Raw genomic sequence first — 144,179 nt, 5'->3', positions numbered from 1 at the left:
GGAACAACATTGATCACTTGTACTTTTAATGTAATCTCCACTACAATCCAGGTCATTTGGTTGTGCTATTAGATGAAGCACAGTGATAACACATTAAGTTGTTGTATAAATCCAAAATATATTACATTGTATTTCCAGTGGAATTTGGTTGTGCTTTTAAATGGTTAAAAGCCTAGTGATAACATTGGGAATTTAACAAACTTCTGGTTGTCATTTTAAGTGGGTGAATAAAGGTTGAAATCTCATTGATCAACGTCTCAACCAAAAATTACCCACATTTCCACTTTGAAATTAGGTGGTCTGCCAGTGGGAACATACTGCTAGTTCATTTACCATTCATTTACAGTTTGTATGATTAACTGTCATGATTAATTTCTGTCACTATACATGGATGTCCCCTGTGACACTTAACAAGAGAATACCACTCCAGATGATCTGGGAGCAAGTCACAAGTCACTGAGCAAGAGAAGCTCATTTCTAACCTCGTCCCCCCCAGTTCCAACATCATTCACACACACACACACACACACACACACACACACACACACACACACACCTCCATCCTCCTCTGATATCACTCAGCAACTCTGCATCGCTGACATCACCTAGAAAGTGATCACCGCTACAGCCTCACCTGTCCCCATCTGTAACTCTAATGTTCCTGTCAGGTGACGGGATGGCGGCCATTAATCAGAACCTTCTGCCAGGCCGCTAATGGGACCCATCCCATAATGTATGTTTATAATGAATGTATATCCCTCGCCGATGAATTCAGGATGGCTGGAAACATATGCTAATCATTTCCCTGTCCGTGAGTCATGAGTCTTCAAAGTCGCTACTCGCTAGTCCCCCCAAATCTAAAACTAACATGTTATTTTTCTTCCTCTTTTTTATTTGATTTTAAGAGGAGGGATTGAGGCATTGGAGCTTCTAAAGCGGCTCATGATCTTAAACCTAAACTTTCCTCTCAAGTCCTCTTAGTCGTGTGTGTGTGTGTGTGTGTGTGTGTGTGTGTGTGTGTGTGTGTGTGTGTGTGTGTGTGTGTGTGTGTGTGTGTGTGTGTGTGTGTGTGTGTGTGTGTGTGTGTGTGTGTGTGTGTGTGTGTGTGTGTATATTTATACCACCCAACCACCCCAACACTAATACACAGAAATACCACTCAACCACCCCAGCACTATTACACAGAAGTACCACCCAACCACCCCAAAACTATAACACAGAAATACCACTCAACCACCCCAACACTAATACACAGAAATACCACTCAACCACCCCAGCACTATTACACAGAAGTACCACCCAACCACCCCAAAACTATAACACAGAAATACCACTCAACCACCCCAACACTAATACACAGAAATACCACCCAACCACGCCAAAACTATAACACAGAAATACCACTCAACCACCACTAACTACACTGGTACACAGAAATACCACCCAACCACCAATAACTACACTGGTACACATAAATACCACCCAACCAACCCAACACTATTACACAGAAATACCACCCAACCATCCCAAAACTATTACACAGAAATACCACCCAACCACACCAAAACTATTACACAGAAATACTACGAAACCACCCCAAAATTATTACACAGAAATACCACCGAACCACCCCAAAACTATTACACTGAAATACCACCCAATCACTAAACACTATTACACAGAAATACCACCCAACCACCACTACACTGGTACACAGAAATACCACCCAACCAACCCAACACTGGAGCTGAGACCACTGAATGTTTCCTTTAGTGAAGTCAATGGACATCAACGGAGAACATGTCATTAGCTTCAAGCATTGTGTTATTAACCATCCAATGAGCTGCGGTTCATATGGACAGTTTGAAGCCGCTGAATGTCATGCCTAAAAGTGCAACAGACTTAGCAATTAAAGCAGTAGTTAATGTACCGTATGTGATGTCTCTGATAAGACAATAGACTATACAACAATTTCAGTTATATTTCGCTATATAATGCAAAGGCAGAAGGAAAATGTACAAAAACGACTTCTGTCTCAGGCATTATGACAAATCGCCTTGTGACACAAGAAAGCTAACGATCGCATCTATCTTTTTTTGATCTATTTCTACAGAGGTGCGTGCATACTAACAACATGACAGCGTGACAGGAAGGTAGGCGACAGTTCCTTGCTTTTTTTTCTAATTGGACTGAAATGAGGTGGAAGGGAACTGCAAGACAATTAACTGGTGTGTTTTTATCAGGCCTGGTGCAGTCTGGAATAGGTAGGGAGAATCAGTCCTGGTAGGGAGAATCAGTCCTGGTAGGGAGGCTCAGTCCTGGTCAGGCCTGGTGAAGTCTAGAAGAGGTAGGGAGGCTCAGTCCTGGTAGGGAGGCTCAGTCCTGGTAGGGAGGCTCAGTCCTGGTCAGGCTTGGTGAAGTCTAGAAGAGGTAGGGAGGCTCAGTCCTGGTAGGGAGGCTCAGTCCTGGTAGGGAGGCTCAGTCCTGGTCAGGCTTGGTGGAGTCTGGAAGAGGTAGGCAGGCTCAGTAGCAAACCAACGGGAGCTGGAACAGATGCCTGCACTACCAGGCAAATCTCTCCCTCCTCCTTCCATCCTTCCCTCCTCCCTCCATCTCTTCCTCCCTCCTCCCTCCATCTCTTCCTCCCTCCCTCCCTCCATTTCTTCCTCCCTCCCTCCCTCCATCTCTTCCTCCCTCCCTCCCTCCATCTCTTCCTCCCTCCTCCCTCCATCTCTTCCTCCCTCCCTCCCTCCATCTCTTCCTCCCTCCCTCCATCTCTTCCTCCCTCCCTCCCTCCATCTCTTCCTCCCTCCCTCCATCCTTCCCTCCTCCCTCCATCTCTTCCTCCCTCCCTCCCTCCATCTCTTCCTCCCTCCCTCCATCCTTCCCTCCCTCCCTCCATCTCTTCCTCCCTCCTCCCTCCATCCTTCCCTCCTCCCTCCATCTCTTCCTCCCTCCCTCCCTCCATCTCTTCCTCCCTCCTCCCTCCATCTCTTCCTCCCTCCCTCCCTCCATCTCTTCCTCCCTCCTCCCTCCATCCTTCCCTCCTCCCTCCATCTCTTCCTCCCTCCCTCCCTCCATCTCTTCCTCCCTCCTCCCTCCATCTCTTCCTCCCTCCCTCCCTCCATCTCTTCCTCCCTCCGCCTGCCATTCGTTCACAAGCTTTGTTTATCAAATTTTTCAATTAACCTCCAACGATTTAACTCCCTTCATAAAGCCACTGTGTGCATGTTTACTCCAAAGAACAAATGGTCTGCCTCTCTCTGTCTTCCTGTCTCTCTTTTTCTCCCCCCCGCTCTTTTTCCTATCTCTCCCTCCTCGTCCCCTCCTCGTTCCCTCCTCTCTGCCATGGTGTGCTGTCATCCCTGGAAGCTGGGCTTCACAGAGCTCGGCAGGACTTTTCCAGGCGAAAGGCTGTATGTGTCTCAGATTAAAAGAGTGGAAGTATGTGGCAAGCAGAGAGAGCTTTGTAGATATTGTAATTAGGTGATAACTTATTCTTCTCTTGCCTCCATGCCTTCCCTTCAGTAGAGCCCAGTAAAGTAGACAGGGAGAAGTAGGAAGAGAGAGGGAGAAGTAGGAAAAAAGAGGGAGAAGTAGGAAGAGAGAGGGAGAAGTAGGAAGAGAGAGGGAGAAGTAGGAAGAAAGAGGGAGAAGTAGGAAAAGAGAGGGAGAAGTAGGAAGAGAGAGGGAGAAGTAGGAAAAGAAAGGTAGAAGTAGGAAGAGAGAGGGAGTAGTAGGAAGAAAGAGGGAGAAGTAGGAAGAGAGAGGGAGAAGTAGGAAGAGAGAGGGCAGAATGTGAAGAGAGGGAGAAGTAGGAAGAGAGAGGGATAAGTAGAAAGAGAGAGGGCAGAATGTGAAGAGAGTGAGAAGTAGGAAGAGAGAGGGAGAAGTAGGAAGAGAGAGGGAGAAGTGGGAGGAGAGAGGAAGAAGTGGGAGGAGAGAGGAAGAAGTAGGAAGAGAGAGGGAGAAGTAGGAAGAGAGAGGGCAGAATGTGAAGAGAGGGAGAAGTAGGAAGAGAGAGGGAGAAGTAGGAAGAGAGAGGGCAGAATGTGAAGAGGGAGAAGTAGAAAGAGAGAGAGAGATGTAGGAAGATAGAGGGCAGAATGTGAAGAGAGGGAGAAGTAGGAAGAGAGAGGGAGAAGTAGGAAGAGACAAAGAATTAGGAAGGGGTGGAGAGGGTGAGAAGCATGGTCCTTACTAGTTAACACAGTCGTAAGTATGGCTAAACCCCTGCCTATTTCTAAAATGTATCTAACCCTAACCTTAACACTAACCTTAACAACACTGTTAACCTTATACCTAACTCTGACCTTAAATTAAGACCAACATTTTTTGTTTTCAGACATTTTTACAATATGATAGCCAATTTTGACTTTGTCTGTGTTAACTAGTGACCATCGAGAAGCATTTGCTGGAAATATGTCCATTTTAATCAACAGGAATACTGAGCATGTGTTTAAATGTCCTCCAAATTATTGACCTTAATCCTCCCTCCCAAAATAAAAAGGCCTTACCTGATAGCTCTACATGTATTCAGATTCTAAACAACAAAGACCAATACCATTTTACCATCACAGAAGCTGAAACAAGAATTGACTATCTGTTTTTTCACCTGACCAATTTGTCAATACATTGAATTCAATCAGGCTTATCGATTTTCTATATGGGCGAACTTCAAAGTGAGAAAAAGTCTGATAATCAACCCTTGCTATGACTCATGACCCCGAAACCACAGGTACATTTAAATATGTCACACCTCCCCACCTCCACATACAACAGACAACACATTAATTCTAATCAACAATATGATGACATTAGCGCTCAAAGGCCATGGTTTGAATTACAATTTTGAATGCAAGTCCCATACTATGCAGTATCTGAGTGTGTGGGTGCGCGTGTGTGCGCGCGTGCGTGCGTTAGTGTGTGTGTGCATGTGTGAATGTGGTCAGATTAATTCCAAAATGAAGCTGAACCCCCAAGACACAAAGACTCCCCTAATTAATCACTACTAACGAGGTAGGAGGCTCTGGAAATACCAAGTGAATCAAAACGGATTAATTGCGGAAAGTCATTTTGGAAGGTTTTTTAGCTCCCTTGGTCACAACCCAGGCGCCATTCCCTTCTGCAATCAAATCAAAGGCCAGTTTGGAAAATCAAACCCAACAAATATTTGGGAATTATTGTTGCTTTTGACAAGATAGTGATTCATTGAATCAATTACTAGTTGGTGAAAGAAACATACATTGTTTGCCCAAAGCGGGACCTCCTCTTTTACCCCTGCATCTGGGGAAGTGTTGCTGTTGTTTATCAGCACTGCATGCATTTATACATCACACACACAAACACACACACAGACCGTTATGGATGATCCGTGTACGATGCAGCGAAGGTGCTCCCACCCCAAGAAGCATGTACAATGCAAAATTGTACAGTACAAATTTCAGCAGAAAGCTTTGTGGGGGAAGTTTAACAGAATGAGCACAGGGCATGGTGGATAATTGTGTGTGTGTGTGTGTCTAGCAGCATAAGCACAGGGCAGCATGGTAAATGTGGTGTCAAGCCGGGGCTTCTAATAGATCAATCTGGTCATCCTAGATACATCTGGGCCTTTATAATCTCCAACAGGAGAGTAGTAGTGGTCCGGCCGGCTCACACTCAGCCAGTCTGGAGTACTATACATGGTGACTGACAGTAAACAAAGATTTACTCAATCCAGAGCCTGAAATATTAAACTGCATATATATTGTTTATAAATGAGTCACATAATAGATTTGTATAGATTTGTTCAATCATAATATTAATTCCAGTTTTTCTGTCTCAATAATTGCTATATTTAAGCAATAAGTCTTGAAGGGGGTGTGTTATATGGCCAATATGCCAAGGCTAAGGGCTGTTCTTAAGCACGACACAACGCGGAGTGCCTGGACATAGCCCTTAGCCATAGTATATTGGTCATATACCACAAACCCCTGAGCTGCCTTATTGCTATTATAAACTGTTTAGCAATGTATTTAGAAGAGTAAAAATACATGTTTTGTCATACCCGTGATATACCATGGCATTCAGCCAATCAGCATTTAGGGCTCGAACCACCCAGTTTATAATACATAACATGCAATAGAACGATTGTCTTCCTGACAACTTTATTGTCCCATTACGTTGCCCATTTGGTTGTAACATACAACAAAATCACTGGAGACAATGTTACTGCTACAACGACCCTGGAGTGGCCTGGTCAAGGTGACATCACAGGGGTTCCTGTAGTTTGTCCGGCTTATCTCCTTAGGGGTCACTTCTCTGTAGAATAAGCTATTTGAGCCCATGCAGCCCCCACAGGGAGAAGTCTTCCTTTCCACAGCATGGCACACACACACACACACACACACACACTGTGCCACACACAGCACGGTACTGACTGATTCCTTTCATGGTGGCGTGCACAACCAGGGGGAGAAATGGCAGCATGCAGAGAAGCTCTGATTCCCCAGCTTCCACTCTGCCATAATCCCTTTTCTCTGATCTCCACTGATTTTGGTTTAATATTTATTTTTTTACTTTCTAGAGGAAGGGAGGAATTATTCAAATCCAAACTGCTCAGTGACAGTCTGTTCTCCACCTGCAGGCAGGTTGGGGAGAGGGAGGAGGAAGGGAGATAAATTGAACGAAAGTGTTGAAATAGCCTCCAAGGATTCTCTCTACCTGTCCTTGTTTCTCTCCCCCTCCCCTGATATTTAGTCCGTTTTCCCTGCTTCTACTCTTCCACCAGTGGACAACTTAGCCGCTTGAGGTGACATCCTCTCTAACCCAGCTCGGTAATTTACTCTGGGGCGTACGATGTTCGCTGATCTCCTAAATCGGAGCACTAGAGCTTAGACCTGCGGCCACCCAAACCTCAAGCCCTCCTCGGTCTGGTCTGAGTAATAGCTGATATCCCCCAGATAGGCGGTGTGGTTTGCATTTCATTTCTAGCTGGATCATAACTCAACCGGTACAGAGGAGCTAGCTATGTCATCTGAGATAAGAGCTGAGCAGACGAGAAGGGCTGCTAAACATGCAGGTAATACGCCTTTCTGTGAGCCAGGAAGAGGAAGGAGGAGGAAAGAAGGAAGAGGAAGGAGGAGGAAGGAGGAGGAAGGAAGAGGAAGGAGGAGAAAGGAGGAGGAAGGAAGAGGAAGGAGGAGGAAGGAGGAGGAATATCTCTATTTTCTGTTTAGTAGAAGCATTAAAAAACATAATGAAATTCTTAAAACAAGGTATTAAGATGAAACAAATATATAATGATGGGATAATGTTAGCCTTAAGAAGCACATCCACACACACCAGCACACACACACACACACACACACACACACATACATACAAAACACACACAATACCATGTCAGTCCTTCCCTCATTTAATCTCACCAAAAGTACCTGAACCTGGTGTCAGTGATCTGGACTAGGCTGGGAGCGATGGGTGGAATGGTGGTTCTGTTTGAGTGACTGTGGTAGTCAGCAAATAGATTGGGCAGTGCTGCTGGAGATATCAGGGTGCAGCATGGCTCGCAGGGCTTTCATCCCAGGATGACTTTGTGCCCTTTGCTAACCTGAGGAATCACACACACACACCACTGCTAACCTGAGGAATCACACACACACACACCACTGCTAACCTGAGGAATCACACACACACACACACAACTGCAAGCCTGAGGAATCACACACACACACTACTGTAAGCCTGAGGAATCACACACACACACCACTGCAAGCCTGAGGAATCACACACACACACCACTGCAAGCCTGAGGAATCACACACACACACTACTGCAAGCCTGAGGAATCACACACACACACCACTGCAAGCCTGAGGAATCACACACACACACCACTGCAAGCCTGAGGAATCACACACACACACCACTGCAAGCCTGAGGAATAATGGAATCAGGGTCTGGGAACAGATCAGTCAACAGGAAAAATCACCACGTCCTTCCCCTTTGTTAGTGTGCAGCTTTTTGGACACTGCCAATGAACTGATTGCCGGGCGCGAAGCGATCTGGGGCCGGAGCTAGAGGGAACTGACCAGAACAGAGACTTTGGTCTTGTTGTTTTATGGGAGAAAATGCCTTAAACTGAAACAGGGATTGCCAATAGCCTAGATCAGGTACCCCCCAAAGGTACGCGCAACTCCATCGGGGGTACTCCAAATAACAATGTGAAAAAAAATGTCTTCACATTTTCAACCAGTCCATTTATATTTTCCAACAGGGCTATACGTTTGGGTGAGGTATTTGTCTCACCTGAGTAGCCTCGTTTCACTGCCAAAGATGAAATGAAACCATCTAGTGTTCAGCGAAATAACAACACAAATGTCAAATACAGGTAGCCTAGTCAAATAATTAACATCCAATCACATTAACTGTTACTCTCTCGTGGGTGAAACCTTCACTCTTGTGCAGACATTTAGAAACGAAACATGCCAATTTGAAAAATAAGCCACATGAGTTTTTTGAGTGAGAAGTAAGACGACTTTAGAGTAGTAAGACATGTATAAAAGCAACAGATACCATTAATAAGAAGGGTCTAGAAGCGTCTTATATGGTGAGCTACCGAGTGGCTAGGACAGGCAAGCCCCATACTATTGTTAAGGACTTAATTCTTCCTGCTTACGTGAATATGGCTGGGACAATGCTGAGGGAAAAGGCCAAGAAAAACTATAAAGACAATGCCTTCATCAAACAACACTGTTTCACGACGTGTCAGTGACATGGCAGGAGATGTTTTGAAACAATAACTGCTTTGCATGCAAGCCAGTGAATTATATGCGTACACATGGATGAGTCAACAGATGTGGCGGGCCTGGCACAGCTCCTGGTATGTTTATGGGGGGTCAATTAAGGAATACATCCTCTTCTGAAAACCACTGGAAACCAGGACAACAGGAGAGGATATTTTTAAAGTACTCAAATCAAATCAAAGTTTATTTGTCACGTGCGCAGAATACAATACCTTATAGTGAAATGCTTACTTACAGGCCCTAACCAACAGTGCAATTTGAAAGTAAAAAATAGGTATTAGGGGAGCAATAGATATGTATGGAAATAAAAAACAACAGTAAAAAGACAATGAATAATGACAGTAGCGAGGCTATATACAGTAGGGAGGTTATATACAGGCACCAGTTAGTCGGGCTAATTGAGGAAGTATGTACATGTAGGTATGGTTAAAGTGACTATGCTATATGATAAACAGAGAGTAGCAGCAGCGTAAAAGAGGGGTTGTGGGGGACACACAATGCAAATTGTCCATGTAGCCATTTGATTAGCTGTTCAGGAGTCTTATGGCTTGGGGGTAAAAACTGTTGAGAAGCCTTTTGGTCCTTGACTTGGTGCTCCGGTACCACTTGCCGTGCGGTAGTAGAGAGAACAGTCTATGATTGGGGTGGTTTGGATCTTTGAACATTTTTAGGGCCTTCCTCTGACACTGCCTGGTGTGGAGGTCCTGAATGGCAGGCAGCTTAGCCCCAGCAGTTGCCGTACCAGGCAGTGATGCAACCAGTCAGGATGCTCAGGATGTTGCAGCTGTAGAACCTTTTGAGGATCTCAGGACCCATGCCAAATCTTTTTAGTTTCCTGAGGGTGAATAGGTTTTGTCGTGCCCTCTTCACGACTGTCTTGGTGTGTTTGGACCATTCTAGTTTGTTGTTGATGTGGACACCAAGGAACTTGAAGCTCTCAACCTGCTCCACTAAGCCCCGTCGATGAGAATGGGGGCGTGCCCAGTCCTCCTTTTCCTGTAGTCCACAACCATCTCCTTAGTCTTGGTTACGTTGAGGGATAGGTTGTTATTCTGGCACCACACGTCCAGGACTCTGACCTCCTCCATATAGGCTGTCTTGTAGTTGTCTGTGATCAGACTGTTGTGTCGTCTGCAAACTTAATGATGGTGCTGGAGTCGTATCTGGCCACTCAGTCATGGTTGAACAAGAAGTACAGGAGGGGACAGGAGGGGACTGAGCACGCACCCCTGAGGGGCTCAAGTGTTGAGGATCAGTATGGCAGATGTGTTGCTACCTACCCTCACCACCTGGGGGTGGCCCGTCAGGAAGTCCAGGATCCAGTTGCAAAGGGAGGTGGTTAGTCCCAGGATCCTTAGCTTAGCGATAAGCTTTGAGGGTACTATGGTATTGAACTCTGAGCTGTAGTCAATGAATAGCATTCTCACGTAGGTGTTCCTTTTGTCCAGGTGGGAAAGGACATTGTGGAATGGAATAGAGATTACATCATCTGAGGATCTGTTTGGGTGGTATGCAAATTGGAGTGGGTCTAGGGTTTCTGGGATAAATGTGTTGATATGAGCCGTTACCAGCCTTTCAAAGCACTTAATGGCTACGGACGTGAGTGCTGTGGGTCTGTAGTCATTTAGGCAGGTTGCCTAGGTTTTTTGGGCACAGGGACTATGGTGGTCTGATAGAAACATGTTGATACTACAGACTCAATCAGGGACATGTTGAAAATGTCAGTGAAGACACCTGCCAGTTGGTCCGCACATGCCGGAGCACATGTCCTGGTAATCCGTCTGGTCCCGCGGCCTTGTGAATGTTGACCTGTTGAAAGGTCTTACTGAAGTCATCCGGAACAGCTGATGCTGTCATGCATGCCTCAGTGTTGCTTGCCTCGAAGCAAGCATAGAAGTGATTTAGCTCGTCTGGTAGGATTGTGTTGCTGGGCAGCTCGTGGCTGAGGGCATAGCAGGATTTCTTATAAGCTTCCAGGTTAGTGTCCCACACCGTGAAAGAGGCAGCTCTACCCTTTAGCTCAGTGCGAATGTTGCATGTTATCCATGGCTTCTGGTTGGGGTATGTACGTACAGTTACTGTGGGGACAACATCCACAATGCACTTATTGATAAAGCCAGTGAATGATGTGGTGTACTCCTCAATGCAATCGGAAGAATCCCAGAACATGTTCCAGTCTGTAATAGCAAAACAGTCCTGTACTTTATCATCTGCTTCATCTGACCACTGTTTTTATAGGCCGAGTCACATGTGATTCCTGCTTTAACTTTTGCACGTCAGCAGGAATCAGGAGGATAGACTTGTTGTCAGATTTACCAAATGGAGGGCGAGGGAAAGCTTTGTACGTGTTTCTGTGTGTGGAGTTTAAGTTTCCCTGCATTAAAGTCTCCGGCCACTAGGAATGCCACCTCCGGATGAACGGTTTCCTGTTTGCTTATTTCCTTATACAGCTGACTGAGTGCGGTCTTAGTGTCAGCGTCCATCTGTGGTGGTAAATAAACAGCCACAAAAAGTATAGATGAAAACTCTTTTAGCAAATAGTGTGGTTGATCATAAGATACTCTACTTCAGGCGAGCAAAATCTAGAGACTTCCTTAGATTTCGTGCACCAGCTGTTGTTTACAAATATGCACAGACCGTCCCCCCTCGCCCCTGTGCTGTTCTATCTAGCCGGTTCAGGGTATATCCTGCTAGCCTCTCCTTAATGTCAATATGTCTTGTCCATTGCTGTTCTGGTTAGTGTTTATTGGCTTATTTCACTGTAGAGCCTCTAGTCCTGCTCACTATACCTTATCCAACCTATTAGTTCCACCACCCACACATGCAATGACATCTCCTGGTTTCAATGATGTTTCTAGAGACAATATCTCTCTCTTCATCACTCAATACCTAGGTTTACCTCCACTGTATTCACATCCTACCTTACCTTTGTCTGTACATTATACCTTGATGCTATTTTATCGCCCCCAGAAACCTCCTTTTACTCTCTGTTCCAGACGTTCTAGACGACCAATTCTTATTGCTTTTAGCCGCACCCTTATTCTACTCCTCCTATGTTCCTCTGGCAATGTAGAGGTGAATCCAGGCACTGCAGTGCCTAGCTCCACTCCTATTCCCCAGGCGCTCTCTTTTGACGACTTCTGTAACCGTAATAGCCTTGGTTTCATGCATGTTAACATTAGAAGCCTCCTCCCTAAATTTGTTCTATTCACTGCTTTAGCACACTCTGACAACCCGAATGTTCTAGCTGTGTCTGAATCCTGGCTTAGGAAGACCACCAAAAATTCAGACATTTTAATTCCAAACTACAACATTTTCAGACAAGATAGAACTGCCAAAGGGGGCGGTGTTGCAATCTACTGCAAAGATAGCCTGCAGAGTTCTGTCCTACTATCCAGGTCTGTACCCAAACAATTTGAACTTCTACTTTTAAAAATCCACCTCTCTAAAAACAAGTCTCTCACCGTTGCCGCCTGCTATAGACCACCCTCTGCCCCCAGCTGTGCTCTGGACACCATATGTGAACTGATTGCCCCCCATCTATCTTCAGAGCTCGTGCTGCTAGGCGACCTAAACTGGAACATGCTTAACACCCCAGCCATCCTACAATCTAAACTTGATGCCCTCAATCTCACACAAATTATCAATGAACCTATCAGGTACCTCCCCAAAGCCTTAAACACGGGCACCCTCATAGATATCATCCTAACCAACTTCCCCTCTAAATACACCTCTGCTGTCTTCAACCAAGATCTCAGCGATCACTGCCTCATTGCCTGCATCCGTAATGGGTCAGCTGTCAAACGACCTCCTCTCATCACCTGAAACACTTCAGTGAGCAGGCCTTTCTAATCGACCTGGCCGGGGTATCCTGGAAGGATATTGACCTCATCCCGTCAGTGGAGGATGCCTGGATATTTTTTAAAAATGCCTTCCTAACCATCTTAAATAAACATGCCCCATTCAAGAAATTTAGAACCAGGAACAGATATAGCCCTTGGTTCTCCCCAGACCTGACTGCCCTTAACTTAGAGCTCTAGGGGCGCTATTTCATTTTTGGATAAAAAACGTTCCCGTTTTAAGCGCGATATTTTGTCACGAAAAGATGCTCGACTATGCATATTCTTGACAGTTTTGGAAAGAAAACACTCTGAAGTTTCAGAATCTGCAAAGATTTTGTCTGTAAGTGCCCCAGAACTCATTCTACAGGCGAAACCAAGATGATGCATCACCCAGGAATTAGCAGAATTTCTGAAGCTCTGTTTTCCATTCTCTCCTTATATGGCTGTGATTGCGCAAGGAATGAGCCTACACTTTCTGTCGTTCGCCCAAGGTCTTAGCAGCATTGTGACGTATTTGTAGGCATATCATTGGAAGATTGGCCATAAGAGACTACATTTTCCAGAGGTCCGCCCGGTGTCCTTTGTCTAAATTTGTGCGTAATCTTCAGGTGCGGTCATTTTCTCCTGGGATTCAGGAGAGAAAGCATGTGTCCAAGAACGATGTATCAATGAAGAGATATGTGAAAAACACCTTGAGGATTGATTCTAAACAACGTTTGCCATGTTTTCAGTCGATATTATGGAGTTAATTTGGAAAAAAGTTTGCGTTTTGAGGACTGAATTTATGGATTTTTTTTGGTAGCCAAATGTGATGTATAAAACGGAGCTATTTCTAATACACAAGGAATCTTTTTGGAAAAACTGAGCATCTGCTATCTAACTGAGAGTATCCTCATTGAAAACATCAGAAGTTCTTCAAAGGTAAATGATTTTATTTGAAGGCTTTTATGTTTTTGTTAATGTTGCGTGCTGGATGCTAACGCTAATGCTAACGCTAAATGCTAACGCGAAATGCTAACTCTAGCTAGCTACTTTTACACAAATGATTGTTTTCCTATGGTTGAGAAGCATATTTTGAAAATCTGAGATGACAGTGTTGTTTACAAAAGGCTAAGCTTGAGAGATGGCATATTTATTTCATTTCATTTGCGATTTTCATAAATAGTTAACGTTGTGTTATGCTAATGAGCTTGCTGATAGATTTACACAATCCTGGATACAGGGGTTTTTTCATAGCTAAACGTGACGCAGAAAACGGAGCGATTTGTTCTAAACAAATAATCTTTCAGGAAAAACTGAACATTTGCTATCTGAGAGTCTCCTCATTGAAAACATCTGAAGTTCTTCAAAGGTAAATTATTTTTTTGAATGCTTTTCTGTTTTTTTGTGTAAATGTTGCCAGCTGAATGCTAATGCTAAATGCTACGTTAGCCATCAATACTGTTACACAAATGCTTGTTTTGCAATGGTTGAGAAGCATATTTTGAAAATCTGAGATGACAGTGTTGTTAACAAAAGGCTAAGCTTGAGAGATGGCATATTTATTTCATTTCATTTGCGATTTTCATGAATAGTTAACGTTGCGTTATGGTAATGAGCTTGAGTCTGTATTCACGAACCCGGATCCGGGATGGGGAGATCAGAAAGGTTAACCAACACAAAAACATCCTATGGCGTTCTGCATTAGCATCGAACAGCCCCCGTGATACGCAGCTGTTCAGGGAAGCTAGAAACCATTATACACAGGCAGTTAGAAAAGCCAAGGCTAGCTTTTTCAAGCAGAAATTTGCTTCTTGCAACACTAACTCAAAAAAGTTCTGGGACACTGTAAAGTCCATGGAGAATAAGAACACATCCTCCCAGCTGCCCACTGCACTGAAGATAGGAAACACTGTCACCACTGATAAATCCACCATAATTTAAAATTTCAATAAGCATTTTTCTACTGCTGGCCATGCTTTCCACCTGGCTACTCCTACCCCTGTCAACAGCACTGCACCCCCAACAGCAACTCGCCCAAGCCTTCCCCATTTCTCCTTCTCCCAAATCCATTCAGTTGATGTTCTGAAAGAGCTGCAAAATCTGGACCCCTACAAATCAGCCGGGCTAGACAATCTGGACCCTTACTTTCTAAAATTATCTGCCGAAATTGTTGCCACCCCTATTACTAGCCTGGTCAACCTCTCTTTCGTGTCGTCTGAGATTCCCAAAGATTGGAAAGCAGCTGCGGTCATCCCCCTCTTCAAAGGGGGGGACACTCTTGACCCAAACTGCTACAGACCTATATCTATCCTACCATGCCTTTCTAAGGTCTTCGAAAGCCAAGTCAACAAACAGATTACCGACCATTTCGAATCTCACCATACCTTCTCTGCTATGCAATCTGGTTTCAGAGCTGGTCATGGGTGCACCTCAGCCACGCTCAAGGTCCTAAACGATATCTTAACCGCCATCGATAAGAAACATTACTGTGCAGCCGTATTCATTGATCTGGCCAAGGCTTTCGACTCTGTCAATCACCACATCCTCATCGGCAGACTCAACAGCCTTGGTTTCTCAAATGATTGCCTCGCCTGGTTCACCAACTACTTCTCTGATAGAGTTCAGTGTGTCAAATCGGAGGGTCTGTTGTCCGGACCTCTGGCAGTCTCTATGGGGGTGCCACAGGGTTCAATTCTTGGACCGACTCTCTTCTCTGTTACATCAATGAGGTCGCTCTTGCTGCTGGTGATTCTCTGATCCACCTCTACGCAGACGACACCATTCTGTATACTTCCGGCCCTTCTTTGGACACTGTGTTAACAACCCTCCAGGCAAGCTTCAATGCCATACAACTCTCCTTCCGTGGCCTCCAATTGCTCTTAAATACAAGTAAAACTAAATGCATGCTCTTCAACCGATCGCTACCTGCACCTACCCGCCTGTCCAACATCACTACTCTGGACGGCTCTGACTTAGAATACGTGGACAACTAGAAATACTTAGGTGTCTGGTTAGACTGTAAACTCTCCTTCCAGACCCATATCAAACATCTCCAATCCAAAGTTAAATCTAGAATTGGCTTCCTATTTCGCAACAAAGCATCCTTCACTCATGTTGCCAAACATACCCTTGTAAAACTGACCATCCTACCAATCCTCGACTTTGGCGATGCCATTTACAAAATAGCCTCCAATACCCTACTCAACAAATTGGATGCAGTCTATCACAGTGCAATCCGTTTTGTCACCAAAGCCCCATATACTACCCACCATTGCGACCTGTACGCTCTCGTTGGCTGGCCCTCGCTTCATACTCGTCGCCAAACCCACTGGCTCCATGTCATCTACAAGACCCTGCTAGGTAAAGTCCCCCCTTATCTCAGCTCGCTGGTCACCATAGCATCTCCCACCTGTAGCACACGCTCCAGCAGGTATATCTCTCTAGTCACCCCCAAAACCAATTCTTTATTTGGCCGCCTCTCTTTCCAGTTCTCTGCTGCCAATGACTGGAACGAACTACAAAAATCTCTGAAACTGGAAACACTTATCTCCCTCACTAGCTTTAAGCACCAACTGTCAGAGCAGCTCACAGATTACTGCACCTGTACATAGCCCACCTATAATTTAGCCCAAACAACTACCTCTTTCCCAACTGTATTTAATTTATTTATTTATTTTGCTCCTTTGCACCCCATTATTTTTATTTCTACTTTGCACATTCTTCCATTGCAAAACTACCATTCCAGTGTTTTACTTGCTATATTGTATTTACCTTGCCACCATGGCCTTTTTTGCCTTTACCTCCCTTCTCACCTCATTTGCTCACATTGTATATAGACTTGTTTATACTGTATTATTGACTGTATGTTTGTTTTACTCAATGTGTAACTCTGTGTCGTTGTATCTGTCGAACTGCTTTGCTTTATCTTGGCCAGGTCGCAATTGTAAATGAGAACTTGTTCTCAACTTGCCTACCTGGTTAAATAAAGGTAAATAAATAATAATAATAGCTGAATATCCATGTCATCATTCAGCCACGATTCCGTGAAACATAAGATGTTACAGTTTTTGATGTCCTGTTGGTGGGATATTCGTGATCGTACCTCGTCTAATTTATTGTCCAATGATTGTACGTTGGCGAGTAATATTGACGGTAACGGCAGCTTTCCCACTCGCCTTCTCCGGATCCTTATGAAGCACCCCGCTCTGTGTACTCTGTACCTGCATCTCTTTCTCTTGCCAATAATGGGGATGCCGTCCTTATTGTGCTTCCTGATTCCTGAAAGAATCTTCATCTAATTCGAGGTGAGTGATCACTGTCCTGATTTTCAGAAGCTCTTTTTTTGCCATAAGATACGGTTGCAGAAACATGTACAAAATAAGTTACAAATAACGCAAAAAAACCCAACATAATAGCACAATTGGTTAGGCGCCCGTAAAACTGCTGCCATTTCTTCTGGCGCCCTTTTACTGCTGGACAGCTTTGTGACATCAAATGGACTTTGGCGGTCCAGATGTGTTGGTATCTGTACTGATGGCGCAAAAGCCATGACAGGGAGACATAGTGGAGTGGTAACTCGCATGCAAGCAGGTGCTCCCCACACCACTTGGGTACACTGCAGCATCCACCGAGAGGCTCTTGCTGCCAAAATAATGTCTGACAGCTTGAAAGACGTTTTGGACACCACAGTGAAAATGGTTGACTTTGTTAAAGCAAGGCCCCTGAACTATTTTCGGCATTATGCAATGATATGGGCAGCGACCATGTAACGCTTTTACAACATACAGAAGTACTCTGGTTATCAAGGGGCAACATATGGACATGTTTTTTTTTTATTGAGAGACGAGCTTCAAGTTTTCTTTACTGACCATAATTTTCACTTGTCTGACCGCTTGCATGATGAGGAGTTTCTCATACGACTGGCCTATCTGGGTGATGTTTTGTACTAGCCTGAATGTTCTGAGTCTAGAATTACAGGGACTCTTCACAACTATATTCAATGTCCAGGACAAGATTGAGGCTATGATCAAAAAGTTGGAGCTCTTCTCTGTTTGCATTAACAAGGACAACACACAGGTCTTTTCATAATTGTATGATTTTTTTGTGTGCAAACAAACTCAAGCTTACGGACAATGTCAAATGTGATATAGCAAAGCACCTGAGTGAGTTGGGTGCGCAATTACGCAGGTACTTTCCCGAAATGGACGACACAAACAACTGGATTTGTTATCCCTTTCATGCCCTGCCTCCAGCCCACTTATCGATATCTGAAAAAGAGAGCCTTATCGAAATTGCAACAAGCTGTTCAGTGAAAATTTTATTCAATCAGAATCCACTGCCAGATTTGTGGATAGGGCTGCGCTCAGAGTATCCTGTCTTGATAAATCGTGCGGTTAAGACACTGATGCCCTTTGCAACCACGTACCTATGTGAGATTCTTGGCCCTCTGTGGATTCTCGGCCCTCACTAGCATGACAACTAAATACAGGCACAGACTGTGTGTGGAAAATTATTTAATGACTGAGATGTCATCCTTTCAAGCACAACTTTCTCATTAACCTGTGGTGAGTTATTCACCATTTTTGAGTAACAAATAAGGTTTTATTTGTAAGATGGCTAAATAAAGAGTAAAATTATTTATTATTTGTAAGGGATTTCCTCCTCTTCTTCCGAAGAGGAGAGGCGAAAAGGATCGGAGGACCAATATGCGGCATGGTAAGTGTCCATGGTTCTTTTAATAAGAAATAGTACACATGAACAACTGAATACAAAAAACAATAAACGTGGAATGAACGAAACCCAAAACAGTACCGTGTGGTGAAAAACACAGACACGGAAACAAACACCCACAAACACACAGTGAAACCCAGGCTACCTAAGTATGATTCTCAATCAGAGACAACTAATGACACCTGCCTCTGATTGAGAACCATACTAGGCCGACACATAGAAATCCCCAAATCATAGAAAAACAAACATAGACTGCCCACCCAAACTCACGCCCTGACCATATTAAATAACGACAAAACAAAGGAAATAAGGTCAGAACGTGACATTATTATTGTATTATTTTTTGTGCCCTGGTCCTATAAGAGCTCTTTGTCACTTCCCACGAGCCGGGCTGTGACAAAAACTCACACTCATTCTTATGTTTAATAAATGTATCGTATAGTGTGTGTGCAGCAGGCTTACAATGATGGCAAGACACAACATTTGAGAGTGCGCTGACCCGGGTGCTAGAGAGGGTATGCAGCTGGAGGTTGAATGTTTGAAGGGGTACGGGACTATACAAAGTTTGGGATCCACTGGCCTAGATAATAATTGATTTGACTATTAAAAAGTGTTTCTTGCTAATGTTGAGTTGTATTCATATAATTGCAGTCGCATTGCATTTCAAAGGTCCTTCAGAAAACTATTTGGTGAGAGATGAGTAAATACTGACATTTATTTCCCATGATATGTGCCCATAGAAACACATTAAATGCTTTGAAATGAACTGAGAGTAGTAAGTGTTCCAGTTGTGTGTTCTTGTGAGATCTGTCTGTTAGGAGTTGGTTTGCTCTGCTATTGCACACAGATGTGAGCTCCTCTGCTGTTGGTGTTGTCTCATCATTGCCCTCTGCAGGAAAGCAGGGAGTGGTGCCTTCCCCTCCATCGATCTCATGACACGCGTATGCACGCACACACAAACACACATGCACATGCATCAGGCGGAAGCACACACAAACACACATTTACCCTTCTAGCTGACAGAGTTAGATGCATGTCCTCTACAGGGTGTTTGCATTTGGATGAGTGGACAGCAGCTCATATACACTAATTAAATCACCTGCATTACTATCCTATCAGCTGACTGGCCTGGCAGAGATTAATAAACCAATCAACACACACTGAACTCAACCGACCCACCTGACTACACACACAGGGATGGATGTTCACACAGACACACACACACACGCGCGCGCACACTCCCCTCTTTGAAACTCTCCCTCCTTCGAGGCAAGGCAATTAATCAACCCAACACACCACGGTTTGCCTTCCCCTTCTCTCTAAACATGGTAAATAACCCGGTCTTCGCTCTCTCCACGATGCAGGGAGACATTTCATCAAACAAATATGATCGAAACAAAGCTAATGACGTGTAAATTGTTGATGATGTATTCTGTAGTGAGCGGCCGCAGTGTGCTGTCTGTCTGAGGGTAATCACTGACATGGGTAAGACATAATGAAGAGGAAATTCATATGAATATGAATATCAGGGACATCGAACGTTACGCAAAGCAAAGTTGATATTCAGAGAGTGATTGGTCTGGCTGCGGATGGTGTGATAAGGTAAATGTTTTCTTTTGACGGTACAGTACACTCCCTGACTGTCTGAATAGCACACCTGCAAATCAGTCTAGTTCCTTGATGTTGTGGACAAATCTAAAGTGAGGAACGTCAATGTCTTGAAATGAATAGTCTATGAATAGCAAATATATAATAAGATAATGACCCACAAAGACCAAATGCAATAGAGTCAAACAGCAGAGCTATCATAAGAAAAGTGGAGGGGGTGGTTGAGGTCATGGTAGGGTGAAGCTTGGCCAGCCTCCCCACAGTAGGCTCACCTCTTTGAGTCTTGTCTCCCTCTGCTATAGCCCCTCCACCCTGGTCCCTGGCTCTGCAGTGGGTGGTGCAGAGCACCAGACAGACACTTTGCGTAGAGCGCCAGGCTAGTCCACAGCTAAAACCCCTGACATTCTGAGTAGCGTAGAGCGCTAGCTAGGCTAGTCCATATACAGCTAGAGTCCTGCCAGAGCCCTGCCAAGCCAGCGCATTACCAGCCCTAATCCCACAAGCTGAAGCAGGGGATCTTACATCTGAGAACAATGGCTCTCCTTCCCAAATCTGACAGAGGCACAGGCACAGCAGACACAGATTTGTGGAGACAGCATTAGGGTTGGCAGGCAGGGAGGGTTCATGGGGAGGAATGGAGGGGTGATGGATGGAGGTGAGGGAGAACGAGCTAGCTACTAATAGACACAAACAGTGCTACGAGAGTTGGGATAATCCACGGTGAACAACTGACCAACTATAGTAACAGATATCTCTATGTTATTACAAAGGAAGAGGTTCTTTGTCTAGTCAATAGAAAAGGGCCAGTTGACTAATCATACAGCACTATTAGAACACCTGAATACATGAGACATACTCCAACTGAGTGCTTGAACAATCTAATGAAATGACTGGACATGTAAGCCAGACAAAGTGTGGAGTGGACTCATATTTGATCATGTTTTTATCTGTGTTGGCTTAGTCTATTGTAACATGCTTAGCAAAACCTAGTAGCTGGCCAGGAAGCATGTGAGATTTTGTTCTGGGTGCCAAGATTAGTTTTAGCAAGACGAACTAGCTACGGGTTCTTTTGCAGATTGTCGATGGATACCTGTATTTACGGAGTATAGAAATGTGATGTTCAGACTAAAGCCCAAGCATGCAGATTTTCTTCTTTCAAACGTGTGTCTCATATCATCCCTCTCTCTTATTTCACAGAACATGTGGAACAGAAATGTATGATGTGTGGCGTGCCAAGGACCTAATTTGCCGTGGTACAGACATCTGGCAGAAGTGATACCTGTTTTGATATTGCTGTAAATGGTTGGTGTTGTGTGTGTTTGAGGGGCTGGAGGAAACATGCCTTTTATGCACGCAGACCTCACACACACACACACACATTCCACACAATCTCTGCAGTGTGTGCAACAGATGGATTTTCCCCTCCAGGAGCTGACTGAACAAAAAGAACATTCAATATGTAATTACCTTCCTTCTCTCCATACACACAGCAGCCAGTCACGCTGTTGTAGAGAATTCAATATGCACCCATGACACTTCCTAGTGTAATGCCATGGAAATAAATGTTTGTTTTGCTACTGTGTGTGTGGAGGAGGGAGAAAGCCACCTGCATTGTTAATCATGAGATGTGGGTCGTCCGTCGAACGCTAGCCAAACGCAAGACTGCGCGGCTGGCTGGTTGGTGCGGGAACATGTGATGTTGGCTCTTGTAAAGAGCCACCGCCGAGAAGATGGAGTTTCTTTAATACCAAACTTTTCCCTGCAGATGTTTCCATGCAGTATTTTTTATGGTTGCATGAGCAAACTTCACTCACAATATTTTGTATTCTTATTAACTGCTTGGGTACAATTTACTGTCCTCTAAGGCGATGGAGGTGGTTGGGAGAGGGAGAGGGAGAGGGGGACTCTGGTCGGAGCTGATAAGCCGCTGCTCACAAGCAGGCCTGCTGGAGGGACCAGATTTTCCAGGAAGACAATGTCCACTAGGTCAAACACACACATACAGGCGAGTGTGAGCGCGAGCAAACACACACACACACACACACACACACACACACACACACACACACATCAAATTGTTCAGACACATACACACGTCACATAGGCCCTAGCCTGACAACTCACACTAAATTGTCCGGCTGCTCTGTTGTTCACTACATTCTTTAGTCTGAGACTGCTATCGTTGAAGTCGTTTGTGGTGACGAGGGTCTCTAACCAATCAGCATATCAAAGCCAATGACACAATTTCAAACGGCAGATTTACCCACGTGTGTTCTGGCTCTGGCCCAACCCATCGGTTTCTGTGTTTGCATTCGGTGAAGGGTCGAAGGGGTACTCAGATCCAGACTCATTGAGGAGAATAAACTAACGTCCGTGTGTGTGGCACAGCTTTTGGCTGGAGCATGGAGTCTGGGTAGCCAGGCAACATAGGAACTGCATAGCACTACACACACAAACACTCACGGCTCTACCCAACACACACACAGACTCCCGTTTCCAGCCTCACACACTACATCCACACATGATAATACAAATACCCATGTACTGTAATTACCCTCTATAACTAACTGATTAATGATGATTATAATATTGCACGTGAACGACATCAAAGCGAAAGTTGAAAACAGAAAAAAATGATGATATTCTCTCCCTTCTAGTTGCTGTGTGTTGGTGTTTATGTCTGGGAGACTGGGGAAGGAAACGGCAGGGTAGCGATAAGGGGAGAAAAACGATGGTGGCTCAGCGGTGAGCTGGGCTGGGATCCACTCCACAGTGCAGACAAGAGCACAGCAGAGACGTGCGTCTATAAAGTAAAAGAAGCACCTTTCTGTGGGGATATGACAGCCAATCCATCAGGGGAAATGGAGCCTCTGTCTCTGGCACCAAGGAGAGAGGCCCCCAAGCTTTAGAAATAGTTGCGCATTTTTAAAGGAAATTGGAAGTTGTCAGACATATGCCATCCGCTTAGATTTTTTTTTTAGGATCTCTCCTTCTAGACTTGTTGATGTGCGGCTCGGGGGAACATGATTGAAACATCTCAGAATACCAAGTAGCAGGGGTTTGAAAGGCTAACCTGCAAGGTGCTGAATCTCCTTGGAGCAGGAAGATGAGTGTATTCCTGGTCAAATGCCACCATGTCAAGGAGTGGCACTCTAGTCAGGCTGGAAAATAGAGTTTACTGCATTGTAGTGTCTCCCTTTTCAGAACTTCATCTTCGTTGCATTATGGTGGTGTGTGTGTGTGTGTGTGTGTGTGTGTGTGTGTGTGTGTGTGTGAGAGAGATCCTGCTAAGTACAGTTGAAGTTGGAGGTTTACGTACACCTTAGCCAAATACATTTAAACTCCGTTTTTCACAATTTCTGACATTTAGTCCTAGTAAAAATTCCCTGTCTTAGGTCAGTTAGGATCACCACTTAATTTTGAGAATGTGAAATGTCAGAATAATAGCAGAGAGAATGATTTATTTCAGCTTTTATTTCTTTCATCACATTCCCAGTGGGCCAGATGTTTACATACACTCAATTAGTATTTGGTAGCGTTGCCTTTAAATTGTTTAACTTGGGTCACACGTTTCGGGTAGCCTTACACAAGTTTCCCACAATAAGTTGGGTGAATTTTGGCCTATTCCTCCTGACAGAGCTGGTGTAACTGAGTCAGGTTTGTAGGCCTCCTTGCTCGCACATGCTTTTTCAGATCTGCCCAAAAATCTTCTATTGGATTGAGGTCAGGGCTTTGTGATGACCACTCCAATACCTTGACTTTGTTGTCCTTAAGCCATTGTGCCACAACTGTGGAAAAGCTTAAAAATTCCTGACTGATGTCTTGAGATGTTGCTTCAATATATCCACATAATTTTCTTACCTCATGATGCCATCTACTGTATTTTGTGAAGTGCACCAGCCCCTCCTGCAGCAAAGTTATATTTTTATTTCATCAGATCAGAGGACATTTCTTCAAAAAGTACGATCTTTGTCCCCATGTGCAGTTGAAAACCGTAGTCTGGCTTTTTTATGGAAGTTTTGGAGCAGTGGCTTCTCCAATGCTGAGCGTCCCTATAGGACTCGTTTTACTGTGGACATAGAGACTTTTGTACCTGTTTCCTCCAGCATCTTCACAAGGTCCTTTGTTGTTATTGTGGGATTGATTTGCACTTTTCGCACCAAAGTACGTTTGTCACACCCTGACAGTAGAGATCTTTTTATTCTCTATTTGGTTGGTCAGGGTGTGAATCGGGTAGGAAACTCTATGTTCTTTGTTTCTATGTTTTGGCCGGGTATGGCTCTCAATCAGGGACAGCTGTCTATCGTTGTCTCTGATTGGGAATCATACTTGGGCAGCCTGTTTTGTGGGATGTTGTTTTTTGTACAGCTCTGTGTAGCCTACCGAGCGTTTGTTTTCCTTTTGTTGTTTTTAGGTGTTCATTTTTAATAAAGATAAAATGTACGCCTACCACGCTGCACCTTGGTCCGATCATTTCGACGAGCATAACAATATTCATCTCTAGGAGACAGAACGCGTCTCCTTCCTGAGCGGTATGCCGTCTGCATGGTCCCATGGTGTTTATACTTGCATACTATTGTTTGTACAGATGAACGTGGTACCTTCAGCCATTTGGAAATTGCTCCCAAGGATGAACCAGACTTGTGGAGGTCTACAATTATTTTTCTGAGGTCTTAGCTGATTTCTTTTGATTTTCCCATGATATCAAGCAAAGGGTCACTAAGTTTGAAGGTAGGCCTTGAAATACATCCACAGGTACACCTCCAATTGACTCAAATGATGTCAATTAGCCTATCAGAAGCTTCTAAAGCCATGACATCATTTTCTGGAATTTTCCAAGCTGTTTAAAGGCTCAGTCAACATATGTATGTAAACTTCTGACCCACCGGAATTGTGATACAGTGAATTATAAGTGAAATAATCTGTCTGTAAACAATTGTTGGAAAAATGACTTGTGTCATGCACAAAGTACATGTCCTAACAGACTTGTCAAAACAATAGTTTGTTAACAAGAAATTTGTGGAGTGGTTGAAAAACGGGTTTTAATGACTCCAACCTAAGTGTGTGTAAACTTCCGACTTCAACTGTACACATGTCAATCACAATGTGCTACAACTACATGCAGTGAATAATCCGTCTAAATACTCTCACCAGAGATAGTTTCAGCATGGATTCTGAATTCCATCATGCCTTTAGGTTACTGAAAACCAATGGTCATTGTGAAGGTAAATTCGGGAAGGACTCCCAATGTTGAACTTCAAAGAGGCAGTGCACTGTGTCTAATTCAGATGATAATGTCGGTCGGCGTGGTTGATTAAAGTTTGCTTTCGCTGCACATGGAAATGGCAGGTGGTCTGTATGAGTGGCCTTCATGCTGAGAGAGATGAGAGGAGGTATAGCCAGAGGGCTCAGACAGAATGTCCTGTATGGATCTGTAGTCTTCCTCCCCTTTCATCTCTTGTGTAGTGGAACAAGCCACAGACATAGAGACAAGGAACATCCTACAGAGAGAGTCCATTACACTCAGAATCATAGTAAAACAACCTGTTGTACACTCTCTGGGTATTCAATGTCTCATTACGCCATGTGGACTGGGCATCTGACACACACAAAAAAACACAAATAAATCATTGTAAATCATACTATGAATGTAAATTGCATTGAATCATCTGTGAGAGTGACATCACCATTATCATTATACTTTCTTTTTTTTGTTGATCACATGCACAGGGTCACAGATGTAGTTGCATTGTATAGTGAAATACTTCATGTTCAAGCTCCAACACTGCAGGGGTGAATGAAACAATGATGTCCAAAGCAGCAGGAAGACAGTGGGAGCAGCAGGAAGACAGTGGGGAAGCAGCAGGAAGACATTGGGGAAGCAGCAGGAAGACAGGGGTGAAGCAGCTGGAAGACAGGGGGAGCAGCTAGAAGACAGGGGGAGCAGCTGGAAGACAGTGGGAGCTGCAGGAAGACAGTGGGAGCAGCAGGAAGACAGGTGGAGTAGCAGGAAGACAGGGAGAGCAGCAGGAAGACAGGGAGAGCAGCAGGAAGACAGGGAGAGCAGCAGGAAGACAGGGGGAGCAGCAGGGAGACAGGGGGAGCAGCAGGGAGACAGTGGGAGCAGCAGGGAGACAGTGGGAGCAGCAGGAAGACAGTGGGAGCAGCAAGAAGACAGTGGGTGAAGCAGCAGGAAGACAGGGGGTGAAGCAGCAGGAAGATGGGGTGAAGCAGCAGGAAGACAGGGGGTGAAGCAGCAGGAAGACAGGAGGGGGAGCAGCAGGAAGACAGGTGAAGCAGCAGGAAGACAGGGGGAGCAGCAGGAAGACTGGGGGAGCAGCAGGAAGACAGGGGGAGCAGCAGGGAGACAGTGGGAGCAGCAGAGAGACAGTGGGAGCAGCAGAGAGACAGTGGGAGCAGCAGAGAGACAGTGGGAGCAGCAGGAAGACGGGGTGAAGCAGCAGGAAGACAGGGGGTGAAGCAGCAGGAAGACAGGGGGTGAAGCAGCAGGAAGACAGGAGGGGGAGCAGCAGGAAGACAGGTGAAGCAGCAGGAAGACAGGGGGAGCAGCAGGAAGACAGGGGGAGCAGCAGGAAGACAGTGGGAGCAGCAGAGAGACAGTGGGAGCAGCAGAGAGACAGTGGGAGCAGCAGAGAGACAGTGGGAGCAGCAGGAAGACAGGGGGTGAAGCAGCAGGAAGACAGGGGGTGAAGCAGCAGGAAGACAGGGGGAGCAGTAGGAAGACAGGGGTGAAGCAGCAGGAAGACAGGGGAGCAGCAGGAAGACAGGGGGAGCAGCAGGAAGACAGGGGGAGCAGCAGGAAGACAGGGGGATCAGGTAGCTGACTAGTGCCTTGCGGTCAGTGGTGGTGGAGTTGCCATACCAGGCTGTGATGCAGCCCAACAGTATGCTCTCGATGGTGCTCCTGTAGAACAGGGTCTGACAGGTAGAACACTGTAAGGGGCCCTCGGGGACAGTACAGATTTCTTCAGCCTCCTGAAGTTAGAGTCGCTGTCGTGCTTTCCTCACCACGTTGTCCGTGCTGTTGAACCATTTCAGCTCCTTGGAGATGTGTACGCTGAGGAACTTTAAATTTGTTGACCATCTCCGGGGTGGACCGTTGATGAGGATGGTTGCATGCCCAGACTGTTTTTTTCTGAAGTCCACAATCAGCTCCTTTGTTTTGCTGATGTTGAGGGAGAGCGCCTCCTCCCTGTAGGCCGTCTCGTCGTTATTGATAATCAGGTCTACTACTGTCGTGTCGTCAGCGAACTTGATGATAGAATTGGAACTGTGCCACTTTTCTACTTACAAACGTACAATAATTGCAAAAAGCCAGAAAAAAAACCATATAATTGAGCCAGTGTGCATCAGTCGCATTTGTAGCTTAGATTTGCTCCTGCCCAAGGTGAAAATAACCTGTAATAATACTTGAAATGACAATTAATCTGTCCGTAGTGAGGAGAGGAACATTAAGATAACACTTGATAACATCTCCTGTCGCCTCTCACAACGAGTCACTGTGTTGGTAATCACATTTCCCCACATTTCTTTGCAGATCTAAGCTACGGAGGTGGGGAGAAAGAGAGAGAGGGAGAAGCAGAAAGGCAAAGAGAGTCTCAGGGAGGTAAAGATAAATGCTACAGACTATGTTGTCACATGATTTGCAAAGTAAGAATGGATAAATATTTCAATTTAAATGCAAAACGCTGGTGGTAGTGGGGGGTTATATCAACTGCTGCATTTCAGTTACATGCTACTGGAGGATTCATAAATAATCATTCACTGTAATTATTCCTATTCAAATGAGGTTTTAAGCCTTCTGTGGCATGCAGTGTTCTTTACAGTAATGTTTTTATTTCCTAAACCCTGTGTTGTTCTTGTTCTTAATGTAATTGATTCTGTCCTCTGGCTCATCGAGTTGACAGATATCTGCAGCGGGACAATTTCTCAAGATCCCAGCAGGAACACACTCAGACGTAAGGGGCCTGTGTGTGTGTGTGTGTGTGTGTGTGTGTGTATCTGTGTGTGTGTGTGTGTGTATCTGTGTGTGTGTTTCCTTCCAGAGGCCAGTGAACCCCTCTACCTCCTCCACTCCTAAATCACCCTCTACACTCCCCACACCTCATCTCCTAACCTGGTTTATCAACATCAACCACCTCTAGCCTCCACCATTTCTGCTTTCTGATGTTTATGCAGTTTGTCCTGTCTAAGAGAGAGAGAGGGAGATATAGCCTACAGAGTGCTGACTTGGTAAGAATCTTTGTAATGGTATAGTATTTTATTATACTTTGACTGACTTATGAGAGGGGTACTGTGGAAAGGTTTGCAGCATGGGGTCACAGTCAGGATTCAATAAGACATGCTTTACAACTCCTCTCCATAGCCGTAAATATATGTTCAAATGTGACATGACTGCCTTTGTCAGGGCCATATATCTCTATAAGGCTCAGGCCTTTTTACATTCTCTAGGCTTACCTATGGTGCCTACGATTCCAGTTACCTCTCATCATCCAGAAAGTCAAGGCTTTCATATGATTCCTTCCTAGGACTGAATACAGAGCCTACAATTCATCTTACCCAATCCGTAAAAACAAAGCTTCCAGAAAGTATAGGATTCCATATGATTCCTTCTCTAGGCCTACATATACTGAACACCTTCCTAATATTGAGTTGCCTTCAAAACAGCCTCAATTCGTCGGGGCATGGACTCTACAAGGTGTTGAAAGAGTTCCACAGGGATGTTGGCTCATGTTGACTCCAATGTTTCCCACAGTTGTGTCAAGTTGGCTGGATGTTCTTTGGGTGGTGGACCATTCTTGGTACACACGGGAAAAAGTTGAGCTTGAAAAACCCAGCAGTGTTGCAGTTCTTGACACAAAACGGTGCGCTTGGCACCTACTACCATGGCCCTTTCAAAGGTACTTAAATCTTTTGTCTTGCCCATTCACCCTACGACAGACACACATACACAATCCATGTTTCAATTGTCTCAAGGCTTAAAAATCGTTCTTTAACCTGTCTCCTCCCCTTTTATCTACACTGATTGAAGTGGATTTAACAAGTGACATCAATAAGGGATCATAGCTTTCACCTGGATTCATCTGGTCAATTCATGTCATGGAAAGATTTTGGGGGGAATTATATGACATTTAATCCATAGAAGGTCCTTTGAAGGAAGGATTGCTCACATATATTTGACGTTTGTATATTAAAGCATAATTGAGAAATAATTTGTATGTAGTTGGAGCATTTGGGAAATATTGGCCTTCCTCAGGCCTCCTTTAAGACTCCCTGCATAATGTTTCATCTGTCATACCGATTGCTCCGTAATAGGAAAAGTATTTTGATTTTTTATTTCTTACAATAATTGTTCAATATTGACAAATATAAGCATGAATATTGAAAATAAAAAATGTTTATGGAATAATACAAAGTAAACTTACACAATAACTACAGAATCAGGCCAAAATGGCTCCCTTGTTGTTTTACCAACTATAGCAATGAGGTCAGAATAAAGGACTGTTCTGGGCATATTCGTATTATCATACTGTATTGACCTTGACTAGTTTAGTGTGAATTCTTTTCACTTCTTCCTCAGTCAACAAATGCACATAGGATGTATGAGTGAAACAAAACAGTGTGGAAATAGGGAGAAAGGTGACAATGTTGATGTCATTGATGATGACGCTGGTGGTTATGATGATATCCCAGAAGTGTTTTGATGCCAGGCAATAGATACAAATCTAGGGCTTTAGAGACACGATACAGTACCCTTTGTCATCGGCGGGCAAGGACAGTCATAATCATCCTTTCCGCTCACCTCCCCCATCAGTCTTCCCCTCGCCGTATATCAGGATCAATCTAGGCTCATTTATTTTAATCATCTCCTGTTTGCTAAACTGCCAAAGTCAAAGGAGGACAATAGAAACAAACCTGTCTGCAAACAAGCCAAAACAGGGTTTTATTAGCCTGTGTTTGCTATTTTTACATTTTAATTGTAACCTTTATTTAACTAGGCAACTTAGTTAAAATCAAATTCTTACTTACAATGACGGCCTACACCGGCCAAACCTGGACAACGCTGGGCCAATTGTGCACCGCCCTATGGGACTCCCAATCACGGCCGGTTGCGATACAGCCTGGAATTGAGCATGGGTGTCGGTAGTGACGCCTCTAGCACTGAGATGCAGTGCTTTGGACCGCTGTGCCACTCGGGAGCCCGCTATTCAGACGACAACTTTTTCGAGAATATGGCTTAGGTTGAACTAAGACATGAAATAATCTAATGTTGTTGCTATTGGCATTTCTGACATAGAGTTAAATGATATTTTAAATTAATGTAGCTATTACAGTGTCTGTGGTTGTGATAACTTGTCAAAAATGTCATGTTTAAATAGAAATGATATAACCAATGTTGGTTTTTTAAATTAAACAGCTCGCCACCCGCAGGCAGGAAAAACCTTTTAAATGTAATGCATATTTGATATTAATCACTCAACACACAACATGCTTTCCCCAAATGGCACCCTATTCCCTATGTACCGCATTACCTTTGACCAGGGCCCACAGTGTTTTGGTCAAAAATAGTGCAGTATATAGGAAATAGGGTGTCATTTTGGAAAGCAGACCTAGCCTACTGGAAGTCTGTGAAATTATGTGACAGGCCTAAATCTCAAGTCATTTATCCTTCAATATCCCTCATCAGTTGACAGTAAGAGAGACACTCATGTGGAGAGAATGAGAGAGTGAGAGATAAGGCAATCACCAGCGAACCCTATTGACTCCCACATCTTATTGTGGTGGCGACAGGTTGTGCAAACATGGGAGGCCAGTAATCATGATACGTCAGAACTCTCAGGACCTGCTCTTTAAGTTGATTGCCAAAAGCAATTAAAGTGAAGATCAAATCCAAAGTACACTCAACAAAAATATAAAGGCAACATGTAAAGTGTTGGTCCCATGTTTCATGAGCTGAAATAAAAGATCCCAGAAATCGTAAAAAAGCTTATTTCTCTCAAATCTTGTGCACAAATTTGTTTACATCCCTGTTAGTGAGCATTTCTCCTTTGTCAAGATAATCCATCCACCTGACAGGTGTGGCATATCAAGAAGCTGATTAAACAGCATGATCATGGGCCTCCCGAGTGGTACAGTGGTCTAAGGCACTGCATCACAGTGCTAGCTGTGCCACTACAGATTCTGGGTTCGAGTCCAGGCTCCGGGAGACCCATGGGGCGGCGCACAATTGGCCCAGCATTGTTCGGGTTAGGGGAGGACTTGGCCGGCAGGGATGTCCTTGTCCCATTGCGCACTAGTGACTCCTGTAGCGGTCCGTGCATACTGACACAGTCGTCAGGTGCATGGTGTTTCCTCTGACACATTGGTGCTGCTGGCTTCTGGGTTAAGTGGGCATTGTGTCTGTCTGTTTATATTACTGTGCTGTTACTAAGCAGTAATGCATTACGGCAGTGTTACACCTAATAGGAAATGCACATGCGCACTGGGGTGCCGGGAACTGTAGAGCACGAGGGGAATTGACTAAACAAAAACGAACTGTACTCCCCGTCTCCTGCCTGGTAATTTCTCCACAACACAAATATTACAGTGCAGTGCGGCTTGGTTGGGTTGTGTTTCGGAGGACGCACGGCTCTCGACCTTCGCCTCTCCCTAGTCCGTATGCAGCGATGAGACAAGACTGTAACTACCAATTGGATACCATGAAAATGGGGTAAAAATAAATAAAATAAAATAAATATAAATAAATAACAGTGCTGTGTTGGGGGGGACAATAAAATGCCACTGTTCCATTTTGGCACATTTACCTGGAAGTAACTCTGCAAATAGTGGTGATTTAAAAAGTCATAGTCAATCGATTAATAATATCATAAGCAAAAAATACATGGTTCTACATTTTTTAAATGGGGCATGCTTATTTAAGACGGTGAGGAAAGCACTTTTAAAGAACAACCAGGCGTCCTCAACTGAAGGAATGAGGTCCATTTCCTTCCAGGAAATCCGGGCCAGGTCGATTAGAAAGGCCTGCTCGCTGAAGTGTTTTAGGGAGTGTTTGACAGTGATAAGAGGTGGTCGCTTGACCACAGACGGATGCAGGCAATGAGGCAGTGATCGTTGAGATCCTGGTTGAAGACAGCAGAGGTGTATTTGGAGGGCAGGTTGGTTAGGATGATATCTATGACGGTGCCCGTGTTTACGGATTTGGGGTTGTACCTGGTGGGTTCATTGATAATTTGCGTGAGATTGAAATCATCAAGCTTAAATTGTAGGATGGCCGGGGTGTTAAGCATGCCCCAGTTTAGGTCACCTAGCAGCACAAGCTCTGAAGATGGATGGGGAGCAATCAATTCGCATATGGTGTCCAGGGCACAGCTGGGGGCAGAAGGTGGTCTATAGCAAGCGACAACGGTAAGAGACTTGTTTCTGGAGAGGGGGACTTTTAAAAGGAGAAGGTCAAATTGTTTGGGCACAGACCTGGATAGTAAGATAGAACTCTGCAGGCTATCCCTACAGTAGATTGCAACTCCGCCCTCTTTGGCAGTTCTATCTTGTCGTAAAATGTTATAGTTAGGGATGGAAATTTCAGTGTTTTTGGTGGTATTCCTAAGCCAGGATTCAGACACGGCTAGGACATCCGGGTTGGCAGAGTGTAAGAGTTGGCAGTGAATAAAACAAATTTAGGGAGGAGGCTTCTAATGTTAACATGCATGAAACCAAGGTTTTTACGGTTACAGAAGTCAACGAATGAGAGCGCCTGGGGATGGGAGTGGAGCTAGGCACTGCAGGGCCTGGATTAACTTCCACATCACCAGAGGAACATAGGAGTAGGATAAGGGTACGGCTAAAGGCTAAAATAACTGGTCGTCTAGTACGTTCAGAACAGAGATTAAAATGAGTAGATATATGGGTACGGTAGAATAGATTCAAGGCATAATATACAGATAAGGGTATGGTAGGATGTGAATACAGTGGAGGTAAAGCTGTGCATAGAGTGACGATGAAAGAGATATTGTCTCTAGAAATGTCATTTAAACCAGGTGATGTCACCACATGTGTGGGAGGTGGAACTAAAGTGTTTACTAAGGCTTATTGAGCAGGGCTAGAGGCTCTACAGTGAAATAAGGCAATAATTACTAACCAATACAGCAATGGACCAGGCATATTGACGTTAGGGAAAGGCATGCGTAGCCGAGAGATCACAGGAGTCCAGTGAGTGGCTTCAGGCAGCTAGCGGGCCGGGGCTAGCAAGCTAGCAGAAGGGCCTTTGAGGGACGTTGCAACGGAAGAAAGTCTGTTGTGGCACCCTCGTGCTGTTACGTCGGCAGACAGATCAGCAGGGCTCCGTGTGGTAAACCACACGGGTTGAGTGAAGGATGGGACTAAAAACAAACAAAAGATAATTATTGTAAACTATATTGTGTCTGTAACATGTATATAGTGTGTACAAACTGGAAGTAGAACCATAAGAGTTGTTGTGCATTAGTTTACTCCATTTAGGGGAGGGATATTAGGGTTAGGGGAAAATAATAAAGGAAATCTAAAATAAGTATATATTTGCATGAATATAGTGTATAGATTTACAAAAAAATGTATGGTGGATTAGAAATGATGCAGACAATTACATTGATGGAAGTCACAATATATCTGCAATATTAAAGCTGTTCTACCACGCAAAAAAAATGAAAAATACATGAAAAATACATTTGAGGGAGCGTGCAATTGGCATGCTGACTGCAGGAATGTCAGAGAATTGAATGCTATTTTCTCTACCGTATGCTGCCTTTAACGTTGTTTTAGAGAATTTGGCAGTACGTCCAACCGGCATCATAACCGTAGACCACGTGTATGTCGTTGTGTGAGGCCAGGCAGGTTTGCTGATGTCAACGTTGTGAACAGAGTGTCCCATGGTGGCGGTGGGGTCATGGTATAGGCAGGCATAAGCTACGGACAATGAACACAATTGTACTTTATCAATGGCCATTTGAATGCACAGAGATACCATGACGAGATCCTGAGGCACATTGTCGTTCCATTCATCCGTCGCCATCACCTCATTTTTCAGCATGATATGATAATGCACGGCCGCATGTGTCACACCCTGATCTTTTTAACCTGTCTTTGTGATTGTCTCCACCCATCTCCAGGTGTCACCTGTTTTCCCCATTAGTCCCTGGGTATTTATTCCTGTGTTCTCTGTTTGTCTGTTGCCAGTTGGTCTTGTCTTGTCAAGTCAACAAGTGTGGTTTTCTGTGCTATTGCTTTTTCCTTATCGCCATTTTTCTAGTCCTCCCGGTTTTGACCCTTGCCTGCCCTGACTCTGAGCCCGCCTGCCTGACCATTCTGCCGGCCCTGACCTCGAGCCTGCCTGCCATTCTGTATCTCCTGGACTCCTGTTTAAGATATTTTGCCTGTCCATGACCCGTCTCTAGCCTGCTCTTTGGATTATAATAAACATCAGAGACTCAAACCATCTGCCTCCCGTGTCTGCATCTGGGTCTGTATCGTTATACCATGTCGCAAGGTTCTGTACACAATTCCTGCAAGCTGAAAATATACCAGTTGATCCATGGCCTGTGTACTCACCAGACATGTCACCCATTGAGCATATTTGGGATGCTCTGGATCGACGTGTCGACAGCGTGTTTCAGTTACTGACATTATCCAGCAACTTCTCACAGCCATTGAAGAGGAGTGGGACAACATTCCACAGGCCACAATCAACAGCCTGATCAACTCTATGCGAAGGAGGTGTGTCGTGCTGCATGTGGAAAATGGTGGTCACACCAGATACTGACTGGTTTTCTGATCCACGCCCCTACTTTTTTTAAAGGTATCTTTGACCAGCAGATGCATATCTGTATTCTCAGTTATGTGAAATCCATAGATTAGGGCCTCATTTATTTATTTTAATTTCCTTATATGAACTGTAACTCAGTAAAATCTTTGAAATCGTTCCATGTTGTGTTTATATTTTTGTTCAGTATAATATGCATCTAACTAACCAGCACCAACACAGTCATGTATGGTCCATCAACATAAAAATAAAAGCATCTGGTACCTTCAGGAAGACTTGCTCAGAGAGTAGTTTCTCTACCTACTCACCATCAACTCAGAAATAATCATTCAGAAGTTAATATGAATGTCAGAGAATAAGGTTAACGAAGAAGAGGGTACATGAGAGTTGTAGTATTTGTTTCCCCACAACATTCTGCTTAACCCAGATAAAGATATGTTGGTTTTGTTCTATCAGATCTGGTTTTGACAGACACAATTTTGGTGCCAATGTGACATATTGGCAGGACTTTGGCTTACAGTAACATCACTGAGGTGTATTTGATCCTATCAAAGAAAATACTGCCTACAATGTTGAACATATTTTTTCATGACTATTGAGGGTTATGGGCTTATGTCATCTGTGTCAAATGTCATTTAAAAAAAAAAACGTATTTGTGTTATCTCATCATACTCTCATCATACTCGATAATTTACACCAGTTTTCTTCATCATCTGAAACACCGTTCGACGGCTACCATGGTTACAACATCACTTTGTGCTGAACGTCACCACTTCTTGTGGCTAACGTTGTGCACATAACATTTTGAGGAGGCGTTCTTTGTGACATTGTTCAATCAAGTAAAAACGAGAAAACGGATAAAGTGAGTGATATTTTCAATATAAGGAATAATTGACAAAAAAGTAGTATGCTTTTATGCAGAGAAGCCCACAATTTGTTTTATTTTCTGAAGATAATAAATACTACTAGCGGGTCGAGTCATTGCTAGCTAGCTGTCTAGCCGTTTAGTTAGTCTGACAGTTGAATGCTGTTTAGCTATCTAGCCAATTTATAAACAATATGGTTATCTACTGAGCTAGCTAATGTTAGCTACATTTTTACTGGACGAGCAATTCCGCTAATGTTACAGTTGTAACTAATAGCTATGCATTTCCATTATCTGTCAAAACGTGTTCCCGAAAGCAGCTAGCGTTAGCATTGTTCCCGTAACAATTGAATGGATAATGCTAGCTAGCTAGTTTAGCTAGCCATATCCCTGCAGGTCAAGCTGTGATGCCTGCATAGCAACATGTACTTTACTCTTGTCTCAACCACCACAGCCACTAGCATTGTGACTAGTTAGTTATGTGCATTGCTATGATTATCAACACCACGACACCTGCTTGCATAGGCTAGCCTATATTCATATTATATGTCTGATACCGAGATCATGGCAATTACTGCAATATGGCTTTTGATGAGTATAAAATAGCAAAGGAAGGCAATGGCAGCTGAAAATTTGCACCAAAATCCAATTCATTGTTGATTTGGTTTGTTGAGCGTAGGGGAAGGTGGTGGTACTTCTCTACCATGGCACTGAATCTCCTTTGTTCTCCTCCTCTTCCCAGTGGACCGTGGGTCGAAGCACAGGCAGGTGAAGCCTCTGGCTGCCTCTCTGCTGGACGCCTTAGATTATGACAGCTCAGACGACAGTGATTTCGAAGTGGGAGACGCAGATGCCTCAGGTAACCAACCGCAGTGGGGGTCCTCTTCCATCCACTCCCCCTGTAAATGACACCTTTTCTTCCCCCACACACTCAGTTCATTCCTGTTATGTTCTTCTGTCAGTTCAGATAGAACTGGAGAGGAGAAAGATGGAGCTCAGAATTAATTATTCAAATCAACTTGAAATATACCCAAAAGCAAGGCATGGATTTCATATTGTTGTTTGTTGCTATTTGGTTGTGTATCCCTTTTAGAAGTTGGCCATCATGGACTACTCATAGTCATGAAGGCTCTATTTAGCTGTGGCTTGAATAGCTTTAAATGACACTTCAATGTCCATCTTTGAGATTTTCCTAGCTGTGATATTCTCCATGTCAACACAGCTTTCAGAAGACTATCTCCACCATTACTTTCTGCCCGGTCCGTCTGTCAGTGCCGCCCCACTCTCAGATGCAGGCATTCCAAGGTTTAGATGAAATCCTCATCACCCTGCTTGTCTGTGTCTTGTAGTGACCTTGTAGAGCGGTGTTTCTCACTGACTCGGCATGATCTAGAGAGGCTGTGGCCGCTGAGGCGATCTCGGGCCTGCCACTCTGCCTGGGCTGGATTTATCACTCTGTTGGCCCTGAGGTCTTCATCCAGCCTATCTGAAACACACACACTGAAGCCAGAAGCTGATAATGAGATTCTACAGTACCGTGAACCTCCTGGGCTCTGTGGTGTTGGAGTGTTGGACTCTGGACCTGTCACCTGACACCTTGAAATCCAACAGCTCATGTTAATCTGCATGGCAGATTAGACTACATGATATAATGTTAGAGAGCTGAATTCAACTTTGTTTTTATCACTTAGCAACATGATTTGATCATGTTCATCTTTATTTAAAGTGTCAATACAAACGAGATTAAGACAGCAGACATGCCCTCATTCATACTCCATGTTGAACATGCCCTCATTCATACTCCATGTTGAACATGCCCTCATTCATACTCCATGTTGAACATGCCCTCATTCATACTTCATGTTGAACATGCCCTCATTCATACTCCATGTTGAACATGCCCTCATTCATACTCCATGTTGAACAAGCCCTCATTCATACTCCATGTTGAACATGCCCTCATTCATACTCCATGTTGAACATGCCCTCATTCATACTCCATGTTGAACATGCCCTCATTCATACTCCATGTTGAACATGCCCTCATTCATACTCCATGTTGAACATTCCCTCTGTCCTTCTCTCCTCTGTTCTAGGGTCAGAGGGTAGTGCCATTGGGAGTGATGAGGAGGGGTCCAAGGAGGAGAGCGCTGCTGAGGACTCTGAAAACGACAGCGACTCTGACAACATCGGCTCTGCAATGGACGGTGAGGAACAGACCAAGGAGCTGACAGGTGACGACACCCCCACAGAGGAAGAGGAGAGGACCAAGGAAGAGCAGCCGTCCTCTGACACTAGCACCACCACCACTAAAGACCCTGCTCAATCAGGGGTGCCCAAGGGCCGACGGAGGAGAGAGGAGAAGGCCTCGGACACAGAGGCTGGGAGTGGAGGAAGCGAGAGTGGCACAGGTAGGCTATGTTTTAAAATGTTTTTGTTACATTCATGTTTTGAAATAATAATATTTTTATAAACGTGAAAAATAAAAACACTTGAACCTTGATCCAGGTCGTGGTAATGTGGGTAGTGGTAATGTGGTAGTGGTAATGCGGAGGACGGCCGCGACACAGGAGCCCAAGAAGTGGAACCTGCGTTGTAAACGCCCTATGCTGGACTTCACCACCATGGAAGAGCTCAACGAGATGGACGACTACGACAGCGAAGACGACAATGACTGGAGGCCCACCTCCGGCAAGAAGAAAGCCAAGACGGCGGCCACTCAGAGAGGAGGAAGCGAGGGAGAGGAGGAGGCGGAGGAGGAAGATGACGACGGAGGGAGCGGTAGTGAGGATGATGACAACGATGGTGGTGATGATGAAGATGAGAACGAAGAAGGGAGCAGTAGCGACAGTGATAAAGAGGTGAAGAAACCCAATAAGAAAGTGATAAGCAGCAGTGTGTTTGACAAGGAGCTGACCAATGACAGCATGTCACAGGGAAAGAGCAACAAGGTAAACACAACTTTATGTCCTCTGTATCACACTTTATTGTTCGCAAACTGCCTCTCACCCTCACCATTTAGCATGTAGTCGTGAAAGTTGCTAGAGAAGTTTATATAACTCTCTGATCCCTTCATTGGATCCAGTGTGTTAGCCAGCCCAGCACTGTGTTGCTATGTGCCACAGAGTTATCATATAATCCAATGAGGAGATTGCATGGTATCAGAGTGAGAGAACCACAGAGACTGCTAGAGAGATACAGCTTTGTGTTAGGCTAATCGACTTAGCTTAAGAGTCCATCCGTGTGAATGAGATTTAGCCTACTGCTGTCTATCAATAACGATCTGTGGTCAGATGAGAGGGGAGATTGTGAGAGGCTTTAGATTTAGGACTTGGAGGAACTTTGTTTGCAGAGTCTGGAAACTTTATTTTTTGCGGTCTGTTGTATACAAGCATATTAGAATCACATGTAATAGTGTATTACATTCAGACACGGAGATGAAGACATTCGAGACCTATACATTCCACCTAGTTAAAAACAGAACATGTGTACAACAGCCGCAATATAGTGTATAAGGGTGCATTGATAATGGTTTTACTGAAACTTTACTGTGTCTCCCACTTCCTGTCTACCCAGGATGCCCTGCTGGAGCGTGCCCAGGTGTGGAGCGCGGTGGCCCAGAGGATGGAACACATCCTGATCTGCTGCGTGTGTCTGGGAGACAACAGCGAGGACGCTGACGAGATCATCCAGTGTGACAACTGTGGTGTGACTGTACACGAAGGTAAGAGATATGTAGCTTTTTCCTATTTTACTTCTACGGTAAGCACAGGTCAGAAACACAGCTGTTCAGAAGGGCTATAGGAGTACCTTGGTAGCTGTTCAGGTTTGTGTCAGAAGGTTTATGTTTTTTCTGTAAGGCAGAGATTTAAAGATGAGCTGGTGTTTTGGGTGCCAGGTTGGGTTTTGGTAGCATGTTCCATATACCCACAACCAGAAACAAACACTAAATTATCACCACTTCACTGTCCACCCCACACCTAAACATAGCAGGGAAACCAGCAAACCAGAAGTGCATTCTCCCCATACAGCTCTGGCTGGGGAACTAACAGACTAACCCTATTCCTCTTCATCTAGCATTATTAGCTCATTGTGTCTCCCTCTGACTGGTTGGAAACAAAATCAATGGCTTCTTAAATCGTTCTCAGATGTGGCCTTCTCCTCTGGACAGGCGTGGTAACGCTGCCCATGCACACCCCTGAATCAATGTGACAGCGCTAATTTTCAATTACAATCACTTTATTTATTTATTTAGATGTTTTACTGATTTTAAAGCACCTATAAATGGAATGCATGCAGGCACACATGCTGGCACACACATGCCATGGCCATTGGCAGCACTAAATCAGAGGGTCTTTCAAGTGCACCCCCACTCTCTCTCTCCGCCTCAGTTCTCATTCTCACCCCAACACAACACACACCTCACACATACACACACACTTATCTCTCCCTCCCTGTGTTAATAAGTGCCTGGTCAAACACTGCATATTCTTGTTCTACTATTCTACAGTGCCACAGAACAAGTTGTGCTCCATAAGAAAATGCAAGACTACAAATGTTTTTGCTTTTACTAACATGCAGCATCTAATTATTTGGGTCCATTTATTCCTAATGTCTTGCTCAATTACAGTTGATGCCAACCACCAAGCAGACTTTCTCCAGGTATTATGACATGTATTTCATCAGAATTGCACGCATCAGGCAAACGGCTTGTATTACAAGCTTTCCTTTTCTTTCTGTTACAATGAGAGATGGAGAGGATGCAAGTTTTGAGAGAGAGAGAGATAAAGGGAGTGGGAGGACTGTAGAAAAGGCACAGTAAGACATGCATAGAGGTTGGAGGACTGTAGAAAAGGCACAGTAAGACATGCATAGAGGTGGGAGGACTGTAGAAAAGGCACAGTAAGACACGCATAGAGGTTGGAGGACTGTAGAAAAGGCACATTAAGACATGCATAGAGGTGGGAGGACTGTAGAAAAGGCACAGTAAGACATGCATAGAAGTGGGAGGACTGTAGAAAAGGCACAGTAAGACATGCATAGAGGTGGGAGGACTGTAGAAAAGGCACAGTAAGACACGCATAGAGGTTGGAGGACTGTAGAAAAGGCACAGTAAGACACGCATAGAGGTTGGAGGACTGTAGAAAAGGCACAGTAAGACACGCATAGAGGTTGGAGGACTGTAGAAAAGGCACAGTAAGACATGCATAGAGGTTGGAGGACTGTAGAAAAGGCACAGTAAGACATGCATAGAAGTGGGAGGACTGTAGAAAAGGCACACTAAGACACGCATAGAGGTGGGAGGACTGTAGAAAAGGCACAGTAAGACATGCATAGAGGTGGGAGGACTGTAGAAAAGGCACAGTAAGACACGCATAGAGGTTGGAGGACTGTAGAAAAGGCACAGTAAGACACGCATAGAGGTTGGAGGACTGTAGAAAAGGCACAGTAAGACATGCATAGAGGTTGGAGGACTGTAGAAAAGGCACAGTAAGACACGCATAGAGGTGGGAGGACTGTAGAAAAGGCACACTAAGACACGCATAGAGGTGGGAGGACTGTAGAAAAGGCACAGTAAGACATGCATAGAGGTGGGAGGACTGTAGAAAAGGCACAGTAAGACACGCATAGAGGTTGGAGGACTGAAGAAAAGGCACAGTAAGACGCGCATAGAGGTTGGAGGACTGTAGAAAAGGCACAGTAAGACATGCATAGAGGTTGGAGGACTGTAGAAAAGGCACAGTAAGACATGCATAGAGGTGGGAAGACTGTAGAAGAGCAAGAAAGTGACAAGTAGGAACTCTTTCTCCTTCATTAGCCTCACAGGCATTTTCTCCTCCCGTGGTGGAGAGAGGCTGGCAGGTAGGAGTGTTGTGTCCGCCCCCTGACTGAACAGACAGCTGTTCCATACTGAGCACTGCCCCTCCCTCGCAAGCCATTTCTTAGACACACACGGGCCCCCCCCCCCCCTCTTGAGCCAGCAGCACCACAGTGCCAGGCGCCCTGAGGGAGAGGGAGGTTGGTTGATTCAGGAGAGGGTTGGCCCACACGGTTGCCTCCATGTCTCACCTGCAGCTCTGCGCAGCAGCTCAGAAAGTTGACACACACACACACACACACACACACACACACACACACACACACACACACACGTCAAGGCAGAACCTGTCATATGCATGGGATGATGCTGGCATGAAATGGGAAACAGAGGAATAGCCAGGGCCTTTCTACAGATTCTGTGCCCAGTGCCCTACCCACCCTGATGAGAGGAGGAGGGTGAGCTGGTGTTTTGCCAACTCAGGAGTTTCAACTGTAGTGGGAGGAAGAGAGGATGCTGGATGCTAAAGCTATGCATGGATTGTTCTGTTAGCCTTTTTGGCTCCAACTAGCTCATGTTTAGCTCATCGTTTTGTGGTCAAAAGGTGCTGGGTTATCCTCCATCCTCCTCTGGGCTTTAGAGGCACAGTGCTCTTTGTGATGTTCCTGACTCACTATTCTGAGAAAATAAGAGAGTGAGGGTGGAGGGAGAACAATGGATTGTAACAGGAAAGAGAGAGAGAACTAGGGAGTGACTGTGAGGAAGAGATGAGAGATGAGCTGTCATTATCTGCAGTTTGGTTGAGTCGTCCGACCACCTCGTCTCTGCTTGACTCCAGAACTCTTTGTTCTCCTTTCAGGAGCACTACACATTCCCTCGTTCAGACACTCTCCTCCTCGGACCAGAGGGAAGGAACGATGGATGAAAGGAGAAGATGCAGGAAGTCCAGTGCAGGGAGGGAGGGGGGGAGGAAGGGAGGGGTAGAGGGGGAGAGAGAGATCAAAAGCCTTGGTGAGCACAGCAGAGGCTCAGATAGCCAGTTGTCTCTCTCTCTCTCTATCTCTGTGTTTCTCTCTCAAGCCTAAATGCTCCTTCTAGCTTTTCAGTAGAGAAGACACTCACTTCTTGATTGTTTTTATGTCCCTTTACAATTTCTAGTCTCTCTTGTTTTGCAGTTTTCCTGTTTCAGCAGTGTGCTGGTATCCAGTGTAATTTTAAAGCAGCGTGGCTGTTAAAATGCTCTCCCCTAATATAAGAACATGACATTGTCATTAATAGGCCTTGCTTGCATCCCAAATGGCACCATATTCCCTACATAGGGCTCTGGTCAAAAGTAGTGCACTAATAAGGAATAGGGTGCCATTTGGGACATACAATTCTACCACCAATTAAATCCCTGTGCTATTGATTTCACTCGGCTACCTAACGAGTTCTGGACCGTAAAGTTAATTATTTTCTCAAATGTGCTTAATTCATTTAGGCGCTACTGTTTGGGCTCATTTGTTTAAATGCATATTATCTATCTTTAAGAGCGCTGTTTTTTGTTGTCGCTGCGATGGACAGCGCCAATGTGTGACTAACTGGTCTGGCGTGTGTCATACTGTAGTACCAGCAGATGACACAGGTCCTCTCTCTCTGACACTCTGACAGTGTCCTTGGGGCCTACTACTGTAAAACAGATCCAATTCAAGGCACAAATCATACACTGTTTCCTTCTATCCCCCTTCACTGTAAGGGTGCTAGTGTATGGCTGCGTGTGAAATGGCACCTAATTTCCTATGTATTGCATTACATTCAACCCGTGGTCCATTTCATATGACATCGTTTAGTCTGTTACAGAACTGTAAAGAGCCTACCCTTCGTACTGTTTGAAGTATAGGCCTGGTAGCGTTAGCATCGTCAATACCCGCTCTTGTTGTTCCTCCGTCACGCAGTCCTCTTAGTAGTGCCATTTGAAGACAGCCTTGCCTTAGTTCATGAAGTTCTTAGTGCTTAGCAGACATATGGCGTTATCCATGGCAGTGAGATGCCTTCTGTACATCCTCCGTATCTCCTGTTATACACCAGGGTAATTATCACATTCATGTGGGTTAAGAGCTCAGCTCAAGGTTAAAAACCATGTTTTCCCTCATGCTGTTTCAACTAACTGCAGAGACCTTAGTGCCTCAAGGGCAGCTCCCGAAGCCCCTGAAATGCATTTAAAGGCCCACACCTTAATAAAATAATGACAAGATGCCAGCCCTGCTACTTGATTTTCTATAATGAGGCTGGAGAAATGTGGCCTAACCACTCTGAAATTCAAAGTAAATATCACAGTGAGCCTTTAAGTGATCCACAACATATTAAGCTGGTTTTGTGTTTATATCCAGTGTTTTCAGATGAATTCCATCCTAGAGGAGAAGTGCAGATGATGAATGAATGAATGGGACCCATAGAAGAAAACAATGCATTGTGAAGCTGCTTATTGACAGTTCATTTTCATTTTAGAAAAAGCGTTGTAATCCATTATCAGGCCTTTGTCAGACGAGAACATTGAATTATACTTATTATTGAATTACTCCACTCTTTCTCTCTCCCTCTCTGTCTTTCTCTCTCCCTCTCTGTCTTTCTCTCTCCCTCTCTGTCTTTCTCTCTCCCTCTCTGTCTTTCGCTCTCCCTCTCTCTGTCTTCCTTTCAAAACAGGTTTAGAAAGTCGAATTGAAATGAAAACGATATCAAGCCGTAGCAGCCTTTTGGTTTTTCTCCCCCTTACAACGAGGAAATGATTTATTCTATGGTTTACTGGCCATGAGAATGATTGCATTGTTTTTTTAAAAGGAGCAGAATAAAGTCATGTTTTGAGAGATCGGTCTCCATCTTATTATGGAGTTTTAATTCAGTGCCGGTGATTTAGAGGAAGACAGCTGGCAGTTGTTTTCTGCTCATTCCATCTGAAAACACACACACACACATCTGTCATGAAAACCGTCAATTACATCATATGTAATTGGTGTTATTTAGTGAGATCTGGGCTCTGTGTGTGTGGGTGTTGTCACTGTGATGCTTCATTTTGCACATAGGCTCTGCTTATATGAGTGCTTTCGAATAGGTCCACTTAATCTTGGAATCGAAAGTGTAACCATTGAGGGAGAAATTGAATTGAACTAATCTAAGAGCATCCACCTTGAAAACGCTGGATGCTGGAGTTTTTATTTCTGGGGGGGAGAAAAGGAAATATTTTGACAGGTAGCCACAGAGTGAATAGATGAGATGGAGATTAGAATAGAGGACATTTGACTTAAACCTCATGAGTTAAATGCCAAAAAGATTCTCTTTACAGACCTGGTTTTACATAGGATATTAGTTTATTGAGTTGTTTTTACCTAGGATATTAGTTTATTAAGTTGTTTTTACATAGGATATTAGTTTATTAAGTTGTTTTTACATAGGATATTAGTTTATTGAGTTGTTTTTAAATGGGATATTAGTTTATTGAGTTGTTTTTACATAGGGTATTAGTTTATTGAGTTGTTTTTAAATGGGATATTAGTTTATTGAGTTGTTTTTAAATGGGATATTAGTTTATTAAGTTGTTTTTCATAGGATATTCGTTTATTGAGTTGTTTTTAAATATGATATTAGTTTATTGAGTTGTTTTTAAATAGGATATTAGTTTATTGAATTGATTAAACAATTATTTAACTGCATATGTATGAAGAGACAGCTGTTATGTACATTTCTCACAATATTCAAACAATATTGATTTGTTTGACTTCCATCTGAAATAATTTGTCTGAAATCTAAATGAGATGTACTGATGGAACAGGTAACACTGAAGCAGCATCGATAACACTGAACTGAATTCCCCTTTAATGGCGCTGCTCTGACAGGTGTGTAGGTGTTTTCTCTCCACCTCACTCTCAGGAGGAGGCAGAGATGGACATTATGTTGGGTGTGTTGAGAACCGTACAGAGATGATTAGTGTGACATCGCTGCCAACATGAAAATAGGAACCCATCTCTGCACTGTCAAAGTAACTGATTGCTCTCTCACCAAAATGATGTGTGCCTATTAGTTTGATCCTGGGGAAAAAGAAAAACACTCATCTTCATATTTGAACAGATGGAGATTCAGAACCACACACACAGTCATATTCACACTTATATGTTAACACCTAATGTCTTGTAAGCACTACTGCATCCTTCCTTCCTCAGCAGCACCATATACCCAGTGAGACCTTTCATTCACTTTAAAATCGTAATACAGTTCAAATGACTTCTTCTTCTCTTGATTTAGTCAACACTATACCCTACCCCCTATAACCTCTTTAACTGCCAAGCTCGTCATTTGTGACAAGGATAATCTTCACTTGGAGGATTATGAAGCTACCCTGTAGTCATCACTTTTGGTCAGCTTAGCTCACATTAGCCAGCACCCCATGGCTTAGTGCTTCCAGCTTTGTATCTTGGTTCAAAAGGAACATCGGAGATTTACGGCGACGGTTCAGCCGTAAGTCGGTAAAACCAGCGTGGTTATCGTTCACAGCTCCCGGTTCCCTTGGTTCAAAGCACCAATCACTATTAAGCACCCAACTGTTGCCAGCAGTATTTTCAGTAATATCTTTTTTTTTTGTTGAAAATAAACCTTGAGCTATATTGGAGCACCTGGGGACTTAGCCTCTTGCCCTTGCCTACATACTGTGGGGGGAATCATTGAGAAAGGACATTTATTGTAGTTTGTTGTAGTTAAATGTGAGGCAGAGATCGTGGTTTGGAGGTCAGGATGAAGCTCCAACTGTGTACTCATTGCCCTATTGAAATAATCAGTGCTTGATTGATGTCATCCTGACTTGATTGATGTAATTCTGACTTGGACTTCCTGACCTGGTCATAAATAAACCTGCTGTAAATTTAACCTTTATTTGACTAGGCAAGTCAGTTAATTAAGAACAAATTCTTATTTACAATGACGACCTGGATACAGCAGTACCCTATATAACCCGCCTATTTTCCACACAGACAAACATTGTTTTCAAGCCACTCTAATCTGTTCACTGTGATACAAAGCAAATGGTCAAAATCAGAGAGCACATATAGAGGACATGTATGCACTGAGAGAAAAAACAACATACAACTGAATAAACATTGCCGTCTAGTGTGGCTTCTCAATGTTTGCAGTCGGTTGGTCGTCAGACTCGACTGATTCCCGAGTGTGGTCCAGAGTGACAAGCATGCAGAGCATGTACAACATTGACGTTTGATTTGTGAGTCTCCCATCGCTCAGAGAGCCTGGAGGCTGGTTGACTGAATTAGGAGCCAGTGTGTTATCTCTCCAATGGAAGGCAGAGAGGCTGATTGCTGCCCTCATTTGTAGCGCGGACCACGTTTGGCCAGTGTAATAGCAGCCATAGAAACCGCATCAACGAAAGTAATTGTTTTGGGAACCCTGGAAAAAATATTAGCGTGCTTTGCGTGTGGCTTCTCTCTCTCTCTTAGTCTGAGGCCTCGACAATATGATAAAATATTCCCTCTTAGAACGCTGGAGTAAAAAGTTTTAGAGTAGACTGAAAAATCTCTGGAGGTTTTAGGGGAAACAAGTAAACACGTTGTGTGCTTGTTCTCGGTCCTAGGTGTGACTCACACCTTTTAAGAAGATCCACCACCTTGTTGTTAGTCAATGTTATGGATTCTGCAACCCTTACTCTGATAGAGCTATTGCATGATAGATGCATGATAGTTAGTCATTGAATGTTCGCAGCAAACGTAAAAGCTAATGGAATATGTTAACTGTTCTCAGCTACCGATCAGCATTATTGAAAGCACCTCTGACGATGTGACTGACAGACGTTCTACATGTGTTCCAGGTTGCTATGGAGTGGACGGTGAGAGCGATTCCATCATGAGTTCTGCCTCGGAGAACTCTACGGAACCGTGGTTCTGTGATGCCTGCAAGAACGGAGTCACGCCCAGCTGTGAGCTCTGCCCCAATCAGGACGGGATCTTCAAAGAGACTGACGCTGGGAGGTGGGCCATGATTCTACACACTGATTTTATGATTTTTCACATGATTTAATTTGCTCATTTGGGTGAATTACATTGGACCAATCACGCACACTCTTGAAATTGCAATCAACACACTAGGAATTGCCTACACTATAGGAATTGCCTACACTATAGGAATTGCCTACACTATAGGAATTGCCTACACTATAGGAATTGCCTTCAACCACATCAACAAAAGTAGTTGGCCATTAATGGTAATTCATTGTAGGCGACCTAAAGCCTCTCTCCATTTAAATTGTGCATGCATTCAGCTTTGGAGAAAGTATAGCAGGTGGAGAGAGGGAAAGAGAAGAGAGGGAAGACCGGGAGAGAGAGAATGAGAGGGAGGGGTAGGGGAAGAAAAAGAGAGAAGGGTAGGGAATGGAGAGAGGGAAAGAAGGCAAGTGAGGGAAGGAGAGAAAGATAGGAGGGGGAGAAAAAGAGAGGAGAGACAGTGAGGGATAGAGAGAGAGAAAGTGTGTTATGTGAAGCGTGGAGACTCCAGCCATGCTGTCGCTGATAAGGCTCCTCAGCCAGCCTGCACCCGAATTTACTACTTCACTAGAGCATGAAAAACACAGCAAATTAAACTGTGGAGCGCTCGCTTGCTTGCTGGAGATGGATATCTTTATATTGGACTTCGGATTCTCGTCCCCAAAGTCCGCATGTGAAAATGTGTCACACCAAACTGATCCTCAGTCAGAGAGTGTGGCTTGGGCTGCTGAAATCAACTACTGAAGTTTTAAAAGCTTTTTAAGTGTTTAAGTGATTCATTTCTGTTCATTATCTGAGTGAAGTTTTCATATTTTGCTATGTTTACATTTTCAAATTTTGCAGTACCTAATTTAATAGAGCTTTGTCAGCACACATTTACTTGTATAACTTAAAGATGCTTTAAAGGTTTTGCATAATTTCAGCCAGTAGTGTACAACGTCATACATTTCATATTATATGTTACGTCCTGCAAAAAAAAAAAAATATATATATAGTACCAGTCAAAAGTTTGGACACACTTACTCATTCAAGGGTTTTTCTTTATTTTAACTATTTTCTACATTGGAGAATAATAGTGAAGACATCAAAACTATGAAATAACACATAACACAAAATAGATTTTAGATTTTATGTTCTTCAAAGAAGCCACCCTTTGTCTTGATGACAGCTTTGCACACCCTTGACATTCTCTCAACCAGCTCCACGAGGAATGCTTTTCCAACAGTCTTGAAGGAGTTCCCACAAATGCTGAACTCTTGTTGGCTGCTTTTCCTTCACTCTGTGGTCCAACTCATCCCAAACCATCTCAGTTGAGTTGAGGTCGGGTAATTGTCAAATTCATGGTCAAATAGCCCTTACACAGCCTGGAGGTGTGTTTTGGGTCATTGTCCTGTTGAAAAACAAATTATAGTCTCACTAGGCACAAACCAGATGGGATGGCTTATCACTGCAGAATGCTGTGGTTGCCATGATGGTTAATTGTTCCTTGAATTTTAACTAAATCACAGACAGTATCACCAGCATCACACCACCACCTTCATGCTTCACGGGGGGAACCACACATGCAGAGATCATCTGTTCTCCAACTCAACACCTCACAAAGACATGGCAAAGCAGACCAAAGGACAGATTTCCACCAGTCTAATGTCCATTGCTCATGTTTCTTGGCGCAAGCAAGTCTCTTATTAGTGTCCTTTAGTAGTGGTTTCTTTGCAGCAATTTGACCATGAAGGCCTGATTCTCCTCTGAACAGTTGATGTTGAGATGTGTCTGTTACTTGAACTCTGTGAAGCATTTATTTGGGCTGCAATATGAGGTGCAGTTAACTCTAATGAACTTATCCTCTGCAGCAGAGGTAACTCTGGGTCTTTCTTTCCTGTGGCGGTCCTCATGAGAGCCAGTTTCATCATAGTTCTTGATTGTTTTTGCGACGGCACTTGAAGAAACTTTCAAAGTTCTTGAAATGTTCCATATTGACTGACCTTCATGTCTTAAAGTAATGATGGACTGTTGTTTCTCTTTTGTATATTCGAACTGTTCTTGCTATAATATGGACTTGGTCTTTTACCAAATAGGGCTATCTTCTGTTTACCACCCCGCCCTTGTCACAACACAACTGATTGGCTCAAATGCATTGGCTCAAATGCAAGAAGGAAAGAAATTCCACAAATTAACTGTTAACAAGGCACACCTGTTAATTGAAATGCATTCCAGGTGATTACCTCATGAAGCTGGTTGAGAGAATACCAAGAGTATGCAAAGCTGTCGTCAATGCAAGGGGTGGCTACTTTTGAAGAATTTTGGTTACTACATGATTCCATATGTGTTATTTCATAGTTTTGATGTCTGCACTATTATTCTACAATGTAGAAGATAGTAAAAACAAAGAAAAACCCTTGAATGAGTAGGTGTAGTAGGCACATGCTTCAAATAGCGCCTTTGCCAATGTATCCTTGTTTCTTTTCATGTGTATTTTCTAGATGGGTCCATGTGGTTTGTGCGCTCTACGTCCCTGGAGTAGCGTTTGGGGACATTGATAAACTACGACCAGTGACTCTCACAGAGATGAACTACTCCAAGTATGGGGCCAAGGCAAGTACAAATGACATGTTTTATATGTTTCAAAGAATAAAGATGATGTAAATTGTGTGGAACAAAATCAATCCATATTACTTCCAACATGCTTTTTCACAGTGGAAGACTGAGGAATGGGTTTTAGATTTTTGGACTCCCTGTTTTTGACAACACCGACAATAGACTTCCGTTGTCTGTGATGAATTAGTCTGGTTTATGAGGAGCAGCACAGTTAAGACAGTAATAAAATGACTCTTGTGTGGTTGGTTACTGTCAAACTTTACATCCAACTATACAATCAGTGGAGTGATCAATCAGTGGAGTCACTCTGACATTCATTCTAGATGGATCCCTTTTGAGGGTCACTAAGCCAATAGAAGACTTTTGTGGAGGAGAATGATTTTTAGAAGCACTTGAAAAGGCTTCCTGCTGTGGTTCAGGGCCTTTTCAAACGGAAAATGAATTGCTGCTAGAAGACTGGTATTACTATATTTGAGAGGAGAATAATTAAAGCATTTGCAAGTTTCTCCATGTGGTCACTTTGTTTGTTTGATTGAACTGAGGGAAGTCATTGTCGAAGGTTTCTGAACCTTTTATGGTCTCCTTTGTCCCTGAGTGCAGTTTCTGAGCTCTCTATTGCATAAGTGGGGTTTCTGACCAGTGTTTTTGCTTCCTCTGTGTCCAGGAGTGCAGTTTCTGCGAGGACACCCGGTTCGCCCGCACAGGCGTGTGTATCAGTTGTGATGCTGGCATGTGCCGATCCTACTTCCATGTGACCTGTGCTCAGAGGGAGGGGCTTCTCTCCGAGGCAGCTGCGGAGGAGGTAAGAGAAGAAAACAGGACATGAATCATGTGACCCTGTGTTTTTTTTTTTTTTTTTTTTGTCAAATTCCTCACATATGGTGTCAGAAGTGGGATTTTATTAAATCTCAGTCTGTTTTTAAAGACCCTGTTATGCGTTTCAACAACATAGCGGGGGTGAGGATGTTCTTAGAGCAGGATATCCATCAGATCCCAGTTTCCAGACCTCCCATCAGTAGCCTTAATTCATCTGATCAATTGATTGACTTCCTTACTTGGAATCAGTTTGTCAATGAGACAGTAAGGTATTCATTTACTGTATGTTCCTCTGGTCCCAAACGAGTAGTTCTTTAAAACAGTCTCTAAAACCGGCCCTGGCTCCTACACCAACCTCCTGCTTACATGGAAATTGTAATAACAAATCTAAGTCTGTACACTATAACGGTCTGGTTATAGTTAGTATTCAGGATCCTTCTGCAGTGCAGCTCATATGCGAATCGCCTCACTTATTTTGGCGGCATAAAGGTGGCCGGCGCACCGATAAACCCAGCCGGCGCACCGATAAACCCAGCCCAGAAAGTGCCTACTCACCGTTATCCACTTAATCCAGTGAGCTGTGGCAAAGGGCCCCTATCAACAGGTGAAGCCTCTGATAAAATCCACCGAAACACCTTAAGCCTAAACGGTTCTAGGGGAGCCAGGGGCCTGCCTGGGAAATGGCCGGCAGGTTTTGTAGTGTGTTTTATCCCTATGACGGAGGATGAAGAGGAAAGAGCGAGATGAATGTTTTAGGACCTTGAAGGTGAGCTGTATGGTTGTTGTGGATATGGAATATAATTAAGAAATACAGGCTTTTATTGTAATTCACTGTTTTCTTACCTGGAATTTGGAAGACCATTACTGAGAAAAAAATCCCCATCGCCATACTCCGTTGTAGGAATAAGATGCACTCTTCTTCACCAGTGAGCACAGTTCATCACTCTATGGGAGCACTACATTGATGTTATTCTGATCTCAGATAACAATGAAACCATTAGTATTTGTTAGTTTCTAATTCTCAGAGTAAAAACTCTACAGACACTATGAAAGCTTAACCAAGTTTATTCTTCCCAGAGGGTCCATACAACTGCATTAGACAAAACATGTTTCCACCAACACAAGTATATATATATATATATATACAGTGCCTTGCGAAAGTATTCGGCCCCCTTGAACTTTGCGACCTTTTGCCACATTTCAGGCTTCAAACATAAAGATATAAAACTGTATTTTTTTGTGAAGAATCAACAACAAGTGGGACACAATCATGAAGTGGAACGACATTTATTGGATATTTCAAACTTTTTTAACAAATCAAAAACTTACAAATTGGGCGTGCAAAATTATTCAGCCCCCTTAAGTTAATACTTTGTAGCGCCACCTTTTGCTGCGATTACAGCTGTAAGTCGCTTGGGGTATGTCTCTATCAGTTTTGCACATCGAGAGACTGACATTTTTTCACATTCCTCCTTGCAAATCAGCTCGAGCTCAGTGAGGTTGGATGGAGAGCATTTGTGAACAGCAGTTTTCAGTTCTTTCCACATATTCTCAATTGGATTCAGGTCTGGACTTTGACTTGGCCATTCTAACACCTGGATATGTTTATTTTTGAACCATTCCATTGTAGATTTTGCTTTATGTTTTGGATCATTGTCTTGTTGGAAGACAAATCTCCGTCCCAGTCTCAGGTCTTTTGCAGACTCCATCAGGTTTTCTTCCAGAATGGTCCTGTATTTGGCTCCATCCATCTTCCCATCAATTTTAACCATCTTCCCTGTCCCTGCTGAAGAAAAGCAGGCCCAAACCATGATGCTGCCACCAACATGTTTGACAGTGGGAATGGTGTGTTCAGGGTGATGAGCTGTGTTGCTTTTACGCCAAACATAACGTTTTGCATTGTTGCCAAAAAGTTCAATTTTGGTTTCATCTGACCAGAGCACCTTCTTCCACATGTTTGGTGTGTCTCCCAGGTGGCTTGTGGCAAACTTTAAAGGACACTTTTTATGAATATCTTTAAGAAATGTCTTTCTTCTTGCCACTCTTCCATAAAGGCCAGATTTGTGCAATATACGACTGATTGTTGTCCTATGGACAGAGTCTCCCACCTCAGCTGTAGATCTCTGCAATTCATCCAGAGTGATCATGGGCCTCTTGGCTGCATCTCTGATCGGTCTTCTCCTTGTATGAGCTGAAAGTTTAGAGGGACGGCCAGGTCTTGGTAGATTTGCAGTGGTCTGATACTCCTTCCATTTCAATATTATCGCTTGCACAGTGCTCCTTGGGATGTTTAAAGCTTGGGAAATCTTTTTGTATCCAAATCCGGCTTTAAACTTCTTCACAACAGTATCTCGGACCTGCCTGGTGTGTTCCTTGTTCTTCATGATGCTCTCTACGCTTTTAACGGACCTCTGAGACTATCACAGTGCAGGTGCATTTATACGGAGACTTGATTACACACAGGTGGATTGTATTTATCATCATTAGTCATTTAGGTCAACATTGGATCATTCAGAGATCCTCACTGAACTTCTGGAGAGAGTTTGCTGCACTGAAAGTAAAGGGGCTGAATAATTTTGCACGCCCAATTTTTCAGTTTTTGATTTGTTAAAAAAGTTTGAAATATCCAATAAATGTCGTTCCACTTCATGATTGTGTCCCACTTGTTGTTGATTCGTCACAAAAAAATACAGTTTTATATCTTTATGTTTGAAGCCTGAAATGTGGCAAAAGGTCGCAAAGTTCAAGGGGGCCGAATACTTTCGCAAGGCACTGTATATATATATATACTCCAATTTAGATGCACTCCTCCTCTCCAACCCTTACATCTGTTACGGTTTGACAGGAAGACAAAGTGATTGGGTAATAAACCATTCCTTCTCCCTGAAGGTGACCTGACCCCCTTTGATGTCTAATCCAAAGCTCTCTACCTGTTTCACCTATAGCACTCCCTTAACAACTTTAGGATAGGGGATGGTTGCGTCCCACTTGGGCAAAAAAACAGGGAAAATGCAGCGCGGCAAATTCCAAAAAATTATAGAAAAATCTAACTTTCATTAAATCACACATGTAAGATACTCAATTAGAGCTACACTCGTTGTGACAGATTTTAAAAAGGCTTTTCGGCCAAAGCATAAGAAGCTGATGATAGCACAATAGTAAACAAAGAGAGTAGGATATTTCAACCCTGCAGGCGCTGCAGAAATAAAATATAAACCACCTTACCTTTGACGAGCTTCTTTTGATGGCACTCCAATATGTCCCATAAACATCACAAATGGTCCTTTTGTTCGATTAATTCCGTCCATATATATCCAAATGTCCATTTATTTGACGCGTTTGATCCAGAAAAAAACAGCTTCCAAAAAACGCAACGTCACTACAAAATATTTCAAAAGTTTCCTATAAACTTTGCCAAAATATTTCAAACTACTTTTGTAATACAACTTTAGGTATTTTTAAACGTTAATAGTCGATCAAATTGTAGACGGGTCTATCTGTGTTCAATACAGGAAGATAACAAACCATGCTACTTTTCACGTCTTGCGCACTCTCAACAGTGTTACCCAGTTCCTAGATGGCCTACTTCTTCATTGCACAAATGAATAACCACAACCAAATTCCAAACACTGGTGACATCCAGTGGAAGCGGTAGGAACTGAAAACAGGTTCCTAAGAAATATCATTTGCCAATGAGAAGTCAGTGAACAGACAGAGACCAAAAAATACAAATTCTGAACGGTTAGTCTTCTGGGTTTTGCCTGCTACATAATTCTGTTATACTCACAGACATGATTCAAACAGTTTTAGAAACTTAGTATAACTAGTATAACAATGTTCCATGTTTAACCCAGAATCTAACATGTTATTTTGAATGTAATTGACTGTATTTTACACAGGGAAATTGATCTCTTGACTTAAGAGTGCTGAAAGGCATGGCATACACGGTACACAAGGAACAATGTTGACCTGTGGTCGATCGTGTTTTGAACACGTGTGTGTTTCCCCAGGACATAGCTGATCCCTTCTTTGCGTACTGTAAGCAGCATGCGGACCGCTATGACAGGAAGTGGAAGAGGAAGAACTACCTGGCTCTCCAGTCCTACTGCAAGGTGTCTCTACAGGACAAAGAGAAGCAGTTGGCCCCCGAGGCACAGGTGAGAGGTCAAGACTGGCTCAGACTCACACTGTAAATAAATAGAAATGCTTGTCAGTGTTTGCGTCATTGATTCTTGTACATAGAACAATGACCTGTCTTCGACAGTAAGTTACCCATGTATCACTTATTTACTTTTATTTTACATTTACATTTGACATTTTAATCATTTATCAGACGCTCTTATGCAGAGCGACTTACAGTAGTGAGTGCATACATTTTGGTACTTTTTCATACTGGTCCCTCATGGGAATTGAACTCATAACCCTGGCGTTGCAAGCTCCATGCTCTACCAACTGAGCCAGGCAGGAGTGAATTGAAGGAGAACCCAGCAGCAACAACCTGGGGAGGTTTTAAGTTGTAATTTCTGCGTCCAAGATGGCATCCTATTCCCTATATAGTGCACTCCTTTTGACCAGGACCTATAGGGAATAGAGTACCATTTGGGACGCAGTCAAACTGTCATTAGATAATGAAGTGTGTGTTTCTTTGTGTTGTGTTGAACCCCTGGCAGGCCCGTATTACCACCCGGCTGCAGCAGTACCGGTCCAGGGCAGAGCTGTCCCGTAACACCCGGCCCCAGGCCTGGGTCCCCCGGGAAAAGCTGCCGCGACCCCTGACCTCCAGCGCCTCCGCCATCAGGAAACTCATGAGGAAGGCTGAGCTCATGGGCATCAGGTAGGAGTTAAAACCTCTTAATTGATCCAACTCTTTTATTTTAATTTTCGCCTAAAATGTCATACCCAAATCTAACTGCCTGTAGCTCAGGACCTGAAGCAAGGATATGCATATTATTGATACCATTTGTAAGGAAACACTTTGAAGTTTGTGGAAATGTGAAATTAATGTAGGAGACTATAACACATTAGATCTGGTAGAAGATAATAACATCATCTTTGAAATGCAAGAGAAAGGCCATAATGTATTATTCCAGCCCAGGCGCAATTTAGATTTTGACCAATAGATGGCAGCAGTGTATGTGCAAAGTGTTAGACTGATCCAATGAACCATTGCATATCTGTTCAAAATGTTGTGTCAAGACTGCCCAAATGTGCCTAATTGGTTTATTTATACATTTTTAAGTTCAAAACTGTGCACTCTCCTCAAACAATAGCGTGGTATTATTTCACTGTAATAGCTACTGTAAATTGGACAGTGCAGTTAGATTAACAAGAATGTAAGCTTTCTGCCCATATCAGATATGTCCTGGGTAATTCTAATGTTACTTACAACCTCATGCTTATCACATTAGCCTACGTTAGCTTAACCGTCCCGTGGGGGGGACATCGTTCCTGTAGAGGATTTATGTCTGCGGGAAAAGACAGTGTTCAAATCGACCAATAGCTGAGGTGTAGCCCAAATGTAGAATTTACTAGGGTTGTGCCAACATGGCAGTACTCATATTCGTAATCGTATCCTTAAATTGACAGTTGATATTCGGATCGGATGATACTCGTGATAGGAAAAAACTTGTTTTATTATGCCTAAATAGGTATTGGCAAAATACCTCCCTGCATGTTCTCACTGAAAAAAAGCTGCAAATTAGGAGCAGTGCCCGGAGGGGTGTGTGTGTCCTCAACGTGCAGTGGACCGTCAAGTTTGCTGTCACTCAGTCAGAATGTGCATCAGTTTATTGCATCAGTTTATCAGCATATTTTTTCTCTACCCTTGCCCCAATTTTGAGATATTATGCACATTGATAGCAAATGTTCTCACCATGTGATTTATCATAGTAGCAGGCAGCAGCAATCTAAATCATCAGACTGAAAACATGTGAGGTAAAGTTCAAATAAAGGTTCAATTAAAAAATAAAGTAATCCGGTGAAATTATCCAATCAGAGCAGCAGGATCAACGTACAGCAACCCCTTCTCTTTACAGACAGATGAACTAGCCAGTTGAGTTATTTAGACTACACACATGACTGAATCAAAGATAGTATCTGAATGACATGAGAAAGATGCTTGCTGGCACCCGAAAATAACTGTTTTTCCAATCACGGGTAATACTCAGATCATAATCCTATCCATAACTTGGCCAAATCAGTTACAATACTAGTTTTGTCCGACTATTCGGCACACCCCTAGAATTCACAAAGATTAGTTTTAACTGGAAGTGCGAGAGCTGCACCTTTTTCCCCTCATCAGGGAGGGGCTTAGAGGTTAGAGAAGTGGACCGGCAACCAGAGGGTTGTCGGTTCAAATCCCGGGTCTGCCCTGTTTTTTTCTTCTTCAGCACGGACATCTTCCCCGTAGACACGTCAGACATCAGCGCCAGTGTGGACGGACGCAGGAAACACAAGCATCCCGCCCTCACTGCAGACTTCGTCAACTATTACCTGGGTGAGCAGGGAAACAATCTGACGGATGGCTACATAGACTTACATTACCAACCTAATACACGATTATACTTCATGTTGTTACTAAATGTGAACTGTCTTTGAGAGTCTGTGCCAGAGTTCTATAGGCTCTCAGCATGCAGGCCTGGAAAAAAATACATTTTCTTCCCCAAAATGAATGATGATGATGCCATTGCCAGATGTGTGTTTGCGGGTGTGCGTGAATGTGTGCGCTTGCACGTGTTTGTGTGACGACACAGCGTGCCAGTAACCTTGAACAACATCCCCCAGCTATCTCCCATCAGATCAGTACACCCTGTTTCTCATGTGCCTTTTCCTGTATATAGATGGAGATAGATTGGGATCGGTCCTATTGATGTGTGTGTATAGATTGGGATGGTGGTTTATTGATTGGTGTCCTTATTGCTATGCAGAGAGGAACATGAAGATGGTGCAGATCCAGGACAATATCTCTGAGCAGAAGAGCCTCAAAGACAAGCTGGAGAGTGAGCAGGAGAAGCTGCACGTCGACTACAACAAGGTTAGTAGGGGTACAAGCCGTAAAAACTACCGTGAAAAAATGCTTGCTTGACTGCTCTGTGGTAGTAGACACGGCCAGGGAGATGGTGGACAAAAGGTTAATCCACACTGTTATCAACCAGTCACTAGGGGTTTACCAGTGATTCTCCAGCAGCGTTGCTCTGAGTCCTCACACTGAAGCTGTGCTGTGTCTTTGTACGACATGGCCTCTGGTCTTCAGAAACACAGACAGTGCGTCAATCATAAACCGACAATGACACATTAACCACTGTTTTACGACATACCGTGAAAAAATGGCATTTTAAGAGCGTTCTTGTTCCTCCTCCGTCTAGCTCTCGCCATCTCTCATCTGTCTCTCGCTCTATCCATCTCGTTCTCCCTCAATCTCTTGTGTCCCTTGCCTTTTCTCTCTCTCTCTCTCTCTCCATCTACCTCCTTTCATCTGTCCTCCCCATGTGACCTGGGTACAGTGGCGCAGGGCAGCTTCGCTCCATCAGGCCCGATAAAGAAGGGAATAAAATAGCGGAGTAAAAGTCAGAGGAGTTAATGTTGCGTTCAGTCTTTCTGCCACACGTATTAGGCGTTATTAATGGAGTGTGTGTTGCTAATTGCACCGCTCGACTTGCTTTTACATGGAGATGGAAAGAGAAAAACAGAGAAGGAGCGAGAAGCGGCCCTGGGAGAGATGGAGAAACACAGAGAGGGAAAGAGGGAGAAGTGGCCCTGAGAGAGATGGAGAAACACAGAGAGGGAAAGAGGGAGAAGTGGCCCTGGGAGAGATGGAGAAACACAGAGAGGGAGAAGTGGCCCTGAGAGAGATGGAGAAACACAGAGAGGGAAAGAGGGAGAAGTGGCCCTGGGAGAGATGGAGAAACACAGAGAGGGAGAAGTGGCCCTGGGAGAGATGGAGAAACACAGAGAGGGAAAGAGGGAGAAGCGGCCCTGGGAGAGATGGAGAAACACAGAGAGGGAGAAGCGGCCCTGGGAGAGATGGAGAAACACAGAGAGGGAGAAGTGGCCCTGGGAGAGATGGAGAAACACAGAGAGGGAAAGAGGGAGAAGCGGCCCTGAGAGAGATGGAGAAACACAGAGAGGGAAAGAGGGAGTAGGATAATTAAGATTAGAAGTCTAGCTACTGATACAGCTATAAAGTCCCTGACAAGGGGGGGTGTTTGGAGGAGGATGTAGACTCAGTCATCTCTGGGAGATAATGTGAGGTGTTAGTGAATGTTTTCCTTTCACCTCCTCTGGCAGAGCTGATTAAGTAAAGTCCAGAGAGAGGTGGAGAAAGAGGGGGAAGAGGGAAGGAGCCAGACAGAGTAATAGAGAAAGAGAGAGGGAGGAAGAGAGAGAAGGAGACAGAGTTACAGAAGTTGGTGAAAGCGAGGAGGAGGAAGAGAAAGGAGTTAGACAGAATTACAGAAAGATGGAGAGGAAGAGACAGAAGGAGACAGACAGACAGAGAATTACAGAGAGATGGAGGGAGAAGGAGACAGACAGACAATTACAGAGAGATGGAGAGGAAGAGACAGGAGGAGACAGACAGAGAATTACAGAGAGATGGGGGGGAGGAAGAGAGAGAAGGAGACAGACAGAATTACAGAGAGATGGAGAGGTAGAGACAGACAATTACAGAGAAATAGAGGGGGGGGGGGGGGGGGAGAAGGAGACAGAGAATTACAGAGAGATGGAGAGGAAGAGACAGAAGGAGACAGACAGACAGAGAATTACAGAGAGATGGAGGGGGAGGAAGGGAAAGGAGACAGACAGAATTACTAAGAGATGGAGAGGAAGAGAGAAGGAGACAGACAGAGAATTACAGAGAGATAGAGGGGGAGGAAGAGACAGAAGGAGACAGACAGACAGAGAGATGGAGAGGAAGAGACAGAAGGATACGGACAGACAGAGAGATGGAGAGGAAGAGACAGAAGGAGACAGACAGACATAGAGAGATGGAGAGGAAGAGACAGAAGGATACGGACAGAGAGATGGAGAGGAAGAGACAGAAGGAGACAGACAGACAGATAGAGAGATGGAGAGGAAGAGACAGAAGGAGACAGACAGACAGAGAGATGGAGAGGAAGAGACAGAAGGAGACAGACAGACAGAGAATTACAGTACTTGAGATTCACACCCAGTTAATAATACTCTTCTCCTCTCATCTCTCTGAGGAGCTTCACGTCTTATCTATTGTCTGTCTTCAAATATAGACATGACAGGTGTTTTTACGTGTGTGTGTGTGTCCTTTGATGTTTCTCTTTGTATGAGTATGTAAGGGGGAGTACAAGGGTATGTGTGTGCATCTCTCTCTCACACTCACACATACACACAACATAACCTGTCTATCTCTCCCTTTCTGTAGCTGTGTGAGTCTCTGGAGGACCTGCAGAATGTCAACGGTGTTCTGAGGAGTGAGGGCCAGGTCATATGGATCATGCTGGGAGGAATCCTAGGACAGGTCTGTTAATATCACACCACTTTCTCCTCCCCTCCTTCCCTCTTGCTCCTCTGTCCACTTTCTCATCCTCCTTTCCTCCTCATCCATTCTCCTCCTCCTATCTTTCTTTTTGAATGTTTATTCGTGAGTTGGCAACCCTCCCACTAAACCAAGCTCCAGCACCGGTCCTTCCTTGGTTGTTTCATCATGCCTACGCAGAACAGAAACGTTGGTTAGAAAGTCAGAGGACTAAACTGCAACCGGACAGGTCTCCCTGCTACATGCCCAGGAGCTGGTGATGATGAGGGATTGAGAGGAATCTAGATTGGCCATAGCAACCCGCCGTAGCAACCCACAAAGTTACCGTGGGGTAATTCTGCAGCCCGTAATGGGCTCCTGTAAAAAACAACATCTTTCATTTACACTAAGTGATTGACCTGTCATTTGCCATAAAGGCAGACCAGACCTGGCTCTGCTTCACTCTAAATGAAGTTAGACACGGTCCGCTTGCTTTCTATCACGTTCCCACTTGCCATGGCAACCAAATCGCCAAGGTGCGTCGCCACGGGTGATGGGTCGTTTAATGAGTGCGAAATGCGGCTCTACAGAAATTGCTCTGTGAGACCTTTTTACTTTTTTAAGTAACAGAGCCTGTTTGGAAGTGCCATTAAACAATATTTTATTCAGACATTCTGTCCAAAGCAACAGCCAGTGAAACATTATTCACACTCAGGTAGTGTGTGGAATGACTGAATCCAAGATGATCTAAATTCAAACGGTGCCCAAGTCAACAATGTTATGTGATAACTGGAACTTAAACAAACAGATATAAACAGGGACAGAAGAGATGAATAACCAGACAGGCTCTGTGCTGTGAGAGGGGAGACAGCAGGGTAATGTACTGACACTGAAGAGATGAATAACCAGACAGGCTCTGTACTGTGAGAGAGCAGACAGCAGGGTAATGTACTGACACTGAAGAGATTAATAACCAGACAGGCTCTGTACTGTGAGAGGGGAGACAGCAGGGTAATGTACTGACACTGAAGAGATGAATAACCAGACAGGCTCTGTACTGTGAGAGGGGAGACAGCAGGGTAATGTACTGACACTGAAGAGATGAATAACCAGACAGGCTCTGTACTGTGAGAGGGGAGACAGCAGGGTAATGTACTGACACTGAAGAGATGAATAACCATACAGGCTCTGTGCTGTGAGAGGGGAGACAGCAGGGTAATGTACTGACACTGAAGAGATGAATAACCAGACAGGCTCTGTACTGTGAGAGAGCAGACAGCAGGGTAATGTACTGACACTGAAGAGATGAATAACCAGACAGGCTCTGTACTGTGAGAGGGGAGACAGCAGGGTAATGTACTGACACTGAAGAGATGAATAACCAGACAGGCTCTGTACTGTGAGAGAGCAGACAGCAGGGTAATGTACTGACACTGAAGAGATGAATAACCAGACAGGCTCTGTGCTGTGAGAGGGGAGACAGCATGGTAATGTACTGACACTGAAGAGATGAATAACCAGACAGGCTCTGTACTGTGAGAGGGGAGACAGCAGGGTAATGTACTGACACTGAAGAGATGAATAACCAGACAGGCTCTGTGCTGTGAGAGGGGAGACAGCATGGTAATGTACTGACACTGAAGAGATGAATAACCATACAGGCTCTGTGCTGTGAGAGGGGAGACAGCATGGTAATGTACTGACACTGAAGAGATTAATAACCAGACAGGCTCTGTACTGTGAGAGGGGAGACAGCAGGGTAATGTACTGACACTGAAGAGATGAATAACCAGACAGGCTCTGTACTGTGAGAGGGGAGACAGCATGGTAATGTACTGACGCTGAAGAGATGAATAACCAGACAGGCTCTGTACTGTGAGAGGGGAGACAGCATGGTAATGTACTGACACTGAAGAGATGAATAACCAGACAGGCTCTGTACTGTGAGAGGGGAGACAGCATGGTAATGTACTGACGCAGTCTCAGACAGCCTCTTTCACATGACACTATGGAAACGACAAGGTTTGTGTGAGGTGTGTGTGTGTGTGTGTAAGGTGTCTGTGCGAGGTGTGTGTGTATCTGTGCGAAGTTTGCGTGTGTGTGAGGTGTGTGTTGTGCTGTGTTTAGGTGAGAATGAGAACTGAGGCGGAGAGGCCTGCAGAGAGCTGGTGTTCTGACAGGATGCTATAGATGTACACAGACACCCCTCTGGTTACACCCAGTCTCTCTAAGGTTAGGGGGTAGTCCTAGATAAGACAATCATACAGTTGCCCGTAGACTGCATATGTAATCAGCCCTTTAGAAATCTACGTAAGCGGCTAACTGAATGCATGATGCTTGATTAAAAGTGTGGCTTGCGATAGGGGTGCGATGGGGGCTGTCTTCAGATAAATGGATGGGGCGATATAGCTAGGATGTGAAGAAAGAAAGACTGGAATGAAAGAACGACTGAACGAACGACGTGAATCTGCAACGACCTCCATACATCCCATAATTAGAAACGTAGAAAGGTTTAAGTGGCTACATCAGTCACGTCCCCGAGTTGCTTTGTCATCTATCTGATCCCTTTTCATTTCCTATTTCCCCTGCTTCCGCCCGTCCCATCCCTTACATTACCAGCCCCAGCCCTCATCCCAGACACTGACTCAGTGTTGTCGTTGTGGGGCACGCCTCAGGGAGAGGGAGGTACTCTCTAAAAGTGAAGACATTGTGCAACTTAAAACACCTCGGTCACAGCTTTTTTTAACCATTGAGATACTTCATTAACATTGCCAGGCAGTGTTCCGTTTGGCACGGAGGGAAAGCATCCCATTTGAAATGCTGTGCACGTGTGTGTCGCACACCGAGACTCTTCCTTGAAGCGTGCCAATCAGCTGACCCTTCCCAGGGTGCCGTTTGTGTGTGTGCTGTGTGTGTTTAGGCTGTGTTAGTGTGTGTGTGTGCTCGCCGCTCAGTCCCCCACTGCCTCAGAGCCTGTCTGACTCCCAGTATGAACCAGACAGATGGCCTGAGGCTGTGCTGGTTCTCACTCCCTGTCTCCAATTCTTATTTTAGCAGATACCTTCACACACATACACACACATCTCTTTGATATTAACTCTAACTGACAGGGGACTTCCCTCTATCAGTAGTGGAGGGATTTTTTACTCACTGAGCTATTGCACCAGGAGACTGTGGTCCACAATTAGTAGATAACACACTCCAGACAAACACACACACACCCTGGGGTCCTGTGGTCCTGGCCCCTCTCTCTTAGGTCCCCCTATAGGACCGGTCCCTGGGAGCCGTGGGCGGCGGCGTACTGAGCGTGCTCAGATTAGAACTGCCCAAGTGAGAAGCCTGTCTGTTTAGTGGCCCACCAGTTCCCCAGTAGCTCCCTAGCAGATCCGTTTTCTAATTAACCTGCGACAGACAGTAGCCACCATGCAGCCAACGAGATGCTGGGGAGAAATAGACCCACATCCGACATATGTCGTGCTGTCTGTCTGTCTACTGACCAACAATAGGTTCCCTCTCTCTCTCTCTCTCTCTCTCTCTCTCTCTCTCTCTCTCTCTCTCGCTCTCTCCCCCATCCCTCCGTCCCACTCCCTCCTCTCTGTGGACACCATTGACCTCTCTGTCCTTCACTGCTTCTCTCTGATGTCTCCACTACTCCTATGAGTTGATTGTGTGACGTGTCTCTCTCCGTGACAGAAACTGAACTCCCCGTCGGTCCTGAAAGCCCCTAAAGAGAGGAAGCCCAGCAAGAAGGAGGGAGGAGCTCCTGGGAAGTCCTCCAACCTACCAGCTGTCCTCTACAGGTAAACAAACAAACACACAAACATTCAAACAACAGGCATTACAAACAAGTAAAAGTCTCATATTGAGTGGCTGGGCAATCAGAGGTCCCAGTATTCAACCCTGGGGCACTCCAACACTCTACAACCATCACTATGAGCCATGTTTCCGTGAAGCAAAGAACGTACACTCGCATTAACATCTGCTAACCATGTATATGTGACAAATAAAATTTGATTTGATTTGACTATTCCTAAGGAGTATGTATTATCATTCCTGTTTTCTTTATATGCTCTTTATATCTAGCTTCTCATCTGAGAACTATCCACTTAGTTGATTTTGATGTATTTCCTGTATGTACTGTACTAGACAGTTTGGACACAGATACTCACTCAAGGGTTTTATTTATTTTTACTATTTTCTACATTGTAGAATAATAGTGAAGACATAAACACATTTGGAGTCATGTAGTAACCAAAAAAGTGTTAAACAAATCAAATTGAGATTTTACATTCTTCAAAGTAGCCACCCTTGATGACAGCTTTGCACACTCTTGGCATTCTCTCAAACAGCTTCATGAGGAATGCTTTTCCAACAGTCTTGAAGGAGTTCCCACATATGCTGAGCACTTGTTGGCTGCTTTTCCTTCACTCTGTGGCCCAACTTATCCCAAACCATCTCAATTGGGTTGAGGTCGGATGATTGTGGAGGCCTTCTTGGTCAAATAGCCCTTACACAGCCTGGAGGTGTGTTGGGTCATTGTCCTGTTGAAAAACAAATGATAGTCCCACTAAGCGAAAACCAGATGGGATGGCGTATCGCTGCAGAATGCTGTGGTAGCCATGCTGGTTAAGTGTGCCTTGAATTCTAAATAAATCTCAGGCAATGTCACCAAAAAAGCACCATCACACCTCGTCCTCCATACTGTACTTCACGATGGGAACCACACATGCGGAGATCATCCGTTCACCTACTCTACGTCTCAAAAAGACACGGCGGTTGGAACCAAAAATCTCACATTTCGACTCATCAGACCAAAGGACAGATTTCCACTGGTCTACTGTCCATTCCTGCCCCAAGAAAGTATCTTCTTCTTATTGGTGTCCTTTAGTAGTGATTTCTTTGCAGCAATTCGACCATGAAGGCCTTATTCATGCAGACTCTGAACAGTTGATGTTGAGATGTGTCTGTTACTTGAACTCTGTGAAGCATTTATTTGGGCTGCAATCTGAGGTGAAGTTAACTCTAATGAACTTATCCTCTGCAGCAGAGGTAACTCTGGGTCTTCCTTTCCTGTGGCGGTCCTCATGAGAGCCAGTTTCATCATAGAGCTTGATGGTTTTTGCGACTGCACTTTCCAGATTGGCTTACATTCATGTCTTAAGTTAATGAAGGACTGTCGTTTCTCTTTGCTTATTTGAGCTGTTCATGCCATAATATGGTCTTGGTATTTTACCAAATAGGGCTATCTTCTGTATACCACCCCTACCTTGTCACAACACAACTGATTGACTCAAACACATTAAGAAGGAAAGAAATTCCACAAATTAACTTTTAACAAGGCACACCTGTTAATTGAAATGCATTCCAGGTGATTACCTCATGAAGCTGGTTGAGGGAATGCCAAGAGTGTGCAAAACTGTCATCAAGGCAAAGGATGGTTACTTTGAAGAATCTAAAATATAAAAAATCTAAAAAAAAATTAAACACTTTTGACTGGTACTGTATGTGTGTGTGTTCCTATTTAGCTGTGGGATCTGTAAGAAAAACCAGGACCAGCATCTCCTGCTCCTGTGTGACACCTGCAAGCTCTACTACCATCTGGGCTGTCTGGAGCCTCCGCTGACACGCATGCCCAAGAAGACCAAGAACAGCTACTGGTGAGGGAGGGAGAGAGAGAGAGACTGAGGGAGGTAGATGGGGAAGAAAGAGAGGGACTGGGGGAAGTGGATGGGGAAGAAAGAGAGGGGGAGGTAGATGGGGAAGAAGAAGACTGGGGGGGAGATGGGGAAGAGAGAGAGAGAACATGTGAATGGGTGCTAGAGGACTCGGTGGTACAAGAGTTGCCAAAGTTGGATCAAGTGCTGTCCATAGCACAACCACACAACCCATCGCAATGACATTCTGCACTGTAAATCTGGTATGACATTGTTTTACCATTGTTGTATAAAAACATGTCATTTAAGCAATAAGGCATGAGAATCCGGGGATTATTGTGTGATAATTCCCGATTTAGGGCAGTTCTTAGGACCGAGGTGAAGCCAAGAGCTGTGAACAGCCCTTAGGAGGGAGTTATCACACACTAATCTCCCGGTTAGAATCTCCCGGGCCTTATTGCTTTTATAAAACACTTGTCAACATATTTATACAGATATTAATGAAATGTTTTCATTAAAAACATTATTTTAACGAATACATTTGTTTTTGCATTCTGAAGTTTCTACCGAAGCGGGCTGGTCGTTAGAGCTTCTCTCATGTTTGACCCAGTCATTAGTTCTAATCATTCTATTCATTTGACGTGGCTACGCTAAACAAATCATTGGCTTGTAGCTAGCTAGCAGAGATTCAATGATGATGACACAAGAACTTCAATAAATAATGATTTAAAAAATATCCAATAGTCCTACGTAGGCAACAACTATCATGGTTGGCGAGTCCCAACTAACCAAGCTAGTTGGTGATGTTAATAGTGACTTCGATGGAAGGACTGTCCGTGGATCTGGCGCTGGTTGGTGACAGCCAGTGCTTGCCTCTTCTTTGGTGGGGAATGGGACGCCCCACTCACGTCTTTGCCAGCTAAAATGGCACTCCAGCACTTTCTGTTTTCCATGTTAGAGGCTGCCAATAACTCTTGAGTGAGCTCTCACATCGATGGCCACTCACAGCCATTATTTCCCATGCCTCCAGGCCCGCATTGGATAACTTTTGCATTCTGTTCATCCGATGATGCTACACTAAACAAATCATTGACATGTAATTGACATGTAGCTAGCTAGCAGAGATTCAATGATGATGAGAGACAAGAACTTCAATATGTCAAATAGGCCGACACGGGCCGTTCTGCGTTGGTTAATGAATTAATGGAATTCTGTGTGTTTACGGTTTCCATGGTGAATTATTAGTTTTCCCAACTGTTGCAAACCAATTAGTAGCATGGGAAAATAATGTGTAGATGCTTTCTTCCCCGAGGGAGATGAAGTTGATGAATTTCAACCAATCAGGATCCAAACAACCCGTTTTATAATAACTTGTAGTAGGAGATGCATTAATGTCCACCATTTATTTATTTATATTTAGTGTGACATTTCAGCTTACTCAGTGGCAGTAGATTTATCAGATAGAGAATGCAGAGATGGTGGAAATGTCCCACTTCACACAGAGCTAGATGTCCTTATCTGGATAGATAGATAGAGGAGCTCTTTTGTGTATCTGTCTCAATAGTTTCAATAGTATTCCATCTCTGTCGCTTAGTGAGATACTTCCACAGTGAGTTATCTCCATAGAGCAGCTAGTCTAATCTTTTTACTTCCGAAGTGAAGGAGGATGGGGGATTGTAGTGTGTGTACATGCGTTTGCATATACGTGTGTGTGTGTGTGTGTGTGTGCGCGCGCGTGCACGTCTTAGACGTGTGTGTATTGTTTGTTTCTGTGGCACCTCAACCTGCACGTTCCTCGTGTCTGTGATTGGGAGTAATTCATTTAACCATGAAAAAGAGAGGGTGGTGGCGTTCTGCTCCAGCGGGCGGAAATTAGAAAGCATTTGGATGGATGAAATTGTGTGGAGCTGAGGCCAAGTCATAGCCTACCTTATTATCAGGATCTGCACGGCAGGAATCTCACAGAGGCAGAAAGGAAGGTGCAGACAGGGTTTCTCAGTCAGAATCAGAAACACATACAGGATCCACAAGTTCACTTTGTCTTCACTTATAATACTGATATGAACCTTTTAAGACTGGTATTAACTTTGTCTAACTTATAATACTGATAGAAACCCATGTCACAGTCTTACGCTTTGCCTGGGTCAGCAGAAACCCCTTTCCTCAAATCCAGTGTCGGACCTCGAGGCTCAGATTTCAGTGCTTTGGGAAACCTGTATTTTTCGAACAAATCATATTATTTTCATAAATTTCAACACAGACATTACAGAACAAAGTCTTAGTGTCAGTGTTTTGTTTTTCTCCCCAAAATAATTAGCAGCATATAGGTCCTGTTGTTCAGACATGGATAGTAATCAGAGAGAAAGGCTTCCCAAACCTATTTTCCATGCATAAGATGTTCACAGATAGTAAAATCAATACACCTGCATAGGAGAGAACAGTTTCTGGGCCCTGAAACATCTATTTCTTACTCTCTCTCTCCCTTTCTTTTTATCTCTCCCTCCCTCCTATCTCTCTACCTCCCTCCATCTCCTCAGGCAATGTTCAGAGTGTGACCAGGCCAGTAGCGATGATGCCGACATTGCCATGGAGACCCTGCCCGACGGCACCAAAAGGTCTCGGAGACAGATTAAAGGACCAATCAAATTCATCCCTCAGGAGATGTCCCCAGAGCCCAAGAAACGAGATGTGAGGGGCACGGTGTGTAATAACACACACTTTAAAAATATATATATTATTATTTACAGTGCCTTCAGGAAGTATTCACAGGAAGTATTCACACCCCTTCACTTTTTACACATTTTGTTGTTACAAAGTGTAATTAAAATAGATTTAATTGTCATTTTTTGGTCAACGATCGAGAGAAAATACTCTGTCAAATACTGTTTTATTTTTTATTAATGGAAAATAAAACACTAATATAGTTTGATTAGATTTGTATTCAACCCCCTGAGTCAATACGTGTTAGAATCATCTTTGGCAGCGATTACAGCTGTGAGTCTTTCTGGGTGTGTCTCTAACAGCTGTGCAAACCTAGATGGTAGAATATCTTTTTAATTCTTCAAGCTCTGTCAAGTTGGTTGTTGATCATTGCTAGACATTTTCTAGTCTTGCCATAGATTTTCAAGCCAATTTAAGTCAAAACTGTAACTAAGCCACTAGGAAACATTCAATGTCGTCTTGGTAAGTAACTCCAGTGTATATTTGGCCTTGCGTTTTAGGTTATTGTCCTGCTGAATGGTGGATTTGTCTCCCAGTGTCTATTGGAAAGCAGACTGAACCAGGTATTCAATGTCTGCTTTTTTATTAGAGTTTATTTTTTACCCATGTTCCTTGTGAGGCATGTAAAACCTCCCTGGTCTTTGTCATTGAATCTGTGCTTGAAATTCCCTGCTCGACAGAAGGACCTTACATTTGTATTTGCGCGGTACAGAGATGGGTTAGTCATTAAGTAATCATGTTAAACACTGTTATTGCCCACAAATACCCCATGCAACTTATTATGTGACTTGTTAAGCACATTTTTACTCCTGAAGTTCATTAGGCTTACCATAACAAAGGGTTTGAATATTTATTTACTTAAGACATTTCAGCTTTACTTTTTTTAATGAATTTGTAAAAATTTATAAAAACATAATTCCACTTTGACATTATGGGGTGTCGTGTGTAGATTAGTGACACAAAATCTAAATGTAATCCATTTTAAATTTGGGCTGTAACACAACAAAATGTGGACAACGTCAAGGGGTGTGAATACTTTCTGAAGGCACTGTATTATTATAAAAAAATATTATTTTGTTTACACAAGCCCGTATAATTGCTAAAAGCATGCTAGTAGATACCCATAGACTTTCAGTCATTGTGTTAATGCTAGTTAGCATTTGTTTGTGAAATGACCTCTAACTTCCTTCATACTGGACACAGAGACTTCATGTATCCAGAAGGTCATCTGACTCGGGAAGTAGATAAAAGGCATTAATCCTGGGTTTTAAATGCCTCCACTTTGCTAGTTTAGGGGTTGATTGGGTTGATATTTCTGAGGTAGCCATCTACTATATAATCCTGATTTGGAGAAACAGACAGTAATCTCTTAACCTATACCTGGGGTTAAATGTACTCCATCATAGGATGTGTATATCAGGCCAGATTAACAGAGCCCAACAGATATACCAGGCCTGACTAACTGAACCCAACAGATTTGTCAGACTAATAGAGCCCAACAGATAGCCCAGGCCAGACTAACAGAGCCAAACAGATAGATAGCCCAGGCCAGACTAACAGAGCCAAACAGATAGATAGCCCAGGCCAGACTAACCGAACAAAACCGATAGATACCCTAGGCCAGACTAACAGAGCCAAACAGATAGATAGCCCAGGCCAGACTAACAGAGCCAAACAGATAGCCCAGGCCAGACTAACCGAACCAAACCGATAGATAGCCTAGGCCAGACTAACAGAGCCCAACAGATAGATAGCCCAGGCCAGACTAACAGAGCCAAACCGATAGATAGCCCAGGTCAGACTAACAGAGCCCAACAGATAGATAGGCCAGGCCAGACTAACAGATAGATATACCAGTTCAGACCAACAGAGCCCAACAGATAGCTCAGGCCAGACTAATAGAGCCCAACAGATAGCCCAGGCCAGACTAATAGAGCTCAACAGATATAGATCATAACAGGCCAGACTCACGGGCTACTGGCTGGCCATTCAGCACACATAGGTAACGCTGCTGTACTAAACAGGATTGCTAGTGGACATGCCAGTAAACTAGAGCTGGTGGATCCAAACACACACTTCCTCTGGTGTTCATCCCCAAACACCCCGCTGGCTCATTGTTTCAGGTCCGCCATCAGATTCAAACTGATCCAAATGGACGGAACTATTTCCAATCTACAATCATGTAAGAGGAATTTGGAATATTAACAAAGGGGGGAATCAAACATCTCCTTGTTGTTCCTGATACGAGCGAACGAATGATGGAGCCGGGTTGTATGTTTTTTTTTTAAAGGAGGAAGAAAAATCAACAACATATTTAAACAGATTGTGAAAACAATTCCATCTGTTGCCTTTGGCTCCTCTGCCACCACTTGGCAGATGGAGCGCGTATCATTAGAAATGCTAACTGCTAAATGCTAGAACCACAGCTACTTGGCTCCTTCACTTCAGCCCTCCCTCCTTCCACTAGCTCCCTCCCTCTCTTCCTTCCTCGCTCCCTTCTAAGCCACTTCTGCCTGCTTGCGACGGGTGAGCGGGTGGCACCACCTTACAAAGGGCCCAGAGTATGAGTTTATTTAACTGTTTGGTTTCTATAGTGGTTGACTCCATTAAGGTAATCTATGATTGGCCAGGGAAAGATCAACACATCCAATGCGGAGTTCAGTGCAATGCAGACTAAGGTTAAAAATAAATAAGATATAAGGTAAAGTGTGCAAACACACACACACACACACACACACACAGCATACCTAATCAAGGTCTCTGTTCAGGTGAGGAAATTAAAACTGGGGGCAGTTTGTACGACTGAGCTAAATCAATCTTTTAATTAAGTACATCATTGCATCTTTAACAGCCATGAATCATGTCACAGCACCATGCAGGATTAGAGAAGTTAACGGAGCAGAGGACCCAGCAGTAACTAGATGTAGTAACTTCATTCTCATCATCATTTTCACTAGACTAATGGCATATGTTCATACAGGATGTTCCTGTGTAATCATAGAGGGGTGTTGCAGCAGGGCCATGTTTAATCACCACCCCATTACACACACTGTCACACAGAAGATTCTAGAAGAAGAAGCAATGACAACCAAGCCTCCTTGAAAATGCAGGATGGTTTTGGTCTGCAATTATTCTTTTTTGAGATAATAATTAGACATCTTGGCAGTAGATTCTACTAGAAGAAGCAAATACCAAGCTTCCTTGAAAATTAGTTACAGTTTGGGTCCGGGAACTGATGGTTCTGAGATGTAATCATTCAATGAGTGTTGAAAGTAGTGATGCGTTATGAAGTATAGCTGTCAGGCGGTGTGTAGGATGTCTAACAGATATCCTCCACACTCTGTGACCTTGAGGGCACATGTTGAGTTAGAAGAGGGCACTACCTTGCAGTAGGCAGTGTACTCAGTCAGCAGGTCCTGAACATGGGCCAGAGGAGGCTGAGCTGCACCACAGAGTGGCAGTGGGCCATCTTACCCCTGTGGCACCGCACACACATACACACACTCCAACACTCGTCCCCATGCAGGGGCCAGCGGGAGGTCGATTAGCCAGCCCTGATAAATTGAAACAGGGCTTTAGAGCAGTGCCAGCGCTAGGGTGCCCTGGTAAAAGCATTAAAAATGCAAAGCAGGGCCCTTTCAGCAGCTGCCCTCGCATTTGAAGATAAATGCAGCATTGAAGCTCCTCGACTGGAGCGGACGCGGCGAGAGGAAATCAGAAAAAGCTGGCTTAATCCCTGAGTACTTCCAGCAGCAGGGTCCTCAGGCCAGCGTACTTCTGGGCACTCTGCTTTAGACGCGCTAACAGAAAAACTCATTAACCCAGACTCACCGCCACAGCACTCTACACCACCACCCTCTACACCACCTTCCTCTCTCCATCCTCCCTTCACCACCTCCTCCCACTCCCCTCTATCCCTCCTGCCTTTCTCCATCCCTCTCTGACAGAACATACAGAGAGCGAAAACCTCCAGAAAGAGTAGAAGACGTCTGTGGTTGTTTGTTATTTATTTTTTATATACTTTTTTTTGTATTAAGGAATAGCAGGGTGTTTTGGGGTGTTATCTAAGATGGCGACAGCCAGCCAGCCAACCAGACAGACGCTGGGCTATTCTCTGACTCTTGCCAGGCAGTGAGTGGCCACAGAGAATGAGTGTTCCTCAGGCTTTCTCCTTCCAGGTGTGGAGGGGGTTGGTTATTGACAGTCTAAAAACAAAAGACTGGGGGGAAATAAAATGGAAGAGGACTGGAGAGTGTTTTTCTCACCTCTTCTCTGATGAATATCTGTTGTGTTTTTTCGGGGAGCTGAGACTGGGAGGGAGAATAGGGAAGCGGGGGGGAAGCAGGGATGGGGGGGTATATCGGAGGAGGATCAGGGTATGGTGGCTGTAGATAAGTGGGTTCTATGAAGAGGTGGAGGGAGAAAGGGAGTGAGGGAGGGAGCAGCCATATCGCCACAGCTCTTTCTCTCCCTTCTATCGCTCTGTCTATCCCACCCCTCTCTTTCTCACTCTCTCTGGTGCAGTTGAATAGAACCTAGTCCACAGACAGCACTGTGTGGCTCTCTTGTCTTGTATGTCCAGAGGTAAAACAAAACACCAGCCTCACTGGGCAGTAGAGGATTAAATACAGGACAAACAAAACATGTATTTGGAAACAGTTTTATGCTTTCTGTTGTATTGTAGCAAAAGGCAGAGACCACAGTGGGTTTTCTTTGTTTGACAATCTGATTAATCAGCTGAGGGAGCAGACGGCGTCATAAACTAACTTCCACTGGCTCCAGAATCTTTTCGAGAACAGGAGAGCTACAAATAAAGTTAGATTTTTCTGATGCTGCTAATAGCTTGTGGAGCATATCTCTAATTAAGTCAAATTATTATTTTGACAGATTCTCACAGACAAAATACCAAAAACTAAAGATTTGCCTGACCACTCAACAACTCAAAGTAGAGAAATATTGTGACCTTGTTGTGACCTTGTGCCTTGCATGGCTAACTGATAACCTTTCACAAGGATCATGAGACTGACCAGAGCTCAGGTCAATTATCTCTCATCAATTCACACAGATCAATCAATTAGCACAAAAATCTAGCTTTGTTAAAAGGGTCCGAAATGAAACTAACATGCTGTTCTGTATTCCACAGAGAACCAGAGGGCAGAAGAGGAAGAGGGTGTCCGTCTGTGAAGAAGAAAAGTTTGAGGTGCAGGTATGTAATTGGTCTAAATGTGTTACTAAACATTCCTACATCTCCTAACCTCCCTAACACACTCAGAACTAATACATACACATCCCCTGTGTTACTTACGGGACTACTCTATTCACTCTATTAGCCTGCATAGTACTCTTTCTTCCCAGCCATTACCACACACACACACACACACGACAGTGTCGGGTCTAATCAGCCTGTGTGTTTCCATAGGAACCGGCTCTACGGGAGCGGCATCAGCGCCAGTCTGCGATGCAGAAGAAGACACCTAAAGCAGACGACACCAGGACCGACTGTACATCCTGCAAAGGACCTGGGGACAACGAGAACCTCGTCAGGTGGGCCACTGCGTGTGTTTGTGTGTACCAGTCAAACTTTTGGACACACCTACTCATTCAAGGTTTTTTCTTTATTTTTACTATTTTCTACATTGTGTAATAGTGCAGTAATAGTGTAATAGTGCAGACATAATAGTGCAGAAAACTATGAAATAACACATATGGAATCATGCCTTGTTAAAAGTTCACTTGTGGAATGTCTTTCCTTCTTAATGCGTTTGAGTCAATCAGTTGTGTTGTGACAAGGTAGGTGTGGTATACAGAAGATAGCCCTATTTGGTAAAAGACCAAGTCCATATTATGGGAAGAACAGCTCAAATAAGCAAAGAGAAACGACAGTCCATCATCATGAAGGTCAGTCAATACGTAACATTTCAAGAAAGTTTCTTCAAGTGCAGTCGCAAAAACCATCTCAAGTACTATGATGAAACTGGCTCTCATGAGGACCGGCACAGGAAAGGAAGACCCAGAGTTACCTCTGCTGCAGAAGATAAGTTCATTAGAGTTAACTGCACCTCAGATTGCAGCCCAAATAAATGCTTCACAGAGTTCAAGTAACAGACACATCTCAACATCAACTGCTCAGAGGAGACTGTATGAATCAGGCCTTCATGGTTGAATTGCTACAAAGAAACCACTACTGAAGGACACCAATAAGAAGAGGAGACTTATTTGGGACAAGAAACATGAGCAAAGGACAGTAGACCAGTGGAAATCTGTCCTTTGGTCTGATGAGGCTGTGTCTTTGTGAGATGTAGAGTAGGTGAATGTGTGGTTGTGGGGTTCCCACTGTGTGGTTCCCACTGTGAAGCATGGAGGATGAGGTGTGACTGTGTGGGGGTGCTTTGCTGGTGACACTGTCTAGGATTTATTTAGAATCCAAGGCACACTTAACCATCATGGCTACCACAGCATTCTTCAGCGATAAGCCATCCCATCTGGTTTGTGGGACTATAATTTGTTTTTCATCAGGACAGTGACCCAAAACACACCTCCAGGCTCTGTAAGGGCTATTTGACCATGAAGGAGAGTAATGGAGTCATGCATCAGATGACCTGGCTTCCACAATCACCCGATCTCAACCCAAATGAGATGGTTTGGGATGAATTGGACCGCAGAGTGAAAAAGCAGCCAACAAGTGCTCAGCATATGTGGGAACTCCTTCAAGACTGTTGGAAAATATTCCTCATGAAGCTGGTTGAGAGAATGCCAAGAGTGTGGAAAGCTGTCATCAAGGCAACGGGTGGCTACTTTGAAGAATCTAAAATATATTTGGATTTGTTTAACACTTTTTTTTGTTTCTACATGATTCCCTAGTGTTGATGTCTGGACTTTTATTCTACAATGTAGAAAATAGTAAAAATAAAGAAAAACTCTTGAATGAGTAGGTGTGTCAACTTTTGACTGGTACTGTATGTGAAAAGGGTGGTGTGTGGGATAATGTGGGTGTCGCCATGGAATGGGAGGTTGGAAGGGGGTGTGTGTGTGTGTGTGGAACCATATCCTCCTGATGATTTAATGTTCAGTCTTCATTAGTAGGCCTTGGTTGCCTTGTGTAGGCAGAAGGCCACGATGAGGGGGGCTGGTGAGGGGGGCTGAGGCCAGCAGCTCTGTAGAACACCTGTATTGAACAACCACCTACATTTACACACTTCATCAAGATGTAGTGAACAGTCTGATCTGCCCTGATCTCCTATCAGAGATTCAGCGATCTCCTGCTGCTTCAACAGGACCATAACTCTACTAGATCCCTCAGTAGTGTGTGAATTACAGCAGTCAGCATTTACACACTGTAGACTGACTGATTCATCAGTGTATTTATTTATGAGGTAGACCACCCTTAATTGCGTTATATTTGGCTTACAAACTGGCACTGTCATTAGCTCATTTCAACAGAAACTGTATGCTTTATTCACTTAATAATTTGTTAGAATTTACTTAATTTATCCACTTAACGTAGGGTTCTTTATGTGAGCTGTATTTGGTATTATTAGTGTATGTAAGGTTGAGCTAATAATGTGTGGTTCTGTCAGTGTTTTATAGGTTAAGGAGGTCGGGGGCTGTGAGGTGTGCTGCCTGCCCTGACTCTTTCTATCTTTGCATTGCACAGGTTGTGAGAGCCGGGGCAGACACCTCTCCTCACCTCCCCACACCTTGACACAGCTGGACAGATGAGAGAGAGAAGCAGACCTTTGGCTTAGAGGCAGAGAGGGACTTAATTACGTGGAAGAATGACAGCGGCGGTGTGGGATCAGATGGCCATCTTTGACCTTCCAACCACGGTCTTCTTCGTGACCCAAATTGGGCCTTCTACTGGCCGTCCAATTAAAATTGAGGGAGAGAGGCAGAAATGGAAATTAACTTTGATGAATTCTAAAATACTTGTTGAAATTAGCAAATTAAGTTTTGGAAGGTTCAGTATTACTGAACTGGTCATTCTTGGAAGAAACAACAGGCCCTTTATGATCATCACTGCCAACTCTAAGAGTCCATCTCTAAGGACTAAGGTCTATCTAGAGTAAGGAGTGATTCTGAAACTGAACAATATTACTAGAAGCATCTCATTGGTTACCTGTCTGTCTGCTCCTCTCTATTCCTCTAACAATGGTGCTTCTTCTCTTCCCCTTTTTTGTCTCCCTTGTTCCCTTTTCTGTTTCTCTACCCCTGTCTCTTCACTCTCTCCTCAGCCCCCTTCCCTCTCTCATCCATTCTATGTTGGCACTTCACTCCTTTGACCTCCCTAAGCATCTTATCACCACATCCAATCAGTTGTATTGACTCGAGTCATTTGTGGTCCAATCACATAGTGTTTTCCTCAGTAAAGGCCTTTAATTGGAGATGCACTTGAACTTAAGCTCTCATCATCTTCTTCTAGTGTTGTCGTCAAGTAGAACTTTCTAGAGTAGAGGAAAAGTAGTGATTTTTAGTAGAATGATTTTCCTTTCTGGTGTTTGAGAATTACTGTAAGTAGCTGCTTAGATAAGGTTTAACATATTGAAAAATAGCAACATTCGTAGTAATGGTTATTGTAACTTCTAATGTGAATGTGTGTGTACAGTAGGTTTTTAGTATCCCTTCCTTCCTCTCTTTAATATTTTTAAAGTGACAGTTTAACTCTGAGTTCTATTGGAAGTGTGTGTGTGCACGCGCCTCCCCAGTGCCCCATAGTGAGTGCTGTCAACTGAGCAGCTGCCATGTGGTCTGTCTGTCAGGGTCCTTGACAGAAGTGTCACAGTTTGCCCTCACATGTCACTCCTCCGCTCATCTCCCCCATCCCAGGACCCTCTATGTCACTACTCCTCTCTTCTGCCCATCTGTCTGGGGACCCTATATCCATGGCTCTGGGAGCTGCCAAACCTCACATAATGCTTAGGTCCACTGGAAAATCTGCTGAGGAAATAAATATGGTGGTTTGGTAGTTTTCCTGTGAAGATTAGAGATGCCTGTACAGTTTGACCTGGTCACTCACCACGTCATGTCACCCCCACGAGCCCTCATCCTTCTCATCCTCTTCCGTCTCCTCAACAAAAATTAGAGGATAGCCTCTAGCTAACCTTACTACATCTAACCAGCTAACCCTACTACAGCTAACCAGCTACCCTACTACAGATAACCCTACTCCAGCTAACCCTAATGCAACTAACCCTACTGCAGTTAACCCTACTTTCAGCTAATTCTATTCCAATTAACCCTACTAAAGCCAACCCTACTACAGCCAACCCTACTCCAACTAACCCTACCCTACTACAGCTAACCTTACTCCAGCTAAACCTACTCCAGCTAACCCTATCCCAGTTAACCCTACTAAAGCCAACCCTACTACAGCCAACCCTACTCCAACTAACCATACCCTACTACAGCTAACCAGCTAACCTTACTCCAGCTAAACCTACTCCAGCTAACCCTATTCCAGTTAACCCTACTAAAGCCAACCCTACTACAGCTAACCCTACTCCAACTAACTAACCCTACCCTACTACAGCTAACCCTACTAAAGCAAACCCTACTACAGCTAACCCTACTCCAACTAACCCTACCCTACTACAGCTAACCAGCTACCCCTACTCCAGCTAACTAGATACTCCAGCTAATCCTACCCTACTACAGCTAACCCTACCTTACTCCAGCTAACCAGCTACCCCTACTCCAGCTAACCCTACCCTACTCCAGCTAACCCTACCCTACACCAGCTAACCCTACCCTACTACAGCTAACCCTACCCTACACCAGCTAACCCTACCCTACTCCAGCTAACACTACCCTACTCCAGCTAACCTTACCCTACTACAGCTAACCTTACCCTACTACAGCTAACCTTACCCTACTACAGCTAACCTTACCCTACTACAGCTAACCCTACCCTACTACAGCTAACCTTACCCTACTACAGCTAACCTTACCCTACTACAGCTAACCTTACCCTACTACAGCTAACCCTACCCTACTCCAGCTAACCCTACCCTACTCCAGCTAACCTTACCCTACTACAGCTAACCTTACCCTACTACAGCTAACCCTACCCTACTCCAGCTAACCTTACCCTACTCCAGCTAACCTTACCCTACTACAGCTAACCTTACCCTACTACAGCTAACCTTACCCTACTACAGCTAACCCTACCCTACTACAGCTAACCCTACCCTACTACAGCTAACCCTACCCTACTCCAGCTAACCCTACCCTACTCCAGCTAACCTTACCCTACTCCAGCTAACACTACCCTACTCCAGCTAACCCTACCCTACTACAGCTAACCCTACCCTACTACAGCTAACCCTACCCTACTACAGCTAACCTTACCCTACTACAGCTAACCCTACCCTACTCCAGCTAACCCTACCCTACTCCAGCTAACCTTACCCTACTACAGCTAACCTTACCCTACTACAGCTAACCCTACCCTACTCCAGCTAACCCTACCCTACTCCAGCTAACCTTACCCTACTACAGCTAACCTTACCCTACTACAGCTAACCTTACCCTACTACAGCTAACCTTACCCTACTACAGCTAACCCTACCCTACTACAGCTAACCCTACCCTACTACAGCTAACCCTACCCTACTACAGCTAACCCTACCCTACTCCAGCTAACCCTACCCTACTCCAGCTAACCCTACCCTACTCCAGCTAACCCTACCCTACTACAGCTAACCCTACCCTACTACAGCTAACCCTACCCTACTCCAGCTAACCCTACCCTACTCCAGCTAACCTTACCCTACTACAGCTAACCCTACCCTACTACAGCTAACCAGCTAACCCTACTCCAGCTAACTCTACCCTACTACAGCTAACCAGCTAACCCTACCCTACTACAGCTAACCAGCTAACCCTACCTCTACTAACCTTAGCTCTGGCTCTGTATATATATATATCAGACCAAGGGTTAGGCTATGGCCAACTGTGTATCTGACTGGAGCATACAGTAAATGTACTTTTAACATGGCAATAGGTGGTGTGTTCCATCCGTTTAGAGTGTGTGAATAAACACCTGGTAGCTAGCTGTGTTGTGTGATCGGTGTGTACAGTATTTATTGATTGATTGAAGTCCATGCTTTTTTGTGTCTTTTATTTGTGCATTCATTCTTGATTTTATATCGCAATACGCCTTTTGTTATTACTGTATTGTGAAGAAATTGAGTTAAGCTCACTTTTGTGTAGGAACCTTAAAGGACTCCTTGCTAGACACATTAATTGTTTACATATTTGTTTACAATACATGCCTTTATGCTACTATTTGTTTACACACATGCCTATATGTGATTAGTATTATATGTTTACTTCTATATGTAATTATTTCTAACATGTTGTGGTATTACCACATTTGGTAGAAGTTCATTCAGTAACTGTGATATACTGTATGGAGTAAGAATGTTGCTGCTCTCATGATATGTGTGAATGTGAAGTATCCCGAACTCCCAGCCCCTGTGGCCCTCAGCATTACAGCGGAGCTTTAATAAACTCTTGACTTTTTCACCTTATTGCCATAGTGATAAATGAGAGTTAGACAGCTAATTAATTGTTGTAAAGGTGTGTCGGCGGCCATGTCGATGGCGGGCAGCGGTCCGTTTGTGCGTCTAACGCCCTCTGCCATCTCTGATTTATCACGGGGGAAGTGCCCCCTCGTCGGCTGCTGACCGTTAACAGGCCAGTAGAGCTGGTGAGAAGAGGAGAGTGGGCGGTGGTCTTTCTCTCCCTCTTTCTCTCCTTCTCTTCGAGACAAAGTTGATCTGTTTATTTCAGCTAAGCCCCGATTCTGTGGCCTCTCCTGTTCCTGCACCAATTCACTGCTCTCTCTTCTCTCTTTCTCCCTCACACACAGTGCCAGATAGAGAGGGAGAATAGAGGCTTTTGTGTACAATCTGGTTAACAAAAGCCTCCAATGTGTCTGGCACTAGATGGATAGGCAGCAGCAACAGAAAATAGTCAGAGAGACACTCTCCATGCTGGGCCCAGACCTGGATTCAATAGAGATGGGTTTAATTGAGCTTGCCTGGCTTATTGGACCAATAGAATAGTTCCAAAAGTGCAAACCCTGCCCATCTGGCACTCTAGGAAGGCTACAGCAAACGCTGAAGTATTTCAAACATTTCCAATGGTATTTGAATCCAGGACTGGAGGGGAAGTACCCTGTGTTGGGCCCAGTAGAAAGACAGACAGACAGGCAGCTGTCTCACATCGAGGTTGAGACTCAGAGAGATGGAATCAGCACAGCGTGGAGAACTGTAAGTGCCCCAATCCCTCATTGCTGCAGCCTTCTCTCAGCCCAGGGTCCACAGAGACACAAGGGGAGCAGGCCTTGGCAGAGGGATTGAGTGAGGAAGGGTTGCTACAGCTGTGTTCCGACCATGGGGATGAGTGAATTTGAGACGGGCACTGGGTGATGGAGGGAGAGAGGGGAAGGATGGAAAGAAAGGAGGGAGGTTCTGGAAGAGCAGTAACCTTTGGGATGATGAGTGTGTTTCCCATTACCGTCCTGACACAGGATCCACTGAGATGATTTAATGGTGGCATTTTGTTTTTGCTGACTTCACTTTTTCTCTCTACTACCATTAAAAGGGAAGAGAAAAGGCATAGGGCTGAGCTGTGCTGCTGTGTGGGTAGAGAAGCCATGCAGCTCCAGTCTATTACTCCCCTGCTAGCCAGCCAGCCAGCTAGCTTCTTCCTTCCCTTCTCTTATCCCACTGATTCCGCCGCAGTGTGTGTGTCCGCTCCGCTCACTTCCTGATTGCACTTTCTTCCTCTTATCCTCTCCTTTTTTATTCCCTTTTTCCTCTGCAGTGCAGTTGTGGCCCCTCCCACCTCCCCACCTATGGCTCAGTGACTACACACTAAGATGAATCACCCAACCCCCAGAGGTGCCTTATATCCTAATTAGTGTGGGGTTTGCCCCAGCACACAGACAGATGTACACTGTTAAGGGGTGTGTGTATCATAGACAATATCTTTCCTTCCTGTAACATAACATAAGGCCAAGGGGAGACAGCACATGGAGAGGCCCTCAGTGAGCAGGCTGGGGCGTTAGTTAGGTCAGTCAGGGGCTAGAGGGGTCAGGCTCTACCTGGTGCTACTGCTCAAATCCACACACACACACACACTCACTCTCTGCCTGGCTCTGTATCTGTATGTCTGAGCTCAGCCCACTGAGGCCCCCTACTGGTGAACTAGGGGAACAGCTCCAGACCTGTCTCACAGTTACATTCAGCATTTGGTTGTCTGCCTAGAGTGACAACTGGGTGGGGGTTACACTGTTCTATTGGTTGCGTTGCTCCAGGCAAAGTATGTGAACTAGGGCTGACCCCATTTAGTTGACAGTTTTTTGTTTCTTTTTTTTTTTGGGGGGGGGGGGGTTGATAGCCTGTTGGTCAACCAAGATTTATTTAGTTCGCTTAAACAATAAATAGGCCTACACCCTTCCATTTCGGAAAGTGCATTCACGAATGAATGTGACTATTTTTAGTGTTGTTTGTGGTGTTTACGTTGTTCCAAACGGTCAGAAAAATTATATTGTAATCTAACAGCACCTGTTTGGGATGCATAGCCCTAATATTCACGCAGCGCTTGTCCGTTCCTTCTTTTAAATGTTCTTTGTCATCCATCTTTGGCATCCATTTTGTTACGGTGTTTGTCACATGTTACGGTGTTCAGAGTTTGTTCTAACCAATTTATTGATGTGATTAGGATATGCTATAGGTCAGGCCCTAATGGTCACGTGCATTCGAAGCATACATGTATCACATAAAGAGAGCAAGGGTTGAGGGAATGTTTTTCCTAAACTAATTAGGGATTTCAGTAACATAACTTTTCAGTCAAAAATGGCTGTATTCATGTTGCAGCTGCAGCAGAGAGGACAGGGCTATACACACTGTTATGTGGTGGTCACTACAGCAGAGAGGACAGGGTTATACACTGTTATGTGGTGGTCACTACAGCAGAGAGGACAGGGCTACACACTGTTATGTGGTGGTCACTACAGCAGAGAGGACAGGGTTATACACTGTTATGTGGTGGTCACTACAGCAGAGAGGACAGGGTTATACACTGTTATGTGGTGGTCACTACAGCAGAGAGGACAGGGCTATACACTGTTATGTGGTGGTCACTACAGCAGAGAGGACAGGGCTCTACACTTATGTGGTGGTCACTACAGCAGAGAGGACAGGGCTATACACTGTTATGTGGTGGTCACTACAGCAGAGAGGACAGGGCTATACACTGTTATGTGGTGGTCACTACAGCAGAGAGGACAGGGCTATACACACTGTTATGTGGTGGTCACTACAGCAGAGAGGACAGGGCTATACACTGTTATGTGGTGGTCACTACAGCAGAGAGGACAGGGCTATACACTGTTATGTGGTGGTCACTACAGCAGAGAGGACAGGGTTATACACTGTTATGTGGTGGTCACTGCAGCAGAGAGGACAGGGCTATACACTGTTATGTGGTGGTCACTACAGCAGAGAGGACAGGGTTATACACTGTTATGTGGTGGTCACTACAGCAGAGAGGACAGGGTTATACACTGTTATGTGGTGGTCACTACAGCAGAGAGGACAGGGATATACACTGTTATGTGGTGGTCACTACAGCAGAGAGGACAGGGTTATACACTGTTATGTGGTGGTCACTACAGCAGAGAGGACAGGGTTATACACACTGTTATGTGGTGGTCACTACAGCAGAGAGGACAGGGCTCTACACTTATGTGGTGGTCACTACAGCAGAGAGGACAGGGTTATACACTGTTATGTGGTGGTCACTACAGCAGAGAGGACAGGGTTATACACTGTTATGTGGTGGTCACTACAGCAGAGAGGACAGGGCTATACACTGTTATGTGGTGGTCACCACAGCAGAGAGGACAGGGTTATACACTGTTATGTGGTGGTCACTACAGCAGAGAGGACAGGGTTATACACTTATGTGGTGGTCACTACAGCAGAGAGGACAGGGTTATACACACTGTTATGTGGTGGTCACTACAGCAGAGAGGACAGGGCTCTACACTTATGTGGTGGTCACTACAGCAGAGAGGACAGGGCTATACACACTGTTATGTGGTGGTCACTACAGCAGAGAGGACAGGGCTCTACACTTATGTGGTGGTCACTACAGCAGAGAGGACAGGGTTACACACTGTTATGTGGTGGTCACTACAGCAGAGAGGACAGGGCTATACACTGTTATGTGGTGGTCACTACAGCAGAGAGGAGAGGGCTATACACTGTTATGTGGTGGTCACTACAGCAGAGAGGACAGGGCTATACACTGTTATGTGGTGGTCACTACAGCAGAGAGGAGAGGGCTATACACTGTTATGTGGTGGTCACTGCAGCAGAGAGGACAGGGCTATACACTGTTATGTGGTGGTCACTACAGCAGAGAGGAGAGGGCTATACACTTATGTGGTGGTCACTACAGCAGAGAGGACAGGGCTATACACTGTTATGTGGTGGTCACTACAGCAGAGAGGAGAGGGCTATACACTTATGTGGTGGTCACTGCAGCAGAGAGGACAGGGCTATACACTGTTATGTGGTGGTCACTGCAGCAGAGAGGACAGGGTTATACACTGTTATGTGGTGGTCACTACAGCAGAGAGGAGAGGGCTATACACTGTTATGTGGTGGTCACTGCAGCAGAGAGGACAGGGCTATACACTGTTATGTGGTGGTCACTACAGCAGAGAGGAGAGGGCTATACACTTATGTGGTGGTCACTACAGCAGAGAGGACAGGGCTATACACTGTTGTGTGGTGGTCACTACAGCAGAGAGGACAGGGCTATACACTGTTATGTGGTGGTCACTACAGCAGAGAGGAGAGGGCTATACACTGTTATGTGGTGGTCACTGCAGCAGAGAGGACAGGGCTATACACTGTTATGTGGTGGTCACTGCAGCAGAGAGGACAGGGTTATACACTGTTATGTGGTGGTCACTGCAGCAGAGAGGACAGGGCTATACACTGTTATGTGGTGGTCACTACAGCAGAGAGGACAGGGTTATACACTGTTATGTGGTGGTCACTACAGCAGAGAGGACAGGGTTATACACTGTTATGTGGTGGTCACTACAGCAGAGAGGACAGGGTTATACACTGTTATGTGGTGGTCACTACAGCAGAGAGGACAGGGTTATACACTGTTATGTGGTGGTCACTACAGCAGAGAGGACAGGGCTATACACTGTTATGTGGTGGTCACTGCAGCAGAGAGGACAGGGCTATACACTGTTATGTGGTGGTCACTACAGCAGAGAGGAGAGGGCTATACACTTATGTGGTGGTCACTGCAGCAGAGAGGACAGGGCTATACACTGTTATGTGGTGGTCACTACAGCAGAGAGGACAGGGCTATACACTGTTATGTGGTGGTCACTACAGCAGAGAGGACAGGGTTATACACTGTTATGTGGTGGTCACTACAGCAGAGAGGACAGGGCTATACACTGTTATGTGGTGGTCACTACAGCAGAGAGGACAGGGTTACACACTGTTATGTGGTGGTCACTACAGCAGAGAGGAGAGGGCTATACACTGTTATGTGGTGGTCACTACAGCAGAGAGGACAGGGTTATACACTGTTATGTGGTGGTCACTACAGCAGAGAGGACAGGGCTATACACTGTTATGTGGTGGTCACTACAGCAGGGAGGAGAGCGAGACAATGGGTGCTAGTAACACAAGTCTGAGCTAGGCGGCACAATCAAATCAATTGCGGTCGGACCCCCGCTAGTGATTTGTCTGTCTTAATTTTTTTATCAAACGGTTTGCTTAAAGCATCAGACAAGCTCAGTGCATATAGTGGATATGATTAAAACACATAGGATGTGTCTATATGTGGAAAAATACACCGTATAATATTTTGGTTAAACATCCATTGGTTGAAAGAACTGACGACTCTTAGTCGATGACTATTTTATTTTGTCAGGGACAGCCCTAATTTGAACAAGGTTGTAGGCAGCTATGCTACGGTGTCCTATGTTCTAGTACTATGCTGCGGTATCCTATGTTCTAGTACTATGCTACAGTGTCCTATGTTCTAGTACTATGCTACGGTGTCCTATGTTCTAGTACTATGCTACAGTGTCCTATGTTCTTGTACTATGCTACAGTGTCCTATGCTACGGTGTCCTGTGTTCTAGTACTATGCTACAGTGTCCTATGTTCTAGTACTATGCTACAGTGTCCTATGTTCTAGCACTATGCTAGTGTCCTATGTTCTAGTACTATGCTGCGGTATCCTATGTTCTAGTACTATGCTACAGTGTCCTATGTTCTAGTACTATGCTACAGTGTCCTATGTTCTAGTACTATGCTGCGGTATCCTATGTTCTAGTACTATGCTACAGTGTCCTATGTTCTAGTACTATGCTGCGGTATCCTATGTTCTAGTACTATGCTACAGTGTCCTATGTTCTTGTACTATGCTGCGGTATCCTATGTTCTAGTACTATGCTACAGGGTCCTATGTTCTTGTACTATGCTGCGGTATCCTATGTTCTAGTACTATGCTACAGTGTCCTATGTTCTTGTACTATGCTGCGGTATCCTATGTTCTAGTACTATGCTACAGGGTCCTATGTTCTTGTACTATGCTGCGGTATCCTATGTTCTAGTACTATGCTACAGTGTCCTATGTTCTAGTACTATGCTGCGGTATCCTATGTTCTAGTACTATGCTACAGTGTCCTATGTTCTTGTACTATGCTGCGGTATCCTATGTTCTAGTACTATGCTACAGTGTCCTATGCTACGGTGTCCTGTGTTCTAGTACTATGCTACAGTGTCCTATGTTTTACTACTATGCTACAGTGTCCTATGTTCTAGTACTATGCTACAGTGTCCTATGTTCTAGTACTATGCTACAGTGTCCTATCCTACGGTGTCCTGTGTTCTAGTACTATGCTACAGTGTCCTATGTTCTAGTACTATGCTACAGTGTCCTGTGTTCTAGTACTATGCTACAGTGTCCTATGTTCTAGTACTATGCTACAGTGTCCTATGTTCTAGTACTATGCTACAGTGTCCTATGTCTAGTACTATGCTACAGTGTCCTATGTTCTAGTACTATGCTACAGTGTCCTATGTTCTAGTACTATGCTACAGTGTCCTATGTTCTAGTACTATGCTACGGTTATCCTGTCTCCTTGTAGTGAGTGAGTTGTTCTAATGAGCTTGTAAATGCCTTGCAATGGTCTCTCTTTCTCTCTTTCTTTCTCTGTCTCTCCCCATTCATTACCTCCTCTTGACCACCTTGTAAAACAATGCCTCTTTAATAATATCTCAGTACCGTTCTACCGCCCGACACTAAATCAAAAAGTGGGAGGCTATAGGAGAATTCCCATAATCCGCTCCCACCATTTCTATAGAGAAAATTCACAGAACTACTTTGTCACGGGACGGGATGCGGGAGTCAATGGCTGAGTGCTTTGTGGCGTATTGATCTCCCGTCACGTGAACACCCTCCATGTAATTGCACTGCCCTCTTGTGATAAATTCAATGCCGTTGTTTCGGACACTCCCAAGGCACCACACCGCAAGGCCTGTGCTGGCCCGGGAAGAAGAGAGAGCTGCGACTGTTCCATAAATGGACGACTCTTTCTCTTTGCATGTGGTGCAACAACGACGTTGTAAAGAAATCCCATATCAAAGGATCCCCGGCCCGGATTTGATGTGTTCATGGGGTTATTTGTTGCTTGTTTGACATTATTTTAACCAAAGGATGACTTTGTCAATGTGTTTGACAATAGTGATGGTTGTGATGATGACAATGTTGTTGTTGATGATGATCATCTTGGAGTGTGTTATTCAAGGCCAACCGACGCCGCGTTGTTTTCCATGTAGTTCATCTACAAAGAGGCTAATCAAAGTACTGCATGAGGATTAATCCCCAAACAAGTAAACAACATTTATTCACCACTAACAAACATGTAGAAAATGTCTATTTTCTTGACTTGACTCATTGAAGTGTTTTTCATCTATCTGATTTACGCTACAGCACGTTATGTTGCACTTTGGTTGTCCAGCAGCTGTACCACAACCACTAGTATCACTCTCCCCAGAGCAGAACCCTGCATGTGTGTACTGTAAGTGGATTCTTTTTTTCTCAAATCTTCTTATGACCATGTATGTGTGTACATTTACGTATACTGTAGATTAAATACTTACATTTTGGATCCCAGCTCCAACCTTGTTGTCTAATCCAATGGGTTTGCCTCAATTGAGTTAGGGTTTGCAGATGCTTAAAGTATGGATGCTTTAAAGGATGAAAAGTTGCCTTCAGTTTCATGCTGATCTCATTTTAAATTAAACAACTCTAATTGCTCTGATTCCTTTTAATATCCAATTATAACTCACTTGGCTTAAGTACCTCGGATCTGACTCCCACCCAATGTATCTATGGTAAAAAAGTGATGATTAAATGAAATGAACATTGATCTAGGTTACATCTTTACGCTAGCCCATGTACTGCCTTCTGGCTTAAACGCATCCTTTTAACTTTAAACCCTGTGAATCCTTTTTCTTACTTTGTTTCATATCTGTCTAATCTCTAAAATGCCCTTTGATTTCATTGAGTCGTGTGTGTTTGTGTGTGAGGCATCGGCTGTGATTGCCTGTGGGGGAGGAGGAACAAGGGAACAAGTCTATGAGGACCCCTATAGAGGCCACACACTCCAGACCCTTTGAAGAGGGGAAATGTAATGTGAAGTTGTGAGACCTGTGATGAGAGCAGATCAAACCACGGCTAAGCCACCTGCTTGTCATCCTACTGAGAGGGAGACGGAGAGAGGGAGACGGAGAGAGGGGAATGGCGAAAGGAAAAGAGAGAGAGAGAGGGTACAGGGGAGGATGTGGCAGAGAGGAGGGCCACTAAGAACTCCTGTCAGAGATTAAACAGCAGATGAAAGGGGATATTAGTCGCCCGCCGAAAGCAACATGTGTAGCAGACAAAACCAATCAATCGCCTACCTCATGCCCAATAAGATTACATCAATCAATAACTGCACTTTTGAGTGATTGGATTCTGTCTCCTTCCAGAGGAGAGTTGAGGAGGGAGAGATGGAGAAGGGGGGGACGAGCGAGCGTCTACATTTTCCCAATGATTAAAGCGGAGACAAATTGGTTTGATAACATCAAGGACCTTGCTGTGGGGAGGTCTATAAGGGCAGTGTTCAGTGCTGATAGAGGTTGAGTGACCACGTACGATGGACACAGTATGTGAAGAGGATGGTGGGGCTACTGCATCACCTAACTCTCAGACCAGGTAGCCAAGGACTGGCCTGCACCACTGATAATGTATATAAGCTCTGTGAGGAAGAACTGGAAAACAAGTGGTAGCATATACAATGAAGGAGTAGTGGGCCTAAAACTGATCCTTGAGGGACACCATAGATAACTATTGTCATACAGCACCTGTTGTCATTGTCTTCAGAAAGTATTCACACCCCTTGACCTTTTCCACATTTTGTTGTGTTAGTCTGAATTTAAAATGGATGACATTTAGATTTTGTGCCACTGATCTACACACAATAATAAAAAATGTAAAGCTAAAATGTATTGTCAATAAGTATTCAACCCTTTTGTTATGGCAAGCCTAAATAAGTTACAAAAGTGCAAGAAAAGTGTTAACATTATTTTTAAATGACTACCCCATCTTTGTACCCCATACATATACATAATTATCTGTAAGGTCCTTCAGTCAAGCAGTGAATTTCAAGCACAGATTCAACCACAAAGACCAGGGAGATTGTCCAATGACTTGCAAAGAAGGGCACCAATTGGTAGATGGGTAAAAATAACACTTTGGATGTTATATCAATACACCCAGTCACCACAAAGATACAGGCGTCCTTCCTAACTCAGTTACCGGAGAGCAAGGAAAATGCTCAGGGATTTCCATAAGGCCAATGGTGACTAAATTGAGTTACAGAGTTGGCTCCCAAGTAGCGTAGCGGTCACTACAGCCTGGGGTTCGATCTCAGGATGTGTCACAGATGGCAGTGACCGGGAGTCCCATAGGGCGGCACACAATTGGCCCAGAGTCGTCCGGGTTAGGGGAGGGTTTGGCCAGGGAGGCTTTCCTAGTCACATCGTGCTCTAGCAACTCCTTGTGGAGGGCCGGGTGCCTGCAAGCTGACTTCAGTAGTCAGTTGGATAGTGTTTCCTCCGACACATTAGTGTGGGTGACTTCCGGGTTAAGTGAGCAGGTGTTAAGCAGCAGCACGTCTTGGTGGGTCATGTTTGGGAGGACGCATTACTTGACCTTCACCTCTCCCGAGCCCGCTGGAGAATTTCAGAGATGAGACAGGATCATAACTACCAATTAGATATCACGAAATTGGGGAGAAGGTGAGAAGAGTGGAGTAAAATAACCTGTTAGAGTTTAACTATTGTCATAGGAGAAAACTGAGGATGGATCACCAACATTGTAGTTACTCCACAATACTAACCTAAATGACAGAGTGAAAAGAAGGAAACCTGTACAGAATACAAATATTCCAAATCATGCATCCTGTTTGCAATAAGGCACTAAAGAAATGCTGCAAGTACGGCAAATCCAACATATCACTGAATACTACTCCTCATATTCTCAAGCATATTGGTGGCTGCATCATGTTATGGGTATGAGTTTCTTTTAGGATAAAAAGGAATAGAGCTAAGCAGAGTGAACCAAGTTTCCTCTAGGATTTTGACTCTGCTTTTCAGAAATACAGTTACTTAAAACACAGCCAAATATACATTGGAGTTGCTTATCAGACAAAATTGAATGTTCCTGTGTGGCCTAGTTCGTTTTGGCAAAATCTATGGCAAGACTTGAAAATGTCTGTCTAGCAATGATCAAAAATCACCTTGTCAGAGCTTGAAGAATTTTTAAAAGAATAATGGGCAAATATTGTGCAATCTAGGTGTGCAAAGCTCTTAGGGTGTTTACCCAAAAAGACTGTAATTGCTACCAAAGGTGATTCTAACATGTATTGACTCAGGGGGTTGAATACTTATCTAATCAAGATATATTACCGTTTTATTTCCCATTAATAAAAAATTCAAATAAACAATTTTCTTCCACTTTGATGTTAGAGTATTTTGCATTGACAAAAAAAAAGACAAATCCACTTTAATCCCACTAACACAATAAAATGTGGAAAAAGTCAAGGGGTGTGAATACTTTCTGAAGGCACTTTGTAATGTACAAATTGTGAAAATAACATAGAATGTTTGTGTGTTGTACAATGTTAAAGAAATACTCCTAAATATAAATGCATTTGATAAAAGATTCTGACTGAAATTGAAAGAAGTGGAAAACAGAAGGCGATCCAGTAGAACCGAAAGGAAATGTTTCTTCCTCTTGAACTTATTGCAAAATGCAGGACTCGTCATTTTGAATTTTAATGAACTAATAATCATCTACTCATTAACCAGCAGCCAGGCGGCTGGGTCAGCATCATGAGCAGTGTCACCGAGATACACAACACAATAGGTTCATTAAAACAGATGTAATGGCAAAATGTAGATTTCCGCCTAAATATACATACCCAAAAGTAACTGCTGTTCATGTCAAAACTTGGTATATTTGGAAAGAAGACATCTGGGAGATTATGAGGAAATGATCAGAAGATAGATAGTTCAGAATACACAAGATCAAGCACACACAAAATAACCCGTTTTTAAATGTATTTTTTTAAATAGTATTTCATTGACAAGCTAGAAGTGAATTATTGATGCCTAGAGTTGGAAACACATCATTTGGCTTCCACAATATTGAACAATATCAGGAAAAAAATTTGATTGATGTATATATGTGAACCCCTCCAAAGTGGCATATGACTGTAAATTAGATCATTACAGTTCTATTACATATTTGCAATCCCTAAATGCTATTTGTTCAGTATAAAAACACAATTTCTACCATATCAACCTCACTCAAACATTGTGGTGGTGTTATGGGGTATCCAGGGTACATTCAAGTGTCCTTTCAACCTCTCCAAAGTGTCCAAATGTAGTAATTGCACTGTTTTTGCACACTTGATGTGCCTAAAAGTTATTGTTCACTAGAAAAGTTACATTTCTACAACACCAACCTCTCAAACATTGTGGTGTCGGGGGACAAGTGTGCAAAGATATAGTGACTTGGTGTCCATTCGATGTTGCCATTAAGTCATACATCATCAGATAACATTGACAATAGGCTAGATTTGTTCTTACCAACCTAAGGATGAATTTAATATTATCCATGTAGCTACAGCTCAAACACAGACCAAATTGAAGCTTACCTTGTAAGATGTTTGCTGTTTGGTGATAACGTTGTGTAAAATAAAAATGTTGACTCTCGGGGCTGGTGGTCAATAACGGTAGGTCACAGGCAGACAAATAAGACATCCTCATGATCTGTGGAGTCCCAGCTTTTGGTGTGTCTAGACGTACTTCGTGTTTATTTTGTTTCTGCTTCACAACGCTAATCAGAATGTAGGTAGCAGCCATCTTGAAATGAGGTCATCGGCTCGGCCTGACCGTATACATTTGTATGCCCGTATATGGTAGTATGTCACACCAAAGAAGGCACAGATCAGATACTCAGCTTTCCGTCCACACCCTGCTTCTGTAGATGGGGGCTACCGTTCTCATACCAGACTGAATTGAAATGTAAAAATTCAAATAAGGTCCCCAAATATGGGGATGTTACCTTTAAGAGGTTTTAAGGTCAAGTAATTAAAATAAGTAAGCAGGGCTAAGTGTCGTGCGCACACACACACACACAAATAAACACACACGCACTCGCCTAATAAAAGTTTTGGGAGGTGTTTCAAGTGTGTTTTTGTGTGTGTGTGCGCGTGCGTGTGTGTGCATGTCTCCGGCAGAGGAGTCTACCTCCTCCTCTCTTGGCCCTGTAGAGGAGATTCATGGTTAATCAATTGGTGATTGTGTGCCACAATAGGAGGGTAACTTATTAGCGCCGCAGACACACTTGTGGTCATTTGTCTTCTTTTCACTGATGAGGCCAGAGGGTGCTTTAAATTCCCCCTTGTTTCCTAGACAGATATGCCTGCTCAGCCCATCTAGTGTGGGTGTGGTGTGAATCTCTGCGTCCGTGTGTGCGTGGACCACCTGCCTCTGCAGGTTCCCTGCTGATCTGCACCAGCTGTTCGTCTCTGCTTCTACAACTTAGTACGGCGTTTCCCAACCGTGATCCTCAAGTACCCTCAACAGTACACCGTTTGTATTGTAGCTCTGGACACGCTCACCTGATTCATCTTGTCAACTAATCATCAAGCCCTCAACGTAGGTGTTTTTGTCCTGGGCTACAACAAAAATGTGTAATGTTGGGGGTACTGGAGGACCAGGGTTGGGAAACACTGACTTAGTAAGATACCAATTATCTATGAATTGAATTGTTACTCTGGTTTTAGCCAATCTAACAGGTTTAGGGGCTGACACATAATATGCTTGGTCCTGGACTAAAAACATGGAATAAGTCCAGGAAACCAGGTCTTGATGTGCAAATAGAAGACATGTCATCCACACCCCATTCTCAACCCCAAAACCTCCCCTACTGCATATTCCCTATTCCCAATCACCAGTCACACTCTCTCATATGATGTTAATGTACTTAATTCCAGACCCTAAACTAAATGATTTACACGTCGTTAGTTAAAGAGGATGATGAACTGGGCGGACTTTAACACCCATTAGCTATTCCACTACCGATTTGAATAGGTTGAATAGGATGTGAACAAAGCAGTGGTTACCGGTTTCCTCTGATGGCACCTCCTTTAACTGCAGATCATGTAAGAGAAGCTGTTCTGAGCTGACAGTCTGCTGTCGACGGCAACACGTTTCTACATTGCCCTGTCACAGTGAATATATGGAGGAGATAGGGACAGAGGAGAGGCAATAGACGAATACAGACAACTACTGTAGTATGTAAAATATTGCCTGCCGTGGAATAAATTCACATTGATATATGTACACGGTTGTTTTAATGTTTAATATCTCAGGGTTATGAAAGATAACCTATTTTACTTGAGGTGAACACCATGGTAGCAAAAAGACGTCCTCTGGCCACGCTTTCCGGGAAGCGGTGTTGGATGTTTTACATTTTATCTTCTAGTCGTAATGTGTTTGTTGTTTACTGTCTGTATCAGTGAAAGCACAGGGATTGTAGATGTCTTACCTTTTAGTTATCAGCGTTCATGGTATGGCTGCTGCACTAGTATCTTATTGGTTGTACTATGACTTCCCACACAGGACAGTTGGTAGACTTTATTAATCAGTACTTGCTTTTTGCACACTACAGCATGCAGTCTTTCAACAGATGCTGCTTCTTTGCGTTATTGGCAGTAGCCTTTTTGGTCATACTGTGTACATTCATATTCAGATATTCACATCAACGTAGGAAGGTTGCCTTCTCTATTTCCTTCTGGTTCGACTACATGAAGCAGAATTAATTTGTAGGAGCGTTGACTGAACACCCATAGATTTCACAATAAACCCCTGCTCAGTATATTGACAGAGAATTGGAACAGATAGATTATGTTGGGGGGCTTAGCTTAGAATGATCCCCAGTGGTGGTTGATCCTGTGGGAATAGTGGGATTGGAAATAGCCTTGCCTGTCTGGAAGAGATAGGCCACTGTATGTGTTCAAGAAACACAGTGACTCTGCTGTGGCGATATGTGTTGTGACAACAACACTTACAACAGTCACCTACAGTCCTGTATGACGGGGTCACGGGGAGATGTCCATATGGTTGGGTTACTTCCTCATTAGTCTGTGAAGTAGACTAAGGCCTTTATTCATAATAGGTTCTTTAATTAGAATAGCGGTTCCTGGTAGTTGTTGTGGTGAAAAGGGCTCCTCTGACAGGAGGTGCTGGGTTCAACCCTCCGGAACTTCACCAGTTGTCATCACAACTTCACTGGGACTTAAATACACGTCTGGCTCTGTTTCGATATGCTGTTGTGTTACAGTCTCTCTATCCTAGACAAGTACAGCCATGTCTATTGGACTTTCAGGTAGCCTAAATCATGCATAGATATCCATGAGACATTTGCACAGAAATCGATCTTCATCCTATGTGGTTCACCTTCCCCAAGTCCCTCTCCCCCTCCTCTCCTCTCCCCCTCCTCCCCTCCTCTCCTCCCCTCTCCTCTCCTTTTCCCCACCTCTCCTTTTCCCCTCCACCCCCCCTCTCCTCCTCTTCCCCTCCCCCCTCTCCTCTTCCCTGTCTCCCCCCTCCCCTCATCCTCTCCTGTCCCCCTCTTCCCCCCTCCTCTCCTCTCCCCCTTCTCCCCTCTCCCGCTCCTCCCCCATCCTCTCCTCTCCCCCTCCCATAATAGAGAAGAGAAGAGCGAATTAACACTCACTGGGCTGGTATCTGGTTGATCAGATTTTCATTGAAAAATCTGAATCTCCCACATTGATTAGGACATAATTAGTTGATCATGGACTGGAAGGAGAGGAGGGAGAGAAGGATGGATGGACTGAAGGGCATTCAGGCTCAACCACTGGAATCTCATGAATGCTAAATTGAGTTTTAGTTGTCTCATTCTGTTTCCAACACAGAAAAACTCACTCAGGTAAACACCACACACACACAAAACCATATTGATGTGTGTGATAGTCGATATTCATATTTTGTTTTTTACTGCCTGTACTGTAAGGTTGCAAAACCCCGTTGCCTGACCCGGGGGACACCATGGTAGGACGGTTAACTGGCTTGTGTAATGATAAAGCTGTCTGGCTAGCCAAACTATACAAAAAGCTATGCTCATAGTATGACACGTGTGTAAGGTCAAGGGAAGGAGTAGTAACAGTGTGGTTTGATTTCATAATCATCTAATCCCTGACAACTACCTGCCCTGTCATGATCTGTCATTCTTAGTGTGTGTGTTTGTTTAGTTGATTAGGATCCCCATTAGATACTGCACATGCAGCAGCTACTCTTCCTGGGCTCCACACAAAACGTACAAATACATGACAAAGTACAGAACAGGTGTAGACAAGAACAACATAAGATATTATATCCAATTCAAATAAGAGTTATATATTGGAAACAAAGAGAAAAAGAAAAATACTATACACACTTCATATCTACATTAAAGTAGATCTAGAGGACCTTGAAGACCTTGTTTTTGCCTGTGTAACCTCTGGTGACAGATCATTCCATGATGACATGGCTCTATACAGAACTGAGCGACACATTACATCTGTTTTTGGTTTGGGTGCACTGAAGAAACCCGTAGTGGCCTGTCTGGTGGGGTGTGTTTGTCTGTTTGAAGTGTATGCAAATAGATTATACAAGTGGTTAGGTATTTTCAACACACAAATGTTTCTTTAGAAGAGAAGTAGACAATTTGTCCTCAACCATGAAAGACTATGATGCATGTTGTTAATGTTAGTAGTGTCTGTGCGGTTAAAGACGTGCTGCTTTGTTTTGAGTCAGCTGCAGCTTTGCTAGGTCTTTCTTTACTGCACCTGACTATATTACCAGACAGGAATCAAGATGGGAAACGATCAGAGCCTGAATATCTTAGTACAGTTTATTCTTGTGTCAAAAACAAAGCAGACATGCCCTTCCCCATCTTCACAACAACTTTGTCAATATGGCTTGACCATGATAACTGACCATCCAATGTTACTCCTAGGAGTTCAGCTGCTTCCCCTTGTTCAATGGTCACACCCTTTACACATATCTCCAGTAGAGGTTTAGGTCTACGAGAATACTTTGAACCAAATGCAATGCTTTTGGTTTTAGAGGTATTTAAGACCAGTTTATTGATAATTACCAGTTCTGACACTGACCTTAACTCATTGCATATTTCTTTATTTCACCTTTATTTAACCAGGTAGGCCAGTTGAGAACAAGTTCTCATTTACAACTGAGACCTGGCCAAGATAAAGCAAAGTACTGCGACACAAACAACAACAGAGTTACACATGGAATAAACAAGCGTACAGTCAATAACACAATAGAGACAAAATAAAGGCCATAGCAGCAAAGTAATTGCAATTTAGCAAATCAACACTGGAGTGATAGATGTGCAGATGATGATGTGCAAATAGAAATACTGGTGAGCAGAATAGTAAATAAAAACAATATGGGGATGAGGTAGGTAGATTGGATGCACTATTTACAGATGGGCTGTGTACAGCTGCAGCGATCGGTTAGCTGCTCAGATAGCCGATGTTTAAAGTTAGTGAGGGAAATATAATACTCCAGCTTCAGAGATTTATGCAATTCGTTCCAGTCAGAGGCAGCAGAGAGCTGGAAGGAAAGGCAGCCAAAGGAGGTTATGACTTTGGGGATGACCAGTGAGATATACCTGCTGTTGTTATCATGACCAGTGAGCTGAGATAAGGCGGAGCTTTACCTAACATAGACTTATAGATGACCTGGAGCTAGTGGGTCTGACGACGAATATGTAGCAAGGGACAGCCGACTAGAGCATACAGGTTGCAGTGGTGGGTGGTATATGGGGCTTTGGTGACAAAATGGATGGCTCTGTGATAGACTGCATCCAGTTTGCTGAGTAGAGTATTGGAGGCTATCTTGTAAATGACATCGCCAAAGTCGAGGATCGGTAGGATAGTCAGTTTTACGAGGGTATGTTTGGTGGCATGAGTGAAGGAAGCTTTGTTGCGAAATAGGAAGATGATTCTCGATTTCATTTTGGATTGGAGATGTTTAATATGAGTCTGGAAGGAGAGTTTACAGTCTAGCCAGACACCTAGGTATTTGTATTTGTCCACATATTCTAAGTCAGAACCGTCCAGAGTAGTGATGTTAGTCGGGCGGGCAGGTGCAGGCAGCGATCTGTTGAAGAGCATGCATTTGGTTTTACTAGCATTTAAGAGCAGTTGAAGGCCATGGAAGGAGTGTTGTATGGCATTGAAGCTCATTTGGAGGTTTAGTTAACAGAGTGTCCAAAGAAGGGCCAGATGTATACAGAATGGTGTCGTCTGCATAGAGGTGGATCAGGGAATCACCCGCAGCATTGATATATACAGAGAAAAGAGTCGGGCCGAGAATTGAACCGTGTGGCTCCCCCATAGAGACTGCCAGCGGTCCGGACAACAGGCCCTCTGATTTGACACACTGAACTCTACCTGAGAAGTAGTTGGTGAACCAGGCGAGGCAGTCATTTGAGAAACCAAGGCTGTTGAGTCTGCCGATAAGAATACAGTGATTGACAGAGTCGAAAGCCTTGGCCAGGTCGATGAAGACGGCTGCACAGTACTGTATTTTATCAATGGCGGTTATGATATCGTTTAGTACCTTGATCGTGGCTGAGGTGCACCCGTGACCAGCTCGGAAACTGGATTGCACAGCGGAGAAGGTACGTGGGATTCAAAATGGTCGGTGAGCTTTCGAAGACTTTAGAAAGGCAGGGCAGGATGGATATAGGTCTATAAGAGTTTGGGTCTAGAGTGTCACCCCTTTGAAGAGCGGGATGACCGCGGCAGCTTTCCAGTCTTTAGGGATCTTGGATGATATGAAAGAGAGGTTGAACAGACTGGTAATAGGGGTAGCAAAAATTGCAGTGGATAATTTTAGAAGGAGAGGGTCCAGATTGTCAAGCCCAGCTGATTTGTACGGGTCCAGGTTTTGCAGCTCTTTCAGAACATCTGCTATCTGGATTTTGGTGAAGGAGAAGGTGGGAGGCTTGGGAAAGTAGCTGGGGGGTGCAGAGCTGTTGGCCGGGGTTGAGATAGCCAGGAGGAAAGCATGGCCAGCCGTAAAGAAATGCTTATTGAAATTCTTGATTATCTTAGATTTATCGGCGGTGACCTAGCCTTAGTGCAGTGGGCAGCTGGGAGGAGGTGCTCTTATTCTCCATGGACTTTACAGTGTCCCAAAACCTTTTGGAGTTAGAGCTACAGGATGCAACTTTCTGTTTGAAAAAGCTAGCCTTTGCTTTCCTGACTGACTGCATGTATTGTTTCCTGACTTCCCTGAAAAGTTGCATATCGGGGGGACTATTCAATGCTAGTGCAGTCCGCCACAGGATGTTTTTGTGCTGGTCAAGGGCAGTCAGGTCTGGAGTGAATCAAGGGCTATATCTGTTCTTAGTTCTACATTTTTTGAAAGGGGCATGCTTATTTAAGATGGTGAGGAAATTACTTTTAAAGAACAACCAGGCATCCTCGACTGACGGGATGAGGTCAATATCCTTCCAGGATACCCCAGCCAGGTCGATTAGAATGGCCTGCTCGCAAAAGTGTTTTAGGGAGCGTTAGACAGTGATGAGACTCTCAGTGAACTTACTGTCTGTAGGTGCTGATGTGTGGAGTGTGCAATCATCAGCCTACATAGTCATTTTAGCTTCTTGTAAGACAAGTGGCAAATCATTTGTAAAAATAGAAAAGAGCAGCGGCCCAAGGCAACTGCCCTGACGGACACCACACTGCACATATCTGATGTTAAACAAGCTTCCATTGAAGAATACTCTGAGTTCTATTGGAACTGTGTGTGTGTGTGTGGTGTGTGGTGTGTGTGTGTGTGTGTGTGTGTGTTCCACTGTATGTGACACCTGCCCCACCTCTCTCTCCTGTAGGTGTGATGAGTGTTGTCTGTGCTACCACTTTGGCTGTCTGGACCCTCCCCTGAAGAAGTCTCCCAAGCAGACAGGATATGGCTGGATCTGCCAGGAGTGTGACACTTCCTCCTCCAAGGTGTGTGTGTGGGCACACAGGGTGGTGGTGGTGACATCTTCTTTTGGCTTATTCTGACGCCATCACATTATTGAAGCAGCAGTTAAACAGCTGAATTTGAACCTACAACACATCTTACAAGGACATCTATAGTTCTATGAGTATTAAGGATCGATGGGAGAGAAGCACGTGTTTGAAGTGGTAAGAAACTAGTGTTGACAACAGCCATGACTTCACTTAAATTCCCCGATCTGCTTCCCGGGCTGTGGTATCTCTGTGAGCGACAGGGTGAAGTTCGTATGACATGACAGCAGAAGCACGCGTCTGTCTTTTTTACCTTGAAACCGAACCTGACAGCCGGCCAAAATGGCCGCTACCATCACCAGTGTCCTCATAGTTGCTCCATTGTCATATATTTTCATTTGAAATGTCCCTAACTGAAAATGGCAAGTCCCACCAGAAGGGCTTTTTTTTATTATTTTCCTCTATCTGCATTTGAAATAATGTTTTTCTTATTGAATTACAGTGTAATCAAGGGTAGCGTGCGGCAGCTTGTGAACCTAATTAAGTTGATAAATGTAAAGCACATTTCAATTTCTCCGGGAAAGGTCAGCCTGTCCTATTGGCTCTATGTGCGTGGAAAATGGGGGTTAATTGATGTTGCAGAAGGAGGAAGAGAAACATAAAAGCCTGAGGCATACTGAAAACGCTGCATGCTGGGAATGATACGTTAAATTACAGGCAAAATGTAAAGGTTAAAGCTCAGTTAAAATGTTAGATAGCAGCGTTAGTGGAGGGTTACAATGTTAGATAGCAGAGTTAGTGGAGGGTTAAAATGTTAGATAGCAGAGTTAGTGGAGGATTAAAATGGTAGATAGCAGAGTTAGTGGAGGGTTAAAATGTTAGATAGCAGAGTTACTGGAGGGTTAAAATGTTAGATAGCAGAGTTACTGGAGGGTTAAAATGTTAGATAGCAGCGTTAGTGGAGGGTTACAATGTTAGATATCAGAGTTAGTGGAGGGTTAAAATGGTAGATAGCAGAGTTAGTGGAGGATTAAAATGTTAGCTAGCAGAGTTAGTGGAGGATTAAAATGTTAGCTAGCAGAGTTAGTGGAGGGTTAAAATGTTAGATAGCAGAGTTACTGGAGGGTTAAAATGTTAGATAGCAGAGTTAGTGGAGGGTTAAAATGTTATATAGCAGAGTTACTGGAGGGTTAAAATGTTAGATAGCAGCGTTAGTGGAGGGTTACAATGTTAGCTAGCAGAGTTAGTGGAGGGTTACAATGTTAGCTAGCAGAGTTACTGGAGGGTTAAAATGTTAGCTAGCAGAGTTACTGGAGGGTTAAAATGTTAGATAGCAGAGTTAGTGGAGGGTTACAATGTTAGCTAGCAGAGTTAGTGGAGGGTTAAAATGTTAGATAGCAGAGTTAGTGGAGGGTTAAAATGTTAGATAGCAGCGTTAGTGGAGGGTTACAATGTTAGATATCAGAGTTAGTGGAGGGTTAAAATGTTAGATAGCAGAGTTAGTGGAGGATTAAAATGTTAGCTAGCAGAGTTAGTGGAGGGTTAAAATGTTAGATAGCAGAGTTACTGGAGGGTTAAAATGTTAGATAGCAGAGTTACTGGAGGGTTAAAATGTTAGATATCAGAGTTAGTGGAGGGTTAAAATGTTAGATAGCAGAGTTACTGGAGGGTTAAAATGTTAGATAGCAGAGTTACTGGAGGGTTAAAATGTTAGATAGCAGAGTTAGTGGAGGGTTAATGTTAGATATCAGAGTTAGTGGAGGGTTAAAATGTTAGATAGCAGAGTTAGTGGAGGGTTAAAATGTTAGATAGCAGAGTTAGTGGAGGGTTAAAATGTTAGATAGCAGTTAGTGGAGGATTAAAATGTTAGAGAGCAGAGTTAGTGGAGGGTTAAAATGTTAGATAGCAGAGTTAGTGGAGGGTTAAAATGTTAGATAGCAGAGTTAGTGGAGGGTTAAAATGTTATAGAGCAGAGTTAGTGGAGGGTTAAAATGTTAGATAGCAGAGTTAGTGGAGGGTTAAAATGTTAGATAGCAGTTAGTGGAGGATTAAAATGTTAGATAGCAGAGTTACTGGAGGGTTAATGTTAGATAGCAGAGTTAGTGGAGGGTTAATGTTAGATAGCAGAGTTAGTGGAGGGTTAAAATGTTAGATAGCAGAGTTAGTGGAGGGTTAAAATGGTAGATAGCAGCGTTAGTGGAGGGTTAAAATGGTAGATAGCAGCATTAGTGGAGGGTTACAATGTTAGATAGCAGCATTAGTGGAGGGTTACAATGTTAGATAGCAGAGTTAGTGGAGGGTTAAAATGTTAGATAGCAGAGTTAGTGGAGGGTTAAAATTGTAGATAGCAGAGTTAGTGGAGGGTTACAATGGTAGATAGCAGAGTTAGTGGAGGGTTAATGTTAGATAGCAGAGTTAGTGGAGGGTTAAAATGTTAGATAGCAGAGTTAGTGGAGGGTTAAAATGTTAGCAGCGTTAGTGGAGGGTTACAATGGTAGATAGCAGCATTAGTGGAGGGTTAAAATGGTAGATAGCAGCGTTAGTGGAGGGTTACAATGTTAGATAGCAGAGTTAGTGGAGGGTTACAATGTTAGATAGCAGAGTTAGTGGAGGGTTACAATGTTAGATAGCAGAGTTAGTGGAGGGTTAAAATGTTAGATAGCAGAGTAAGTGGAGGGTTAAAATGGTAGATTGCAGCGTTAGTGGAGGGTTAAAATGTTAGATAGCAGAGTTAGTGGAGGGTTAAAATGTTAGATAGCAGAGTTAGTGGAGGGTTAAAATGTTAGATAGCAGAGTTAGTGGAGGGTTAAAATGTTAGATAGCAGAGTTAGTGGAGGGTTACAATGGTAGATAGCAGAGTTAGTGGAGGGTTACAATGGTAGATAGCAGAGTTAGTGGAGGGTTAAAATGGTAGATAGCAGAGTTAGTTGAGGGTTAAAATGGTAGATAGCAGAGTTAGTGGAGGGTTACAATGTTAGATAGCAGAGTTACTGGAGGGTTAAAATGTTAGATAGCAGAGTTAGTGGAGGGTTACAATGTTAGATAGCAGAGTTAGTGGAGGGTTACAATGTTAGATAGCAGAGTTAGTGGAGGGTTACAATGTTAGATAGCAGAGTTAGTGGAGGGTTACAATGTTAGATAGCAGAGTTAGTGGAGGGTTAAAATGTTAGATAGCAGAGTAAGTGGAGGGTTAAAATGGTAGATTGCAGCGTTAGTGGAGGGTTAAAATGTTAGATAGCAGAGTTAGTGGAGGGTTAAAATGTTAGATAGCAGAGTTAGTGGAGGGTTAAAATGTTAGATAGCAGAGTTAGTGGAGGGTTAAAATGTTAGATAGCAGAGTTAGTGGAGGGTTACAATGGTAGATAGCAGAGTTAGTGGAGGGTTACAATGGTAGATAGCAGAGTTAGTGGAGGGTTAAAATGGTAGATAGCAGAGTTAGTTGAGGGTTAAAATGGTAGATAGCAGAGTTAGTGGAGGGTTACAATGTTAGATAGCAGAGTTAGTGGAGGGTTAAAATGTTAGATAGTAGAGTTAGTGGAGGGTTAAAATGTTAGATAGCAGAGTTAGTGGAGGGTTACAATGGTAGATAGCAGAGTTAGTGGAGGGTTAAAATGGTAGATAGCAGAGTTAGTTGAGGGTTAAAATGTTAGATAGCAGAGTTAGTGGAGGGTTAAAATGTTAGATAGCAGAGTTAGTGGAGGGTTACAATGGTAGATAGCAGAGTTAGTGGAGGGTTAAAATGTTAGATAGCAGAGTTAGTGGAGGGTTAAAATGTTATAGAGCAGAGTTAGTGGAGGGTTAAGATGGTAGATAGCAGAGTTAGTGGAGGGTTAAAATGTTAGATAGCAGAGTTAGTGGAGGGTTAAAATGTTATAGAGCAGAGTTAGTGGAGGGTTAAGATGGTAGATAGCAGAGTTAGTGGAGGGTTAAAATGTTATAGAGCAGAGTTAGTGGAGGGTTAAAATGGTAGATAGCAGCGTTAGTGGAGGGTTAAAATGGTAGATAGCAGAGTTCAAATGTTTGCGGACTGTGAATGTAAAATGTTAGGTAGCTGACTGGAGACTTGTCGTTGTTGTAAAGCGTGTTGCTATAGCGCTGTTGGGAAGGGTTCATGAAGATGCATCGGTGTACATGATCAACAACTATCCTGTTTCTGCCCAACATTAAAGTCCTGTATGTTTGCATATTTATATTGTTCTCATAGCTGTCTTGTTCAAGCAGTGCCATGCTGGTTCAGAAAGAGATAATACACATTAATGTAACCCAAATAGTTTCTACAAAGCATAAATGGAGAGGAAGCTTATTTCCATACATAGAGCTGAACTCTGATAATAAAGAGCCCTATGGAGAACATTAGTCGCTATAATATTCTGCCTGTGTCTACTGCTCTGCCTGTGTCTACTGCCTGTGTCTACTGCTCTGCCGGTGTCTACTGCCTGTTCCTACTGCTCTGCCTCTGTCTACTGCTCTGCCTCTGTCTACTGCTCTGTCTGTGTCTACTGTCTGTGTCTACTGCTCTGTCTGTGTCTACTGCTCTGTCTGTGTCTACTGCTCTGCCTGTGTCTACTGCCTGTGTCTACTGCTCTGCCTGTGTCTACTGCCTGTGTCTGCTGCTCTGCCTGTGTCTACTGCCTGTGTCTGCTGCTCTGCCTGTGTCTACTGCTCTGCCTGTGTCTACTGCTCTGCCGGTGTCTACTGCCTGTTCCTACTGCTCTGCCTCTGTCTACTGCTCTGTCTGTGTCTACTGTCTGTGTCTACTGCTCTGTCTGTGTCTACTGCTCTGCCTGTGTCTACTGCCTGTGTCTACTGCTCTGCCTGTGTCTACTGCTCTGTCTGTCTACTGCTCTGCCTGTGTCTACTGCCTGTGTTTGCTGCTCTGCCTGTCTACTGCTCTGCCTGTGTCTACTGCTCTGCCTGTGTCTACTGCCTGTGTCTACTGCCTGTGTCTACTGCTCTGCCTGTGTGTACTGCCTGTGTCTACTGCTCTGCCTGTGTCTACTGCTCTGCCTGTGTCTACTGCTCTGCCTGTGTCTACTGCTCTGTCTGTGTCTACTGCTCTGCCTGTGTCTACTGCACTGCCTGTGTCTACTGCTCTGTCTGTGTCTACTGCTCTGTCTGTGTCTACTGCTCTGTCTGTCTACTGCTCTGCCTGTGTCTACTGCTCTGCCTGTGTCTACTGCTCTGCCTACTGCTCTGCCTGTGTCTACTGCTCTGCCTGTGTCCACTGCTCTGCCTGTGTCCACTGCTCTGCCTACTGCTCTGCCTGTGTCTACTGCTCTGCCTGTGTCTACTGCTCTGCCTGTGTCTACTGCTCTGCCTACTGCTCTGCCTGTGTCTACTGCTCTGCCTGTGTCTACTGCTCTGCCTGTGTCCACTGCTCTGCCTACTGCTCTGCCTGTGTCTACTGCTCTGCCTGTGTCTACTGCTCTGTAAGTAGTTAGTTAATGTAACCCAAATAGTTTCTACAAAGCATAAATGGAGAGGAAGCTTATTTCCATACATAGAGCTGAACTCTGATAATAAAGAGCCCTATGGAGAACATTAGTCGCTATAATATACTGTCTGTGTCTACTGCTCTGCCTGTGTCTACTGCTCTGCCTGTGTCTACTGCTCTGCCTGTGTCTACTGCCTGTGTCTACTGCCTGTTCCTACTGCTCTGCCTCTGTCTACTGCTCTGCCTGTGTCTACTGCCTGTGTCTACTGCTCTGCCTGTGTCTACTGCTCTGCCTGTGTCTACTGCCTGTGTCTACTGCTCTGCCGGTGTCTACTACCTGTTCCTACTGCTCTGCCTCTGTCTACTGCTCTGTCTGTGTCTACTGTCTGTGTCTACTGCTCTGTCTGTGTCTACTGCTCTGTCTGTGTCTACTGCTCTGCCTGTGTCTACTGCTCTGCCGGTGTCTACTACCTGTTCCTACTGCTCTGCCTCTGTCTACTGCTCTGCCTCTGTCTACTGCTCTGTCTGTGTCTACTGTCTGTGTCTACTGCTCTGTCTGTGTCTACTGCTCTGTCTGTGTCTACTGCTCTGCCTGTGTCTACTGCCTGTGTCTACTGCTCTGCCTGTGTCTACTGCCTGTGTCTACTGCTCTGTCTGTGTCTACTGCTCTGTCTGTGTCTACTGCTCTGCCTGTGTCTACTGCCTGTGTCTACTGCTCTGCCTGTGTCTACTGCTCTGCCTGTGTCTACTGCTCTGCCTGTGTCTACTGCTCTGCCTGTGTCTACTGCCTGTGTCTACTGCTCTGCCTATGTCTACTGCCTGTGTCTGCTGCTCTGCCTGTGTCTACTGCCTGTGTCTGCTGCTCTGCCTGTGTCTACTGCTCTGCCTGTGTCTACTGCCTGTGTCTACTGCTCTGCCGGTGTCTACTGCCTGTTCCTACTGCTCTGCCTCTGTCTTCTGCTCTGCCTCTGTCTACTGCTCTGTCTGTGTCTACTGTCTGTGTCTACTGCTCTGTCTGTGTCTACTGCTCTGTCTGTGTCTACTGCTCTGCCTGTGTCTACTGCCTGTGTCTACTGCTCTGCCTGTGTCTACTGCTCTGTCTGTCTACTGCTCTGCCTGTGTCTACTGCTCTGCCTGTGTCTACTGCCTGTGTCTACTGCTCTGCCTGTGTCTACTGCCTGTGTCTGCTGCTCTGCCTGTGTCTACTGCCTGTGTCTGCTGCTCTGCCTGTGTCTACTGCTCTGCCTGTCTACTGCTCTGCCTGTGTCTACTGCTCTGCCTGTGTCTACTGCTCTGCCTGTGTCTACTGCCTGTGTCTACTGCTCTGCCTGTGTCTACTGCCTGTGTCTACTGCCTGTGTCTACTGCTCTGCCTGTGTGTACTGCCTGTGTCTACTGCTCTGCCGGTGTCTACTGCCTGTTCCTACTGCTCTGCCTCTGTCTACTGCTCTGCCTCTGTCTACTGCTCTGTCTGTGTCTACTGCTCTGTCTGTGTCTACTGCTCTGCCTGTGTCTACTGCCTGTGTCTACTGCTCTGCCTGTGTCTACTGCCTGTGTCTACTGCTCTGCCTGTGTCTACTGCCTGTGTCTACTGCCTGTGTCTACTGCTCTGCCTGTGTGTACTGCCTGTGTCTACTGCTCTGCCGGTGTCTACTGCCTGTTCCTACTGCTCTGCCTCTGTCTACTGCTCTGTCTGTGTCTACTGCTCTGTCTGTGTCTACTGCTCTGCCTGTGTCTACTGCCTGTGTCTACTGCTCTGCCTGTGTCTACTGCCTGTGTCTGCTGCTCTGCCTGTGTCTACTGCCTGTGTCTGCTGCTCTGCCTGTGTCTACTGCTCTGCCTGTGTCTACTGCCTGTGTCTACTGCGCTGCCGGTGTCTACTGCCTGTTCCTACTGCTCTGCCTCTGTCTACTGCTCTGCCTCTGTCTACTGCTCTGTCTGTGTCTACTGTCTGTGTCTACTGCTCTGTCTGTGTCTACTGCTCTGTCTGTGTCTACTGCTCTGCCTGTGTCTACTGCCTGTGTCTACTGCTCTGCCTGTGTCTACTGCTCTGTCTGTCTACTGCTCTGCCTGTGTCTACTGCCTGTGTTTGCTGCTCTGCCTGTCTACTGCTCTGCCTGTGTCTACTGCTCTGCCTGTGTCTACTGCCTGTGTCTACTGCTCTGCCTGTGTCTACTGCCTGTGTCTACTGCCTGTGTCTACTGCCTGTGTCTACTGCTCTGCCTGTGTGTACTGCCTGTGTCTACTGCTCTGCCTGTGTCTACTGCTCTGCCTGTGTCTACTGCTCTGCCTGTGTCTACTGCTCTGTCTGTGTCTACTGCTCTGCCTGTGTCTACTGCACTGCCTGTGTCTACTGCTCTGTCTGTGTCTACTGCTCTGTCTGTGTCTACTGCTCTGTCTGTCTACTGCTCTGCCTGTGTCTACTGCTCTGCCTGTGTCTACTGCTCTGCCTACTGCTCTGCCTGTGTCCACTGCTCTGCCTGTGTCCACTGCTCTGCCTACTGCTCTGCCTGTGTCTACTGCTCTGCCTGTGTCTACTGCTCTGCCTGTGTCTACTGCTCTGCCTACTGCTCTGCCTGTGTCTACTGCTCTGCCTGTGTCTACTGCTCTGCCTGTGTCCACTGCTCTGCCTACTGCTCTGCCTGTGTCTACTGCTCTGCCTGTGTCTACTGCTCTGCCTGTGTCTACTGCTCTGCCTGTGTCCACTGCTCTGCCTACTGCTCTGCCTGTGTCTACTGCTCTGCCTGTGTCCACTGCTCTGCCTACTGCTCTGCCTGTGTCTACTGCTCTGCCTGTGTCTACTGCTCTGCCTGTGTCTACTGCTCTGCCTGTTTCCACTGCTCTGCCTACTGCTCTGCCTGTGTCTACTGCTCTGCCTGTGTCTACTGCTCTAGTGTAAATAGTATTAGTCAAAGGGGAGAAGACCGACTCCTGCTGTTAGTGTGTGTGGAGTGTGTTGATCTGAACAGAGGCTGTGGGAGGACACACACTCACTGGAAGAAGCACACAAACACACACAAACAATGGAAAGGAGATTTTCAAGGTTGGTAGGTGGGAAAGAAGGGAATGGAAAGGGAAGGGGGGCACACAGGGATTAAACAAGTCTCTTATTAAAAGTGCTGCTGGAGAGAGAGAGAGAGAGAGAGAGAGAGAGAGAGAGAGAGAGAGAGAGAGAGAGAGAGAGAGAGAGAGAGAGAGAGAGAGAGAGAGAGAGAGAGAGAGAGAGAGAGAGAGAGAGAGAGAGAGAGAGAGAGAGAGAGAGAGAGAGAGAGAGAGAGAGAGAGAGAGAGAGAGAGAGAGAGAGAGAGAGAGAGAGAGAGAGAGAGAGAGAGAGAGAGAGAGACCCCCAGGACCAGACCCAATCCTCTTTAATCACCCCCGTGCAACACACACTGGAACAAGCAAAACACATACACAACCAGGCAAACACACACTAAAATACTTGGCCTGCACACACTCAGCATCTCTTACATGAACATACTGTCACACACAGACACATCCATCTGATATAGACACACACACCCATCTGGTATAGACACATCCATCTGATATAGCACACACACACACTTGCCCTCTCTCTCGTTACACACACTTCTGAAATCGTTTCATCCCCCCGGAGTATCTTGTCCTCATCCTCCCCTTCCCTCCCTCCCAACTCTCTCTATATCACTGTGTAAACCTTGGCAGTGGCGGCTCCCTCTCTGTGCCCCAAGGCAGATAACAGCAGGGTTGAGGAGTAGGGGGTTAGTAGAGGGGACTTTTACTCTGCTCCTCTTCAGCAGACAATAGTGGAGTTAGTAGAGGGGACTTTTACTCCTCTTCAGCAGACAATAGTGGAGTTAGTAGAGGGGACTTTTACTCCTCTTCAGCAGACAATAGTGGAGTTAGTGTTTGTCAAAACATCTCACAATCATTACGTACATTCAGCTTGTTTGTACAAATACCACAATGTCCTATTTTTGATAAATGGTACACAAACGGTTCAAAAACCTTCCAATGTGTTTTAAGGTTTTACGGCAGTAATAGACGGAAGTGGAAGTGCGTGTTGGAGATAATTTCCTCGACTTTGCACTCTGGGAGATGAGAGTAGTATTTAAGGAAAGTTATTCTATAATATGGAGCTTGTAAATGCCAAGCCGTTGCGGCCTGCTGCGAAATCGCTTGTGCCTGTGGGATAGCAATGTTGCTTTAAATGCCAACTTTAAGTGCAACTGAATCGTACCTGACCAAACATCTCAACGGTGATTTACCTGTGAGAGGAGAGGAGCTAGTGGGTGTGGGTGGGTGGGTCACACAGAGCTGTGTCAGCCTGTTGGTCTGACAGTGGGGGAGGATGAACAGAACGTGCTGCAACGTGGATGATGATTTGTGTCCGTCCCCACCCTGGCTGAGTGGAAGGAACATAGTTAAGGAAGGAAGAGAAGGAAAGACAGTTGGGAGGTAGGTTGTCAGCGAGGACACTGGTGCCAGCGAGTGAGTCAAAGTAAATTGGATGTAAGTTGAGGTAACACAATATGAAGCTTGATTAAGCTTGAAATAGTCAATGAACTTTTAAACTTATTTTGTTTTTGTGTGACCAACAAATATTTGTGTTACAGTGCAGTGTGCCCTGTTCATGCCTTCACCGTCCTTTTGCCTGTGAACCGTTTGTCTGGTCCAAACATTGGGTTGAAGTAGTACAGCAGCAAGATTTCACTTGATGATGAGTCTGGTCCATGATATTGTGGAGCCCACATGTAGTCACTCTGTCTACCTTCCATCCATCAATCCTCTCTCTTTGTTTCAGAGTGTTTCTCTCTCTCTCTCTAAAGGTCACAGTAAATAAGGTTCTGCCTCGGAGCTCTTGATTAATTCTGAAATCTCCGAGGATGATTTGTCTGTTTCGATTATAACATGGAATGCGTTATGAGTGGTCTTTTCCTGCGTCGCCATCGTTCTACGGTTGCATGTAGGAATGCGCTCGTTGGTGTCGGCAGTCGCACACATTTCTGTTTGTGTGTGTGTGAGCGCGGCTAGGACAGGGTAATAAAAGTCTTTATTAGACAGCCAGGAGTTCATTACAGAGGCTCTGTTTCTCCCTGCCTGCCTGGCTTAGATAAACCTGTGGCCTGACCAAGGCCAGATCCCTCCTGACATCCCTGCCTCCCCCATCACTCCAGGTCCTGGCCCAATAGATCCCAGTATTAAACTGACAGTCTTACCGTAACATACAGATGGCCTTTAATTCCAGAGCCCGTTACTTGGCAGCCACGGTGCCGGGAGGGGCTTGTTTACAGCTTTATTTCTACCCCGCATCGTGGCCGTGTCTCTACCGGCCGGCCTGCTCTCTATCTAGACGCCTCTGTAATGTATTGGGCCTGGAGATGAGGAGAGGCGGTGGAGGGCTTTGAAATGCCAGCAGCTTCAAGTTGCCCAGGCAGCAGTTAAAGCAGTTGGAACGCTCTACAGCGGATGGACGGAGGGTTAGTGTGTGGGCAGAGCTTCTTTAGATACACTTGGGACTTTTCTTGTCATCAAAAGACTTCTAACTGTCCATGAAAGAGTGATGATTTTGTCCTTTTTTTTTTTTTTACCAAGAAATGACCAAGTTCAAAATGGCGTAATTTGTTTGTAGCGTGACCTTGAAGTTCAACACCACTTGTGTGTTTAAAGTCGCCAACGTTGGTGGTTTCGTGCGCGTGCGTTACTGTGTTTCATTTGATGGTATGAGCCGTTAATGAGTCAGACCTGCTCTAGTGTTTTGTCCTTGTTTACTGGGGTTTACAATTAATGTGCTTTTTGATGCAGTTTCTCAGGAATTCTAAATGGCGGCCTATTCTCTATGTGGGCCCTGGTCGAACAGATTCATCTGTAGGGAATAGGGTACCATTTGGGATGCACACTAAGTGTTTTGTAATTGTTTACAGGGTTGCAGTTAATGTGCGTTTGGATGTTGTTTTGATGTTCTACCCGATTCGGAGGACGATTACCTTCTACACGCGGCGCCATCAATCAGGAGGCTTTGCGCTTGACCTGTGAAGGTAGCTAATTAAGTTAGCCTAATTAACTTAATGACTTGTCACACACCGCTGGCTTTACTAGAGGAGAGGGAATTGAAAGAAAAATAGGAATCATTACTCATCAGATGGAATGACATTTATAACGCTCACGTCTGATATGAGAGATGGGGGAGACAATGTTTCACCAACTAACATCAGATCAGGTTTTATCTCAGAAAAATAAAAACATTTCAGTTAGTATTGTACTGATTTTTCTATTGACAATCCTTTCCCACTCAGTTTGAATTTCAACCTATTTGTTTTTTGAGGCCAGGAAGGAGCTGGTACGATGTACATTACTGTCGGTTTTACAGTTTAGTGATGTTATATATATGCAGGCCTCAGCCACTACTCTGAGAGCACTTGATTCAGTGTATCATGCAGCCCTCAGGTTCATTACAAATCAGAAACGTCTAACACATCATTGTGATCTCTACAGCGCTGTTGGCTGGTCGTCATTGACCTTGTGTAGGCTTAAACACTGGTATACACTGATTTATAAGGCCGTATTGTAGACTTAAACACTGGTATACACTGATTTCTAAGGCCATGTTGGGTAAAATGCCATTTTATCTCTGTTCTTTTTTAGTCAGGTCAGTAAATATATATAAATTACGGTCCCATTCTGATTTGCTTCTAACATACCAAAAATTAGAACAGGACATGGTAGAAATAGTTTTAGTTACTTAGCAACGTGGTCCTGGAATTCTCTCCTGAACTTTTCAAAATGTGGTGATCTAGTTTTGTTGGTGGAGTTTAAACACTTGATCGATGTATATATCATAGAAGAGTGTAATTGTTTTTAGGCCAGCTGTTTTTAGTCAGGATGTTTGTGTTTTTAATATACAATGTTTTTTGTTGTACTGTTTGTGTGTTTATAGTTTTGTTTATTGTTGTGTTAGTGTATTGTTGTTTTGTCTGAAACGTTGTTCCCCCTGCTGCTATTGGACCAGGTCTCTCTTGGAAAAGAGATGTTATCTCAATGAGGAAAACCTGTCAAATAAAATAGTTTGTTCCAGCATAGTTGAAGACAAGAATCCCTGTACTAGTGTGTGATCCCTACACTATTCAATATTCCCTCCGTAAGGACACCTGCATGCCTGAAAGACTTACCAGATCAATAACAAGCCACTCCTTCTCAATCCAACCAAAGCATGATGAACTCATAAACGGAGGTTGTGTTTCACATACGGCCCAAGTTTAACCACAGTTTAGTGTGATTTAAAGGCTAGAGGGGATGGCTAAACTCGACCGTGGGGACTGCCGTATCAGCGGTCCGCGGCCCAGGGTGGCCGAGTAGGCTGGGAGAGAGGCTGAACTGAAGACGGAGGGAAAATCAATGACCAGACGTCACCTCCATCACTTTAACTAAGCCACCACGGGCCTCCGGCCGCCCCTCTCAGGGGCCAATTTGCAGAAAGTAAACAGCATTGTGTGATCTGTGATTGCTGTTCTGCTGGGGTCCCATGTGACCACCGCCATAGGAGCATTACTCAGGAGCCAAGTAATAACCCTGTTACATGGTGGCCACTTCACTACTGGGACCCCTACAGTACAATACCTGCTGTATGGCCATGAATTAATAGACTCTCAGACTGGAGCAGACCATGAAGATATGATGAAAATGGGACTACGCCACCACTCCCTGAAATGTGCTGAGGCGGCATAATGACCCTGTTACATGGTGGCAACTCAGAACCAGCTCCACTACATACTGGATGTGTACTCAGCTCCCAGGACCAGCTCCACTACATACTGGATGTGTACTCAGCTCCCAGGACCACCTCCACTGCATACTGGATGTGTACTCAGCTCCCAGGACCACCTCCACTGCATACTGGATGTGTACTCAGCTCCCAGGACCACCTCCACTACATACTGGATGTGTACTCAGCTCCCAGGACCACATCCACTACATACTGGATGTGTACTCAGCTCCCAGGACCAGCTACACTACATACTGGATGTGTACTCAGCTCCCAGGACCAGCTCCACTACATACTGGATGTGTACTCAGCTCCCAGGACCAGCTACACTACATCCTGGATGTGTACTCAGCTCCCAGGACCAGCTCCACTACATCCTGGATGTGTACTCAGCTCCCAGGACCAGCTCCACTACATACTGGATGTGTACTCAGCTCCCAGGACCACCTCCACTGCATACTGGATGTGTACTCAGCTCCCAGGACCACCTCCACTGCATACTGGATGTGTACTCAGCTCCCAGGACCACCTCCACTACATACTGGATGTGTACTCAGCTCCCAGGACCCGCTCCACTACATACTGGATGTGTACTCAGCTCCCAGGACCAGCTACACTACATCCTGGATGTGTACTCAGCTCCCAGGACCAGCTCCACTACATACTGGATGTGTACTCAGCTCCCAGGACCCGCTCCACTGCATACTGGATGTGTACTCAGCTCCCAGGACCAGCTCCACTACATCCTGGATGTGTACTCAGCTCCCAGGACCAGCTCCACTACATACTGGATGTGTACTCAGCTCCCAGGACCAGCTCCACTACATACTGGATGTGTACTCAGCTCCCAGGACCAGCTCCACTACATACTGGATGTGTACTCAGCTCCCAGGACCACCTCCACTACATACTGGATGTGTACTCAGCTCCCAGGACCCGCTCCACTGCATACTGGATGTGTACTCAGCTCCCAGGACCAGCTCCACTACATCCTGGATGTGTACTCAGCTCCCAGGACCACCTCCACTACATACTGGATGTGTACTCAGCTCCCAGGACCAGCTCCACTACATCCTGGATGTGTACTCAGCTCCCAGGACCAGCTCCACTACATACTGGATGTGTACTCAGCTCCCAGGACCAGCTCCACTACATACTGGATGTGTACTCAGCTCCCAGGACCAGCTCCACTACATCCTGGATGTGTACTCAGCTCCCAGGACCACCTCCACTACATACTGGATGTGTACTCAGCTCCCAGGACCACCTCCACTACATACTGGATGTGTACTCAGTCCCCAGGACCATCTCCACTACATACTGGATGTGTACTCAGCTCCCAGGACCAGCTGCACTACATACTGGATGTGTACTCAGCTCCCAGGACCCGCTCCACTGCATACTGGATGTGTACTCAGCTCCCAGGACCAGCTCCACTACATCCTGGATGTGTACTCAGCTCCCAGGACCAGCTCCACTACATCCTGGATGTGTACTCAGCTCCCAGGACCAGCTCCACTACATACTGGATGTGTACTCAGCTCCCAGGACCACCTCCACTACATACTGGATGTGTACTCAGCTCCCAGGACCACCTACACTACATCCTGGATGTGTACTCTATGAAGACTGTGGGAGCAGCAGACACAAAGACAGAAAAGATTGCACATGCCACCACTCTCTGAGACCTGCTGATGCAGCTTATAACCTCTTTGCGATGCCGTTTTGTTGTTGGTGGAAGTAAAGCAATGGTCTTAGGGCATTAGGTGAGTTCAGCTCATCTTTTGATAATGGCCTTTTTCAAACGTGGCCAGATTTAATTGCAAGTGAAAATCAAAAACAAACATTTTGTGGCTACAACATTTATGACCAGGACACGTAAAGGTCAAGTAGGAACAATCACCAGTGTTTGGGCTCAGCATCTTGCATGTGGCTGAGCAAATACAGTCTTGCGACTGTGGCGGGCCGGGCGCAGTGCACGCTGACGCGGTCGCCAGGTGTACAGTGTTTCCTCTGACACATTGGTGCGGCTGACTTCCAAGTTAAGCAAGCAGTGTGTCAAGAAGCAGTGTGGCGGGGTCATGTTTCGGAGGACGCACGGCTCTCGACCTTCGCCTCTCCCGAGTCCGTACGGCAGTTGCAGCTACCAATTGGATATCACGAAATTGGGGAGAAAAATGGGTTAAAAACTCAAATAAAAGACAAAGTGTGGAGGAATTGGTTTGGAGAAAAAGTTATGTCAACCCTCCAGATGACAAGAAGACTGCAGGAGAATAGCTAGAGTCTCTCCCTACTTCTCTCCCTCCCTTCCTCCCAGCATCTCTCTCTCTCCCTCTTTCCCAAGCATCTCTCTCTATCTCTCTGTCCCCTCTTCTCTCTCGCGCTCTCCTTCTCTCCCTCCCTTCCTCCCAGCACCTCTCCCAAGTATCTCTCTCTGTCTCTCTCTCTCTCCCCCCTTCTCTCTCCTTCTTTCCCTCCCTTCCTCCCAGCATCTCACCCTCTCTCTCCCAAGTATCTCTCTCTCTCTGTCTCTCTCTCTCCCCCTTCTCTCTCCCCCTTCTCTCTCCTTCTCTCTCCCCCCTTCTCTCTCCTTCTCTCTCCCCCTTCTCTCTCCTTCTCTCCCTCGCTCCCTCTCCAGCATCTGTAGCTTCCCAGACAGACAATGCATTATTAATAGAGCTAACTTATCAGCAACACAAAGGTGACATTGAGTATCCCTATGTACACACACCTGATGTTGATGCAACTAAGGTCCATTGGCTAGATCTAACTGGGCCTCTTGTGTATTTCATTACATTTCTTCAAATTACTTTGAGTTTGATGGCTGTTTGTCCAACGTAGTTTAAATGGAATTGTTTTAAATGGGGAGGGGGTCTACCTTGGGTGGAGGAGTGTGTCCCATCAATGCCATAAATCACACTAATGGGGATCAGGGGAGAGAGAGAGAGGGCCTCCTGTATACTGTATCTTCCCCTTTATAAAATTCTGTATTGTACTCTCATGTTATAATATAATAGTCTAGAGAGAGAGAGACTGTACTCTCATGTCCATAATATAATAGTCTAGAGAGAGAGACTGTACTCTCATGTCCATAATATAATAGTCTAGAGAGAGAGAGAGACTGTACTCTCATGTCCATAATATAATAGTCTAGAGAGAGAGAGACTGTACTCTCCTGTCCATAATATAATAGTCTAGAGAGAGAGACTGTACTCTCATGTCCATAATATAATAGTCTAGAGAGAGAGACTGTACTCTCCTGTCCATAATATAATAGTCTAGAGAGAGAGAGACTGTACTCTCATGTCCATAATATAATAGTCTAGAGAGAGAGAGTGAGACTGTACTCTCATGTCCATAATATAATAGTCTAGAGAGAGAGAGTGAGACTGTACTCTCCTGTCCATAATATAATAGTCTAGAGAGAGAGACTGTACTCTCCTGTCCATAATATAATAGTTTAGAGAGAGAGAGAGAGAGACTGTACTCTCATGTCCATAATATAATAGTCTAGAGAGAGAGAGAGACTGTACTCTCCTGTCCATAATATAATAGTCTAGAGAGAGAGACTGTACTCTCATGTCCATAATATAATAGTCTAGAGAGAGAGACTGTACTCTCCTGTCCATAATATAATAGTCTAGAGAGAGAGAGACTGTACTCTCATGTCCATAATATAATAGTCTAGAGAGAGAGAGAGACTGTACTCTCATGTCCATAATATAATAGTTTAGAGAGAGAGAGAGAGAGACTGTACTCTCATGTCCATAATATAATAGTCTAGAGAGAGAGACTGTACTCTCATGTCCATAATATAATAGTCTAGAGAGAGAGAGAGACTGTACTCTCATGTCCATAATATAATAGTCTAGAGAGAGAGAGAGACTGTACTCTCATGTCCATAATATAATAGTCTAGAGAGAGAGACTGTACTCTCATGTCCATAATATAATAGTCTAGAGAGAGAGACTGTACTCTCATGTCCATAATATAATAGTCTAGAGAGAGAGAGAGACTGTACTCTCATGTCCATAATATAATAGTCTAGAGAGAGAGAGAGAGAGACTGTACTCTCATGTCCATAATATAATAGTCTAGAGAGAGAGACTGTACTCTCATGTCCATAATATAATAGTCTAGAGAGAGAGACTGTACTCTCATGTCCATAATATAATAGTCTAGAGAGAGAGACTGTACTCTCATGTCCATAATATAATAGTCTAGAGAGAGAGACTGTACTCTCATGTCCATAATATAATAGTCTAGAGAGAGAGAGACTGTACTCTCATGTCCATAATATAATAGTCTAGAGAGAGAGAGAGACTGTACTCTCATGTCCATAATATAATAGTCTAGAGAGAGAGAGAGACTGTACTCTCATGTCCATAATATAATAGTCTAGAGAGAGAGACTGTACTCTCATGTCCATAATATAATAGTCTAGAGAGAGAGACTGTACTCTCATGTCCATAATATAATAGTCTAGAGAGAGAGAGAGACTGTACTCTCATGTCCATAATATAATAGTCTAGAGAGAGAGAGACTGTACTCTCCTGTCCATAATATAATAGTCTAGAGAGAGAGACTGTACTCTCATGTCCATAATATAATAGTCAAGAGAGAGAGAGACTGTACTCTCATGTCCATAATATAATAGTCTAGAGAGAGAGAGAGACTGTACTCTCCTGTCCATAATATAATAGTCTAGAGAGAGAGACTGTACTCTCATGTCCATAATATAATAGTCTAGAGAGAGAGAGACTGTACTCTCATGTCCATAATATAATAGTCTAGAGAGAGAGAGTGAGACTGTACTCTCCTGTCCATAATATAATAGTCTAGAGAGAGAGAGACTGTACTCTCATGTCCATAATATAATAGTCAAGAGAGAGAGAGACTGTACTCTCATGTCCATAATATAATAGTCTAGAGAGAGAGAGAGACTGTACTCTCATGTCCATAATATAATAGTCTAGAGAGAGAGAGAGAGAGACTGTACTCTCATGTCCATAATATAATAGTCTAGAGAGAGAGACTGTACTCTCATGTCCATAATATAATAGTCTAGAGAGAGAGAGAGAGACTGTACTCTCATGTCCATAATATAATAGTCTAGAGAGAGAGAGAGACTGTACTCTCATGTCCATAATATAATAGTCTAGAGAGAGAGAGACTGTACTCTCATGTCCATAATATAATAGTCTAGAGAGAGAGAGACTGTACTCTCATGTCCATAATATAATAGTCTAGAGAGAGAGAGAGACTGTACTCTCATGTCCATAATATAATAGTCTAGAGAGAGAGACTGTACTCTCATGTCCATAATATAATAGTCTAGAGAGAGAGACTGTACTCTCATGTCCATAATATAATAGTCTAGAGAGAGAGACTGTACTCTCATGTCCATAATATAATAGTCAAGAGAGAGAGAGACTGTACTCTCATGTCCATAATATAATAGTCTAGAGAGAGAGAGACTGTACTCTCATGTCCATAATATAATAGTCAAGAGAGAGAGAGACTGTACTCTCATGTCCATAATATAATAGTCTAGAGAGAGAGAGACTGTACTCTCATGTCCATAATATAATAGTCTAGAGAGAGAGACTGTACTCTCATGTCTATAATATAATAGTCTAGAGAGAGAGAGAGAGAGAGAGAGAGACTGTACTCTCATGCCTATAATATAATAGTCTAGAGAGAGAGAGAGAGACTGTACTCTCATGTCCATAATATAATAGTCTAGAGAGAGAGACTGTACTCTTATGTCCATAATATAATAGTCTAGAGGGAGAGAGAGACTGTACTCTCATGTCCATAATATAATAGTCTAGAGAGAGAGACTGTACTCTCATGTCCATAATATAATAGTCTAGAGAGAGAGAGAGACTGTACTCTCATGTCCATAATATAATAGTCTAGAGAGAGAGAGAGACTGTACTCTCATGTCCATAATATAATAGTCTAGAGAGAGAGAGAGACTATACGCTCATGTCCATAATATAATAGTCTAGAGAGAGAGACTGTACTCTCATGTCCATAATATAATAGTCTAGAGAGAGAGACTGTACTCTCCTGTCCATAATATAATAGTCTAGAGAGAGAGACTGTACTCTCATGTCCATAATATAAGTCTAGAGAGAGAGACTGTACTCTCATGTCCATAATATAATAGTCTAGAGAGAGAGAGAGACTGTACTCTCCTGTCCATAATATAATAGTCTAGAGAGAGAGAGAGACTGTACTCTCATGTCTATAATATAATAGTCTAGAGAGAGAGAGAGAGAGACTGTACTCTCATGTCCATAATATAATAGTCTAGAGAGAGAGAGACTGTACTCTCATGTTATAATATAATAGTCTAGAGAGAGAGAGACTGTACTCTCATGTCCATAATATAATAGTCTAGAGAGAGAGAGAGACTGTACTCTCCTGTCCATAATATAATAGTCTAGAGAGAGAGAGACTGTACTCTCATGTCCATAATATAATAGTCTAGAGAGAGAGAGAGACTGTACTCTCATGTCCATAATATAATAGTCTAGAGAGAGAGAGAGACTGTACTCTCATGTCCATAATATAATAGTCAAGAGAGAGAGAGACTGTACTCTCATGTCCATAATATAATAGTCTAGAGAGAGAGAGAGACTGTACTCTCATGTCCATAATATAATAGTCTAGAGAGAGAGAGAGAGAGACTGTACTCTCATGTCCATAATATAATAGTCTAGAGAGAGAGACTGTACTCTCATGTCCATAATATAATAGTCTAGAGAGAGAGAGAGACTGTACTCTCATGTCCATAATATAATAGTCTAGAGAGAGAGAGAGACTGTACTCTCATGTCCATAATATAATAGTCAAGAGAGAGAGAGACTGTACTCTCATGTCCATAATATAATAGTCTAGAGAGAGAGAGACTGTACTCTCATGTCCATAATATAATAGTCTAGAGAGAGAGAGACTGTACTCTCATGTCCATAATATAATAGTCTAGAGAGAGAGACTGTACTCTCATGTCCATAATATAATAGTCTAGAGAGAGAGACTGTACTCTCATGTCCATAATATAATAGTCTAGAGAGAGAGACTGTACTCTCATGTCCATAATATAATAGTCAAGAGAGAGAGAGACTGTACTCTCATGTCCATAATATAATAGTCTAGAGAGAGAGAGACTGTACTCTCATGTCCATAATATAATAGTCAAGAGAGAGAGAGACTGTACTCTCATGTCCATAATATAATAGTCTAGAGAGAGAGAGACTGTACTCTCATGTCCATAATATAATAGTCAAGAGAGAGAGAGACTGTACTCTCATGTCCATAATATAATAGTCTAGAGAGAGAGAGACTGTACTCTCATGCCTATAATATAATAGTCTAGAGAGAGAGAGAGAGAGAGAGAGAGAGACTGTACTCTCATGTCCATAATATAATAGTCTAGAGAGAGAGACTGTACTCTTATGTCCATAATATAATAGTCTAGAGGGAGAGAGAGACTGTACTCTCATGTCCATAATATAATAGTCTAGAGAGAGAGACTGTACTCTTATGTCCATAATATAATAGTCTAGAGGGAGAGAGAGACTGTACTCTCATGTCCATAATATAATAGTCTAGAGAGAGAGACTGTACTCTCATGTCCATAATATAATAGTCTAGAGAGAGAGAGAGACTGTACTCTCATGTCCATAATATAATAGTCTATAGAGAGAGAGAGACTGTACTCTCCTGTCCATAATATAATAGTCTAGAGAGAGACTGTACTCTCATGTCCATAATATAATAGTCTAGAGAGAGACTGTACTCTCATGTCCATAATATAATAGTCTAGAGAGAGACTGTACTCTCATGTCCATAATATAATAGTCTAGAGAGAGAGACTGTACTCTCATGTCCATAATATAATAGTCTAGAGAGAGAGACTGTACTCTCATGTCCATAATATAATAGTCTAGAGAGAGAGACTGTACTCTCATGTCCATAATATAATAGTCTAGAGAGAGAGAGAGACTGTACTCTCATGTCCATAATATAATAGTCTAGAGAGAGAGAGAGAGACTATACGCTCATGTCCATAATATAATAGTCTAGAGAGAGAGACTGTACTCTCATGTCCATAATATAATAGTCTAGAGAGAGAGACTGTACTCTCCTGTCCATAATATAATAGTCTAGAGAGAGAGAGAGACTGTACTCTCATGTCCATAATATAATAGTCTAGAGAGAGAGAGACTGTACTCTCATGTCCATAATATAATAGTCTAGAGAGAGAGAGACTGTACTCTCATGTCCATAATATAATAGTCTAGAGAGAGAGAGACTGTACTCTCATGTCCATAATATAATAGTCTAGAGAGAGAGAGAGACTGTACTCTCATGTCCATAATATAATAGTCTAGAGAGAGAGACTGTACTCTCATGTCCATAATATAATAGTCTAGAGAGAGAGACTGTACTCTCATGTCCATAATATAATAGTCTAGAGAGAGAGACTGTACTCTCATGTCCATAATATAATAGTCAAGAGAGAGAGAGACTGTACTCTCATGTCCATAATATAATAGTCTAGAGAGAGAGAGACTGTACTCTCATGTCCATAATATAATAGTCAAGAGAGAGAGAGACTGTACTCTCATGTCCATAATATAATAGTCTAGAGAGAGAGAGACTGTACTCTCATGTCCATAATATAATAGTCTAGAGAGAGAGACTGTACTCTCATGTCTATAATATAATAGTCTAGAGAGAGAGAGAGAGAGAGAGAGAGACTGTACTCTCATGCCTATAATATAATAGTCTAGAGAGAGAGAGAGAGACTGTACTCTCATGTCCATAATATAATAGTCTAGAGAGAGAGACTGTACTCTTATGTCCATAATATAATAGTCTAGAGGGAGAGAGAGACTGTACTCTCATGTCCATAATATAATAGTCTAGAGAGAGAGACTGTACTCTCATGTCCATAATATAATAGTCTAGAGAGAGAGAGAGACTGTACTCTCATGTCCATAATATAATAGTCTAGAGAGAGAGAGAGACTGTACTCTCATGTCCATAATATAATAGTCTAGAGAGAGAGAGAGACTATACGCTCATGTCCATAATATAATAGTCTAGAGAGAGAGACTGTACTCTCATGTCCATAATATAATAGTCTAGAGAGAGAGACTGTACTCTCCTGTCCATAATATAATAGTCTAGAGAGAGAGACTGTACTCTCATGTCCATAATATAAGTCTAGAGAGAGAGACTGTACTCTCATGTCCATAATATAATAGTCTAGAGAGAGAGAGAGACTGTACTCTCCTGTCCATAATATAATAGTCTAGAGAGAGAGAGAGACTGTACTCTCATGTCTATAATATAATAGTCTAGAGAGAGAGAGAGAGAGACTGTACTCTCATGTCCATAATATAATAGTCTAGAGAGAGAGAGACTGTACTCTCATGTTATAATATAATAGTCTAGAGAGAGAGAGACTGTACTCTCATGTCCATAATATAATAGTCTAGAGAGAGAGAGAGACTGTACTCTCCTGTCCATAATATAATAGTCTAGAGAGAGAGAGACTGTACTCTCATGTCCATAATATAATAGTTTAGAGAGAGAGAGAGACTGTACTCTCATGTCCATAATATAATAGTCTAGAGAGAGAGAGAGACTGTACTCTCATGTCCATAATATAATAGTCAAGAGAGAGAGAGACTGTACTCTCATGTCCATAATATAATAGTCTAGAGAGAGAGAGAGACTGTACTCTCATGTCCATAATATAATAGTCTAGAGAGAGAGAGAGAGAGACTGTACTCTCATGTCCATAATATAATAGTCTAGAGAGAGAGACTGTACTCTCATGTCCATAATATAATAGTCTAGAGAGAGAGAGAGACTGTACTCTCATGTCCATAATATAATAGTCTAGAGAGAGAGAGAGACTGTACTCTCATGTCCATAATATAATAGTCAAGAGAGAGAGAGACTGTACTCTCATGTCCATAATATAATAGTCTAGAGAGAGAGAGACTGTACTCTCATGTCCATAATATAATAGTCTAGAGAGAGAGAGACTGTACTCTCATGTCCATAATATAATAGTCTAGAGAGAGAGACTGTACTCTCATGTCCATAATATAATAGTCTAGAGAGAGAGACTGTACTCTCATGTCCATAATATAATAGTCTAGAGAGAGAGACTGTACTCTCATGTCCATAATATAATAGTCAAGAGAGAGAGAGACTGTACTCTCATGTCCATAATATAATAGTCTAGAGAGAGAGAGACTGTACTCTCATGTCCATAATATAATAGTCAAGAGAGAGAGAGACTGTACTCTCATGTCCATAATATAATAGTCTAGAGAGAGAGAGACTGTACTCTCATGTCCATAATATAATAGTCAAGAGAGAGAGAGACTGTACTCTCATGTCCATAATATAATAGTCTAGAGAGAGAGAGACTGTACTCTCATGCCTATAATATAATAGTCTAGAGAGAGAGAGAGAGAGAGAGAGAGAGACTGTACTCTCATGTCCATAATATAATAGTCTAGAGAGAGAGACTGTACTCTTATGTCCATAATATAATAGTCTAGAGGGAGAGAGAGACTGTACTCTCATGTCCATAATATAATAGTCTAGAGAGAGAGACTGTACTCTTATGTCCATAATATAATAGTCTAGAGGGAGAGAGAGACTGTACTCTCATGTCCATAATATAATAGTCTAGAGAGAGAGACTGTACTCTCATGTCCATAATATAATAGTCTAGAGAGAGAGAGAGACTGTACTCTCATGTCCATAATATAATAGTCTATAGAGAGAGAGAGACTGTACTCTCCTGTCCATAATATAATAGTCTAGAGAGAGACTGTACTCTCATGTCCATAATATAATAGTCTAGAGAGAGACTGTACTCTCATGTCCATAATATAATAGTCTAGAGAGAGACTGTACTCTCATGTCCATAATATAATAGTCTAGAGAGAGAGACTGTACTCTCATGTCCATAATATAATAGTCTAGAGAGAGAGACTGTACTCTCATGTCCATAATATAATAGTCTAGAGAGAGAGACTGTACTCTCATGTCCATAATATAATAGTCTAGAGAGAGAGAGAGACTGTACTCTCATGTCCATAATATAATAGTCTAGAGAGAGAGAGAGAGACTATACGCTCATGTCCATAATATAATAGTCTAGAGAGAGAGACTGTACTCTCATGTCCATAATATAATAGTCTAGAGAGAGAGACTGTACTCTCCTGTCCATAATATAATAGTCTAGAGAGAGAGAGAGACTGTACTCTCATGTCCATAATATAATAGTCTAGAGAGAGAGAGACTGTACTCTCATGTCCATAATATAATAGTCTAGAGAGAGAGAGACTGTACTCTCATGTCCATAATATAATAGTCTATATAGAGAGACTGTACTCTCCTGTCCATAATATAATAGTCTAGAGAGAGAGACTGTACTCTCCTGTCCATAATATAATAGTCTAGAGAGAGAGACTGTACTCTCATGTCCATAATATAATAGTCTAGAGAGAGAGACTGTACTCTCCTGTCCATAATATAATAGTCTAGAGAGAGAGACTGTACTCTCATGTCCATAATATAATAGTCTAGAGAGAGAGACTGTACTCTCATGTCCATAATATAATAGTCTAGAGAGAGAGACTGTACTCTCATGTCCATAATATAAGTCTAGAGAGAGAGACTGTACTCTCATGTCCATAATATAATAGTCTAGAGAGAGAGAGAGAGACTGTACTCTCCTGTCCATAATATAATAGTCTTGAGAGAGAGACTGTACTCTCATGTCCATAATATAATAGTCTAGAGAGAGAGAGACTGTACTCTCATGTCCATAATATAATAGTCTAGAGAGAGAGACTGTACTCTCATGTCCATAATATAATAGTCTATATAGAGAGAGAGAGAGAGACTGTACTCTCATGTCCATAATATAATAGTCTAGAGAGAGAGACTGTACTCTCATGTCCATAATATAATAGTCTATATAGAGAGAGAGAGAGAGACTGTACTCTCCTGTCCATAATATAATAGTCTTGAGAGAGAGACTGTACTCTCCTGTCCATAATATAATAGTCTAGAGAGAGAGAGAGACTGTACTCTCATGTCCATAATATAATAGTCTAGAGAGAGAGAGACTGTACTCTCATGTCCATAATATAATAGTCTAGAGAGAGAGAGACTGTACTCTCATGTCCATAATATAATAGTCTAGAGAGAGAGAGACTGTACTCTCATGTCCATAATATAATAGTCTAGAGAGAGAGAGAGACTGTACTCTCATGTCCATAATATAATAGTCTAGAGAGAGAGACTGTACTCTCATGTCCATAATATAATAGTCTAGAGAGAGAGACTGTACTCTCATGTCCATAATATAATAGTCTAGAGAGAGAGACTGTACTCTCATGTCCATAATATAATAGTCAAGAGAGAGAGAGACTGTACTCTCATGTCCATAATATAATAGTCTAGAGAGAGAGAGACTGTACTCTCATGTCCATAATATAATAGTCAAGAGAGAGAGAGACTGTACTCTCATGTCCATAATATAATAGTCTAGAGAGAGAGAGACTGTACTCTCATGTCCATAATATAATAGTCTAGAGAGAGAGACTGTACTCTCATGTCTATAATATAATAGTCTAGAGAGAGAGAGAGAGAGAGAGAGAGACTGTACTCTCATGCCTATAATATAATAGTCTAGAGAGAGAGAGAGAGACTGTACTCTCATGTCCATAATATAATAGTCTAGAGAGAGAGACTGTACTCTTATGTCCATAATATAATAGTCTAGAGGGAGAGAGAGACTGTACTCTCATGTCCATAATATAATAGTCTAGAGAGAGAGACTGTACTCTCATGTCCATAATATAATAGTCTAGAGAGAGAGAGAGACTGTACTCTCATGTCCATAATATAATAGTCTAGAGAGAGAGAGAGACTGTACTCTCATGTCCATAATATAATAGTCTAGAGAGAGAGAGAGACTATACGCTCATGTCCATAATATAATAGTCTAGAGAGAGAGACTGTACTCTCATGTCCATAATATAATAGTCTAGAGAGAGAGACTGTACTCTCCTGTCCATAATATAATAGTCTAGAGAGAGAGACTGTACTCTCATGTCCATAATATAAGTCTAGAGAGAGAGACTGTACTCTCATGTCCATAATATAATAGTCTAGAGAGAGAGAGAGACTGTACTCTCCTGTCCATAATATAATAGTCTAGAGAGAGAGAGAGACTGTACTCTCATGTCTATAATATAATAGTCTAGAGAGAGAGAGAGAGAGACTGTACTCTCATGTCCATAATATAATAGTCTAGAGAGAGAGAGACTGTACTCTCATGTTATAATATAATAGTCTAGAGAGAGAGAGACTGTACTCTCATGTCCATAATATAATAGTCTAGAGAGAGAGAGAGACTGTACTCTCCTGTCCATAATATAATAGTCTAGAGAGAGAGAGACTGTACTCTCATGTCCATAATATAATAGTTTAGAGAGAGAGAGAGACTGTACTCTCATGTCCATAATATAATAGTCTAGAGAGAGAGAGAGACTGTACTCTCATGTCCATAATATAATAGTCAAGAGAGAGAGAGACTGTACTCTCATGTCCATAATATAATAGTCTAGAGAGAGAGAGAGACTGTACTCTCATGTCCATAATATAATAGTCTAGAGAGAGAGAGAGAGAGACTGTACTCTCATGTCCATAATATAATAGTCTAGAGAGAGAGACTGTACTCTCATGTCCATAATATAATAGTCTAGAGAGAGAGAGAGACTGTACTCTCATGTCCATAATATAATAGTCTAGAGAGAGAGAGAGACTGTACTCTCATGTCCATAATATAATAGTCAAGAGAGAGAGAGACTGTACTCTCATGTCCATAATATAATAGTCTAGAGAGAGAGAGACTGTACTCTCATGTCCATAATATAATAGTCTAGAGAGAGAGAGACTGTACTCTCATGTCCATAATATAATAGTCTAGAGAGAGAGACTGTACTCTCATGTCCATAATATAATAGTCTAGAGAGAGAGACTGTACTCTCATGTCCATAATATAATAGTCTAGAGAGAGAGACTGTACTCTCATGTCCATAATATAATAGTCAAGAGAGAGAGAGACTGTACTCTCATGTCCATAATATAATAGTCTAGAGAGAGAGAGACTGTACTCTCATGTCCATAATATAATAGTCAAGAGAGAGAGAGACTGTACTCTCATGTCCATAATATAATAGTCTAGAGAGAGAGAGACTGTACTCTCATGTCCATAATATAATAGTCAAGAGAGAGAGAGACTGTACTCTCATGTCCATAATATAATAGTCTAGAGAGAGAGAGACTGTACTCTCATGCCTATAATATAATAGTCTAGAGAGAGAGAGAGAGAGAGAGAGAGAGACTGTACTCTCATGTCCATAATATAATAGTCTAGAGAGAGAGACTGTACTCTTATGTCCATAATATAATAGTCTAGAGGGAGAGAGAGACTGTACTCTCATGTCCATAATATAATAGTCTAGAGAGAGAGACTGTACTCTTATGTCCATAATATAATAGTCTAGAGGGAGAGAGAGACTGTACTCTCATGTCCATAATATAATAGTCTAGAGAGAGAGACTGTACTCTCATGTCCATAATATAATAGTCTAGAGAGAGAGAGAGACTGTACTCTCATGTCCATAATATAATAGTCTATAGAGAGAGAGAGACTGTACTCTCCTGTCCATAATATAATAGTCTAGAGAGAGACTGTACTCTCATGTCCATAATATAATAGTCTAGAGAGAGACTGTACTCTCATGTCCATAATATAATAGTCTAGAGAGAGACTGTACTCTCATGTCCATAATATAATAGTCTAGAGAGAGAGACTGTACTCTCATGTCCATAATATAATAGTCTAGAGAGAGAGACTGTACTCTCATGTCCATAATATAATAGTCTAGAGAGAGAGACTGTACTCTCATGTCCATAATATAATAGTCTAGAGAGAGAGAGAGACTGTACTCTCATGTCCATAATATAATAGTCTAGAGAGAGAGAGAGAGACTATACGCTCATGTCCATAATATAATAGTCTAGAGAGAGAGACTGTACTCTCATGTCCATAATATAATAGTCTAGAGAGAGAGACTGTACTCTCCTGTCCATAATATAATAGTCTAGAGAGAGAGAGAGACTGTACTCTCATGTCCATAATATAATAGTCTAGAGAGAGAGAGACTGTACTCTCATGTCCATAATATAATAGTCTAGAGAGAGAGAGACTGTACTCTCATGTCCATAATATAATAGTCTATATAGAGAGACTGTACTCTCCTGTCCATAATATAATAGTCTAGAGAGAGAGACTGTACTCTCCTGTCCATAATATAATAGTCTAGAGAGAGAGACTGTACTCTCATGTCCATAATATAATAGTCTAGAGAGAGAGACTGTACTCTCCTGTCCATAATATAATAGTCTAGAGAGAGAGACTGTACTCTCATGTCCATAATATAATAGTCTAGAGAGAGAGACTGTACTCTCATGTCCATAATATAATAGTCTAGAGAGAGAGACTGTACTCTCATGTCCATAATATAAGTCTAGAGAGAGAGACTGTACTCTCATGTCCATAATATAATAGTCTAGAGAGAGAGAGAGAGACTGTACTCTCCTGTCCATAATATAATAGTCTTGAGAGAGAGACTGTACTCTCATGTCCATAATATAATAGTCTAGAGAGAGAGAGACTGTACTCTCATGTCCATAATATAATAGTCTAGAGAGAGAGACTGTACTCTCATGTCCATAATATAATAGTCTATATAGAGAGAGAGAGAGAGACTGTACTCTCATGTCCATAATATAATAGTCTAGAGAGAGAGACTGTACTCTCATGTCCATAATATAATAGTCTAGAGAGAGAGACTGTACTCTCATGTCCATAATATAAGTCTAGAGAGAGAGACTGTACTCTCATGTCCATAATATAATAGTCTAGAGAGAGAGAGACTGTACTCTCATGTCCATAATATAATAGTAATAGTAGACTAATACCTTCCTGGAACCTTAGGTGTCCAGTCAACAGTACAGTACCTCTCTAGTTTAGTGTCATGTAGTTTGATGACCAGTCAACAGTACAGTACCTCTCTACTGTCCTGTAGTTAGATGACCAGTCAACATTACAGTACCTCTCATGTGTCTTGTAGTTAGATGACGAGTCAACAGTACAGTACCTCTCTAGTGTAGTGTCCTGTAGTTGGATGACCAGTCAACAGTACAGTACCTCTCTAGTGTCCTGTAGTTAGATGACCAGTAGTGTCCTATAGTTAGACGATCACTCAAAAGTACAGTACCTATCTAGTGTAGTGTAGTTAGATCACCAGTCAACAGAACAGTACCTCTCTAGTGTAGTGTCCTGTAGTTAGGTGTCCAGTCAACAGTACAGTACCTCTCTAGTTTGTGTCATGTAGTTTGCTGACCAGTCAACAGTACAGTACCTCTCTAGTGTCCTGTAGTTAGATGACCAGTCAACAGTACAGTACCTCTCTAGTGTCCTGTAGTTAGATGACCAGTCAACAGTACAGTACCTCTCTAGTGTCCTGTAGTTAGATGACCAGTCAACAGTACAGTACCTCTCTCTAGTGTAGTGTCCTGTAGTTACATGACCGGTCAACAGTACAGTACCTCTCTAGTGTCCTGTAGTTAGATGACCAGTAGTGTCCTATAGTTAGACGATCACTCAAAAGTACAGTACCTATCTAGTGTAGTGTAGTTAGATCACCAGTCAACAGAACAGTACCTCTCTATTGTAGTGTCCTGTTGTTAGGTGTCCAGTCAACAGTACAGTACCTCTCTAGTTTAGTGTCATGTAGTTTGCTGACCAGTCAACAGTACAGTACCTCTCTAGTGTCCTGTAGTTAGATGACCAGTCAACAGTACAGTACCTCTCTAGTGTCCTGTAGTTAGATGACCAGTCTACAGTACAGTACCTCTCTCTAGTGTAGTGTCGTGTAGTTACATGACCAGTCAACAGTACAGTACCTCTAGTGTCCTGTAGTTAGTTGACCAGTCAACAGTACAGTACCTCTCTAGTGTCCTGTAGTTAGATGACCAGTCAACAGTACAGTACCTCTTTAGTGTAGTGTCCTGTAGTTAGATGACCAGTCAACAGTACAGTACCTCTCTAGTGTCCTGTAGTTAGATGACCAGTCAACAGTACAGTACCTCTCTCTACTGTCGTGTAGTTAGATGACCAGTCATCAGTACAGTACCTCTCATGTGTCCTGTAGTTAGATGACCAGTCAACAGTACCTTACCTCTCTCTAGTGTCGTGTAGTTAGATGATCAGTCAACAATACAGTACCTATTTCTAGTGTCGTGTAGTTAGATGACCAGTCATCAGTACAGTACCTCTCTAGTGTCCTGTAGTTAGATGACCAGTCAACAGTACAGTACCTCTTTAGTGTAGTGTCCTGTAGTTTGATGACCAGTCAACAGTACAGTACCTCTTTAGTGTAGTGTCCTGTAGTTTGATGACCAGTCAACAGTACAGTACCTCTCTAGTGTCCTGTAGTTAGATGACCAGTCAACAGTACAGTACCTCTTTAGTGTAGTGTCCTGTAGTTTGATGACCAGTCAACAGTACAGTACCTCTTTAGTGTAGTGTCCTGTAGTTTGATGACCAGTCAACAGTACAGTACCTCTCTAGTGTCCTGTAGTTAGATGACCAGTCAACAGTACAGTACCTCTCTAGTGTCCTGTAGTTAGATGACCAGTCAACAGTACAGTACCTCTCTAGTGTAGTGTCCTGTAGTTAGATGACCAGTCAACAGTACAGTACCTCTCTAGTGTCCTGTAGTTAGATGACCAGTCAACAGTACAGTACCTCTCTCTACTGTCGTGTAGTTAGATGACCAGTCATCAGTACAGTACCTCTCATGTGTCCTGTAGTTAGATGACCAGTCAACAGTACCTTACCTCTCTCTAGTGTCGTGTAGTTAGATGATCAGTCAACAATACAGTACCTCTTTCTAGTGTCGTGTAGTTAGATGACCAGTCATCAGTACAGTACCTCTCATGTGTCCTGTAGTTAGATGACCAGTCAACAGTACAGTACCTCTCTAGTGTCCTGTAGTTAGATGACCAGTCAACAGTACAGTACCTCTCTCTACTGTCGTGTAGTTAGATGACCAGTCATCAGTACAGTACCTCTCATGTGTCCTGTAGTTAGATACCAGTCAACAGTACGTTACCTCTCTCTATTGTCGTGTAGTTAGATGATCAGTCAACAATACAGTACCTCTTTCTAGTGTCGTGTAGTTAGATGACCAGTCAACAGTACAGTACCTCTCTCTAGTGTTGTGTAGTTAGATGACCAGTCAACAGTACAGTACCTCTCTCTAGTGTCGTGTAGTTAGATGACCAGTCAACAGTACAGTACCTCTCTAGTGTCGTGTAGTTAGATGACCAGTCAACAGTACAGTACCTCTCTAGTGTAGTGTCCTGTGGTTAGATAATCAGTCAACAGACCAGTCAACCTCTTTAGTGTAGAGTCCTGTAGTTTAATCACCATATATTACTTCTCTAGGGGTATTTCCCAATAATGAATTATTCCTCCTGACGTGTTCACTACTTGCGACAGTCATTTCCTGTCAAATACGTGGAGGGAAGTGAACAAGAGAAAGAAGAGATTATTGTAATGCATCTTAGTGCTCTTTCCAGTCCTTCATAGCCACATTCAGCAGTCAACAATCTCTCAAGCAGCCAGGCTTCTCATTGGCGTGTCCTCTGGTCCCTCATGTTCCGCTTCTTTGATGTTTCTGTTGTTTTTATTTGTTCCTGATTTGTTTCTCCTCTCCAGCACTCAGAGATAATGGAGGAGGCACTTGGGCCAATTTGGCCTGCAGATTCCTACCAAGCACTTTAGCCGCTATTTATGATTCCGTGCCACTTTTTAAATGGTTGAAATTGGAAACAGAGAGAAATGACTTCTCTTCCCACCACCACCATATACTTTCCCTGTGAGCATCAGCGCTTATCAAACAGAGGATAAAAAACCTCCCGCTTGTGCATTTTACCTCTGATTAAATTAGACCTGGCCTGGTAGGCTCACCTCAGTATCTGTCACGGCTCACTAAAATGAAATTCCACTTCTCGGAAAAGAAGGGAGATTAATGAATGCCCTTTGTAATAAATGAAATGGGAATCACAAATATGCCCAGTCATGAAATGTAATTGTGCTGCTTTCTGGTAACTGGTTTGGCTGGGCGGTGGTGTGTAGGGAGCAATGGAGAGGAAGACATTAGGAGAGGGAGAAGAGTAGGGAAGAGAGGAAGGAGAAGAGGACCAGAGAAGAGCGAGGTAGAGGAGAAGAGGCGAGAGAGGAGAAGAGGTGGAGTGTGTGAGTGAGAGGGGGTTAAATGTAGCGCGTAACGCACAGTCTGAGCAAGCTAATGAAGCGACTGTTTATGACCCAACCAATGCTATTGTGTCCTCACCTGAATGGCAAAAGAGGCTTTAAAACACACCAGTGCACACACACACACACATTCACGCTCATAACCTCCCACTCTCATACACACACACACACACACACTTATACACATATTAACACACATTCATGCTCAAACACTGACACACATGCACACACGACTCATCAGACACACAGCTCTTCACACACAGCTCTTCACACACAGCTCTTCACACACAGGCACACAGCTCTTCACACACAGACACACAGCTCTTCACACACAGGCACACAGCTCTTCACACACAGGCACACAACTTCACACACACACAACTTTTCACACACAGACACACAGCTCTTCACACACAGGCACACAGCTCTTCACACAGACACACGCCTCTTCATACACAGACACACAACTTCACACACAGACACACAACTTCACACACAGAGACACAACTCTTCACACACAGACACACAGCTCTTCACACACAGGCACACAGCTCTTCAGACACACAGCTCTTCGCACACAGGCACACAGCTCTTCACACAGACACACGCCTCTTCACACACAGACACACAACTTCACACACAGACACACAGCTCTTCACACACAGACACACAGCTCTTCACACAGACACACGCCTCTTCACACACAGACACACGCCTCTTCAGACACACAGCTCTTCACACACAGACACACAGCTCTTCACACACAGACACACAGCTCTTCACACACAGACACACAGCTCTTCACACACAGGCACTCAGCTCTTCACACACAGACACACAGCTCTTCACACACAGACACACAGCTCTTCACACACAGGCACACAGCTCTTCACACACAGGCACACAGCTCTTCACACAGCCCTTCACACAGACACACGACTCTTCATTGGCTCAATCAATTTGTTTTGTGCCATTGGAATTGAATCTGTCCCTTTCAAAATGACTAAACATCTTTATGAAAAAATAGTGTTTGACTATGAATACACACAGGGCTTCACACCAGTGTCTGTCTGTGTGTGCTCTTTTTTGGTCTTTAGTTTGGGTCACATGAGGTGTTTTGATCGGTAGTTATTTGTGTGCTTTAATGTTGTTCACACTGTGGGTGTTTTCATGTGGCTCTAGGAGCATCAATACCTTGCTGGGATGCTGTGAAACCCCCAGAACCACCCAGCAGCACCTATCAAAGAAACCCAGTACCATAGCACTGCTTCCTCCACCACACACACACAGTGCACCGCAGACAACCACACTACTAAATACAATAAAAGCAGAAAACACGATAAGGAAAATAAGTCATACTAATTAGCTGCTAATTCTTTTGAGGACTGCGCCGGCTTGATAAAGGACCAGTGCTAAAGCTCATTAAAGAATGAGACATGCAGCGCTGGACGTTTCCATTTTCTTTTACAGCATTATTTTTAATCCCGCTTTATGAAGTTGCCTGCATGGCGTGTGTGGGAGGGAGGGAGGGAGGGAGGGAGGGAGGGAGGAGGGGGGGTGCTTCACTCGTCTTTTAGAGCAATGTCGTTCTTCCTACCAGGCAGCGGGGGTCTCTGCCTCACACACATTAGCAGCTCCATGAGCCTTTGTTGCCACCTAGGGTTCACTTCTGTCCTCTCTTCGCTCTCCTCCTCCTCCCCCTCTCTTCCTTGCTCTCCTTGTGGGGGGAGTAGTCTCCCTGTTTCTCTCTCTTCCCCTCCTCTCTACCCTCCTTCTTTCCTCTCCTCCTCCTCTCCTTCTCCTGTGTGGGGGGAGTAGTCTCCCTGTTTCTCTCTCTCCCCCTCCTCTCTACCCACCTTCTTTCCTCTCCTCCTCCTCTCCTTCCAGACTCACATGTTGAGAGCAGCAGTAGCAGTGTGTGAGAAAGCAGGAGCGCGGTGGACGACAGGCTCTGCATGCCCTTTAAGAACACCAAACTCAATTAGAATAAAAAGTATGGCATTTCATTATCATCTGTATATGCTGCTGGTGCCAGAGGGCTGGGGACCCATGGAGAGCTCTCCCTTCCTGTCTCTCTCTTTCCCCCATCCCCTCCATCCCCCTCTCCCCCTACCTCTCTTCCAGAGGGGAGGGATGGAGATATGCCAGAGCCTGTCAGTTTCTTCCCTCTTATTCCCTCTTCCTCCACTGCTCTCTCCCTTTCGCCAGGCCCTCTGAGACATCTTTCTGGTGGCTCTCTGCCTCTCCATTCTGCTCCTCACAGAGCAAAATATCACTCTGTCTGTCAGGGACCCTGACACAAGGCTGGACCCACTATCTCACTCTCCTGTTTCTGTTACGGAACAGGCCCAGGGTTTCTCCTAGCCTGGTGCCAGATCTAATGGCCGTGGTCATAATGGAAAGGGTACACCACAGCATATAGTTGTGGTTAGTTACTTGTCATTGTTCATGTCCTCCATTTCCAATGGCGTCTCTAATGAATCCCACAGCAGTGATAGTAATGATCATATCAGCACGTTTCTATGTTTCTATTGGCCATCTCTCTCCTTAGCTCCTTCAGTGTATATTGTGTAGTGCCGTCATACTCCTGGGAGGGAGGTGGATGGAGGGGAGAGGAGGAGATTAGCAGCAGGCCCTGCAAATCAGTCCCCAAGAGGCCAGGAACAGGGGTGTCTCCCCTCCCCCTTCTCTCCAGGGACAGACACTACATCAAGGAAGGAGAAAGAGGGAGAGCGAGAGGGAGGGAGAGAGAGATCTGCCTGGGGATGTGATAGTGAATGGTACCACAGGTAATTGGAAAATTGGCAGGCTTGTCAGAGAGATTTGGTGGATGGCACAGGCCGATATGTACGGCGGCCGGGGTTCACAACATGTCATCCCCGGCAATGATAGATTTATATCGGCCCACAAGGACCGGGCGGAGGAGGGAAGTAGAGAAGTATCCTGAGTTCAGGAAAAAGTAAGGCATTTTTCACCAGGGGCAGGCTGCATATCAAAAGTGTGTCCAGAGAGGTGCAGACACAGACAAGGTTTGTGTGAGTTACAGGGTGATATATGAACCAGAACTAAACTCTGGCCCCTGGTTGATTTATGACTCCACAGTTACTGTCTTATAGTTAACAAGCCTGGGGGATCCTGCTACGTAGTTAGGCTGCGTCCCAATTGGCACCCTAGTCCCAGTTCACTCTATTCACCGGGCCAATAGGGAGGGCCCATAGGGCTCTGGTCAAAAGTAGTGTACTAGATAGGTGAAAAGGTGCCATTTGGGACGCATCCTTAGATACTGTATGTGGCGAGAGATACTCTGAATACCTGGGAGGGGGCTTGATGTTTAGATACTCAATTCGCCCAATTAGCTGCTGTTGAAGTGCACTTGGGAGGTTTGGGAGATTTGCTCTTGTGTTATAATAAATACCATAGGAAATAGGGTTATGGATGAAGACTCATAAAAACAAAATAACCGTCATAACAATGTTTTTTTTTTGTGGAACAAACAGATGACTGAACGGCCGGGCATTCGTGAGGTTGAGTCCAAACTTTGTTGCTCCTTGCTGAAACAAGCAAGGTGTTGTAGCAAACCAGTCTTCAGTTGCCTAGACAATGCCCCCCTCCCTACAGCAGCAGCACATGAATTCAGGAACTGAGGAGAGGAGAGAATGTGCATCTTAGAAAGAAAATATATATATCCAGTACCAGTCAAAAGTTTGGACACACCTTCTCATTCAAGGGTTTTTCTTTATTTTTTACTATTTTCTACATAGTAGAATAATAACACATATGAAATAACACATGGAATCAAGTAATAAGCAAAAAAGTGTTAAATAAATCTAAATATATTTAATATTTGAGATTCTTCAAAGTAGCCACCCTTTGCCTTGATGACAGCTTTAAACACTCTTGGCATTCTCTCAACCAGCTTCATGAGGTAATCACCTGGAATGCATTTAAATGAACAGGTGTGCCTTGTTAAAAATGAATTTGTGGAATGTCTTTCCTTCTTAATGCGTTTGAGCCATCAGTTGTGTTGTGACAAGGTAGGGGGTATACAGAAGATAGCCCTATTTGGTAAAAGACTAGAGCAGTGATGTTTTGGGGCTGTTGCTGGGCAACACGGACTTTCAACTCCCTCCAAAGATTTTCTATGGGGTTGAGATCTGGAGACTGGCTAGGCCACTCCAGGACCTTGAAATGCTTCTTACGAAGCCACTCCTTCGTTGCCCGGGCGGTGTGTTTGGGATCATTGTCATGCTGAAAGAACCAGCCACGTTTCATCTTCAATGCCCTTTCTGATGGAAGGAGGTTTTCACTCAAAATCTCACGATACATGGCCCCATTCATTCTTTCCTTTACACGGATCAGTCGCCCTGGTCCCTTTGCAGAAAAACAGCCCCAAAGCATGATGTTTCCACCCCCATGCTTCACAGTAGGTTTGGTGTTCTTTGGAGGCAACTCAGCATTCTTTGTCCTCCAAACACGACGAGTTGAGTTTTTACCAAAAGGTTATATTTTGGTTTCATCTGACCATATGACATTCTCCCAATCTTTTTCTGGATCATCCAAATGCTTTCTAGCAAACTTCAGATGGGCCTGGACATGTACTGGCTTCAGCAGGGGGACACGTCTGGCACTGCAGGATTTGAGTCCCTGGCGGCATAGTGTGTTGCTGATAGTAGGCTTTGTTGCTTTGGTCCCAGCTCTCTGCAGGTCATTCACTAGGTACCCCCGTGTGGTTCTGGGATTTTTGCTCACCGTTCTTGTGATCATTTTGACCCCATGGGGTGAGATCTTGTGTGTAGCCCCAGATCAAGGGAGATTATCAGTGGTCTTGTATGTCTTCCATTTCCTAATAATTGCCCCCACAGTTGATTTCTTCAAACCAAGCTGCTTACCAATTGCAGATTCAGTCTTCCCAGCCTGGTGCAGGTCTACAATTTTGTTTCTAGTGTCCTTTGACAGCTCTTTGGTCTTGGCCATAGTGGAGTTTGGAGTGTGACTGTTTGAGGTTGTGGACAGGTGTCTTTTATACTGATAACAAGTTCAAACAGGTGCCATTAATACAGGTAACGAGTGGAGGACAGAGGAGCCTCTTAAAAAATAAGTTACAGGTCTGTGAGAGCCAGAAATCTTGCTTGTTTGTAGGTGACCAAATACTTATTTTCCACCATAATTTGCAAATAAATTCATTAAAAATCCTACAATGTGATTTTCTGGATTTTTTTTTCTCATTTTGTCTGTCATAGTTGAAGTGTACCTATGATGAAGATTACAGGCCTCTCTCATCTTTTTAAGTGGGAGAACTTGCACAATTGGTGGCTGACTAAATACATTTTTGCCCCACTGTACATATACACGAACGTGCAGATGGACAGACCTACATGAGGTGTAGGCCTAGTGTAGATTCTTGGTGTGGATGTAAAGGCCCGCTGTTTCTAACAGTGTGCATAGTGTGTAGATGTGGTTCTAACTCAGTGTGTATATTAACCTCTAGAGATGGAGATAATTGCATCTGTCAGAGTCGTTTAGTCACTGTTGCTGCTGTCGCCTGCCCCCTCTGGGCCCAGCCTCTCTACAGCTCTATGTTTTAATAGGAAATGGCTGCTGAGCAATGTTGTTAGCAGGGAAGTCACCACTAACTAACACCGACACAACACTAACCTACCAACACTAACTGCTTATCCCTGTTGGTATTTTGACAGACCTTTCTAAAAATCTAATTTGTGGTTGTGAGTTAGGATGTGATTTGTCCAACTATGGTCTAAAGGACTTTGATATGTTTCACCTTCTACGGACCCATTTTGGGGACCCAGGTGAGGAAAATACCGTGCCTGAATATTCTGTGTTGACCCGATTTATATGTTGTTTTATGTTTCAGGAGGAACATGAGGAGGACGAAGAGGACGATTCTGTCCAAGAGGAAACGACAGAGCACAAATTCCCATACGAAGTTCCCAACTGAAACAAAAACAACAGTTTTACCATATCTTGAGCACAATGATCAAATGTTAGTGGTCACCGGATGGTCAGTGTCGTCAATTCCGCTTGAAAGATCTGTAGCAAACAGGACAGTCTGCAGTGTCTCACCGTTTTACTGCCATTACTGCTCATCTCTAGCCTGGTCCCAGATCTGTTTGTGCTTTCTTGCAGCTAATGACTACACAACCACAAGATGGCCCAAACAGATCTGGGACCATGCTAACTCATCTTTTCTCTTCAGTAAGATATGGGACAGAGCACAGAGGTACTACTCACGTTAGTTTTGTAGCCAGAGGAACAGTATATTTTAGAGAACAGAATGCATTTGGTGATCTTTTAGAGGGAATAGTATGTATTTTCTAACGGGACAGGGCTGAACCCTCACACTCGCTATGGTAACTGGAGATGTCACTGATACAGTGCCTTGCGAAAGTATTCGGCCCCCTTAAACTTTGCGACCTTTTGCCACATTTCAGGCTTCAAACATAAAGATATAAAACTGTATTTTTTGTGAAGAATCAACAACAAGTGGGACACAATCATGAAGTGGAACGACATTTATTGGATATTTCAAACTTTTTTAACAAATCAAAAACTGAAAAATTGGGCGTGCAAAATTATTCAGCCCCCTTAAGTTAATACTTTGTAGCGCCACCTTTTGCTGCGATTACAGCTGTAAGTCTCTTGGGGTATGTCTCTATCAGTTTTGCACATCGAGAGACTGAAATGTTTTCCCATTCCTCCTTGCAAAACAGCTCGAGCTCAGTGAGGTTGGATGGAGAGCATTTGTGAACAGCAGTTTTCAGTTCTTTCCACAGATTCTCGATTGGATTCAGGTCTGGACTTTGACTTGACCATTCTAACACCTGGATATGTTTATTTTTGAACCATTCCATTGTAGATTTTGCTTTATGTTTTGGATCATTGTCTTGTTGGAAGACAAATCTCCATCCCAGTCTCAGGTCTTTTGCAGACTCCATCAGGTTTTCTTCCAGAATGGTCCTGTATTTGGCTCCATCCATCTTCCCATCAATTTTAACCATCTTCCCTGTCCCTGCTGAAGAAAAGCAGGCCCAAACCATGATGCTGCCACCACCATGTTTGACAGTGGAGATGGTGTGTTCAGGGTGATGAGCTGTGTTGCTTTTACGCCAAACATAACGTTTTGCATTGTTGCCAAAAAGTTCAATTTTGGTTTCATCTGACCAGAGCACCTTCTTCCACATGTTTGGTGTGACGGCCAGGTCTTGGTAGATTTGCAGTGGTCTGATACTCCTTCCATTTCAATATTATCGCTTGCACAGTGCTCCTTGGGATGTTTAAAGCTTGGGAAATCTTTTTGTATCCAAATCCGGCTTTAAACTTCTTCACGACAGTATCTCGGACCTGCCTGGTGTGTTCCTTGTTCTTCATGATGCTCTCTGCGCTTTTAACGGACCTCTGAGACTATCACAGTGCAGGTGCATTTATACGGAGACTTGATTATACACAGGTGGATTGTATTTATCATCATTAGTCATTTAGGTCAACATTGGATCATTCAGAGATCCTCACTGAACTTCTGGAGAGAGTTTGCTGCACTGAAAGTAAAGGGGCTGAATAATTTTGCACGCCCAATTTTTCAGTTTTTGATTTGTTAAAAAAAGTTTGAAATATCCAATAAATGTCGTTCCACTTCACGATTGTGTCCCACTTGTTGTTGATTCTTCACAAAAAATACAGTTTTATATCTTTATGTTTGAAGCCTGAAATGTGGCAAAAGGTCGCAAAGTTCAAGGGGGCAGAATACTTTCGCAATGCACTGTATGTAGGTTTTATCAGATAAATATACAATCTAGAATATATTCTAGGTTATATATTCTAAAATGTTTTTCTATGGTTTGTATATAAGAACTTAATGAAAAAGCACATCAATGTATTCTGACAGAGAAGGTTTTCATTCAGTGGGGCCCAGTAATAGATTTGTGTTTTCAGGGGCATCCATCCTGGATTTAATTTGCAGCAGAGATGAAATCAAATAAATATAAAACCCAGGGAAAGTGCCTGGCTGGACCAGTCCAGTCAGACTGTTAAAGGATATGTACCTGCTTGATGTTTTTATGAACTTGACCAACCAAACTTTTTCCCTCAGATCTATTTTCATACACTAATCAGAATACAGTATGATGTTCTCAGTATGATCCCAGATCTGTTTGTGCTGTCACAAACAAGAAGAAGCTGCATTAGAGTTGGCTGCACAGCACCAACAGATCTGGGATCTTATTATATCTTCAATGCCCGGCTTACATACACTGTATGTTGAGTATTCAGTGGTGTCGAGTATTTCTTATACAATCTCTCATCACCATTGAATTGAAATAGTTTTGTCGTACAGGTCTTGTATCACTTTTGTTTTGGTGCTATTTGGTGTAGTTTTAGTTTTATATTTGTATGCATTTATGTTCATACTGTCTGACATGTCAGTAACCTTATACACATGATGTGGCCTGTTGGTAGCACCATCCATTTGATGTCAGCGATCAGCTTTGTTTGTGGCCGCTCTACAAGTCAAAGGAAACAAACACAAGTAGGATTTCTTAGGCATTTAACACAGGCTGTCTAGAAAGTACAATCCAAGTCAACGCGTTTTGCCTTTGATTTGCCTGTTTAAGTGCTACCAATGTATTATTCTATGTTTTGATTTAACATGAACGCAACAAGGAAAATGTCTTTTTTTTTCCTGGGGGGATATGCATTTGCCAAGAGTATGTATTTAGATACTTTGGAAATGTTTAAATGCCAATTAACCTCATTTCCACAAATATATTAAGGTTTTAATATCGTCTCTGTCTCTATGACATTCATTCAATTTGACTTTGTCAACATCCAAAAAGAACCCTCCTTATACAAAGCTTTGGGACAACGGCAGTCTGGGTCAACTGCAGTCATAAAAATGAGAAAGGAAATTGCAACCATTCTGCTTGATCATTTTACATTAAATATGTATAGGGAATAGGGTGCCATTTGGGATCCATGCTAGATCCTAGCCTACAGTAATGGAGTGTTGCGTAGGACCAGAGACAGCACAGTGACTCCTCTGTGTTCCTTGGGTCATAATGTGTTGCTCTATATTATTTATCCTCACAAAGGACTCGTGCCAGCACTAGTAGGGGGCGGTGCTCCACACACACTCATGCTTATCTTTACAATCCTCCGAACATGTATACACAAACACACACTCTTCCTCCCCCCTCTTCCTTCCTTCAGTCTCTCTTTCTTTTCTCCTTTCTGTCTGCTTCTCTGTCCCTCTCACACACATTAATATACAAAAAGATTGAAAAATGAAACGCTGTCAGATGGATCTTTATATTTTATCGCCTCACAAACCCCTGTCCCCATCCCCCATGTCAAGGCACGGAGAAGCATCCAGGCATTAATTCAGTGAGGGGTGTAATGCCAATTTGTTTCAAAAAGGAACTATTCATTTTCCCATGTCAGGGAGGCAGGAGGGAACCCCTGTACAGCCGCTGAACCGTGAAAGACATTATCTGGAGGGCCTGTGTCTCTCCTTTTTGTGGGAGGAAAAGAGAGAGAAGAGTGTGTGTGTGTCCCTCGTTCAGGAAAAGGAAGAGACATGTTACAATGCTCTTTGATGGGAGGGGCGGCTGGTGCCGGCAGACGATAGAGCCGGGCCTCCCGCCTCCGTTTTCCCAGCATGCCGTCTGAGAAGGATGTCATTAGGCCTGCAATAACAGCGATGGGCACGTTAATGACAGTGGCCCGCTCCGTCGCCTCTTGCTCCGCCAATCTGTGTGCGTGCCCCGCCAATCTCTCGTCTACACTCCTATCTACAGTCGCAGCACAGGTCTTAAAAGTCCTTATACAGATCAACAGCCAGCTGTCTAGAGCAAAAGAGAAGAATGAACAAAGCACTCATGTATTAATGTTTCTTTGTGTGGCCATACATAGATGGCGGATTTCAGACATTTGAAAAGGTCCTGAGAACAACGATATATGCAGGTGCGCAACTTTCACTGGGAATGGAGGGGAGGAATGCCCCTCCCCAACACATTCTGAAATTGCCTTTTGGTCCCCACAGTTTAATCATTGGAATGTGATACAAAACAGGGCAACAGTGTGATTTAGGACCATGCGGACACCTCCGAGCAGTCGGGTGTTTATCGGACTAGATAAAAATAAAATGTATAATTATGTTCCCGCAGTTTCTTAAACCAAAGTTGCGCCCCTGAATAGATGCCTTCCTCGGTGCTCACAAAGAATAGAATAAATGATTGCCCAGCACTGGGCACAAACTCGTGATGCTCAGAGTAAGAGGGCACTACTTAGACCACTGCACCAACACAATTCCCAATGCTCTAGCAAGCCATGAGAATAGTTGATGATAGTTGATGGAAACAGCACTTTGTTTTTCATTATTTTGTTTTAAGCCTTCCCCAAACCATAGCCCTAACCTTAACCACTAGGAATGAATACCTAAACTTAACCATTTGAGTTGTTTCTGTTTTAACCCTGAAACCAGGTGGAATTAATGCAACAACAAAAAATGATCTTATTGAGGCCATACACAGGGCCAAGGAGATGTGATCCCACGCCCTGTTTCTTTATACTGTATATGTCCTCTTTATGAAGGGATGTTTTCTTGATGTTGAACAGCTTATAGACAACAGGGCTGCTTAAGTTGATGTGCTGATCTATGATTATAACAAAATGCTACAATGTAGAAATAGTATTTCAGGTTTTAGATGCTTTGATATCCTTCTTATTTGCCTGTCATTAATACACTTCTTGCAGAAACAACTGGGTGAAAGGTTTCTTAGCTTAGCAGTAAAAAGTGGACAAACTGTCTGTGCTTCTCCTCTCCAGTTAGCCCTAGTATTTATATTTATGACATGTCACACGTTAATCAGGTAGATGTTTTGACAGCGTTGGCCTCAACACAAACATAGACATTAGTGTTGCGTGGGCCAGGTGTTTGTTAACCCGCAACCGCCCGCAATTGCTAATAATCAGCAACCACAAGACATTATGTGATCAAGTGAAAATCTGAGGCCTGCACCCAACCTTCACCCACTAATATAGAACATGTGCTGTAGGCTACAGTCAAAGACAGCAAAAACAAATTGACATGGGATGCAGGATTTTTAGTTTTTGCCTGATTTAGATATGTTTCTGATTATAATTTCTGAAATTTGGGTAGGCTATTTGTTAGTCAGCTTCTCTTTTGTCATTATATGTTGACCTAGAAGACTAAAGAAACCCTTGCACAACCAAATTCTGTAATAGGTCATTAGAATTAATACTTCAATCTACTACTAGGTAAAGTTTTCTCTGTCAACTTCTTTCGCGGAGCAAAGATGTTTAAGGACTGGGGAGAAAATACAATATGTAAAAATAAAAAAATTGAAAGATTTTCTGTGCAAAATGTCCAAATGACATCAGCTTAACCGGTTGTAGGAATATAGAAGCTATGAAAATGACCCAAAGTGTTTCTGTTACGATTTCAATTCGGCTTCAATGCATATTTTGTGGTTGAAATAATATCAGCTTTTATGATGCTGACAGCATCTCAAGATGCAGAAAGAAAGAAATTATATTTCTCCGCTCCTGTTCCCAAGTCCAAATGTAGCCTACATTCCCCAGATCCTCAAAAAGTTCTACATCTGCACCATCGAGAGCATCCTGATGGGTTGCATCGCCGCCTGGTATGGCAACTGCTCGGCATCTGACCGTAAGGCGCTACAGAGGGCAGTGCGTACAGCCCAGCAGATCACTGGGGCCAAGATTCCTGCCATCCAGGACCTATCTACTAGGCGCTGTCAGAGGAAGGCCCAAAAAATTGTCAAAGACTCCAATCACCCAAGTCATAGATTTGACATACAATTGGATTTGATATTGGCCATATAGAGTACCACAAACCTCAGAGGTGCCTTATTGCTGTTAGAGCAGGAAAATCAATGTTTTGACATGGTATATGGTCTGATATACCACAGCTGTCAGCCAATCAGCATTCAGGGCTTAAACCACCCAGATTATAATGGTAAATATATCCCCTTTGCACATCCGCATAACTATAGATAAATCAGACAGGGGAGTTTGAGTGATGA

The 144,179-nt window shown here is 43.7% G+C and overlaps 1 protein-coding gene across 10 annotated transcripts; it reads left to right on the top strand.

Moving 5' to 3' along the window:
• The first annotated feature begins 35,467 nt into the window (after positions 1 to 35,467).
• Positions 35,468 to 138,579, top strand: LOC110496438 (PHD finger protein 14). Of its 10 annotated transcripts, none has more exons than XM_036953025.1 (21): positions 35,468 to 35,622; positions 36,368 to 36,484; positions 37,722 to 38,036; positions 38,134 to 38,576; positions 39,202 to 39,349; positions 47,286 to 47,445; positions 49,938 to 50,049; positions 50,717 to 50,854; positions 54,915 to 55,025; positions 55,539 to 55,702; positions 57,258 to 57,364; positions 57,795 to 57,901; positions 60,263 to 60,358; positions 64,049 to 64,155; positions 65,881 to 66,012; positions 68,547 to 68,709; positions 69,231 to 69,293; positions 73,874 to 73,936; positions 74,150 to 74,274; positions 99,334 to 99,451; positions 137,975 to 138,579. In XM_036953025.1, coding segments are annotated over exons 1-21 (2,874 nt in total). In that variant the 5' UTR covers positions 35,468 to 35,621; the 3' UTR covers positions 138,059 to 138,579. The 10 variants fall into 10 exon arrangements, with proteins under 10 accessions (XP_036808920.1, XP_036808919.1, XP_036808916.1 ...); XM_036953024.1 differs by having other exon boundaries at positions 55,527 to 55,702; XM_036953021.1 differs by having other exon boundaries at positions 54,879 to 55,025; positions 137,975 to 138,578.
• Positions 138,580 to 144,179: the final 5,600 nt, after the last annotated feature.

This window comes from Oncorhynchus mykiss, chromosome 18 (genome assembly GCF_013265735.2).
Source record: "Oncorhynchus mykiss isolate Arlee chromosome 18, USDA_OmykA_1.1, whole genome shotgun sequence".
NCBI classification, from domain to species: domain Eukaryota; kingdom Metazoa; phylum Chordata; class Actinopteri; order Salmoniformes; family Salmonidae; genus Oncorhynchus; species Oncorhynchus mykiss.
The sequence above is the reverse complement of the archived record's forward strand: the minus strand, read 5'-3'. Positions and strand labels throughout refer to the sequence as shown.

What these genes read in the sequence shown, in the direction of transcription:
- LOC110496438 (XM_036953020.1), top strand. An exon ending in AAAGAGACTGACGCTGGGAG is followed by an intron (nt 47,446 to 49,937) that starts GTGGGCCATGAT and finishes TGTATTTTCTAG; the next exon opens with ATGGGTCCATGTGGTTTGTG. An exon ending in GCTGAGCTCATGGGCATCAG is followed by an intron (nt 55,703 to 57,257) that starts GTAGGAGTTAAA and finishes TTTCTTCTTCAG; the next exon opens with CACGGACATCTTCCCCGTAG.